Source organism: Equus asinus, chromosome 15 (assembly GCF_041296235.1).
Source record: "Equus asinus isolate D_3611 breed Donkey chromosome 15, EquAss-T2T_v2, whole genome shotgun sequence".
Classification (NCBI taxonomy): domain Eukaryota; kingdom Metazoa; phylum Chordata; class Mammalia; order Perissodactyla; family Equidae; genus Equus; species Equus asinus.
The window spans coordinates 34104723-34216310 of record NC_091804.1 but is presented as its reverse complement, the minus strand read 5'-3'; the positions used below and the strand labels follow the sequence as shown (position 1 = coordinate 34216310).

General features: G+C 48.1%; 2 protein-coding genes and 2 long non-coding RNA genes across 17 annotated transcripts; 2 read left to right on the top strand and 2 right to left on the bottom strand.

Annotated features, from left to right (window-relative positions):
* Window positions 1-3805: 3805 nt before the first annotated feature.
* Window positions 3806-18724, top strand: LOC106834349 (uncharacterized). Its single transcript, XR_001398827.3, has 3 exons — window positions 3806-4356; window positions 17366-17424; window positions 18044-18724. It is a non-coding gene; the product is annotated as an uncharacterized lncRNA (long non-coding RNA).
* On the bottom strand, window positions 6038-38308 carry IFT52 (intraflagellar transport 52). Its single transcript, XM_014845927.3, has 14 exons — window positions 37881-38308; window positions 35636-35760; window positions 34894-34981; window positions 31570-31699; window positions 31198-31273; window positions 30027-30098; window positions 26549-26675; window positions 23061-23147; window positions 21590-21658; window positions 17433-17587; window positions 12511-12598; window positions 11430-11538; window positions 8778-8923; window positions 6038-6411 (listed from the first exon to the last, which is right to left on the bottom strand). Exons 1-14 carry the CDS (start codon window positions 37899-37901, stop codon window positions 6364-6366), a joined length of 1341 nt encoding a protein of 446 aa, XP_014701413.1. The 5' UTR covers window positions 37902-38308; the 3' UTR covers window positions 6038-6363.
* A 646-nt stretch (window positions 38309-38954) lies between these two features.
* LOC106834351 (L3MBTL histone methyl-lysine binding protein 1) lies at window positions 38955-108120 on the bottom strand. 14 transcript variants are annotated; one of them, XM_044748102.2, is made up of 33 exons: window positions 102611-102747; window positions 101838-101983; window positions 101442-101668; window positions 100828-100969; window positions 100425-100575; window positions 100132-100267; window positions 99379-99463; window positions 90562-90650; window positions 89950-90054; window positions 88874-89009; window positions 88451-88542; window positions 87188-87339; window positions 86677-86753; window positions 86000-86085; window positions 85701-85811; window positions 85094-85208; window positions 84128-84227; window positions 83749-83946; window positions 83609-83658; window positions 78974-79131; window positions 78456-78518; window positions 56109-56168; window positions 55515-55564; window positions 54928-54985; window positions 54655-54738; window positions 53574-53705; window positions 52081-52193; window positions 51738-51774; window positions 50634-50720; window positions 48396-48491; window positions 47300-47455; window positions 45178-45267; window positions 38955-42197 (listed from the first exon to the last, which is right to left on the bottom strand). In XM_044748102.2, the coding sequence occupies exons 2-33, from the start codon at window positions 101971-101973 to the stop codon at window positions 42033-42035; spliced, it is 3537 nt and encodes a 1178-aa protein (XP_044604037.2). In that variant the 5' UTR covers window positions 101974-101983; window positions 102611-102747; the 3' UTR covers window positions 38955-42032. The 14 variants fall into 14 exon arrangements, 13 of the variants coding, with proteins under 13 accessions (XP_044604037.2, XP_070342058.1, XP_070342061.1 ...); XM_070485957.1 differs by lacking the exon at window positions 102611-102747 and adding an exon at window positions 107937-108120 and having other exon boundaries at window positions 83609-83946; XR_006513847.2 differs by having other exon boundaries at window positions 42060-42197; window positions 52081-52242; window positions 83609-83946.
* LOC106834352 (uncharacterized) lies at window positions 101563-107071 on the top strand. The gene is made up of 3 exons (XR_011494646.1): window positions 101563-101701; window positions 106403-106527; window positions 106931-107071. It is a non-coding gene; the product is annotated as an uncharacterized lncRNA (long non-coding RNA).
* Window positions 108121-111588: the final 3468 nt, after the last annotated feature.

Genomic DNA, 111588 nt, shown 5'->3' with positions numbered 1-111588 from the left:
AAAAAGAGTGCAGCCTCTGTAGCCAGACTTCCTGGAGTCTGAATCCCAGCTCCATCATTTACTAGTTGTGTGATCTTACACAAATTACTCTGTGCCTTAGTTTCCTCATCTGTAAAAATGAGATTCTCAAAAATTTAGTTTTTACTATGTACCAGCCACTGTTCTGTATGCTTTATAAATTTTATTTCATTTAATTCTCATAACAACCCTATGAGGTAATGTTAGTATTATCCTCTTTTGGCAGATGGGGAAACTGAGACACAGGCCTCCCCCAGGTCACATGGCTAGTACTGTAAATGGCAAAGCAGGGATTCAAACCTGGTCTGTCTAGTTCTAGAGTCTATGCTCTTAATCACTGCACTGGTACCTACTTTGTAGAGTGGTTGTAGGATTAAGTAACTTAATCTGTGTCAACCACTGAGAACAATCCCTGGCACATAATAAGTACGATATTACTTTTAGTTATTATTATTATTGTGATTCTTCACCCGCTCTCATGCTTGTCCTTTGAGGTCCAGGAAGCTGCTCTGCACACAGCACACACTCTCACCTGGATTATTAGTCCCATTTCAGGACAGAGACAGGACCTGGGAGCTCCAGCAAGGTATTTGCCCAAGGGAAGAGGGAGCAGCTGGAGAGTCTGCTTGGAATCTGGGACGGGGGCCAGGTGACCAATACGGTGGAGCCTAGGAAGCCTGGAGTGAGTGCTTTGAGTCAGGGAGCAGGGGGTTACCCTGGTGCCAGATGGAATCTTGGAATCTCCACAAGTGTCTTTTCCAGTTATCATCATACCAACAGATGCCCCCTAGGGAGAGGATTCCAAGTGTCCTGGGTGCCGCCACACCTGGGAGTGGTCCCTGGGCCCAGGAGTGATAACATACAGTCTGCACCCTACTGGGTAACTTCCTGGACATGCCCTCCTCAGACAGGAAGGCTCCAGTCATTTGGTCATTCCACAATCTGCCCCTCCCCAGGCTCCAGAGTCAGAGTTTGCCCCTGACTTAGAAAGATGGGATCAAATCTACTTATTAAATGCTCAGGGCCCAACATAAAACAAACACTGATTGATGACAAGTAAATGACAAGTAGACTCACAGGACCCCTTCTGTTTGGCGTCCTCCCCTCTACCTACTGAGCACTTTCCTTATCCTCCTTGTCCTCCTACCATACTTACCCCACCGACAAGTTTATTGCTCTCTAAAGAACAGAGACAGCCCCGCATTCACATTTTTAGCTTCAGATCTTTACCATAATGTTAGGCTCACAGAAGGGGTTTTATACATTTTTTTTTTTTTTTGAGGAAGATCAGCCCTAAGCTAACTACTGCCAATCCTCCTCTTTTTGCTGAGGAAGACTGGCCCTGAGCTAACACCCATGCCCATCTTCCTCTACTTTATACATGGGACACCTACCACAGCATTGGCTTTTTACCAAGCGGTGCCATGTCTGCACCCGGGATCCGAACTGGCGAACCCCGGGCTGCCGAAACGGAACGTGGGCACTTAACTGCTGCGCCACCAGGCCAGCCCCCTTATACATTTTTTAATTGAAGAAATTAAATGTTATAAAGCTAACATTTTGGCTGGAGAGTTAGGAAGGCACAGACCAGAAGTGAAAAGACTTAGAATGCTAGAGTTTGAATTGTGTCTTGTAAGATATGAGACATCGAAAGAGATTTTGAAACAAAGGAATGTTTTTCAGACACTTCTGCCACACCTCCAAGGGCATCACTGTAGAAGACAGAGTCATGGCAGCATGTAACTGGCCACAGGCATGAGAGTTCGAGGACCAGGACTGGAAATAGAACATTTTCTACAACACCTACAATTGCAGGGAAAGCAATTCAATTACCTGTTTCAAGGAATCAGACCTCTACAGAGAAATTTCCCCACCCACTTCTCAGAAGATTGAGATTTTATGAATAACTCTTTGCAAAGCACCTAACTTTGAGTTCTAGAAAAGGATCTGCAAAGCATTCAGATCAAAAAATAATAATAGCTAGCTTTTACTAGGGAAGACACCATGTGCCAGGCACCATACTAAGAGTTTTACATTCATTTTGCATTTAACGCTCATCAGTATGTGAGGCAGGTACCAATAAGATCCTCACTCAAAAGATAAGAAAACTGAGGCACAAAGATGTTATGTTACCATGATCACACAACTAGTGGACTAGTAGCTTGAAGCAAAGCACCTATAATTTGAAATGTAAATTTGGAGAGTACTATTTGTGAAAATATGCTGAAATGATTGAAGCTGGGTTATAGCCTGGGGCTAGTCATAATGAGATGATCCAACCATCCATAATCTCCAGAAGCTCATCAGTTGATACAGGAGACAATGAGTGAACAGAAAATTAGCTCAGCACAGGTGAAGATAAACAGCAGGGGTTGGGTGTGCCCAAGCAACCAACCAACAGGGTCACTGAAGGCTCTTCAGAGCTGGTGATTTAGGACTTTGCAAGGTGGCCAATGTGGGGAACGGTGGTTCAGGCAGAGGGAATAGCCAGTGCATGTCAGGGAGAAGGAATATTAGGAAGTACTCAAGCATTGACCAGAGTTGATGTCATTCTTGACTCTTCTCTCTCATCACTTATCTGATCCTTCTGCAAATTCTATAGGCTCTACTCTCAAACTCTACCTTCAAAATATATTCAGTAGCAAAAGCACATGAAAAGAAGCTCAATATCATCTCATTAAAGAAATGCAAATTAAAACCACGAGATTTACACACCTATTAGTACAGCTAAAATTAAAAAGACTAATCGTATCAAATGCTGGTGAAGATGGGGAGCAATCAGAATTCTCAAATACTCCTGGTGGGAATGTAAAATTGTACAACCACTTTGGGAAACAGTTCAGTAGGTTCTTAAAAATTTAACATATACACCTACCATATGACCCAGCCATTCCAATAAAAATGAATGCATATGTCCATACAGAGATTTTTACATAGCTTTATTTGTAATGGCCCAAACTGGAAACAACCCAAACATCCATCAGCAGGAGACTGGATGAAGAAATTGTAGATATAAAACAAATTTTTCCATACAGTGGAATACTACTCAGCCATAAAAAAGACATTGACACAATACGAATCTCTAAATAATTATGTTGAAAGAAGGCAAAGAGTACATACTGTATAATCCCATTCATACACAAGTCTGGAAATTGCAAACCAATCTATAGCGACAGAACCAATCTAAAGTAACACTGGTTGTGAAAAAGGGATTACAAAGAGACACAAGGAAGTTTTAGGGAGTGATGGTTATGTTCCATTTGTGTGACTTTAGGGATCCCACTTCAATCACTGGGAGAAGTGTGAGGTCACTGATCACAGGACAGGGCAATCAATCTCGCCTGGGCTTCTTGGGGCTCATGTCAGCCCTGGCTGTGCCCTCAATTATGCAGTTGCAAAGGGTGAGAAATTGGTCTCCTGGAAACCATCTAATCCAAATCTCTTGTGTTCCTGATGAGGGAGATGAGGCTCTGAGATGAGTGCCCGGACCCTGGGTTACCATATACATACACCACGTCTAGCCCACACCCCTAAGCTCCACTCTGGGCTTTCTGGGGCACCGGCTTTTGCAAACACTTAGTTCTTCCTCTTGTAACGTGGCCACTTGCAGTTCAGCAATTAAGCAGGGAAGGACTCGCGGGTTAGGGAGTTCGGGCAAAAAGTCACGGAGGGACCGGCCGATAAACGCCAAAACCTCGTCCCTAGGCCAGTGGGAAGCGACTGCACAGGCCAGCCAGGCCCCGCGGCCGCGCTTGACGCAATCATCACCCTCCTCTGTGAAGACGGAGAGAGAAAATCGGTCTTTGGAATCTACCTGGCAGTCTCTCGCTGCCCGCAGTGACCCGAAGCAAGTGACGTGACCTGTTTCGAGGCGCAACCCGTGTAAACCGAGGCCAAGGGCCCCAAGTACTCTGACCGCGAGGCCCGAGCCTGCAGACACACAGCGCCCACTTTGGGGCGCGCGCCCCGGCTCCAGCGCCGCGCGAGGCATGGCGGGAGTCGCGCCGCCCGACGTCACCGGGGGCGCCTGCGCTTGGGGGTCGCTGGGATCTCGGCTGCTGGGTTGTGGTGCCCTGGCAGTCTGGCCCGGCGCTGCTTCCTCGCCGGCCGCTCGGGTCAGCCCCGCGCCCTCGGAGTCATCGCCCCTGGAGGTGTCCCCCGGCGCCTGCTGTTTGGGGTCGTGCGGAGGACGGATGAAAAGAAGGCCCAGGGGATGAGAGGGAGCGGGGCGAGTCCGTCGCCGGCCTCCGACATTAAGGGCCCTGTTGACCCCCCTCTGCCTCCAGCCGTCCTTGACCCGCCGTGCAGGTCAACAGCCCCGGACAAGCTCCTAACACGGCAAGTGTCCTTCATGCTACTTGTCACCGTTTGCGACTCTTGCGAGGCGTTTGCGACTCTTGTGAGGTTAATTCTCTCCGCGATTAGATTGTGAGTGGCAAGAGCGCAGCCCTAGGATGAAACATTAGTAGGCTTCCTGTTAAAACTTGGTATAAGCCAGATTTGTTACTCTTTTTAGAGTATATATTTCTTCCTGCGTCTTGAAGGCAGCGGAAGAAGTTGCTAACGTTGGTTGCAGAAAGGGCAGCTGAATGGCTGAAGAGGGTGAAATTCTTCCTCTTCAGTATTCTTAAGTTCGTGCTCAGGTATTATCTAGTTAAATTTTTAATTAAAACTTTTTTAAAATTAAATTTAATTAAGGCATTTGTGGCGCTCTAGCACCTTTTAGGGAACAGAATTTGAACACCTTTATTTTGTTTTACAAATAAGAAGTAACTTAGCAAAAGCCACAAAGCAGATCTATGAACTAAGATGCCACAAACTTTCCTCCTTGCTCTTGGGGAGAGGACAGACGTTTTCTCGCTGACTGGTATCTCCCTTTTCTAATGTTATCTCCTCTTCATTTGGATACTAAAGGTTCTCCCATCAGAGATGTATTTGAATTCAACAAATAGAATCTCCAAGTTATTTTTATGCTGTTACCTGCTAGGACTGGTACTTTCACTTTTTCTTTTAAGATTTTTTTTTTTCCTTTTTCTCTCCAAAGCCCCCCGGTACATAGTTGTATATTCTTAGTTGTGGCATGTGGGATGCCACCTCAGCATGGCCTGACAAGCGGTGCCATGTCTGCGCCCAGGATCCAAACCAGTGAAACCCTGGGCCGTCGAAGTGGAGCACGCAAACTTCTTAACCACTCGGCCACTGAGGCCAGCCCCCAATTATCAATTTCTATGTGAACAAATCAGATTTTGAGACTGGACATCTTTTCTAAGCCTCAGGGATTTCCAGCTATTTACTGGTTATTTCCACTTGTATGAATGGCCATCATCTCAATTGGATTCTTATGTTCACCCAAAACAGCTCACCCTTCAGAATCCCCACCTTCTAATAGCTCCACCACTGTCCCAGGCAATCAGGCTCAAAATCTTGCCAATCTGACCTTCAACCTCCAGACCAAACCTATTTCAAAATGCCACCTTTCCTATAACAGCACCTTAGTCCACATCCTTGTTACCTCCTCTTGGGTACCACACTCCCTCCCGAAATGGCCTTCCTTCTGCAGTTCCCATCTTTATAGAACCCACCAGCGAAGCTTTTCCGTTGTGCCACATCCCTTACACACTGGCAGTGGCTCTGCAATCTTCTCTCTTTCAGGGTTCCCCAAAGCTGGTACCCAGTGTATTTAGTACACTGCTGTGCATTTCCACATCAGCTGCCCCATTGAAGCAGGGACAGTCTCTCCCGTTGTCCTTGGGACAGATGATCACATTTTGCCCTGCATTATATTAGACTTGAGTGCTTTAGGAGCTCAGAGGAGGGGGACAAAGTGTGACAAAGTAAAGCCTCCAGATGGTTGTGTCCTGTAAGCAGCTGGGAGATGAAGGGGTGAGTAATCTATGTGAGGAAGGTGTGTGTTTAGGATTTTATCTTTTTCATCAGGTACGGTGGGGCAGACAGACTATGTGGGTTGTTTGTTTTGTATCCTTTTGAACTAGTCCAAGAACTGTACAGTATTCACAACAAGCTTGAGAGTTATTTATCTTTGATAAAAGAAATTCCAATCCAGAACAGGAGTCGAAAGAAAAGACTTCAATGAAAGACCATTTCATAAATTATAAAAGTAGATTCAATCAGATTTAATTTTAAAAAATGGAATGTATCTTACATAAAGATCTTGTAAGTTAGAAATGTTGTACCTATCTGGGCACTACAGAAGATGCATAGGCCTTCCAGAGCTCACAGAGGAAAGAGTGTATAGAAAATTTTGATAAGCAGTTGAGGAACAATTAAAAAATAGTGTACAAAGAGAGAATAAGGAGGCAGAAAATGCTTCAAGAGGCATGGTCCTCAGAAATTATTCTGGAATGCCGTTTCACTTGTATCAACATCATGTTCCTGGATGAGGGAATAAGACAGAATTTTAGTATTTCAGTACAAAGCCTGAAATGTGAACTCTTTAGGGTTTTAGACTCTGATTAGAGATTCTGAATTATCACTAATTGGGACACACAGGTAACCTCTGGCAGTAAGGTTGAATCCAGCCCAAGGATCAAGTTTTCACTAGTAGACAGCATGCTTTTGACCACTATGCACCACCCACCATGAGTAGGGAGCAAATGCAGTTGGAGGCACTGATGTGAAGACCATACCAGGCTTCTTACCTTGGCCTTGGGGGCCTGTCCCTCCCTTGCCACCAGGGTAGGTACTGTCGGGAATCTACCTAAGCCCCCAGCCCACATTTCAGTGCTAAGCAGCTATATCAATGCCTCGCCTCTGGGTTCCCTTCATGGCACTTATCTCCGAGCACTGTAATTTCCCATATGCTTCTGTCTCCCCCACTGCATGGAGCTGAGAGAGACAACAAGGACTGCATTTATCTTGTTCACTGCCATAGCCCCGACATCTACACCATGCCTGGCACATATGAGGCATTCAGTATGAGTACCCAGCAGAGCCAGCCCGGTGGCAGTAGACACACCCTAACTGGTCTTTCCACTCAGCATCTAAAATCCTAATTCCATAATATATGAAAAACGGAGGGGGCCGGCCCGGTAGCACAGTGGTTAAGTTCACATGTTCTGCTTATTGGCGGCCTGGGGATCACCGGTTCAGATCCCGGGTGCGGACATGGCACCGTTTGGCAAAAGCCATGCTGTGGTAGGTGTCCCACATATAAAGTAGAGGAAGATGGGCATGGATGTTAGCTCAGGGCCAGTCTGCCTCAGCAAAAAGAGGAAGATTGGCAGTAGTTAGCACAGGGCTAATCTTCCTCAGGAAGAAAAAAAAAAAAAGAATCTCTCTTTATTCTGTTTTATAGGCCTCCCACCCCCATTTACCGTATCATGAATGCCTTCCTGAGGCCTTAAATATTCTTCTAAAACTTTTTTTTCTTTGATGAGGAAGATTAGCCCTGAGCTAACATCTGTGCCAATCTTCCTCTATTTTGTATGTGGGATGCCACCACAGCATGGCTTGATGAGTGGTTGTAGGTCCATGCCTGGGATCTGAACCCATGAACCCCGGGCTACCAAAGTGGAGTGTGCAAACTTAACCACTATGCCACCGGGCTGGCCCCTCTTCTAAAACATCTTTCATCTTATGGATACACCCTAGATATTTAACCAGTTCTCTACTGATGAAGATTTTCCTTCTGTTAAAAACAATGCTGCACTGAGCATCCTGGTTGGTAAATTTACATACATTCAGGATATTATTAAGACAGATTCTGAGGATTAGAATTGCTGGGTCAAAGGTATATACATTTTTAGGGCTTTTGAATAACATTATAAAAAATATCTCCAGAAAAGTGGAACCAATTTATTCTCCCATCAGTAACACATGAATGCCCATTTACCAACAGTGATGGGGCATTTATTTTTAGAAATCCTGTCAAGGAACAGAAAAACTGAAGGCCAGGCAAAATTTTAAAGTTCTTGGTCCTCAGTCCAGAGAAAAATGATTTCTTTTTTCTTTTTTTTTTTTTGAGGAAGATTAACCCAGAGCTAACATCTGCTGCCAATCCTCCTCTTTTTTGGCTGAGGAAGACTGGTCCTGAGCTAACATCCATGCCCATCTTCCTCTACTTTATATGTGGGATGCCTGCCATAGCATGACTTGACAAGCGGTGCATAGGTCCACACCCGGGATCCAAACTGGCAAACCCCAGGTGGCCAAAGCAGAATGTGTGAACTTAACTGCTGCGCCACTGGGCAGGCCCCAGAAAAATGATTGCTAATATATGGTGCTGATCTCATGTCCCACTGCTCTATCCTTTGCTCCGTTCTCTCCAGCCACACTGGCACTCCTGTTCCTCAAACATGCCAGGCAGAGCCCAGCCTCAGGGACTTTGCACAGGCCTTCCCTCTGCCTGGGACACTCGTCCCCCAGCTGTTTACATGGCTAAATCCCTCAGCACCTTCAGGTCTTTGCTCTAATGTCAGCTTTGTAGTGAGGCCTACCCTGACCACCCTGTTTCATGCTGCCACAGTCAGCACACTTGATCCCTCTTACCCTGCTCTACTTGCTTAACATCTTCCGGCAGACTGTGTGATTTACTTATATATTATGTTTACTGTCTGCCTTCTCCAGCTAGAATGTAAGTTCCATAAGTGCAGGGATCTTTGTCTGTTTTGTTCACCTAGCAGATACTTAACAAATTACTTGCAGAATGAATGAATGACATAAAACATGAGAAGTCTGGTTTATGGATGATCCCACCACTTGAAGGGCTCCCGCTTTATTGAGCCTTCTGTGCTCTGTACCTGGTTCAGTTTCTTGAACTCCACCACTTGGAAGAAGATGTGCTCGAGGATATGTTTGGCATCTTGTTGGTCCTTTGGTAGTTTATTGGTTACTCCGAGAATGTCACCACACTTCCTGACGTAGAATTCCAGGTCTTCTTCAGTACCTAAGTACAGTTGGGGCAGTTAGATTAACCCTTGACTTCTGCCCTTCCCCAAGTACAGACTTACTGTGGTTTAGGAATCCCTCCCGTCAGGTTCCTACATCTGTCAAGACCACTCACCTCTTCCTAGGGTAATGTGACCAAAGGACTTAAACAGTGACAAACTGTAGAGATCTCTGATGTGCTGCTTTTATAAATTAGGACAAAAGGGTGACATTCCTAATTAGAATAAAGCTGGACTGGTTCTGGCTTTCCTATTCCCAGATCCAGCATTCCTACAATACAAAGAACAGGAGCATCCAGTAGGAGATCAAATTACCATTCTCTGAATGCAGTGAGGACCACTATAAGAAGGGCATACGGCTATGTTAAATAATATTTATTAGAGCAATATTATAGGACAGGAAATTAAGGAAAAAATCACCCAGGGGCTGGCCCCCTGGCCAAGTGATTAAGTTCGCGCGCTCCGCTGCAGGCGGCCCAGTGTTTTGTCAGTTCAAATCCTGGGCGCGGACATGGCACTGCTCGTCAGACCACGCTGAGGCGGCGTTCCACATGCCACAACTAGAAGGACCCACAACTAAGAATATACAGATATGTACCGGGGGGCTTTGGGGAGAAAAAGGAAAAAATAAAAGCTTTAAAAATATATATATATATATATAAAAGAAAAAAATCACCCATAACTCCACCAACAACATATCCCTGTGAAGCTATCCCCAGCAGCCCTATATCAAGGATGGATAGCCATTACTGCCCGTCTTACACTATACTGTAATTTCTTTTTTTCCTCTGAGTTTTTAAAGTTATGATAGAAATGTAAGTTTTTAATTAAAATATTCAAACGATACAGCTGCAAAAATCTCTCGCCCTAGCTCTATCCCCCGCAATTCTACCTAGAGTAATTACTGCCACATATGCCTACATATTTACATATGTGTAAAAAATGGCATCACACTATAATAGTTCTGTAAGTTGCCTTCATCATTTAATGATATAAAATGGAAATTCCATCTCAAAGCTTATGCTCTGTATCTTTCAACAGATTGATAATATTCCACTTTATTTTATATATTTTTAACCAGTCCCCCTACTGATGGCCCATTAGACTGCTGCCTATTTTTCAAATGCTACAATTAATATCTCTATAGCTGTATCTTTTTTGTTTTGCATTTCTACAAGGATTTCTGTAGGATAAATTGCTAGAAATGGAAATGCTGGGTCAAAGCAACTGATCCTTCACAGGTCTATTATTCCTATAGGACTAATCACTCTGTCCTGCTCATTTTTGATTGCCCAGCACCTACCACAGTGCCTGGTACAGAACAGAGACGCAGTAAAGGTGTTTTACACTGAACTCTTTTTTTTTTTTAAGATTTTATTTTTACTTTTTTCTTCCCCAAAGCCCCCCAGTACATAGTTGTATATTTTTAGTTGTGGGTCCCTCTGGCTGTGTTATGTGGGATGCCACCTCAGCATGGCTTGATGAGCAGTGCCATGTCCCGCCCAGGATCCGAACCAGTGAAACCCTGGGCCACCTAAGCAGAGCATGCGAACTTAACCACTCGGCCACGGGGCTGGCCCCATACACTGAACTCTTTTCATTTTTGCATACTCCTTTCTGGTCTTTGGGCACATACAGATGTTCACATAGTTGGGATCCCACTGTACGTGCAGTTTTATATCTGCTTGCTTCCTTTAGGATTCTCACTTAAATTCTATCAGTGTCACTCCTTGGCCTTTGTTAACCTTTATAATGATACATGTTGTTCCATCAGTTGAATATGGCACAATTTACTACCATTCCCCTGCTAATAAACACTAAGGCTATTCCCAATTGTATTTTATTTTTAAAATAAATAATGTAGTAGTCATCTGTGTACCTTCATTTATCTTCTTAGATTGGATTTCCAGGAGTGGGGTCACTGCCTCTAAAAGAATGGTAATTTTATGCCTCTGAGCACATGTGTACAGGCCCATTTGCTGTGCTGGAGGCAGTGCATGTCAGGAGGAGCACTGGGCCAAGAGCCAGGAGTACCGCTCACCATGCAGCTGTGGCTTGGGGCCTCATTTCCTCATCCACATGTCCTGGGGGGCACACTTGACTCTCACTAGGATCCCTTCCAATTTTGAAGTCTCTATAATTCTTTGGCCCTGACTAAATTTTCTTATTTAACTGCTCCTATGACCAATGATCCAGATTTGCTAAATGGCAGCCAGGATCAGAATTCATCCTGCAGTCACTCAATAGGTCAGAACTAAAGACCTACAGGGATTAAAGCTGAGACCTTGGCTTCTGCTTAGCATCATATTTTAACTCACTAAGCTAACTGGCCTCAAGAGAAACAATGAATATCCTTTATAGGAAATAAACAAGAATTGTAATTTTATACTCCTGTTCATATTTTGTTCTCCCTAAACAAACTCTAAGCTTTCTCTCATGGCAAATCTCAAAAGTTTACAGTTAAATAAAACTCAACAAAAGAAACAAAAATTTGGCAAAACTTACACTTATTGGTAATCTGAGCAAGCCGTGCCTTCTCAGAGGAGAACGTCTCATCTAAGTCAAACAGCTCCAGTGGAGGAGGTGGTAATTCTCTGAAACTAGGAGGGAAAACCTAAAAGGAAATAAGGTCTTTCATGAAAGAGCATATCCAAAGCTGTAACTGACGGTGCTGAGACATAAGGGAAACGGGAGGCCAACTCAGCGCTTCCTTGGAGGAAGCACCCAAACGCCCTAACCCACTAGACCGTATCAGGCACCACGACTAGCCCACTGTAAACCAAGCAGAACCAGCTCTAACTACACTGACCAAGCTGAAATACCAGTGCCCATTAACTCATGCAAGGACACAAAGCTTGGGGCTTATTAGGCTTATTTGTACAACTTGTTTTTCATTTAATCATGAGTTCTTTAGGGACAGAAACTGGGGAAGCAGATGTAGATTAGTGTAGAAAGTGCTGAACTTGGAGCCAGAATTCGCAGGTATGAACCAGTGGTGTGCGGATAAATGTTTAACTGTCAGCTCTCAAAACATAACAAAAAGCTTAATCTGTAGCATTTGTCATTTTCTGTGATGTAAATACTTCCACCATGGCCAATTTGAAGCTACCAAGATGAAGCCAGCTGGCTCCTAACATTCCCTAATGTGGTGGGATAAGACAATTTTGAAGGAAGTTGAGTTAACGCTGGACTGGAATGTTGAAAAATAACCTATACACACATGGCTATCCCCCGGCTGTTAGAACTGTGCTATGCTTCTGAGTGCCTGCTACCTGGAAAGCTGCAGTACAATGCTGTTCCTCCTTTTTAACCAGAATTCTCATATATACACTCCAACCCAACAAGGTGGGAGATGTTTAACAGAAAAGTCACACCCTTGATTTCTCAGTTGAGAACTACACCAAATGGAAGTCCCTATAGAATATTAGTAGATTTGGTCTCTGTGCATGTTTAGAGCCAGAGAAATGTAACTCCATGAGGAGTGCCACCAATGGCATATGGAAGGGTCCAAGTGAGGGGCCCAGCTGGTGAGGGAAGGGCCACAGGGGGCGTTCTGCAGCAGGGACCCTGAAGCACACCTACTCACCGCTGGCTGAAGGGCTGGCAGCGGCGTCTCAAACTGAGGTTGGATAAGCTGGAGAGGTTCATGTTTCACATTTAGCTGTTCATGAGCCCTGTGTTAATAAGACAGAAAAGCAGAGAGCAAGATGAGGCTGCGGCAGAGCACGTCTGACCGCACACACTGCTCTTCTCCATCGAGTCAGGAGGTTCAGCGCTGCTGCAGAAAACACCCAGAACGTGTTGTTACGTGGAATGTAATGATCCTTCCAGGAATCTACCGTATCGTACGGCATGACTATGGAGAACTGAGAGGGAAATTTCTTTCAAGTTTCTAATCAGGCTTCTCCTAAATAGGCTTTTTGTTCTTACCCAATGGACACTGAATCTTGTAACTCACTGTGTTTCCTTATTTGTTTTCACCATCAGAAGACAGGTGTCAAACCTGAAGTCTGCTTCTCCTTCTGGCAACTGTACAGATCTGTATAATATGCACTTCTGAGTGCTCATTCACTCAAAAATTGTTTACTGAAAACTGACTATGTACCAGGCAGGTTTATACACCAGGAGTACAGCAACAATGAAAAAAAAAGACCAAGGCAGGCCTTTGTGGAACTTACATTCCAGTGGAGGAGAGACACACAATAAACAAACCCAAGCTGCCAGGAATTAATAAGCATCACAAAGAAAAGCAAATCAGGAGAGAGGGATAGACAGGGAGCGGGCAGAGAATGCAGCTGGTCAGAGAAGTGGAGGGAGGAGGGGAGGCGGAGTCCCACGCAGAGGCAAGAGCAAGGAGAACAGAGAAAAGAGTGCTAGGCATTTTCACAGAGCAGCAGGCTCCAGTGGAGGGAGAGTGGCCAGAATGAGTTTACAGAGGTAAGTGCTGGTCTTACCCTTGGGTTATTTTTAGATTGTGGCTTCCCCTTTGGCTCCATTCTCTCATTCATTTATTTTATCCTTTTGCATCGTACATAATTTTGTAAGCTGGGTGAACGCCTCTGGGAATGAGGCAGATTAAAATATACTCACCCAATTTAAATCATATACACATTTTGGCCTTTCAAAATTAAGCTAAACAAGCAAATGCCAACAGGTGTGGACAAAGTTCATTCCTGCTTCTATGTATGAGGAGAGGTCTGTGACCGCAGAAAGGTGATTAGCTGAGTTTATTGCTGTCACCTCCTCCACAAGTCCAAGGGGCTTAAGGAGACTCTTCCCTAGGAATGAGCAGAATATCCCCATGGAGGGAAGAGAAATAACTTTCACTGAGCACCTACGGCATGCGACATGTTGTACCTGACCCTGTGCTGGGCACTTAAACTTATTTCATTTAATCCTCAAAACAACTGTGGACAGTGGGAATAATCTCTTAGGGACAAGGAAACAGATGAGAGATGAAGCAGCTTCCCAAGGTCACGTGGTTGAGAAGCGACAAAGGCAAGATCAGAACTCAGACCTGGCCAGTCCCTCCCCTGAGAAGCTCCATGACTCGGTCTATCGAGAAGGCAGAATGTCATTAGGGGCAGTTCTAAGCTCAAGGTCCCACCACCTGCACACTCACACAGAACCCAGCCGCCGAGCCCGGGCCTCGGTCAGCCTAGGCAGGCCTGTTCTGTTCTCTGTCCCCAGAGCTGACTGTGCTCAAGCCTTGTGTTAATAATAAAACAAATTCCACTGTCTTCCCTTTCTCCACTCAGCTCACCACCTGGCCACATCTTGCTCCTACTAGGAGCCAATACGTACTTAATGGGGGTGTGGGATGAGTGGAGAAACTAATCTTAAACCCAAGAAAACCTAATTGAGAAAGCTGTCCTTTACAGGAAAAAGGGAAGAGTAAATGCCAACGCTCAACACAAATCTGTGCAATGGAGCTAAGCTGTGTGTTTCCAGAATACTCTGGCCTGACCTCTGACCCTGCATTTTCATCATCCTGTGTCTCGATCCCCAAACCACCAGACCATGATCTCAGGGCAGGGACCCCACACTGTGTGTCTCTACCTCCCACCCACAGGCATCGATAAATACCAGACAGCAAATGAAGTTACTTCAGAGCAGCACCCTATAGATCACACAAATATTTAAAGACTAACTGAATTTTACTCAAAAAAGAGAACTTGCCTTGAAAAGATGTTACTAGCAAATAAAAATACCCAAGAGCACCTCTAGAAACTGTCAGCCCGTAACTACTGCCCTTTGCTGTGGTACGAGAGACAAATACAATGAAAAGAGCCATCCAAGCCCCCAGAATAGCCACTGAAAACTCTGCTGACTCTAAAATAGCAGACAGTTCCAGTCAGTCCCTGGTCAACACTGCAGAGCCGTCACAGTGGCCTGGTCTAAACCACATCGGGAGAGCAGCAGGCCAAAACGGCAGAAGGTGGCTGGACCTCAGCCGGCTTGGGGAGCAGCCTGATGTATCTTTTGTTACTCTGAGAAAAGCCCTGAACTGCAGAGGAGGAGCCCCGGGGCCCATCTCTGGACCCCCTTGCTTCCGTGTCATTTCCTCCTCCCGTGGCGTCCGGGGACACTGCTGCCCACAGGCCCCATCCTGCCCCTCCAGCTGCTTTTCCCCAGCTTATCACAGGCCCTCTTCTTCTCCTACCTCTCAAGCAGTGGCAGCTGTGTGGTCCTGATGTGAGCTCAATTCCCACTCTACTTCTGTCCCTGGGTGTCCCCCGCCCTTCCCACAGCTTCCCTCACTGCCTTATCTGGACCCCTTCATGTCTACACTGGTTCCACCTACATCTCTTCACAGGGAAACCTCTCAGCCACTTTAGATTGGGAGGGCCGGGAACAGAACTCACTTCTCTCCTCTTCCTGCGTGCTTTGTGCCAGTTAACAGCATCACCAGTTGCTCAGATCCCCAAGGAGAAATCCGTCTCTCAGACATCTCCATCACAGCCTCCCAGGGCCCATGTCTTGTGATTCTTTCTTCCCAAACATCTCTTGAAAGCACACTACTACTCTTCCTAACTCCACCTTTCAACCCTCCTGACCTGCTGCAACCACCTCCTGACTGGCTTTCTTCACTTCTACTTTTTCTTTATTCCAATTAATTGTACAAACTGCTGCAAGAAATTGTTTTGGTTGACTCTGGATTACACAGTCAATCAAGTCCCTCCTCTAGAGGTCTTTACTAGGATCTCATTTTTGAATTAGACCCTTGCCCTGAGCCTCAGGCTGTTGTCTTTTTTTTTAAAGATTTTTTTTTTCCTTTTTCTCCTCAAAGCCCCCCCAGTATATAGCTGTATATTCTTAGTTGTGGGTCCTTCTAGTTGTGGCATGTGAGATGCCGCCTCAGCATGGCTTGATGAGTGGTGCCATGTTCGCGCCCGGGATTCGAACTGATGAAACACTGGGCCGCCGCAGCGGAGCGCGCTAACTTAACCACTTGGCCACAGGGCCAGCCGCAATCAGGCTGTTGTCTTGACTTCTTCCTTCTGTAATGTGCAGGCGTATCTCCTCAAGTGCTGGTGCTGGAGAATGTAGAACAGTATGTTGCAGGTGACTTAGGATCAATTTTTAAACAACCAAGTTGGCATTTTCTTTTTTTGGGGAAGATTAGCCCTGAGCTAACTACTGCCAGTCTTCCTCTTTTTCTGCTGAGAAAGCCTGGCCCTGAGCTAACATCCGTGCCCATCTTCCTCTACTTTATATGTGGGAAGCCTACCACAGGATGGCTTGCCAAGCAGTGCCATGTCTGCACCCAGGATCTGAACTGACGAACCCTGGGCCACCGAGAAGTGGAACGTGCAAACTTAACCCCTGCACCACTGGGCCAGCCCCCAAGTTGGCCTTCTTAGAAGTCAAGGCTAAGTGCAGTGCAAATGGCAATTAGGAATAACCTTCCTTGCCTGGGCACGCCTGCACATGTGAATGTCTAGGGCTTTGCTCACATAAGCTACATCACTGCAGAATGCTCCCTCCCAGCATCCCCGCCTGCCTCCTGAAATCCTCACCCCTTAAAGTGCCACACCCAGCCCAGTGCCAAACATACACAAGGCCCTCAAGAAATGTTGGCTGAAATAGTTAATGCCTGGCTAAGTGGGCCCCTTTTTCATAGAGTCTTACCTGCTCACCTCAGCCAGAATCAAATTCCCTTTCTTCATTGTGCCCATGGCCTCTAGTTCTGTTTTCCATTCAACATTAATATAATAACCTTGCATCACAGCTTTTGTCTGTCCTCTCCATAAAACCATAAACTTCAGGCATAGTGCCTGACACAGAGCTCTGGAAGTCTTCATTGAACTTGAACATAAGTATAGGGCTAGGAAGTTAGACAGTCATCTGTAGCTCCACCCTCAGCCTTTGGTTCATCCAGATGTAGATCCCATGCCAGGCCAAAGATGCTGAGAAATGTTAGTCCCTGTCCGTGACATCAGGGATGGCAAACAACAACAAGAAATGGGCAAGAAAACAGGGAAAAGCCCTGGCTTGAAAGTCATTCAGCCCTGGCTTTAATCCCTGCTCCCACCTTGGGAGAATAGCTTAGCCTCTTTAAACCTCAGTTTCCTCATCTGGAAACAAGGCAGGTAACTCAGGCTGACTGAAAGTATTAAGTGAAGTAACAGCGTGGAGTGCCTACAGGGTGACCAACCACCTCGGTTTACTGAGGGGTTCCTGGGACCTGGGACTCTGCTAAAACCAGGAAAGTCCCGGGCAAGCAGGAGTAAGCTGGTCACCCTGAATGCCTGATACAGAGCCTGGAACACAGCCGGGGCTAATGATGCTGGCATTTTCATCTGCATCAACACCCACCCCACCCCCCCACCCCTACCCCCCCCACCCTGGCAATATCCCAGCTGTCTTTGTCGATCTCTTCATAGATCTGAGAACGTTTTGCAAACCACGTTTGCCATGACTCTACCTCTCGTCCCCAGGCTCATGTTTTCAAACCAAATGCTCAGAACGGAGTGCAGTGCAGCTCAGAGAGCCACAGGTACTGACTTGATGACCTTGGGGAGGGAGGTGGTATCCAGCTGGTAAATGGACAGGTCGAAGAGGGTGGTAAAGTCCCGTGGGTTCTCATCGCCCTCCTGGAGACACACTCGAAGCCGCTCTGACAGGGTGGCTGTGTCGGGCAGCATCATGTAGTCAGAAATCTGAAAGCCACAAGAGGGTTCCTTTCAGCAGACCAGGAGCAAGAATTTAATCTCTCTAGTCTCCAACGTCTCAGGTCTAAATCTGTAATATTTATATTCTCTTGCCAAGAGATTTCACTGTTCATGATCACTGACAACTAAACCTCAAATAAGCCACTTTATGTGGTAAGAGGAACAAAAGTCACTTGGCTAAATTCCAATGCTGGCTAAATGCAACTCTCCAATTACTCACGCCAGGACTCACACAGCTGAACACAGCTGGAGAAACACACAGCCATGCTGACTGGTCCCCTTCTAATTTATGATCACTGATCTGAGTGCTCAGCAATAAACTATTTTACTCTAGTTCATTCACTTTCCCACTCTCCTAGGGAATACTTTCCTTTTGTCACTTCAACCATCCCAAACAATTATCCCTTTCTTAATTTTAGCTGATGACCTTATTTTCTATTTCAGTGAGAAAAGAGAAGCAATCATAAAAGAAAGTCCACAAGCTCCCACTACAACATCTATCCACCCACCAGCATCTGGGCCACGCACTGCTTTCTCTCCTGTTATGTGTACAAAACACCTGTGACCCCAGCACAGACAACCCCTCCACTTGGACACTAGATCGTGGCCCTTCTCACCTAATGAAGGACACACCTCCAGCACTGCTGAGAGCCCGTAATGATGACACGGGCTGTGTGGTATAATAGCAAAAACCCAGGAAAACCTCTATGTCTGCCACTAGGAGACTGGTCGAGTATACTGCAGTACAAACAATGGAAAATACAGTTTTCAAAAAACAAACAAAAGAAAGCTCTTTCTGTATAAATATGGGAAAATCTCCAAGACCTATTGGTAGTTTTAAAAAGTAAGGTGCTGGACAGTGTATATCCAGTGTGTATGTAGTACCACTTGTGTAAAACAAGGGGGAAGGAGAGTACACACACACACATATTTGCTTATATACGTATAAAATATCTCTGCAAGAACATAGAGAAACCGCTAAGACTGTGGTCACTGGGGAGGGGAGCAAAGTGGCTGGGCAAAGACAGAAGGAAGGCATGCTCATTGTGCATGCTTTTGAATTCCAAACTGTGTGAATGTATTACCTATTCAAAAAATAAATTTAAATAAATACAGGCTGGCAACAAGAAATTTATTCCTAATTGCCCTTTGAACTGCATTCAGCCTTGACTTCTAACAAGGCCAACTGGATAATAGTTTAAAAACTGGTCTTCTGAAGTCACCTGCAACATACTGTTCTACATTTTCTAGAGCCAGCGCTTGAAGAGACATGCCCGAGCATTCCAGAAATAAGAAGTCAGGACAAACAGGCTCACTTTTTTTATATCTCAAGGGTCAAAAACTCCCGCAATCCTCAAACTTTTTTTTAACAAGAGACAAGGGAAGAGCATAGACAAACAACTGCCCTTCCGGACAACATTTGGCTGTTTTTGTGGCTTCAACCCTCTAACAGGACAGTGGGCTGAAGGTGACAGCAATAACAAGGGCGCCAACTGCCAGGACACACACTGAGAACACAGCACAGAGATCATTAATGGCCCAGCAATCCAAAGGGCCTGAGGCGGACTCCTCTCCGCACAGAGACCGGCTGGAAAATCCCAGTTCAGAAAGCCATCACGGCCTTAGGTACTCAAATAGAAACATAACAGTGCTCCCAAGACCACTGGTTTTCATGACCCTAGCAGATTTTGAGGTTAAAACTTATGTAAATTCCTTTAGCTCTTTATTGAGCCACCATTTTATTAAATAATCATTTAAAACTGAGCTCATCTGGGTTTGAAACCCACTCGGATATAAAAAGATTTGATCTGAAATCATAGTCAGGAAGTTCGGGCCTTCAGAATTTCTTACTTTGCAATGCTACTGCATCTAGTGTTTCACTTTCCAAAGCCTCACAACACAAAGGACGTATTTCCCCAGGTCGCACCCCTGGAAGATGTACGAGACTGCGCGGTTTTAGAGAATGGCCTTCACAACACTATCTTCCTCTGGTTTTCTACTGATGCTTCCCTTCTGAACAGTCCAGTGTCATGGGTGGTGGGCAGTGAACAAGAGCAGAAGAAAAGGTGCAGGCTCCAGCATCAGCCTGACGTAGGCATTAATAATGGCTTGGCCAGGTATTAATCTAAGTAGGCGCCTTGAAGAATTTACTTACTTCAGTTTGCTCAGCTAGAAAACAGGAAGGACAGAAACTTAGCAGGAGCAAGGTGGCCACACAGAACAGGAGCAGATGCAGCACTGCTTAGTGCTGCTCCCTCGACCCACGACACTCTAACTAGGATTGGCAGCTGCCAAAGACGCCGTCCCCTCAGACTTGGCTCCTGTGAGACGTGAAGAGCGAATTCCTGGCTGTACTCCAAGTCTTTTGTTTTGGGGGCTTACATCACTTTTCAGGAGCAATTTAGGCAAAAGATCCATAAACTTAATGTTTCCATATAAGGGAATATTTTAGACATGTGGCTGTCCTCTTTCCTAACCCAAATCAGCCCCTGGGAGGCCACATCCTCAGCAGAGAGGAAGCGCTCGGTGGACCACCTTTCTGATTGCCTCTGGCCCACCTCCTGCTACCCAATGCCAGGAAATAATTTCCCTGACATTTCAGAGTTTAAGAAACACAGAAGTGGGGCCAGCCCAGTAGCTGAGTTGTTAAAGTTCCATGTGCTCCACTTCAGTGGCCCAGGTGTGCAGGTTTGGATCCCGGGTGCAGACCTACACACCACTCATCAGCCACACCATAGCAGCATCCCACATACAAAGTAGAGGAAGACTGGCACAGATATTAGCTCAGGGCCAAACTTCCTCAAGCAAAAAAAAAAGGAGGATTGGCAACAGATGTCAGCTCAGGGCCAACCTTCCTGAAAAAAGAAAGAAAGAAAGAAACACAGAAGCAATTGCAGAATGAGCAGACTTTGATTCAGGAGACCTGGGTTTGGATCCCGGCTCTGTGCCTGCTTGCTATTTGAGCACACTGCAATCTTACAGAATTTCAGTTTCCTCATCTATAAGATCAGAGGCTGGACCCATGGCCGAGTGGTTAAGTTTGCACTCCGCTTCGGTGGCCCAGGGTTTCGCCTGTTCAGATCCTGGGTGTGGACATGGCACCACTCATTGGGCCATGCTGGGGTAGCATCCCACATGCCACAGGTGGAAGAACCCACAACTCAAAGTATACAACTATGTGCCAGGGGGCTTTGGGGAGAAAGAGGAAAAATAAAATCTTTAAAAAAAAAAAAAAACGATGGGAATAAGACCATCTACCTCACAGGGCTGTTGTAAGGATGAAATAAGATGATTTACATGGAAGTATATGCTATATAGTGCCTGATATATAATAAATACAAAAGTTAAAAAAAGTCTTAAAGAGGGGCTGGCCCCGTGGCCGAGTGGTTAAGTTCGCGCGCTCCTCTGCAGGTGGCCCAGTGTTTCGTTGGTTCGAATCCTGGGCGCAGACATGGCACTGCTCGTCAAACCACGCTGAGGCAGCGTCCCACATGCCACAACTAGAAGGACCCACAACGAAGAATATACAACTATGTACCGGGGGGCTTTGGGGAGAAGAAGGAAAAAAACAAAATCTTTAAAAAAAAAAAAAAGCATCACTTCTTTCTATCTGTCTTATGATAAAGCGAGAGCTAGATATTCCTTTGGAACTGTTCAAGTGGTGCTGAGAAGCTGGACACACTCTTTTTTTTTTTAGATTGGTACCTGCGCTAACCTCTGTTGCCAATCTTTTTTTTTTTTCTTCTTCTTCTCCCCAAAGCCCCCCTAGTACATAGTTGTATATTCTAGTTGTAGGTCCTTCTGGTTGTGCTATGTGGGATGCTGCCTCAGCATGGCCTGATGAGTGGTGCCATGTCCGCGCCCAGGATCCGAACCGGCAAAACCCTGGGCTGCCAAAGCAGAGTGTATGCACCTAACCACTCAGCCACGGGGCCAGTCCCTGGACCCATTCTTTATCTAAAAATGTTTCAGTGATTCCCAGCCTCCTACCTCTGGGTCCTCAGCATCAATCTGGTTTAGGTGGATGTCTCCTGTCGTGAGCCACTGGAAAACAACATCCTGGATTTCAAAAAAATAAACACAGAATTAGACACTTGGTTATTTGAGAAAGCTGAGGGGCAGAACTAGAGAATTAAATCAACCAAGAAAAAACGTAAGGGGAAAAAGATTAAACCAGTGATTTGAAGAAGGGTAGCCACCCATCTCTTGGTGAAATCATATGAAAACTTAAAATCTTTCCTCACCCTAATGCCACTTTTACTATGAGAAATTTGTCATTTATTTTAGAGCACTCTAATCTCTAACCACAAGCCAAAATTTATTAAAACTTGTTCACAGTCCCAAAGCAATCCCTATTTAATGTGCTGATGACAGTCTTAAAAGTGGAATATACCTAGATCCCCAGAGAATGTGTCTAGAGACATTGGAACTTCATGTGGATGCCACAGAAACAAGAGCTGAAGCAATCTCCCAGCACAACAGTTATGAGAAAGCCCAGTGGGGGCTTCTTCCCCGGCAAGTGATTCACCAGATCACACTCGCGTCCAGCTCTGCATGCACGGCCTGGCGTCCCTCACCCGAAAGATTTCCTCTGCACTATTCTTTTTTTTTTTTTTTTTAAAGATTTTCTTTTTCCTTCTTCTTCCCAAAGCCCCCAGGTACATAGTTGTATATATTTTTAGTTGTGGGTCCTTCTAGTTGTGGCATGTGGGACGCCGCCTCAGCGTGGCTTGATGAGCGGTGCTAGGTCCATGCCCAGGATCTGAACCTGCAAAACCCTGGGCTGCTGAAGCAGAGTGCGCAAACTTAACCACTTGGCCAGAGGGCCAGCCCCTCCTCTGCACTATTCTGACAAGCAATTGCAATTCCTTTACCCCATTCTCCACATCAGTCCGTGACCAGTTCTATACATAACCCCTCCTAAAGGCCACCCCTGTGGGCCAGCCCTCCCCTCATCCACACCTCCACTGCCTTCATTCCGTCCTCCTCCCCTCTTGCCTGGCTGACCCTACCAGCCTCCTAACTGGCTCCAGGCTGCCTCTTCCTTTCCACCTCCCATACACCTACAGAGTGTCTTTCTAAAACACAGCTCTGACTGTGTCCAAGGCAGCTGAACACCCTACAAGGGCTAGCCATGGATTTCTGCAGAAACTTCAAGCTCTTGGGCTTTGCTCGGAGGCCCTGGCTGGGCTTGCTCCTCACCACTCCTCCAGCGTCAGCTCCCACCTCAAGCTGGCTTAGAAATGCTCGCCACATCCTTCTAGGTTTACTTCTCTGTCTCTCACTCTCTCTCTCAGTGTAGACATTGCCTGACTCAGCTTTGTACTCTCAGTGCCTGGCATATAACGGGCTCTGAATAGCTGGTTTTAAATGAATAGATGAACTTGGCAATATTTTTTTAAATGACATGAAAATCATGCTTACACATTATACATTAATGCGATAAAAGAGAAACGCTTACCATGATTTTGCTGTTTTCTTCTTTATCCAAATATTGATCACTAAACATGTGGCACGAGCCAAGCACTGCCAGCTTCCCACCTTGGCTCTGTCAATGACAAGGTTCTGATCAGACACTCTGATCCTCAATGCACTGCATGCATCATCCTAGTCTCCAAACACTTATCATTACTCCTGGGAGCAGCTGTCTTCTATTCTAACAAGGGCCAGTTCTCCTCAGGATTTTAATGGTCTAGAAATACCAACTATGATAATAACTACATTCCGACCTGCCCCTCATTTTAGATGTGTATGTATTCTTCTATTTGACTGTCACAAAAAGCACTGTGAACTGGTTCTACAGCATTTTCCCATTATTAATTGTCTTATAAATGAAGATCATAACCTTGAAGGGAAAAAAAGATAAATCCAAAGATAATCTGGAGAGAATTAAAGACATTTATGAGTACCAAAAAACAGTATTTAACTTAAAGATCCAAATGGAAAACTAAGCCATGAGCATGAAAAATTCACAAAAGAGGGGCCGGCCCGGTGGAGCAGCAGTTAAGTTCGCACGTTCTGCTTCGGCGGCCCGGGGTTTGCTGATTCAGATCCCAGGTGTGGACATGGCACCGCTTGGCATGTCATGCTGTGGTAGGCGCCCCACGTATAAAGTAGAGGAAGATGGGCATGGATGTTAGCTCAGGGCCAGTCTTCCTCAGCAAAAAGAGGAGGATTGGCAGCAGTTAGCTCAGGGCTAATTTTCCTCAAAAAAAAAGAAAAAAATTCACAAAAGATACAACTGGTTAATAAGAAAAATTTTCAATATTAATAATTTTAAACTAATCAAAACAAAATATTTTTGCCTATCAGATTAATAAATAGAAAAAATGACTACTAACAGTGTTGGTCAGGTTTCAGTGACATAAGTTCTTTCACATACTGTTGCTGAAACTGTCAACACATGCAACAAAGCTGTCTGAAAGACAGAGAAAAGCTCTATACACAATTTTATAGTCATAATCACAAAAAGCTAGAAGTAAATCCAACTGTTCAACCACAGAAAAATGGTTAAGAATAACGGAACCTCCCCCCGTTGTTAAATCATATATTAGAAAGGGTTTTCAGTAACATGGGAAAATGCTTCTGTCATAACATTAGGCTAATAAAAAAGTACACAATAAACTGCACTTCTATCCTAGTTTAAAGCCTGCGAGGCAAATAAACAAAAATGGGGCACAAGGAAAAGTAGGTGAAATGATCGAAACGCCAGTCTGGGCAGCCTCAGAGCAGTGCAATGGGAGGCATTCTTTCTTCCGCCTTCATCTGTTATTTTTCAATTTTTCTACAACGAGCATGGATTACTTTTGTAGCAAGAAAAACAGTACAATATTAAAAATACAAAATGCAATCAGTTTTCCTATCAACATCACATACAGGGAACAGGCACAGTTATAATGGCACTAGGAAAGAATTACACCAAAGCCAGAGACGTCAACAGACACACACACAATTCCCATAAATAAAACAAAATCTGCAAAGCACACTTTGATTTGTACCATGTTATGCAATTGCTTCATGGGAAAATAATACTATTACCACACCATAACCATTAAAAATAGATCAGTTACTGAGAACACGAAGTGAATTTAGTGGAATTCTACAGGAAGAACGGAGAAGTGACTGAATGGACTGAGTCCCACTTGAATCCACCAATGTGAGTAAATACAGGAGGAGTGAAGGACTTTTCCTTCTCACTACACTCACAGTTAGGCTTATATTTTCTTTTCTTTAATCTTCTTTTCCTTACTTGATTTATTTCAAATAGATTATAGATCTTCCATTAACCTTTCACTCTGTCCTGACAGACATTCTACCATTGTCTTCAGCTCCTTTTTCAGCATTTGTCTATAATTTGTTCCAATTAAACAAGAGTATGTCTACTCAAGGACTGATCTGCTCCTTCGATATTAACGAGTCTATCCTGGTAAACCAAAGACCTGGAAAGCTTCGTGATAACCTCAATGAAGGCAATGGGCCTGCAAGGAGGCAGAATCCCCCAGGGCTAGCCTGGCTCTGATTACAGCTTCCAAGAGGATGGAGAGTGGCCCCCTCTCTGGGATCTCTGGCTCATCTCACAGACTTACGAGTGATAGGCAACAACCTGTCTGAAAGATTATATAAGGCAGGGGTAAAAGCCTGTAAGGTGGAGAAAACAGGCTTTAAATGGCTAGGCAATCGGCAGATGATAATTTCATAAGTTCTAAACAAATCGTCACACTTAGCACAGAATTCTGAACCCAACAGATGCTCCATAAAAACCCAGTGATTAAGCCAGGTAAAATCTCTGTGCACAAATCAAATAATTATAGTTTTCGTATTAAACTACCAGCGGCCCCTAAAAAGAATATCTCATTACTTTTGTGCTATAAACTGACAGTTTATGTAACTAATTATTTCCGCATTCAGAATCATTTAATAAAACTTTACTCCAATTTTAAAGCAGTATTTCCAGCTGTTAGAGAGAGGCTACCTGCCATAATAGCTATAGGAATTTTGTCTAAATATCATCTTTCAAACACAGCACAGACATTTATTTACTTCCTAATAAAATGAAGTCAGAGCTTTTAAATATGGGAGGGAAAGATAAGACCCAGGTCCCACAAAGAAAAATAGAATTGTGAGGAACCGGGGACATCTAGGTCTCTGGAGAAAATCGGCGAGGTCAGCTGGTGAACTCTGTCTCGGTGGTCAGATGAAGGCAACTACAGCAAAACATGAATTAAAAGGCAGAGGAAAAATGGGGTCGTAATGATGAGAGCTGTGTCCTCTGGGACCATCTGTTCCCACATTTGCGGGGTCTCCAGGATGAGAACTGGACAAGCAGTCTTCTGACATGTTTTCCTGGGATAAACTAAAATAACAGCAGTGTGATTCCATGCAGTTGGGTGTGGTTTGTTAACTCGACCTTTCCCTGAATGGACTGACTGAGGGGACAGCCCGCAGTCATAGCCCGGATGAAAAGTTATTTAAGAGTTATAATCCAGGGGCCGGCCTGGTGGCATAGTGGTTAAGTTCACATGCTCCACTTTGGTGGCCTGGGGTTCGTGGGTTTGGATCCTGGGTGTGGACCTACACACTCCTCATCAAGCCATGCTGTGGTGGCATCCCACATACAAAATAGAGGAAGACTGGCACAGATGTTAGCTCAGGGACAATCTTCCTCCCCAAGAAAAAAAAAGCTATAATCCTCATTGCTCACGTAGCCTCATGCTGTAGTGGAAAAGCTTTGGATTTAGAATGAGAAGAGCTAGGTTTAGATCTTGACTCCATCAATTACTGGACAATCCATTGTTTCCTCATAAGTAAAATGTACATAACTGAAATATTACTTTGCAGGACTGTTGTGAAGGCCAATGAGAAAATATATGAAACCCCTCCGAAAACAGTAGTTTTTACTATTTCAATAATAAGAACAACATATCCACCCATATCTAGGAAAGGCTGTACCTTCGAGTGATAGAAGGCCAGAATGGGTCTGTTAAGTGGGAAACAGACAGAGCCTGTGGACAGAATAGCCACTGCTGGTTTCATGACACTCAACGTGGCACCAAAAGGATAGACAAAGGTGAGAGCCCTGTAAGAAATTAAAGAAACATTCAAATTAAAAAAAAATGAATAAAATATTTTTGAACACAATCTCAGTGTTTCTTGAGCAATTCACCATCAAACAAAATTTCCTTAAGCTTTGGTTTCTTAACTCGAAAACTGGTGTAACTCTAGCTATAAGTTTAATAAAGATTTTTAAGAAATATGAATATAAATTAACAGAAAGTGTAAATGATTCTAACTGGAAGAACTAAATTAGCCCCTGTGGGGAGGAGGTGGGAGAGAGGGGGCCTCTCTGAACTGAGCTAGAGCCATATTGAGCCCGCTCCGTATGACAGGTAAACATCTTCCTCCTACTCAGAGGTCTGACGGGTGCCGTCTCTAAGAATCACCGCCCGTCACTGGGAGGGTGTGTTAGCAGCTGAGAGTTTACATGAACAGAGGCGTGTACTCACCCCACACTGGGCTGCCCTGAGCCCCTCCTCCACCCTCCACTGTCCTAAGGAAGACGGAGAGTATCTGTCTGACTTGGGGCACCTGGAAAGGGTGTGGGATGGAGCGGGTCAGGGTGGGGTGCAGATCCTGGGGTGAGGCCAACCCATGCAGGAGGGGTTATGGTTTTACTGAAAGAAAGCTGGAGCTCTGCACAGGTGGTTGTCTGAAGGAAGCGCTCTCAGAATGGAGAGAACCAGGAATCTTAAAACTAGAGCACAAAGTTAGAAACATGGGGTGGGAGGAGGTGGGGGAGGGCCCATAAGGAATCCCCTAAAAAGATTTTAATTTCCCTTTTCCCTTAGACCATGAGAAAATTCTTTTCAGCTTAAGTTTAAAATTATTTCCTTCCCGAATCAGTTTTCCTCATCCCTTCAGTAAAGTTTCATCTACCCCTTTTACAGACCATGTGTGAACGAGTAAGATGAGCTGGGTGAAAAGTTTGGGAATGTGGCTACAGTAGAGAGAGAAGGGAAAAGGGACACAGTAAAACACAAGGCTAAATGAGGCTGTGAGGCTCCAAGAGGACAAAATATTTCAAAGCAAGAGGCAGGATCACTTATCCATGTCTCAGAGCCTACTGAGGAGCCGTGCTGCTTCCGGATGACCCAGGAAACAAATAACCGGCCATTTGCCCTTCGGTACAATTACCGACGAGGTCACGATGCGACAGCAGGTAAGTCACTATGCCTTATACCTTGTAAGGTATAAGCACTGTCACCAGTGTGACTTCACTGGAGTTTCCCAACAACTTTGTAAGACTAACATTGTCCCCATTACACAGAGAAACAGAAGCTAAGAGTTACTCCATCCTGGGTTACCCTGCAAGCAAGACAGGAAATCGGAAACTTCTAACCCCACAGTTCTTTTACCTACATCAACTGGATAAGCTGACACAAAGCTCGAGAATTAGATTGTGATTCTTGAATGTCAAAACTGTTAATTCTATAAGTTGCCACACATTTTTCCCCTTTATGACTTCACCTTGGTTTCATACTAAGAAAGCTCTTCCCTACTCTAAGATTATAAATATTGACCTATGTTTTCTTTCAGTACTTTTATGGTTTCATTTTTTTTTTTCAAAGATTGGCACCTGAGCTAACATCTGTTGCCATCTTTTTTTTTTCCTTCTTCTTCTCCCCAAAGCCCCCCAGTACATAGTTGTATATTCTAGTTGTGAGTGCCTCTGGTTGTGGTATGTGGGATGCTACCTCAACATGGCCCTATGAGCAGTGCTATGTCTGCGCCCAGGATCCGAACCAGCGAAACCCTGGGCCGCCGAAACAGAGTGCACGAACTTAACCACTCAGCCACAGGGCTGGCCCCTATGGTTTCATTTTTAATATTTAAATTTTTAATCCACCTGAAATATATTTTGGGGTATGGTCTGAAAATGGAAATGTTTTTCCAAATAGCCAAAATTATGCCATCTATTTCCCGATAATTTAAAATGTCACTTTTAGGGGCCAAGCTGGTGGCACAGCAGTTAAGTGCGCATGTTCTGCTTCAGCAGCCCAGGGTTCACCGGTTCAGATCCTGGGTGCGGACATGGCACCACTTGGCACACCACGCTGTGGTAGGCGTCCCACATATAAAGTAGAGGAAGATGGGCACGGATGTTAGCTCAGGGCCAGGCTTCCTCAGCAAAAAGAGGAGGATTGGCAGCAGTTAGCTCAGGGCTAATCTTCCTCATAAAAAAAAAGGTCACTTTTATTATAAACTAATAACCCCCACCTTCCACATATATTTTGAGTCTGAGTCTAATTTTTATTTACTTTTTACTATTTCTGCATTAGTACCACATTATTTTAATTATTAGAGCTTTGTCATATGCTTTAACCAAATAAAAATGTTCAACTTCTATGGGGCAAAATACCCCAAAGTACAAAGGTAAACTGGGAAAAATATTTGCAACACATGGAGGTCTATAAATGAATAAGAAAAGACAAACCAGCAACAGAAAAATGGGCACAAAGCTGTGAATAGGAAATTCATGGAAGAAATACAATCAGCCAATAGACTTTAGCGGCCATCCCACTCATCAATAATCAAAGAAATGCAAATTAAAATAAAGAGGCATCATTTTCACTAGAACACTCCATGCTGGCAAGAGAGGAAAAGGGGTGAGTTCACAGGGACTGTAAGTGCTACAAACTGCCCGGAAGGCCACTGGCGATGTACCACATTCGGCAATGCATCAACCCAAGACCTTCGACCCAGAAATCCCAACGTTAACATCTAGCTTACCAAAACATTAGCATAAGCGCACAAAAACTGTACACACAAAGATGTTCACTTTGTGCTTTGTTATTTATAATGACAAATATAAAGTTGTTCACAGTAACAGCATGGGGCGGAAGTTAAGAGTACAGGCCCTGGAGCAGACTGTCCAGATTTGAAACTAAGTTCTGACACTTAGTCAAATGAGCTTGGGTAATTAACCTCCCTGTTATCTTGTCTATCAGCTCACAGGACTGTTGTGAGGATTAAAGGAGGTAATACATGCCTGTCACATAATAAGTGCTCAGTAAACATTAGCTGGTATTATTAAAGCAAAATATTATAAACTACCTAAAGGTTCAATAATAGGAGATTGGTTAGATAAATTCAGAAACATCAAGTTTTGTCTAGTCATTACCTACCTATATATTTATATATGGAAAAAAATCTAGAAATCTAAATATTATATTGTTAAGACTGATTATCTTTGGGAAAGGGGCATGGATTTACAGCAGAGGACTTCTACTTTCTTCCTTTTGAACTGTTCAAATTGGCTTTTTGGTGAGAATTACTTTTGAATCAAAATGAAAACTCTTCATTTTGGAAAAAAAAACTCTTCAAAATGACAAACACATCCTCCTCAGGTGGCCTCGGAAAACACACTCACTGGGCATTGTTTCCACTGCTCTCCTCATCAATGATTCCAGGCACGGCCTTCCCTGCAGCTCGGCTAATTTCCCTTGAAGAAAAGAATTGAAATCTAGTAAATGAGAAAATTTAGGAATTTCAGACTCCATTCATTAACAGTAAGTATGAACCAGATGCAAGGACTCTGCACACTTGTTCAAGATACAATTCTGAAAAATTAAATAAAGGTACACCCACACACCTACTCCTCTTTTGGGAAGCTTGCAAAAGGTAACATGAAAACAGTGACCAGTTCCTCTCTCTCAAGTCCTAAGGGAAGGGTCCATGCACTAGACCCACATTCTAGTCCCGCGTCCTAGACTCTGCATCGTCAGACCCAGCGGAGTGCCAGGCATCTAGCAAGTTCAAGTGTGGAATCAATCATTGTGACTATAGGGAAAAGTTCACAGAGGGCACCTGATGTTGCCCCCTCATGCATTCATTTCCCATTTCCCCAAAGCTCCCAATTATGTTTTAGGATCCAGTGGATCAGAAAAAACTGACCTCATCCCAAGGCTCCAGGGGAGAGAGTATGACCTAGCTATGCCATCAGGGCATTCCATGCCCTCTGCCACAGTGATCGGTTCGGGATGGGCATGTGGCCTAGGCCAGCTCAAACAGGGCAAACCTCAGGACTACTCTTGCTGGGAATGCTGGGACTACAGCATGCTCTCCCACCCAGACGATGTGGCCTGCAGTATGAATCGGGGAACTGTTAAAACTATTCAGCCCATGCACAGAGGTGGGCAGAACGAAGAGAACTGCAAAGAAATGGAACTGGAGCCCTGATGATATCCTGAATCCTTTTGTCAATCTATATCCAAGCCCTGACCTTTTTCTGGGCTTTTCAATCACATGAGTCAAGAAAGTCTCTTGATTGTTTAATCCCATTTGAATAGGGTTTTCTGTTGTTTGCTACTAAATGTATTCTGACTGACAAAAAAGTGAATGTGGAGTAAGATTTCAAAAGATGAGAGGAATATAACTTGATAGATGAGGAGTAATATAATAAAATAAATTATAACGAAATAAAACAAAAAGGTGAGAAAAGAAGAAGGGCCAGGGAAAAGAATGGGTGAGAGGAGACGAGGAAGATTCACGTAGGAAAGATGAATCATTTAAAAAGACATTTCTGCTTTGAACACGCTTACCTGTTCAAGACTCCATTGGAAACTAGAGCTTCTTTAGGATGGAAATACTTATAATATACATTTCTAACCACAGCATCTTTAAGGGAAAAAGAGAGGAAGGTGTATTTTAGATAACAGATATAAGTTTGATATTACAGACACATAAAACTTTGACCCGAACGGAACCCTGGAACTCTGCTCTAATTCCTCTCATTTTATAAGTGGAAGAAGCCTGGGCCCAGAAGGGTCAGACTGCCAGTGAGGCCAGGATGCTGACCACGCACCCTACAGCCCAGGGCTGTTTCCAGTGTACGGTTAGGCCCAGAGAGCTACAATATGAATAGTAAACAGGAAATTACTGCCTCTATTAAAATAGGAAATAATAATAATTACCATTGTTAACCATGATTCCATATTCTTCTAGGAGAAAGTTAATATTGGTGTCAAATCTGGATTCCCCACCCTCTCCGAGCATCACAAGGATATCTCCACCGCCATCAAGGTATTTCTTCAGGACTTCAAACTACACAAAGGACAAAAACAATCTATGAATATACCCAAACGACTTTTGTCCAAAATACTATAAATAAATAAGACCATAAGTAGCTGAAAAATAAACACTTCAAATCTATCAGGCACTTAAATATAAATGTATAGAAGATAACACAAAATCTACTCTCTCTGTAAAATTCCCAAGCATAAAGCTTTAAGCTTAAAGCTCCAAATTACTCTAGCTGAACTGACATTTTCCAAGTTGACTATCTGGACAGCAAACCAAGAGCAGACAACTACTAGCCAAAAGGCTGCTCACAGGTCTCCTCCAATCAGCAGCATCCCTGGTCTTTACCAACTCGATGCGTGTTGTACCTACCCTCTCCTGAAAACCAAAAACCTCCCCAGACATCGCCAAATGTCCCCAGGGGAGGAGGGAGCAAAATCACCCCTGGCTGACAACCGCTGATCGAGACCACACCTCCTCCTCACTGCCAGCCACGGATATCGGGATGAAGGCATTTCCCACCACCCCAGGGAGGAGCTCTGTTCAAGTCACTGACCGATGCAGCCATAGTGAGAAACGCATGCTGTCTGCTTCTCTCTTGGGAAGCTCGCTTCTGCTTTCACACAGCTGGGGCGGGGAGAAAAATCTAGGACTGATCTTGTTGACCCAGCCTGACAAAACCTGGGGAGGGTGGTCTAGACCAAGAGCCTGTCAACTCTGTTTAAACATCCCATCAGAAACAAATTGAACACGCACTCTAATATGCATATACAGTATGTATTTACATAATTATAAAACATACTCCCAAGAGGAAATTTTTTAAGGATAACAAAGATATGAATAATAAACACAATTTCCTTCTGGCGCCCCACTTTGGAAACCACTGGTCCAGCATGGACCAGTGCTGCTACAGCGTGGCCCCTCTTGCTCTTGCACTCCCTGGATTTCCTTCTCTTCTCCACCCCCCTAAATATAAAAAACAGAGTGCAATCATTTACACCATCAAGAGGGCTTGTTCCTGAGTAAGACATAACTTCACAGATCCTGGACTCTGCACAGTGGACTGTCCTGTTCATGGTGATTCTATATAGTTACTTAGCCTTTTTTCAAAATGTTAAATAAAAAAGTGTTCCAGTGTATGTACGTTCAAGCATTAACAAGCTGAAATACACATATTCTTCCAGTGTGTATCTGCTAAACATTTACACTTTGAAGCATATATATTATTTTATAAATCATCTTCCTTTAAGTTCTCTACATTAGTTAGGACATTGACTTTTTTTTTTTAATGGTAGTGGGTTATATTATCTATGCTTTTCAATTCAGGGTAATAAAGGTGGTATTTATAATACAGGTGGACGTTGGTCTGATGGAATTGGAAAGCATGGTCAGGGTCAACAGGAGGTGACTGAATACCACCAAGCAAGTGTGTTGAGCCAATGTCATCAAGGGAAACAGGGCAACACGACAAATTCAGGAGAGTGTCTGGCTGGATTCTAGTGTCTAATATCAGGCATATGATATCTCTTCTGTCACACAAGTTTCTGGAGGACAACATCAAAGAGGGATCATATAGTCCCTGAGGGGTGGGCTGACCCCTTTACTAGTCCTAGGAGGCCAGCAGCAATGACCAGGGAAGCAGTGATCTCTGCCCTGGAGGAAGACCACTGCTCACCAGAGGATCAGCCCAGTAGAAAAAGAAAAATGCAAAGGGATATTGGTTTTTAGAAAGAAGCTAAAAACTTTTCTCCCTTTCCTTCCTACCTCACTCCACCTCTAAAGGGAAGGCTTGGTGCCAGGGACCAGTCTAGTGAGAGGACACTTTATTAGGCTAATTTAGTTCTCTGGAACTAAATCTGCCTCTCAAAGGACTCCCATCTTTTGGAAGTCTCTGCCTTCCATCCCTGAGAGCTTTGAGTAAGGCTTGGCCTGGCACGCATCCCCTCTTGGGAAAAGGCCCAGGCACTGGTCTCTGAGCCTCTCTCTGGACGCTCTTGCCTTCCTGAGGCTGCTTGCTCCTTGACAAAGACCTGGTCACCTCTCTCTTTGCTTCCCTAAGTGGAGAAGGGACATCAGCGGGGAGAAACCATAGTGCTGTGTGAAGCCAAAGCCCAACAAGTAATAAAATATTCCTTTGCAGGCTACATCTCCCTTAGTGTCTCACCCAGTAGGGGTAGCTGGTCACCTCCACATCTTCAATAGTAATTCCTGCTCCTTCTCTCAGTTCACCTCATCAAACGGTTACGTCTATCTGCATGCCCTTCCCAGATGAGGTTGAAAGAAAAAGGACAACAGAAATGCTCCCCTGTGTCCCTCCTCCCTGTGGTCCTCCTCCCTATGGACCTCCTCCTCATGGCCTCACCCAAACTAAGAGCACGACACCTTGGACTGCCTCAGTCTAAGGACCACACTGGTCCCACCCTGCCTTGACCTCCCTACTCCCCACAGTCCTCCCCGAACATCAAGGAACTTCCAAGTTTCTGTGAGAAAGGTTCTTGCTTTATTCTGGGTTTTTTGTTTTTTAATTGTGGTAAAATACACATAACATAAAATTTTCCATTTTAACCTTTTTTCTTTCTGTCTTTTCTTTGGTGAGGAAGATAGTCCCTGAGCTAACCTCTGTGCCAATCTTCCTCTATGTTATATGTGGGTCGCCTGCCACAGCATGGCTGCCAATGAGCGGAATAGGTCTGCACCTGGCAACGGAACCCGGGCTGCCGAAGCAGAGTACGCAGAACTTAACGACTAGGCCACAGGGCCGGCCCCAGATAATTCTATGTTTAATTTTTTGAGGAACTGCCATACCATTTTCCACAGTGGCTGTACCATTTTACATTCCCACCACAGTGCACAAGGGCGCCGATTTCTCTACATCTTTGCCAATGCTTGCTATTTATGTTCTGGGTTTTACGTTTATCACTCTTTGTCTATTTCATGAAATAAAATAAAAATGAGCTTAATTTTAAGTGGCATATTGCTATTTTCAAAGCAAAAATATGGCGAAGAAGTATGGCTCATATTTAAATAGCCTGCACTGTGTCTGGCACTTGACACACAGTATCTCAGTGAATCATCACAACTACTCCATAATGAAGAGAGAGGCGGAGCGGTTACCTTAAGGCCACACAGTAAGTGGTGAAGACGAATTTAAACCCAGCATTTCAGAGTCCATGCTCCTAACTATCTCAAGACATTTCTTCTTTAGGGATATTTCTTACCTCAGCTGCAGTAAACTTTTCCCTTGGCCCGGCTGTAATCCACAGTTTCACCCCAATTAGCTTCTCAGAGGTGATTTCATCTTTTAAGCTAGAAATATGATTTTAAAAGCAAGTGTCAGATCCATAATTGAAACCAATTTGTGAATTACTTTAGCCGCCAGACTGTATGGAAGCAGAGGCTGCACAGGCCCAGCAATGAAGGGATTTAGACATCCTGGTCCAGCCTTTCTCCCAAACTGAGCATCCCTTCTACAGGCCTGCCCCAGAATCATCAGCCTCTGCTCAAGTGCTCCTTACAAGCCAGGCTGTACAAGGTAAACCATGCTGGAGCACAGAGGCCTCCAACCACTAATTCAGTCAGCTCTGCCATTAGCTGGTATGGTTACCCATCTTTACCCCTTAAGAAAAACCACACACACCCACAAAGACAGAGAGATATTCTCATTTTTCCTTTCCCTAAACTGAAGCATTAACCCAAGTTAGAATATGGAGAAAGCTTCTAATCTCTTAAAAAGTTGTGTGTGTATAATCAGAACAACTTTTGATTTGGGATTTGGGGGACAACTTAATAATATGCCAACTGCCACTTTTCAAAAGAGATGTTTTAATAATTTACTTCTGAACGATCTTAAATTGAGCTCCTCCCACCTAAACAATCTATCTCACATAAGAAAACAAAGACTTTTCAGTGTTACCAGTAGGTTATTATTATCACTTAGAAGGGAAAACCATAGACGGTCACCTCTGAATCTTCCAATTACTCCGAAGTCTTTTCTGCATGGATTTATAGCCATTGTTGGTGGTAAACACTTCCTTTTTGTATGCATTGAAAAGAATGGTGCTCCGAGGCTCTTTCTCCATGGTTACCTTACAGAAAGAAGAGGGATCAGAAAAAGGGAAACAATAAACAATACTCCCAAAGAGAGACCCCAAAAGGAATAAATAGTCTACTTCCTTCTAATTTATCAAGAAAGGGTATACAGCTGCAATCTAGCTATGAAATCCCTATAATTCTCAAAGGTTGAGAGTGAAATGAATGATCACAGATGCAGAAACCTAAAGCTGGTAACCCCGGCTCTGGCCTTGTCTCTTGCTCTGGCCATCACCTACCCTTGTGGGAGACCATGTTTCCAACCTGATTCCTTACTGCTAACTACTATTAAGCGTAGGGTATAGTCTTCTAGATTCTTTCTATACATACGTTAACTTATAGTTTTATTTAGGAAATAGGATCTTACCACATGCACTATTCTACAACACATTATTTTCACTTAACCTTGTATCTTTCACATCTTTCCATGTCAGTACATTTGGATCTACCAGATTTTTTTTAAACTCCTGCTCAATATTCCATTTAACGGACATACCATAATTTATTTAACTAGGCATATACTGATTGACATCTGTGTTTTTCCCCAAATTTTTGCTAGGAAAACAGTGCTACAAACACCACCCTTGAACATGTTTTTGTGTACCTGGCATATGTGTAAAATAAATTCCTACCTGTTAAATAACTAAGTAAATTACTTCCAAATTGCCCTCCCAAAAATTGTTACTTCCACTAACACTAATACATTTCTGTTTCTACAAAATCCTATCTATTTCCAATCATTTTCATCTTTGCTAATAAGATAGGCTAAAAACCCCTCTCATTATTGTTTTAACTTGCACTTTGAAATTAGTGGGATGGCCACCTTTCACTGTGTACATTGGCCATTTATATTTCTTCTGATTTTCTTGTTCATATGCTCTAATAATTTTTTTACTGTGTTTAGAATTTTTCTAATTGATCATTAAACAAATACTTCCATAAGTTTGTTTGTCTTTAGATTTAACTTCTGGTGGCTTGTTTGGTTTGGGTGAATTCTGCAGACCATACAAAAATTTTTAAATTTATAGAGTTAAAAGCATTAATCTTTTGCTTTCTGGCTTCTGGATGGCATAACATATTTAGAAGAGTTTTTGCCATGCCAAGATTATAAACATATCCTGCCATGCTTTCTTCCAGTACTTTTGTGATGTTATTTTTTTAACATTTAAAATTTGGTCCATTTGGAATTTATTTTGATGCTCAAAATGAACTTTGTTATTGTTCTTTTTAAATTACTAGAAAGTCGCCTGACACCAATCCATCTTTTCAATGCTAACTGGAAATACCACCTTGACTACATAAAAAATCCCTATAAATTGGATCTTACTCTGAATTCTCTTATATTCTATCTGCCTATAGGTTTCTGTTCAGTTCCATACTATTTTAATTACTATAGCTTTATAATATGTTACAGTATCTGGTGGTGTTGAAGAGCTAATCCCCCTTATTATCATTAATTTTTAGAATTTTCCTGGCTAGTCTCATATATTTATTCCGTCAGTTGAACTTTAAAATCATTGTATCATGTTAAAAAATCACCTATGATCCCACTACAGCTATCTTTTCACGCTCAATTCCATCCATGTGCATGCTTGTTTTCACAATGTGTGCATGCAACATCATATTCTGCTTTCTCCAGTTTTCTGAGAGAAAAGTCTTCTTGATTAGGTTAGTGGTTGCATGATCTATCGCATGGTTATACCATAATGAACAAGACCACTGCCTTCATGGGCATCATTTCAATTTTTTGCCAACATAGATACTACTGAAATTTACACATTTCTGCTTTTGCTATTAATTATTTTTGCCATAAGGCAGATTCCTAACAGCAAGATACCTAGCAAAAGGGGATGAAAGTAAGATGTTATGATTCCTCGTCCAGGACTCTTTCATACTTAGCAGGACGACCAAAAATCTCCCAGCCGGAGGCGACGGAGATTCGAGCCGCGTCCGAGGTCGAGGATCCGGGCCTGCATCTGCGCCGCCGGTTTACTTTACCCCAGCGGACCTCGATTTTCCCTAAGACTGGCCCCGAGGACAGTCCGCCGAGCCCCTTGCCAGCTTCCTGGATGCCTCAACGCCCCGGGTGGCCCTTCAGCGTTGGAGCCCTTCTTACCTGAAGCCCAGCGACCACCATCTTCACCTGACACCGCCCAGCATCCTTGCCAGGTATCCAAGGCCCCTTAGCAACCGTGGAGAGGAAGCGGCGCGCTAGAAAGGCGTGGATCAGGGCGGGGATCCAGCCGACGTGATGACGACAGAACGGAAGTCGCCATTGCGCCTAGAGCGATAGGTGTGGTGGGCGGGGCCAATGCAGGACAGTACCATTAGATTGGCTGGGGGTAGATCCAAACAGAACGTGGGTTACCTTAGGCCAAACATAAACCCATTTCACTTTCTCCTTTAATTTTAGGTATTATTATAGATTGATAAAAATGGTAGGTCCCAAAGGTCCAAACTTGGCTCCACCCCGACTGAGGAGAATAGTGAGGGCTTCCGGCGGGGTAGGGGACGCCCCAGCCTCGATCCCGTGAGCGCAGGCGCAGAGCGCCAGGGCCGGCACGGGGCGGGGCGGGGAGGGGCGGGGCTTCGCCGCTGTGACCCTGGCCCGAGGTCAGACCATCAGGCTTGGGGAGTTGCGGCTTGATGTGCGACGTAGGAGGGTTTCGCCTCCTTGGGTGGCCGAGAAGACTTCCCCGGAGGGTGGGCAGGCTTAGTGGTGAGGATGGCAATAAGAGTTCTCTTTGATTAGCCCCGCATCTCTGAGAGCCACAGCGCCAGGCCCAGGAGATGCCGGTGAACCCGCCCTTTAGGCGTCCCTAGGCAGGCAGTCAGTACCTGGCCAGATCCTACAAAAAAGGTAAAAATATAAACTTTGTGAAGAGAGCTGTGAGGGGCAGGAGCTGGACAGAAAGGCGCCCCAAGGAGCAGAGATGTGAAAGGAGTGGTATTTCACTAAGGCAAAGGCTGGGGAAGGGCGTTCCTGGCAGAAGGAACTGCTTATGCGAAATAGCCATCGACACGTACAGGTTGCCCTGCCATCGCCATGAAAATGGGAAACGAGGCTTCGGTAACTGCAAACAGGCTACCCGTCTCCCAGGGGAGCGCTCCGTGCCTGCCCTGAGAGAGTGCGGACTTGTGTGCAATGCTGCCGCCTCGCTGGCTCAAACCCGGGAGAGCAGAGACTTCTGACAGTCTTGGCTTACGTTTATGTTTATTAGGATCTTCAACATGTATAGTAGTGGGGGTTTTAGGATCTCAAAACACACACACACCTCTTGTTGCCTTATCACAACTACTGTCACTGCAAAGTTAAAAAGTGGGGAAGAGGATAATTGTGGGGAGGCTGTATTTGGGAGCAAAGCTGGATGAATACAGTCTGCGGTTAGGGATAACAATGGCAGTGATGCAGTCCCACTGGAGAGAGTCGGCCGTGCCACCTGAGGGTTGGGACCGGTCTTGGGATCCTTCTGCCTGATGTGCAGTCAGTGTTTGCTAGAAGACCACGAGTACCTGCCCAGAGCACTTCTCCCACTGTTGGAGGTTGTAGAAAGGGCAAGCATTCTCGAATCAGCTGCCACCAAGTTCAATTCCTGGCTGTGCGTTGTACCAGCTGGGTGACCTTGGGCAAGTTGCTTAATACCTCTGAGGGAATGTTACTTATCTGTAAAGTGAGGTTAATAATTTCCAAATGCTGGCTTACTGTGAGCATTGTAGATAATGCATATAAAATTCAGAACGTGCTCAGTAAATAGAGGCATAGCGTGAGCAATTCAATAGCATCATTTTTCTTCATTTTTATTTTCTATCCTGGTAAAAGTTTTGTGGTCTTACAGTCTTAGAACAGATAGAACCCCTTTGCGTTTCGTGATCCGTAGCAGATTGTGTGCTTTCGACAATGCTATCATGTTTCTGACAATTACACTGTCTTGCTTTTTGCTTTGGGAAGTTGGGGGAATTTTTGCCTCTCCCTCATCATGTTCCACGTTTGTCAATTAACAGACACTATTAAGATAGAAATCAAATCAGAGTGTTTCTTGCACAGTTCCCAGCACATGTCAAAGGGTAAGAGTAGCTCTTCCTGACCCAGCTTCGATCTCTAGTAGGTCAGTGTCTGTCATTGGTGTGTTTTCCATGGTCTTCCAGCTTCAGCCCCTATAATTCCTGGGGCAGGGGCTGGGTGAACAAAGATGGAAGGCAAGAGTGGGGCTGAGTTAAGAGGAAAAGGCATTAAAATCACCAGCACATAGTGATGTTAAGAAACATCCCCTCTTGTCCACTAACCAAAAAGCTAATAAGACCACCCTGAAGTAGGTGATGAACCACAGGTTTGTGAAAAAGAAGCCACTTTTCCCTGACATAAGGCAGCATGATCCATCCTACAAGTGTAGGGTGTCCTGAATTCGTGGGATGTTACGTGCTCATGTTCTGTCCAGTCGGAATCACTTTTAGAAATGACTAATTTTGAACACATGGAGCTCCATAGGTGGCCCGAGGGCTCTGGTCACCAAGCCTGCACCAGCCTCCAGCCCTGTCCAAGGCCTGGGCTCCCCATGGCCTCAGACCTGCCAATCACACGGGTGCATGTGAGGTGGAGGACAGCACGAAAATAGCCAGGCTCAGACCATGAGCGTCCAGTTGAATGTCTCCTCTGGAAGACCCCATTTCCCACCACCTAGCTTGTTCCAACCAATTCCTGACTTGGCTCTCATTAGAGATTTTGACAGTCATTCTGCTTGGACCTAATGGCCAGAGTGAGGGGCAGACCACAAAGGTTACACGTGAGAGCTTCTGTGGCTCCAGTTCCCAGCTCTGGCCTTTATTAGCTATGTGACCTTCAGGCAAGAAGCAACTTCTCTGACCCTGTAAAAAGTGGACAGTAATAGTTTCACAGCTGCCACATGAGACAGCACTCCCAGTTCCCCTCTTGACTCAACATCTGGCAAAGCTGCATCCCTGGCCCTAGCTGCAGGGGAGGCTGGGAGAGTCAGGATCTACCTTCAAGCAAGGAACAACTTCTCTGACCCTGTAAAAAGGGGATGTAATAGTTCCCTTGGGGTTGTTTGGCTGAAAATTGATAATAGACTTGAAAGAGTCTGGCACAGAAACTGGATCAGCATAGGCAGGTTTCTGAAGCTGGCTTTGGCCACTTCAGCAAAAAAGGAGTATGTGAAAAGGATCAGAAACTCTCGAAATCATGAGGAAAGCTAGAGAGTGAGGTTCAAGGCTTCCCAGGGATGACAGGAATGACACATGGCACAGATCTGATGAGGAAGCTGCTGCTGCCGCCACTGAATACCAATTGCTGCAATTTGCATAGTCAACACTTCTATACCAGGAGCTCGGTTTTGTGGGTACTGTTACCACAGCTACAACATGAAAGAGAGCTTCCAGTCCCTCCCTTGAGTCAACATCTGGTGCAGGTGTATCCCTAGGCCATATGCCTGGCCCTAGCTGCAGGGGAGGCTGGGAAAGCAGTATCTAGCATTTTCAGCTCCACTCTAAGGGGAGATAGTTATTGCCCCTCATCAAGGCTCATAAAGTAGGAGAGTCCCTGCATATAGGATGGGGTTCAGATGCCAGGCAGACAAACCTAATAACAAAAGTCCAGTACCACCCACAACAAAGAACATAGAAACCATCGACAGAAAAGTAAGAGGATGTTGGGGATACCCTATAGGCTTGTCACATCTCTGTCACTTTACACATGGGGATCAAAATCCAAACACCAAGAGGCCCTCTGGGAAAGAGGTGCTGGTTGTCTACCCCATGTTTTCCCTTTCTCCCTTAGTGTTGGAATCCCTGTGTTATCAGGGGTAGTAATGTGCCCAGCTAATACGACACATCCCAGCCTCCATACAGTAGGATGGGTGGCTAGTGAGATGGAAGGAGAAGTCAAGCCCCCACAAAGGTGGGGCTTCTGGGGGAGCTCTGTAAAGGCGCCCTTTTGCTTTTCCTCCTTTCCTCACTTTTCCTTGCCCAGGACACAGAAGCAATGGCTAGAGCTCTAGTAACCAACTTGAGATAATGTAGCAATCCTACTATTGAAAGCCATTTGCCAAGGATGGCAGAGTAGAAATACACAAAGCCTCTGAGTATCTGATAACCTGTTGTACCAGCCATGGACCACTAACACAGTCTTCTTTTATGTGCTGGTAAAAAATAATCTTATGTAAGCCATTGTTACTTTGAGTCTCTGTTACTAGCGGCTGAAGGTAATTCCTTATGGATACCAGCTGTCTTCACTGGTTTCACAGGTGCTTCTCTTCTAGCAATCCAAGATGGCATCATCCTCTGGTGCATAGGAAAATCCCAGGAATGCGCTTGAGGCCCCAGAGCTACTGGCCATCGTATCGGGAGTGCAGCCGATGGACGTTGACACAGCTTCCTGGGTGAACTCTGGGTCAAAGTGTTTCAAGTCAGCAGGTCCTGCCTGTGAATATAAGCCATCCATGAGAAGGGAACACTGCGGTCCGAGCTGCCGAAGGAACCCACAAGCCCTAAGAGGGATTTTAGGCCTTCGCTCTGAGTGCCTCATGGACACCTTTACTTAACTGTCACTCACCCATGCATTCACATTACTCATTTTATTCTATGAGATCCACTAACCACATCCCAATTCCTCTAACCCCCCTCATACCCTGCCTGTCTGCTGTCAACCCTCAGACAAGTCTAGACAACATACACTGACTAACTGCCTACCAGGCACAGTTCATGGCACTAGGAATATAGGAGAAGAAACTAGAGTGGGCCTCTGCTTTCATGGAGCTTATACTATGCAGGGGATAGGAGAATGGATAATAAATGTATACACAAATAGACAATTTTGAGTGTTGATAAGTCTTATGAGGAAGGTAAAATGGGGTAATATGGTACAGAGTGACCAGGCTTGGGGGAAGGCCTGTGTGGGAGACTACAAAAATGGTGACAAATTCTCCATTTCCCATCCAGAGGTGGAGTCTATTTCGCCATCCGTTTAATATGGATTAACCATGGGACTTCCATGGGCCAATGGGATGTTACCAAATGTGATGCAAGCAGAGGCTTGAAAACCACACAGTGGGGGGTGTTCTCTCCTGCTGCACTCGGAACCCTCAGGCCACCGTGTGAACAAGCCCAGGCTAGCCTGCTGGAGTATGAGAGGCCTCGTGAAGGAAACTCCAGTTGCCCCAGCGGCTGGCCACCTGCCAGTCTGTGAGTGAGGCAATTCTAGGTCATCCACTGCCAGCTGACCTGCTAGCTGACCACTGACATCAGAGAGCCCAGCAGAGACCCGCTGGCCTCACCCAAAAAAACCACCCAGCCAGCCCATAGAATTGGAATGAAAAATAGTGTTTTAAGCCACCTAGTTTGGGGGTGGCTTGTTATGCAACAAGAGCTAACTGATACGCCTCTCGCGGAAGCGGCACAGTCTGTGGAGAAGGCTGGGCCACCTGGGTTTTCTGAAGATGAGCAAGTGGAAGGGTCTGAAGATCTGTTCTGATAGGCAAGGCTTAGGCTGTGGCACCAGACCATGGTTTCCAGCTTCTCAAAAAGGTTACAGGGCACAGTGGTCCCAGCCCAGGGCTCAGAGTTCCAAGACCAGAATGTGACTCCCGGTGCTGGCCCTCATTAGCTATGTTTGTTAGACTAGGCAGGTGTTGTCTGTGGGTTGTTTTTTTAAAATAAATGAAGACATTGATGCCACAGAAATTTATTCAAGGCCTCCCAAGTTGTAGGCAACAGACCCAGGAATGCACCCCCAGTAGGTCTCACTCCAAAGGCCCAGCATTGCATTCTATTACCTCCCTGGCTAGTATTTTTTATATCAATCCATCTCCAGGGTGTATGTTCAATATTATCCTCAGGGTCTTTTTTAAATCCCCAGATGAAGAAACTTTTCAGGTGCCCAGACTGAGTGTATCCTATCTGACAAATGTTGTCAAGAGTCTGGTGCTCAAAGACACGTTCATGAACAGGTAATTCACCAGAGGAAAAATGTAAACAGTGAGTTAACATTGGCCGTGTTTAGGGATGTGTGCAGACTACTTGGATGGAGGGGGCTTGACACTTCACAGGTGACCGAGAGAATGTCCCACGCCCACCTCAGATGGGGCTCCTTTCACTCATACTACCACGGCTAATTAACACCAACAAACTAACCTCCTTCACCATAAATCAAAGAAATATAAACTAAAACAATACAAGAGGCCATTTTTTTTTTAAAAGATTGACACTTGGGCTAACATGTGTTGCCGATCTTTTTTTTTTCCTTCTTCTTCTCCCAAAGCCCCCTAGTACATAGTTGTATATTCTAGCTGTAGGTCCTTCTGGTTGTGCTATGTGGGACGCCACCTTAGCATGGCTTGGTGAGCAGTGCCATGTCCAAGACCAGGATCCAAACCAGCGAAAACCTGGGCCGCCAAAGCGGAGCGTGTAAACTTAACCGCTCGGCCACGGGGCTGGCCCCCCATTTTTTTACCTAATGAATTCGCAAAGTAAAAAACAGCAACGACCTCGTATGCTGCAGAGAATAAGATGAGAATTCTCCAGCAGATGCTGCTGGCAGGAAGTGGTCTGTGCTCCCTAACACACAGTGAAGGCAGTCGAATCAAGAACCTAAAAACGTTCACGTTGTTTGACCTGGTAATTCCCCATCTGGAATCCATCTTAAGGAAATAATCAGAACTCTGGGCAAAGATACACACTTAAAGATGTTCATCAGTACATTCTGATAAAGGAAACTTGATAATAACCTAGAGTTCACCATTAGGAACATGGTCGAATAAATTATGTTACCAACATAGGGTTGAAATATTATCCGGCCACTCAAAATGATACTTATAAAGTTTTATATGACTTGGGGAAATAATAACATGGTTTTTAGCTAAAAAAAAAAAAAACAGGAGGAGACAATATCTCTCTATATAAAGTATGACCTGTGTAAAAAACACATAGAAAAAAGACTGGAAGGAAACATGCCAGTGGTGGTCTCTCTTGGATAGTGAGATAATAAGCTTTTTTTCCCTGCTGCTTTAAACTTCTGTTTTGCACACTTTCTACAATGAATACATGTCATTTTTATTATCAGGAAAAAAGCTAAACATAGAAAAAAATAATCTTTACAAGGCTTGGCTCTGGGGGTGCTACATGACACAGAGCACTTTAAAGACTATATTGGGCTCTGCAAGGAGGGTTGTTGGTGCTAAAAATTAAGGAGTGGCAGCTGGGTTCGTCATGCAGCGCTGAACGAGCAGTCGGGACTTCTGGGTTCTAGACCCAGTTCTGCCTCTAACTTACTGTGTGGCCTTGGACAAATCATTGAGCCTCTTGGACCCTCGGTTTCCCCTTCTGTAGATAGAGAGTTGGTCCAGAGACCCTCCAACTCCCACCAGCCCTGGGAATCCAGAATCTAGGATCTGGTGACCTCTTACCACATTTGGGTTGAAGGGTGGAGTCAGCCTCTTGTGGTACAAGTCATCCCAGTTTATGGGGCTGAAGAAAACATGGGTCTTTATCTCCAGCTGCAGGAAGACGGTACTGATCAGAAGTAGCCCTCCCCATAGGCGCTCCCACAAGGCCTGGCGCTCCGACTCTACCGGGAACTGGCTGGCAAGCCCTAAAACCTTTACTAGGAAAGCAACTTGCAGTTCAGCTGATTTCCTGGACAAAGGGGCGTCTGCAGCCAGGCGTCTCCCTTTTGCCATCATCCAGCACCCAAGCCCTTCTCCCCCATGGCATGTGTTTATTCTACATCTATTTACTGAGCACCTGCTCTGTGCCAGCACCATGGTTGGCTTTGGGGGTATGTCAGTGAACCTGCCCCCAGGGGTCCCAGGGCATCTTGGGGTCCTCTCCCCCCTATTCTGCCTCAGTGCATCTTGACTCTTCTAGAATGCAAACCGGAGAAATAGACCAAGTCAACTCACTGAGGAAGGTTTGAGAAATAATACCCCAAGAAAAGCTGCAGGTTCCCGGAGACCCAGAATTTAGGACTCAGCCCTGGGCACGAGTCACCACTTCTTTCCTAATCAAAACCAATATTGGCACCAACTTCCTCCTGTCCCAGCAGGACGCTCCCTCTATCTGTGTTTCTCCAAGAATGATTCTCTGACTCCCTCTCTCAGAAACCCCCTATCAGATCTTGTTAAAAAGCAAGATCCAAAATGTCTTCAGAAGAATACCCAAGAAACTGTTAAGACTGGTTGCCTCTAAACTAAGGAACTGGGTGACTCGTGGGACTTGTTCTGAATGTCCTTTGAATTTTGATCTGTGCGTATGTGTACCTTATTTAAAAAATCATCCATGCTTTTTAAGTTGCAAATTTCCCCTGGGAAGAAGGGGACCAGTCTCCATGAAAGCCCTGTTCTGTCAGCAGGCCAGGCATGGGTAGGCAAATGCCCTAATGTTATTACACTTCACAAGATCTGCAAGTGGCACCAGCATTTAAAAGGCACTCACTATGTGCCAGGCACTGGCCGAAGTGCTTTGCATATGTTAATTCATTCGATCTTCATAAGCTATGAGCTAGATGCTATTATTACAGGTGAGGAAACTGAGAGGTTAAGCAATTTGCCCAAGGTCCTGGGACTAGGAAGTGGAGGAGAAGGGATCCTGAACCAAGGTAATCTGTCTCTACCATCTCTATCATCCATGCATCTCAACCACTATGCTGGAAGAGAAAACAAACTTCCAAGAAGAAAGGTACTGTGCTCTTCTTTTTATAAATCCAAATTATCTTCTGTTGAGTAGAGAATGTAAGATTATTTTTAAAGCTACTTTAATAAAAAACATACCAGGAATTTGTTAAGGGAATGGACTGTGAATTATTTATCTTTATATCCTGCCTGCCCAGCCTGGACACTGGCAAGGAGGAAGTGCTCATATTTGTGAAATCTGTGATATTTGTGAAAAACAAGCCCAGTCCACTCTCTGCACAGAAGCCAGAAGAATTTCTTAAAACTTAGATTGGGTCTTGCTTCTTCCATGCTCAAAATACCCTAAAGCATACCACTCTCCTTCTTGTTCCCACCCCAGGACTTTTGCACCTGCTGTGCCCTGCATCCAGTATGCCTCTGCCAGCTCGCTGCAGTGGCTCTTTCTCATCCTTCAGGGCTCAGCTTAATTGTCACCTTCTCAGAGAGCATCTCCCTGACCAGACCAGTGTGAATTCAACCCCTCCCCTTATTGTCTATCTCAGCTCATTGTTCATTTCTTTCCTGACACTTGTCACACTCTCTAATAATTGTATATATTTGTTTGTTGTCCGCCTTCCCCCAATAAACCTAATAAGGTCAGAGACCCAGTCTATTGATTCCCTAGCTCCTATCTCAATGCCCGGCACATGGCAGGTGCTCAGTCAATACTGCTTGAATAGTAGAACTAGACAGAAGGAAGTTAACTAGCAGCAGCAGCACCTGTGAGTTTCTAAATGAATGAATTTGCAGTGCCTGGTTTTAGAGGAAAGCTGGATGCGTGTCACTGCGCTTCTGAGCTGCCTCTGCAGGAAGCTGAGGGCCCCACGAGGGGCCAGTGCTCCACCGGCAGGTCACCTACAAAGTCTGCTTTGGAGCCCAGCCGCTGCCTCTGGTCCTTGTGGAGAAGAGCTTGCAGGAGGTCGCAGGCGGCCACCGTCCGGCCCCCAGGGATCTGGAGCGGCTGGTGCAGAATGTTCTCATACATCTGGGACACATCTCGGCTGTAGAAGGGCGGCTGGTGAGAGAGGGAGAGAAGCTAGGGGATCATTCATGCTATGGTGGGCACAGGTCTCAGGGAGACTTGGAGCAAAGCTGGGTAGCTGGAAAGATTCAGCCAGACCCGTCTCGTGCAGTGCCTCACGTGGCAGATTGGAGTGAGACAGAGACCTCGGACTTCCAGCACAGTGGAGAGGGCTGCTGGGAAGGCTGGAAGTCTCTCCCCACCAGCGTGAGGCGTGTGGACCTCCCAGGAGCACCCCCAATCCCATCTCTCTTAATCCTGCTTGTGCACCAAAGTTAACACTTTCCCCGTCATCATTTCATCCCAGCCTCACAACCATCCTCTGAGACAGGTTGTAATTTTTCAATGAGAAAACAAGGCTCAGAGAGATTAAGCCACATAGCTAGGAAGAGAGCCAGGCCCCAAACCGTATCCAGAGTCCACTTCTGTCTCCTGATGCTCCCTTCCCGCGTCCTCTGCCAGCTCTTCCTTCTCCTGACTCCACAGAGCCTGTTTCTTCCTATCCACCAAGCGATGTTGGCAAAGCCACCCCGGAGTAAAGCCTGGCCTGTGGCGAGTCCACACTTGCCTCCATCTAAGTGTGGGATTGGGCTGGGGGCTGGTTCAGCAACCTACCAGCACTGTGACCTTTCTGGGCCTCAGTTTCCCTCTAAGTAAAATAACAACTTCCTTTCCTGTAGTGCTGGCCTCCAAAGGCTGTTTTCAGGTACCAAAGGTAAAAACATGTGTTGTAGACAGTAGAGTGCTGGACTAATATTACTGAAAAAATATACATAATCCTTGTATTCACTGTGGCATCATCTCTTTTAGCTTCAAGTGGACAGAGGGCTTGTTCAGTTCCCTGAGCAGAGCCTGAGCAGACCACACAAGGGAGAGATCAGCCCCCATCTCCCCCCAAAGGCACGTGTCCCTTGCAGACAGCTACCCCACTCACCAGGCCGTGCAGCATCTCGTAGAGAACTGCCCCCAAGCACCACCAGTCCACTGCCCGATCGTAAGGCTCTTTACGAAGCACTTCTGGAGCCAAGTACTGTTGAGGGGAAACACACTTATCTGAAAGACCCTCAGCCTCAGTTTCCCTATTTGTAGACAAGGCACTTGGAGGCAAAGATACTCAGGGGTTGATCCTGCTGTGATATTCACTTGGCTATGCATGTGTTCATTCAGCATCCATTCACCAAAGGCCTGCTTTGTGCAGGGCCCCTGGCCAATGTGCGGGGGACATAGATCAGGCAGGATGGCCCTGTATGGTTGTATATATCGTACACCACACAAAAGGCCCAGCCAAATGGGTAAAGGGGGCTGGCTGTGATCCACTCACCAAGCCATTACTCTAGTACAGGGCTATATCTGGCAACTTTATTTGTGTTTAAAGGGATAACTTTTTCTAATTAGCCTGCCCAGCGCGGGTGCCTTTTTCTAATTTGCACAAAAGCATCCAGTCTGTGTCCCGGGCATAGGAAAGCCCTGGGAGTCCTCCCAGTGCAGTGCGGAGACGGTAACAGGTAAAGTGTAAGGAAATGGGGCACATACTGTACTGGAAACCTTAGTAACGGAGGCATGGAGAGGAGTCAGGAGAGAGGAGGCGACACTTGAGTTCCTATTGACACATGAATGCTGCCGTGTGTCTGTGCCTTGCACAGGAGAGGACCCGAGGCAGAGCTGTGCTTTCTGCCAAACCCAAGAGCTTGGTGACCTCTTAGCCTGGTGTCTCTGCCACTGAGGAAAGGGGTCTGAGCAACAGACAAAGCCACTTTGAGAGATTGTGTGGGTCTGGGGAAGGGCGGGGAGTCACACAGACCTGAGCCCTACTTGCTGTGTGGTCGCAGGCAGGTCATTTAACCTCCCAGAACACTGCTTCTTCATGCACAAAATGGGGACGCAGAATCCCTCCCTGGGGGCTGTTTCAAGGATATGTGCTAATATATGTGGAATATCATATATGCGTAGGCCCTTAAACAATGGGAGCAAATGTGCTTACTCTTATTTGTGCTCCCTGGCACCCTGGCAGTGGCTGAGTTATGGAAGAGATGACGTGTTGGGGCCACACGTCTCCCACAGGAGCCAGGGTGCCATATCCCCTGCTGCCCGCCCCTGGCAGTGTCCAAGGAAGGGATGGCTGTGCTGTCAGGCTTTGGGAGGCCAGCTCCGTCCGGCGGACACCCTCCCGTACACAAACACAGGCAATGGCTCCTGCTCTGAGAGGTCATCTGCCCATCGGCTACCTGGAAACTAAACTGAGGAGGCTCAGCTGAGATCTGAGACCCAGATTTCCAGGCATATGGAGAAACACAGAGCAGCTCAGGTCCTGATCCATGCCAGGACAGGAAGAGCTTCTCAGTCCTTCAGCCTCAGCCCCCTGCCTCCACCCACACATCTGTCCAAGCCACTGGAAACCCCTTCGGGTCCAAGGTCCAAGGGTCAACACTGGTGGGAGTCCGAGGAAAGGTTTTAGCCCCAAGGACACTGGGAGGCCTTGGCAGGAGGGACAGACATGTGAATTACTGCTGAGACTCACAAACTTTAACCCTCCAGGTTCCTGGTGGCTGGAAGAGGGCGGTGGAGCAATGTTTTCCACTTGCAAGCCCTGATCATAACTGTCAGGCCAGGCCCTCCTGTTGCACATGGACTTCACCCTGTGGGGCAGCGCTGTAGCCACTAGCCACATGTGGCCACCGAACACTTGAACTGTGGCTGAACTGAGCTGAGATGAACTGTAAGTGTAAAATATACACTGGATTTCAAAGACTTAGTTAGAAAAAAAGAATAAACGATCTCAACAATTTTATAATGATTTCGTGTTGAAATGATAACATTTTGTATATATTGTTTCAATGAAATATATTATTAAAGTAGTTTCACCTGTTTCTTTTTACTTTTAAAACGTGGCTGCTGGAAAATTTTAAAGTGCATGTGTGGTTTGCATTTCTGTTTCTCTACCTATTGGACAGCACGGCTGCAGAGCTTCACCAGCAGCTGGCCGGGTCCCAGCAGCCCCTAGAGCTGGTGCCCCCATTACACAGATGAGAAAACCAAGGCTGAGTGCACAGCCAGCTCAGGGGAAGTGCTAGGTGGAAGGAGTGAGCCCTCTCACGGGTAACCTGTTGGCTCTAAGGAGGAGCTGTGGTATTAACCAGGCATGGCTTGACCTCTCCTAGGAGGCTGAGCTTACCTCGGGGGTGCCACAGAACGTGGATGTGGTCTCCTCGGGCTCTACACCCTCCTTGCAGAGGCCAAAATCCGTCAGCACCACGTGTCCCTGAAGTGGAGGGGGCAGGGGCAGGAGGGTTGTTTATGATAAAGGGACTGCCAGGCTTAACCCCAAAGCCCAGATGCCACACTGCAGGGCAGTGGCTGTGGGGTCTGATGCCCTTGGCACAGGTTAGAGGCCCCACTCAGAGACCCAGGGCTTCTAGACTGAATGCCAGGAGTAGCACAGGGGGCCAGGTGGGGGATGGCATTCCACTGTCTGCTCGCGGCTCATCACTGACCCAGACCCACACCCTACATCAGTGGCAGCTCCAGAATGTCCTTGCTGGAGGGGCCTGGTGGCAGCAGCCCCCTTGACCCAGAAAGCAACCATACCTTGTGGCAGCTGGGCAGGAGGGTGAATGGTAAGGTCGTAGAGTGAGTGGATACTGTTGGGCTCTGCCCAGAGCCCCTCTTTAGGGGCTGTCATGCCCATCCCCCCATGCTGGGGCATTGCCCTCACCCACAGTTATGCCCCCTCAAGGGGCAATCCCCATCTAATGACTGGCCAATGTAGGAGCACAAGCACCCAGCCTCCTTGCCTCAATTTGGAACAGTTCTAAAGAGCCATCCCAGCTCGGGCCCTCTCCACCCATGTGAGGCCAGCCAAGGCCTCACTTGTCACCACAATGCAGGCAATCTTTGCCCTCTGCCCAGTCCTGCCTCCTGATCCCCTTAAAGGTGGATCTCTTGAAAGTGTTCCCCAATAAACCTTCTGCACCCAATGCTCCATCTCAGTGTCTGTTTCCAGGGAACCTGGTCTAAGACTGAGGGACTACAAAACCCGTGAGCCTCCACCTGGCTCCACCCCCGCCCCCCACAGACCTTCTATACACACACACACACATATGTATACATGAATACGTGGTGCATGTATACGCGCTTGTACACACGCATAGGTACACATGCACACACATATTTGAATGCATCACTACCCATATGCACAATCCATGCATGTTGATGCACACACGTGAGTACACAGCATACATGTGCAGCTATGCACGCACACAAACACACACATCCTAACCTGGCAGTCCAAGAGGATGTTCTCTGGTTTCAGGTCCCTGAAGAAAACAAGAGAAAAGAACTCCTTAGGGTCTCAGCCACTTAGTGAGGAGAGTTGGGGACCCGGGCTCCTGGCAGGAGCACTATTCACAGAGGCTCATGGAGATGCAGAGGGAGAGCCCAAGGAGGATGGGCACCTGATCCTAGAAAGGAGGAGGCTCCCATCCCACCCACCCTGTGGGCCCCTCCGCCTCAGATAAAGGACCTGGTTCACCAGGATTTCATTAAGATGTAGGGGTCCACACAACGCCTGGCTGTTGGGGCAGAAGGGCCAGGCCTAGCTCTGTGCCACAGGCAGCCCTCACCTGTAAATGATGTTGAGGGAGTGCAGGTAGCCGATGGCACTGGCCACCTCAGCGGCGTAGAACCGGGCCCGGGGCTCCAGGAACCGGCGCTCCCGCTGCAGGTGGAAGAAGAGCTGGAGGGGCAGGAGGTGGGTGAGAGGGTTTCCTGGGGAACTCCAGCTCCTAGAGTGCGGTGGGGGAGGGGGGAGACAGCTGGCCAAATCACCCCTTCTCTGAGCTGCAATGTACTCAGACAAAAAAGGTCACACTGGGGCCAGCCTGGTGGCGCAGAGGTTAAGTTCTCATGCTCCGCTTTGGTGGCCTGGAGTTCGCCGGTTCAGATCCCGGGTGTGGACTTACACACCGCTCATCAAGCCATGCTGTGGCAGGCATCCCACATATAAAGCAGAGGAAGACGGGCACGGATGCTAGCTCAGGGCCAGTCTTCCTCAGCAAAAGAAGAGGAGGATTGACGGTGGATGTTAGCTCAGGGTTAATCTTCCCCAAAGAAAAAAAAAAGGTCACACTGGCCCCCACCCCATAGAACAGTTGTGGGTGTCCAAAGGGTCCGTGGGAGAGACTAATTAGCATGGACTGAGCACCTACTGAGTTCTGGGCTCCAAGCCAGACCCTTTCACCTCTCTTAGCTTGTTTCATCCTCAAGACTACCTTCAAGGTATCAAATAGAAGCTAGTTTCATGTAAGAGGAAGCTGGGAGGGGTCAGAGCAGTCAGGTGACCTGCCCAAGGTCACGCAGCTCGGAAGTGGCAGAGCTGCCGTTTGAACCTAGGTGGTTCAAAGACGTGTTTTTTCTCCAACTCGGGCAATAAGATCATTATGGCTGTCAAACTGAGCCCAGGTTAAGTCTGCCTATGGGCCAATCGCTTTGGTCTATTTTTCTGGCATGAAAGCCCTTTACCTCCACCAGGGGACTTAGGGATACACGACTAAAACTCCTCTCTTGGCATCAGGTCAAAAGTCATGAGGTCACACAGGTTAAGTCTGGGGCCACTTGCGGGGGGGCCCACCAAATATTTATGATCTTGCCCAGAGAGACAGAGTAAAGTCCAGGAGGGAGCCCAGCATATCCCAGCTGTGCTTCTTGGGCATCAGGTGGCCTCAGTGGGCATCAGGTTTACCACAGTGACCAGTCACCCCCACCCAGCGGCCTATGGTGTGAAATGGGGGGCATTGGAAATCTCAACCGCAGAGCTCCTGTAACATCAGCCTTTCCCAGGTGCACTGAAGTGAGGCTGGGCAGCTTTGCCTGGGGAAGTCAAGAAACGATCAAGGCTAGGCGTCAGACCTGCGTTCAAATCCTGGCTCTGTCAAGTCCAGGCTGGGTGGCCTTGAGCCAGTGAGTACCTCCTGAGCCTCGGTTTCTTCAGCTACAAATGGGTCTGTTGTAAGGATGTGGTGGGATGATTCCAGAACCTGGTGCACAGTGGGCATGTGGGATGGGTAGCTCCCAGCTAAGAGTTGGCCATGGGGAGCCTCCCTGCTGGCCCACTCACCTCTCCCCCGTTGACATAGTCCAGCACAAAGTAGAGCTTCTCAGGCGTCTGGAAGGAGTAGCGCAGGCCCACGAGGAAAGGGTGCCGCACATTCTTCAGAAGCACGCTGCGCTCCGCCATGATGTGGCTCTGCTGCGGAGTCACAGACCGCGGCCCACATCACAGCCCACTGCAGCCCGTTACCCCGGCTCAGCCCACATGGCCTCCCTGGTGGGGGCTGCCCTGCCCAGGACCTTCTCATGCTCCTGTTCAAACACCTACTATGGCTCCTTATTGCCCTCAAAGCCAGGCCCAGGTTCCTTGCCTAGTATTCAGGGCTCTTCATGGTCAGCCTCATCCCTGGCCAGTCCATGTGGGTATAGCTCCAGCCCTGGATCAGAAATCCCTGCCACCACCGCTCCAAGGTGACAGCAAAGCATGCAAACACTGCATAAATGAGTCAAGGAGAATCTCTGAGGAAAGAGGCCGTGCACTGTCCACATTCGTGCCTTTTTCATGCCGCTTCCCCTGCCTCGACCCCTCTTTCAGGCCAAGGAATCCCACCTTCAAGGCCTGCTGCAAGGCTACCTCCTTCGCAAAGACCTCCCCTTCCCACTCCCACGACGTCCCTGTTCACGTTAGCGCCTCATCTGAGTCCTCTGGCTTGGGATTCAGCCCTCACTCAGGGCCCGCTCTACCCTCCTCTTGGGGCTGGTGTTAAAAAGACTCAAGTCAGCTGAAGCATCTAGAACTCCAGGATGGCTCTGGCTCGAAGGGCCTTTGGAGAGTGTACAGTGTGACCCCATATTGCACAGATGGGGGGCTGGCACCTAGACAGGGCAGAGGACTTGTCCACTACGGAGCCCTGAATTTCCCAGGGGAAGCAGAAGGCCGGGACGGGGTCCCCCCGAGGGCTCTGTGGGTGAGCCGGTTGGCCTGCCTTCCTTGAGAAGGGTCAGCATCCTGGGCACCACATGGCTGGCTGCCTGTTGTGACCCCCTCTGCACCCAGCCCCCTCAGAGTCGGGACCCATCTTGGGAAACTACCCTAGGCTGGGGCTAGAGAAGCAGGAGAGGAAATGCCTGTGCCCAAGCTCTGGTACCTCTTTCTTCTTTAAGATGGACTTTTTCTGCAGCACCTTCACTGCGTAGAATGTCCCATCAGACTTGCGCTTGGCCAGGAGGACCTGAGCAGACGCACAAACGCAAGGCCTGCAGGTGACTCCTCGGGGCTTTGGCTTTCTCGACAGCCCCCAGCCCCAGCCCTGTGTCCATGACTCTGCAGGTTGTGAGCTCCCTCTTGAACATGCAAGTGACGGACAAGGGGCGGAGGAGGCCGGAGAAGGGGAGGCCACCCACCCTCATATGTCACTCACCTTCCCATAGTTACCTTTGCCAATGACTTTGAGGAAGTCGAAGTCGGTGGGCCGGGCACTGGGGGAAGAGAGAAGAACATGGGTCAGTATTTGTGAGCCTGGGAACCCTGGTGCCTGAGTTCAAGCCCAGGCTTCTTTTTAACTTTGAAGCTGGGGGCTCCAAGGAGTTCTCTAAGAGCCACGGCGCCTGGCTGCTGAAGAATGCCACGTTCTCTCAGCCAAGAGGGCGCTTGTAAGGCCAGCCCCTGCCCCTGGGGATCTCATGGTTGAGTAAACAACAGGCAAGTTTGGGAGAAAAACAGTCATGACTCACAGAAGGAGAGGGATCTGGGCCCCAACGCCTGACATGGGCCTGAAGGGTGCAGGGAGATGCTAACAACTCAGATTTTGGGGACATTCCAAACACAGGGCTCAGCACCGGAAAAGGCTGGAGAATTAGTGGGCGATAAAGCTTAGGGATGGTCCTGGGCCCAGATGGCAGAGGGTCTTGAAGCTAGACCAGAGAACTTGGATTTTGTTGTCAAGGCAAGGGGAGCCAGGTATGAGGGGAGCCGGGGAGGAAAGCTGCTTGAGAGACAAGAACTCACTTTGGGTTGGCTGAAGGCCCCAGGTTGATGTTCCCATTGGCCCTTGAGGGCTAAAGACATTTACAGAAAGAGTGATTAAGATCCGGTCCCTACTCCTTCATCCCTCCCTTTCTCCTGTCCCAGGCCCTGCTCCCTTCTCCAAGATCTCTACTAGCCTATCTTCCTGCCTGCCTGCCTTCCTTCCTTCTTCCCACCCCTCTACCCAACCACCCACCGATCCACCATCTCACCTGCCTCTCACAATAGACTTGGGAGGCAGCCAGCTCTTGTGCCAATTGTGAGGGTGAGGAAACCGAGGCCCAGAGAGGAGCTGTCCAAGGACCTACAGGCAGCCCCACTGGCTTTAGAATCCAGGGGTTCTCAGGGCCAATCCCATGATTTTTCCACCCCATTTACTTCTTGAGGCCCTTGCCCAAGGCTCTTCTCTATTTACCCTAAAAATGGCCCACCTCTGTGAGCTCACAGTGACCCCGCTGGCCCCCCAGTCCTGGTCTCGGGCTGCCCACCAAGCTGGCCAGTGCTTCCACAGCCTTCCTTAGCCGTGGGAGGAAGTGAGCCCCCTGATGGTGGGTGGGGGAACCAAGACCCACTCACCTGCGGACTGGGGGTCCCCGCCGGGCTAGAGTCCATTCTGTAGCAGTGATCAGGTGGGCTCTGGGGGCACAAGGAGGAGCAGGCATGAAGAGCTGTTGTTGGGGAGTTCGCGTCACTGTCTAGGGCTTCAGGCACCGCTGCCCTCTCCTCCCCTCCCTAACCTCTAACCCGGTGTACCAGCCACAGCCTGAGAGTCTCCTACCTGAGACGAGCAACCCCTGCATGGGACAAGAACTGATATCCCCAGGACCCAGCCCTCTCATCAAACATCTCAGGAGGAAGAGAGGGAGGACAGTCAGAGGTGGCCCCTCCCAGGCTGAGTCATTTTAAGCACTGGGGGCAGCCAGGGCATGATCCTGGAGCCAGGGCAGCTCTGGAAGTCCAGGATGGCCAGGGCTGGAAGGACCCTGCAAAGGATGAAGTCTGAACCCTTTCCCCCTCATTTCATAGGTGGGGAGCCTAACGCCTACAAGGGGACTTACCTAGGTTCACACAGCTTGTGAGGGGCAGGCTGAGCTCCCCAGGCTCCTAGACAGGCATGCTCCAACCCCGAATTCCGGTGGGCAGCCCCAGGCTGGGCTCTGTGCTATTATCTCCCTGCCACAAGGACTTCCACCTAATGCCCCTGGAAGCGCAGATGCTCTGGGGGCCTTGGGTCAGAGCCACGGAGAGACCCAAGACAGGCCAGAGTCTATTTGAGAATAAACAGACCAACTGGTCTATGCGGCCAGGAGCATAGTGTCTTCCCTGCCCCCGCCCTGCAGGGTTGGGGAGGCTGGTGTGTCCAGCCCCAGGCTCAGGGTGCCCAGGGCCCCACAGCCCCACCGCTGCTTGGAAGGTCAAGTCCAAGAGCCAAGACCTCATCTGAGAGCCCAGTTGCTTGTGGGGGCTGCCGGGTACTGTGCATCCCAAGACCACAGCCTTGGCGTTTCATGGGGCCTGGGCTGCAGCCTGGCCTTTTTGGGTAGAGACCACCCATCTTTACCAGGGGGCTCCTGGAAGTACCACCACAGCTGAGAAAGTGACCACAAGCAAAGGGAGGAATCCCCCAGCCCAGCCTGCTCTGAGAGGCCCAGCCCTGTGGAGCCCTGAGGGAGCCAGCTGCAGGACTGCCCCAAGAAGGAGTGCAGCCTGGCCCCAGCCAGTGCCCCGTGGTCTGTGCTCCTGAAGACAGCCCACAAGGCTGCCACTCCTGCTCCTAGGCTGACCCTGAAGGCCCCTCTGCCAGGCCCTGGCATCCCTGGCCCCACATACCTGCCCAGCCTGAGGAGAGGCCACTGACAGAACCAGCAGTTGGAGCCGGAGGACGGCCAGTGGATAAGAGAGCCTCTCTCTGTTCTCCCAACAAGGGCCGAAGTGTCTGTGCCTGGTGCCGGCCTGGCCCCAGCACCCAGCTCAGAGCTCCCGGAGGCAGCAAGGGGGCTGCTGATGTCACGTGGGATCCAGCAGAGCTTAAGAGGGACCAGAGACCTCTGTTCCCTTGGGGACGTCGCCTCCCCCTGGGGGGTGGGTGGAAGGGGCTGGGCAACAGCTGCGGGAGGGCCCTGGATATGCTTGGGGCTTGTTAGAATGTGTGAATGTGCGGGTCAGGCTGTGTGGGTGGTGTGCGTGTGCAGGCGTCTCCTGTATTGGTGTGCTTCAGTGTGTCTGTCTGGTGTCTGGTGTCAATGTGTCCTGTCCATCAAAGTATTTGTGTGAGTGTGTACGTCTGTGTGTAGATGACTGTGCGTGCTCTGCTTCTTGGTGTGCATCCGTGTGGCCGTGTTATGATTTCGTCCATGTGTCTCTGCATCTGTGACCGGGCTCTCACTTTGCGTGTGCACAGATGCGCCCCAGTGAGTCTCTGTAGTGTGTTGACATGTCAGTGTGTATCTTTCCATCTGTTAACGTGTTGTGTGTATGTGTGTGAGTCTGCGTGTGGGTGTCTACATGTGTGTCTGCAGATGAGCATGGTCGTCTGTTAATATGTGTGTAACAGTGTAACCACATGTGTATATAGAGGTCATTGTGTATCTGTGTTCATATTGGCACACATCCGTAAATTTCTGTGTGTGTGTATGTGTAGGGGCCTGTCGGTAAGATGACATGCTCCGCAGGGCATAACCAAGACTAGCGCAGCCCATCTGGGGCTGGAGATGAGGTTCCAGAGACCTCGGCCATGGCAGCTGAGAGCACTTTGTCCCCAAGAGCCTGCAGATGTCTCAGAGCCCTGGTCTGGCTTAGCCCGGCTGGCCACGGTCTTTGACTGCTTGGCCCTGTGAGCCTGTCCCTGCTGGCCCTCCAGGCTCTGGCCTGCTGTCTCCAGGGAAGGCTGGTTGTCCCACAGCTCTCTGGCTGTGTGAGAGACAGGAAAAGGGTCCCAGCTGGCACCCAGGCTCATGAAGACCTTGCTGCCTGGTGCGATAATTAGGCACTCACGGGATCCCTTCCTCTCCCCTGAAGCTCGTGAGGGGGGTTCTGGGGAATGAAGGAGTTGACAGGGCCCCACACAGCCCCTGCCCTTCTGGAACTTACTGTGAGCCTACCATGTGCCACACCCAGACCTCAGCAATTCACCACAGTAGAGGGTCCATGGGGCTGGGGCCGCGGGGGTTGGACAGGGAGGGACCTGAGCCCAGGGGCCTCGGGGTTCTCTGTGGGCTCTCAAGTGCTGGAGACCCAGGGGTGTCGGCCAAGGAAAACCCAAGTGAACAATATCAGATCCTTCCATCTCTCAACAAAATAGATATGTTGAACCAATACACAGATGGGCAGGATGTTGTGTTGACAAAACATATCCAGAACAAGGACGTTTCTTTTCAATCACAGGACCCTGATGGGGCCTTCATTCAGCAGCACTGCTTAAATCAGGAAAATAATAGTGACAATATTAATAATAACCTAATGTCCCACCACAGGGCACTTCAGAATACCCGCTGGCAGTAGCAGCTTTCTCTCTTGACCTTACATTCCTCTCCAGATGTTGTCCCATTGCTCTGTTTCCTGTTTCAGTGAAACTCCTTGAAAGAGTTGTCTGGACTCAGTCTCCACTCCTCCTTTTCTTTCTTGAACCCATTCCAAAGTGGCTTTCATCCCAACGCACCACCAAAACAGTGGCCTTCTGTGTGCCAGAGCCAGTGACGCACGCTTTGTCCTCATCTCACTCAGCTTCTCTGAGGATTTGGCCCCCTTTTCCCACTTGGCTTCAGGAGCTCCTGGCTTTCCTTCTACCACACTGACTGCTCTTTCTCCATCTCTTCTGCTGGATCCCCCTCCTCTTTTCACCCTTAAACACCGGCCTGCCCCAGGGCTCAGCCCGTGGACCTTTATCTAAAGCTTTCCCTGGCTGATCTCAATTTAACAGAGTTAAGTACCAACTATACTCCATGATCCCCAAACTTCATTCTAGTTCTGCTTCTCTCCTGAACTCTGGATTTATATATCTAACTGCTTCCTTAACACTTCACTAGTTAGATGTCTGCAGGCACCTCACTCTTACCGTTTCCAAAACAAACGTGTCGATTCCCCTTCCTTCCACTCTGCCCAGCCTCCTCCTCCCTCAGCCTTCCGTCTCAGCAACGGCACTACCACCTACTCGAAAGTTGAAGCCAGCGACTTGGAATTCATTCTACAAAACTTGCACCATGAACTCCCATTGGACTCTACCTTGACAATATATCCGGAAACCACTGGGGCTTGCCACCACTGCTGCAGCCACGCCGCCTGAGCCTCCACCGTCACCTGAAAGGATTATTGCAGTGGCTTCCCTACTGTCTCTCTATTTCTATCTTTACCCACTACAACCCTTCTCCACCAAAAGCCAGAGTGACTCTTTTAAAATGTGAATCAGATCAGGTGACTTTGTTGCTCAAAAACTCCAGCGGCTTCCCATCAAACTTAGGATCAAAAGTCCAAAGTCTTCACTATGGCCTAGGAGATTCCATACAACCTGGCTCTTATCTCCATCTCCCTCTCACTGCACTCCAGATGCTCTGGCTTTCTCACTCTCCCTCGAACACAAAGAGTGCCCCCTGCCTCCTGCCCTTTGCACTTTCTTTTCCCTCTGCCTAGAATGCTCTTCCCTCAGACATCTGCATGGCTGGCTTCCACTAACATTGCAGAGGTCTCTGCCCAAATGTCACCTCTCAGAGAGGCCTTTTCCGATTACTGGTGACTGATTGTCCTGGTTTGTCAGGGGTTTCCAGGGATGTGGGACTTTCAGTGCTAAAACCAGTGCAGTTCTGGGCAAACCAGGATGGTTGGTCAGTCTACAAAACCAGTCCCGCTCATTCCCTATCCACTTTTTCTACTTTATGTTTTACTTCATAACACAGCACTCCTTGACACCTTATCATGCAACTCTGTTTATTTTCTATCTCAAACAGAACACCAATTCCTTGAGGACAAAGACTTTTCTTGTTCACTGTCGAATGCCCAGCACCTAGAAAAGAGCCTAGGATGCAGTCAGTGCTCACTACCTATTTGACTAATGAATCAAGGAATGAATTGATAAGACAAATTACACACATATAAAATGGAAAATTACCCAACAACAACAAAAAAACTATATACAAACCTATGTAAATCGAAATGGGAACACATATGTGATACAGTGCCAAGCAAAAAAGCAGGTCTCAAAATGGTAGGTGGACCAGGGATACCATCTTTGTAAAGAAAAAAACAATACATGCACGCACATGTACATTTGTGTATAGCCACAAAAAAAGCCTAGAGGGCCATGACCCAAGGCGACAGCGGGTTAGGTTATTTTTCATCCTTGTACCATTGTGTGAAACTTCTCATGGTGTTGCTGTTCACTTAATACTTAGGTACTAAGTCCAGGTGGGAACTTTGACACGCCCTTTGCCCAACATCACCTGCCCCCATCACCTTGACTGTGACCCCCCCCACCAGAGCAGCTCTCTGCTCCTGTCTCCTTTCTCTCCTCCACTACTGTCTTCTGTTTTTCTAGCCAGACACTGGGCATCAATACCTTCCCCTGACTCTTCAGGCCTATGGAGACCCCTTTGAACTCCCTATGGGTGGTCCAAGCCCCTCCATGGGCCCGCAAGCCTGTCCCTCCCCATAACTTGCCCTAGCCTAGACTTGCATCCCTCTGCCCCAACACTACATGGACCTGCTCACATTTCCCTGGACCTGCTGAATCGGGGTTGGGGGGGGAGCGGTCACAGAGTTCCCTCTCCTTGGAACACTCTCCCGACCAGTCTGGTCTGCTTGGCTAACCTTTTCATTTGTCCCCATCTGCCTTCCCTGGAAGCCTTGCCAGACCACCTCCTGATCCCACGACTCTTGCCCCCTTCTGTGCACCTGCTTCTGTTGTTGCACTTGTCTTCAGTCTACTGTCGTCTATTCATTTACACGCCTGCCTGCCAGGACATACCAATGACCTCCCAATGACAGCACACGCCAAGGGCCAGCTTGGTCTTATTTTGTTCCCACAATGCCATGGGTTAGGAACTATCATCATGACTGTTTTAAAGAGGAAGAAACTGAGGCATGGAGAGGTGAAGTGACTTGATCAAGACACACAGCTAGTAAATGACATAACTGGGATTTGAACCCAGGCAGCCTGAGCCAAAGCCCTTGGCCTGGCATTTCGGGAAGAAGTTAGGAATTCAGAAAAGGAAGGGTGGAAATTAGTGGTAAAGAAGTGAGGATATAGATTGGTTATTACGAAGGAAGAAAATTAGGCAGTTGAGAAGGCAAAGAGTTAGTTGAGAGAGAAGGAAGGAAAGGAGGAAGGGAGAGAGGAAGGAAGTTAGGAAGAAAGGAAATTACGAAAGAAGGAAGGGAGGGAGGGAAAGAAGAGTTAGGAAGAAAAAAGGAAGGAAAGGAATCAGGAAGGAGGGTGTTAGGAAGGAAAGGAAGTAAATAGGTAGTGAGGAAGGAAGTTAGCTAGGTAACTAGTTAGTCAACTGGGCAGACCAACAGGACCGCAGGCAGTTGTCCTGCTTGTGGTTGAGCCTCTCACCTGAATACTCTGGGTCCCAGCTCAGGTCCTGGAGAGCAGCCCCGAGCACAGCTCTGCCCTCCTGTTTCTCCGCATGGTCCCTCTGACCTGAAACCCAATCCTGACTTGCTGGAACAACTTTCCCAGTCAGGAGTGACCTGTCACCCACTCGCTGGGGCTCCTGAACCAGCTCAACCTCCCAGCCCTGCCAGCTGGGAGCAGGCTGGGAGCTGGCTGCAGGGCCTTCCGGTTATTAATTAACCGCTGGACCTGAGTCACAATGCTGGCTGCACCCACTGGCTCCTCCACAGACCCTGCCCTGGGGACCCTCTGAACTTTTAAAAGCTACTGCACAACTTAAGTTGTGTGACCTTGGGCAAGTAACTTCAGCTCCCGGAGCCTCGTGTAAATTTGTGATGATGGTGTGCGTCCTATGCCAGCCTCACTGCCTGACACTACTGGCACTCTCTTGATTTGAGCCAAAGCCTGCTGCCCAGAGCTCGCCCGCTCTGGCACTGCCCTTGCGCCATCCTGGGAGGAGAACCACGGCTGAGCTGAGACCCATGCCTCATTCTGCCCTTCAGAGACCTCAGGCTCAGGAACCAGCACTCCACTCTCCCCAGCTCGCATGGAAGGCAGGCTTTCTCCCCGTTGACCTGAAGTTGCCTAGACCGAGGATTCTAACTCAGGGCAGGGGAAGGGCCTGGTCTGCTGGACAGATGAGAAAAGCTCTGCCTAGTGACTGCTCCTCTGTAGGCAACTCAGAGTCCAGCTGCCACGCTGCTTCCTCCATTGCCTCTTCATTAAAATGTCAACTTCCCAGTCACTCCAGTGCTTTAAAAACTGGCTGCTCTACTGGGCTCTGGAGGAGCCCCGCGCGCCCCACTCCCCACCTCCAGCAACCACATCTCAGCATCTGGTCCCCGCCCAAAGAGGGGTGCAGCCAACCCAAGCGCCAGCAAATCAGGGCAGAGCCCCAGATCCCGCACCTTCCCAGGGCTGTAGCTGCTTCTGCTCCGCCCAGCTCCTCCTCCTCTGTACTCTGAAAGCCGGTTTTAAAAAAAACCCACATAATGGTATTGCATGGACTGTACCGAAGAATTCCAACATAGGGAAGAATGTGAAATAAAAAGCGGAAGCTTCTCCTCCAACCCCTCTTCAATCTCATTTCTAGAGGTACCTGCTGTGAACTAAACGGTGGCTTTCCGTCCAGACTTCTGTGTCAGCCCTAACCTATGCATCTGATACACTTTTTCCCCAGAAAAATGGGCCATATTATACATATTGTTCAGCAACTCACTTTTTTTCTCACACTTCTTTCCATGTCAGCATATAGAGAGTCAATGTTTTTTTAAAAAATCTGATTACATTGTAAAATGTGGGATTAATTTCCCTATCCCTGGTCCCTACTCGCTGTCCCTTTGCTGATGGATATTTAGGCTGCTACGTAGTGATTTCACAAAAATCCTAACAAGGCTGTAGGGAGCATCTTTGTGTTAATACCCTGTGGCCTTGTGCTGGTCCTTCTGTCTGATAAACTCCTGCAAGTGGGAGTGCTGGGTTAATTGTAACCTATCCACCAAACTACTGTAAAAAGCTGTACCAACTGACTTGGCTATCAGCAGCGCTTAAACTTGCCCTTTCCCCTCAATGATGTTGCAGAAAATAGCCAAGGCCATTCCCGCCGTGAGCCCCCTGCAGATACATGAGCCTCCTGCACATACGAATCTCTCCCCAATCTTCCTTCCGCTTCCCTCTTCTTTTCCCTTCCACCCTCCCAGTCTCTTCTCTCTCAGTCGGCTGGATTATGTTGTGTGGGCATGAAGGTCAAAGACATGTTCTCAGGGATGACAAAGGGAAACAAGAGACTGAGCCCATCGGAACCCACCACCATGCATATTCCCTCCCCCTTGACATTCCCCTTGCCACTTTTCTGTGCCTGGTCTGGCCACCCTCCCCCAGCACTATCCCCACCTGCATACACCCTCTCATACCTGTCGATTCATCCATAGGTAGAGGGAGTAATGGCCATGAGGTCAGTACAGAAAAACCTGTTACCCACATGGGCTGGGCGCAGAGTTCACACATAGGTCAGAGATGGGCCCCCAGTTTTCTTTTGGAAAAAAAGATTTTTAGAAAGTGATAAATGGACAAAATTTTAAAAATCAAATAGGACGATGAGGTGGATAATGATCAGTTCCTTGTCCTATGCCTCACCTTTTTAAGCTGCTTCCTTTGGTATTTACCTCCATGTGTCTTGATAGCATGATTATACTGCTATTTCTCCATCTTTCAGTTTTAAATACTATCCAGTGGCTTCCTTCCTACTACGGAACATGAATATTTAGATCTTGGCCATCCAAACACACACTTCTGCTTTTCCTAAAGTTAATTCATAATTGCCTCAGTTGATGGCTTGAAATATTGAATGCATGTACACACACGCACATATATAATTCTCTCTTAAACTCTCTGACAGAACTGAAAGTATCCTCGTAATACAATAATACATGTAGGTTTCAGTTTGATTTCTTTGTTTCTTTATTTTTCATAATTCCTGGAAGCCGTTCATCCCTCTGTTCTCACCTGGACAGTTGCTCAGTTGTCAACTTGGCCTTTCCTTTCCCATCACTCTGGAAATTCCCTTTGTCTCCTCATTCAATGTTTTGTTTCCTGGATCCTATGTTTTCCTCTTCTTTAAAAAATTTTTTTAAATTGTGGTTAAATCCACACAACATAAAAGTTGCCATTTTAACCATTTTTAAGTGGACAATTCAGTGGCATTAAGTATACTCACAATGTTATGCAACCATCATCATTATCTATTTCCAAAATTTTTTCATCATCTCAAAGAGAAACTCTATAGCCATTAAGCAATAACTCCTCATTCCCCCTTTACCCCAACCCCTGGTAACCTCTAATCTAGTTTCTGTTTCTATGATTTGCCTACTCTAGATACTTCATATAAGTGGAATCAGACAATATTTGTCCTTTTATGTCAAACAGCCAAACTATTTTCCACAGTGGCCACACCATTTTACATTCCCACCAGCAATTTCTCCACATCCCTGCCAACAATTATTATTTTCCTTTTTTTGTTGTTGCTGATTATGGCCATCTCAGTGGGTATGAAGTGGTATCTCATTGTGGTTGATTTGCATTTCTCTAATGACTAATGATGTTGAACATCGTTTCATGTGTTTTTTTAGCCATTTGTATATCTTCTTTGGAGAAATGTCTCATCAAGTCCTCTGCCCATTTTTTCACTTGGGTTGTCATTTTGTTTTAGGAGTTCTTTATATTTTCTGGATATTAAACCCTCATCAGATACACAATTTGCAAATATTTTCTCCCATTCTGTAGGTTATCTTTTCACTTTCTTGGTAACGTCCTTTGATGCACAAAAGTTTTTCATTTGGATGAAGTTCAACTTACCTATTTTTTCTTTTGTTGCTTGTGCTTTTGATGTCACGCCTATAATCCACTGTCAATTCAAAGGTCATAAAGATTTACTTCTATGTTTTCTTCTAAGAGTTTTATGGTTTTAGCTGTTATATTTAGGTCATCGATCCATTTTGGGTTCATTTTTGTATATGACGTAAGGTAAGCATCCAACTTCGTTTTTTTCACAATCCAACTGTCCCAGCACCGTTTGTTGAAGACACTGTTCTCTTCAGTCAAATGGACTTGACACTGTCATCAAAAATCAACTGGGCATAGACGTATGGATTTACTTCTCTATTCTCAATTCAATTCAATTGGTCTTTATGTCTGTCCTTATGCCAGTATCACACTATTTTCACTACTTTATCTTTGTATTAAGTTTTGAAGTCAGGAAGTCTGAGTCCTCCAACTTTGTTCTTTTTCAACATCGCTTTGGCTTTTGGGGGCCCCTTGCAATTCCATATGAATATGAGAATTAGCTTTTCCATTCCTGCAAAGAAGGCCACTGGAATTTTGATGGCTTTGCACTTAATCTGCAGGTCACTTTGGGTAGTATTGACATCTTAACACTGTTAAGTTTTCCTAGCCATGAACACAGACGTCTTTCCACTTATTTAGGTCTTTAATGCTTTCAGCAATGTTTTGTAGTTCTCAGTATTTGAGGCTTTCATGTCCTTGTTTGAGTCTATTCCTAGGTATTTTCTTCTTTTAGAAGCTATCGTAAATGGGAGTGCTTTCTTTTTGGATTATTTGCTGCAGGTGTATAGAAACACAAGTGATTTTTGTGTGTTGATCTTATATCCTGCAACTTTGTTTAATTTGTTTATTAGTTCTAGCAACTTTCTTGTGGGTTTTTCATAGAGTTGTCCCTTCGTACCTGCCAGGATTTGGCTCCAGGATCCCTGCAGATACCAAAATGAGTGGATGCTCACGTCTCATATAATATGGTGCAGTATTTGCTCATAACCTATGCATATCCTCCCATATATTTTGTCCTCTCTAGATTACTTATGATACTTGAGACAAAGTAAATGCTACATAAGTAGTCGTTATACTGTATTGTTTAGGGACAAACGATAAGAAAAAAAGTCTATATGTGTTCTGTGCAGATGCAACCATTGTAGGCCTTTGATTCACGGTTGGTTCAATCTACAGATGAGGAACTTGTGGATATGGAGGGTCGACTATATACAAGTTCACGACATCTACGAACAGAGAGTTTCACTTCTTTCTGTCCAAGTTGGGTGCCTTTTATTTCTTTTTCTTATCTAACTGTTCTGGCTAGAATTTCCAGTACAATATTGAACAGCAGGGGTGAAAGCGGGCTTCCCTGTCTTGTTCCTTATCTTAGGGAGAAAGCTTTCAGTCTTTTGCCATTGAGTATGATGCTAGGTATTTGTTTTTTTGGGTTTTATTTTTTGTACATGCCCTTTATCATCTTCAGGAAGTTCCCTTCTATTCCAAATTTTCTGTTTTTATTGTGAAAGGGTGTTGGATTTTGTCAAATGCCTTTTCTGCCTCAATTAAGAGGATCGTGTGTTTTTGCCCCCCTCATCCTAGTAAGGTGGTATATTACATAGACTGATTTTCTTATGTTGAACTACCCTTCCGTTCCTGGGATCTTCCTCTTTTTTGACTTACTCTTTCATTTTCTTTTTCTTCCTCTTCTCCGCAAAGGCCCCCAGGACATAGTTGTATATTCTGGTTTTAGGTCCTTCTAGTTCTGCTATGTGGGATGCTGCCTCAGCATGGCCTGATGAGCAGTGCTAGGTCCGTGCCCAGGTTCTGAACCAGTGAAACCCTGGGCTGCTGAAGCAGACCGTGCGAACTTAAGCACTTGGCCACGGGGCCGGCCCTCCTCCCCTTTCATTTTGATGGAGCATGTCCTCTAGTAGCTTCCTGAGGAAAGGTGCACAGGAGGTGGAAGTTGGACCTTGTATGTTTGAAAATGTTCTGCCTTCACATTTGATTGACATCTTGGCTGAGTACAGAATTCTAGGGTGGAAATAAGTTTCCTTTGGACACTGCTCCACTCTCTTGCTTCCAGCATTGCTACTGGGAAGTTCAATGCTATAGTGACTCGTGTTCCTTTGGATGAGAGCTGTTCTCTTCCCTCCGGAAGCTTAGATCTCCTTGATCTCATTAGTCTGACATCTCACAATAATGTAGCTTGGTGTCATTTCTTTTACATTCATTGTCTTGGGCTTTCCATGCGACCTTTCACTTTGGAGACTACTGTCTCTCCTCTCTGTGAAATTTCCTTTTTCAAAAGATTTTATATAGTTTTTTTTTTTTTTTCTGTTCTCTCTTATTGGCATTCCTATTAGGTGAATATTGGACCTCCAGCTAGGCCTCTAATTTTCTTGTTCATTTCTATTTTTCATCTTTGCCTCTTAGATTACTTTCTTGGCAATACCCTCAACTTTATCTTTCAACTCTTGTGTTGAACTATTTTATCTCTGCAATCACATTTTAAATTTCTGAAGCCCTTTCTTGTTTCTCTATCTTTCTTTTTCCTTTATAGCAGCGTAGTGGGTAGAGGATTAGCTTCTGACAAGTGGAAGGATCAACTCTTCCACTGTGATAGGGAGGAAAGAGGAAGGATGGATGGGGGGGGGATAGGAGACTGGCAGATGACATGGCAGGAAGGTGGGGGTATCCCTTCTGACGACTTCCATTTTCTCTGTGACATAGATGGTGAGGACGTCTATTGAGACAACAGGGAAGGCAATGGGGTAGGAGGTTTGTGGAGCATGGTAAGTGAAGTCATAGCGAACCCCCAAAAGACCCAGCCACTTCCTGGAGAGTTTTGAGGGTTCACATTGAAGCCACCAGAGACCATCAGTCAACCACAGCACCAATCTGCTCAATCAGCTAAGTTCCTGGTCAAGATGTGGAGATGATGGGCTCTTGGACAGCTCTGTGGTTGGTTTTCTTCTAGCCAAGTAGTCTGGAAGAGCAGCAGGGCAAAGGAATTAAGGATATTGACATGAAAGGGGCTGATGTGACTGAACATGGCATTTTGGCCACTTTCTCATCTGTTCACACCGTCTCTGGGAACCTTAACAAATTCTAACCATTCAGCTTGACATTTCCCCACCTGAAAGTTTAACGTTATTTTAAAAACTGGAGGCTTTGTTGAATTTTCTGCCTTGACCACTTATAAACTGTCAAGGATCAGGCCCTTTTCACACTGTTCTCTGGGGATTCCCATTGTTTCTGTTTCTCAATGTAGACCAGCATATCGATTTATCTTTATTCACTGTTTCTTATCTTTAAAATAGAATAAAAATCAGGTTATTTAGGACCCCCAACATCAAGAAGAATGCTTTATTCTCTTCAGTACTGGCACCATTTGATATTCCTTTTGTGTTTTCTGGATGTTTTACCTTGAAAATAGAAATGCACTCTGACTGCATATTATTCAGTTGTTCAAGTTTATTTATGTTGTTTCAATACATTGACAAACACACCACATTTTGTTTGTAACATTCTCCTTCAAGAGTCAAGAGTCACTTTATCTTAAACCAGAGAAGTCTCTTAAAGAACATACATGTGTGCACACACAAGCACACACACACACGAGGCAAGTACAAAAACGTTACTCCACCAAAGTGCATGTGAATGAAAGTGCAAACAGGCTTCATTTTCAAACTCTGGGATCATTCTCTCTGCTTCAAAAATTAAACAGAAATGTCCTCATGGCCCTAGGCCAGGGCTGGGCAAGCGCTGGGTGAGGCTGTGGGCCCAGCGTGTGTGGTGCCTGCTGCTGGAGAGCAGGGCAGAGGGCACACGGCACTGGGCATCAGCGCCAACTCCATCCCCTCACTGTGCTCCCAGTCAAGATGCAATGATCCCATTTGGGGACAGGATGAGGGTGAAGGGGCAGTGGGGTAGAGAGAAGGCAGATTTCTTTCTCCTTTTTATGATTTGGTTTCTTTCCAGAGAGTTTGACATTGGCACAGAAAGTGCTGAGGCCTCAAAGTTCGCAGGCCTGGGGGTCCTTTTCTCCAAGACCCTTAGTCCATCCTGCCTTTCCCGTAGGCAAGCACTAGGAGTGCGGTTGGCAGATCCACATGGCGAAGCTGTCCCAGCCCCGCCTCTTAGAAGCGGTGAGGTCCCACAGCACAGCTATGCATACTAGCTGCCTCCTCCTCATACCACAAAGCCCGTGAGCATCTCTCGCCAGTTTCAGAGAGGAGTGGACAAGGCCAAGGAGCTGGTGAGTTTTGCCACCACCCAAGCAACCAAGATAGAGGGGCTCAGACCTGCTCCTCATTACTCTTGGCCAGGGGGGCACCATCGCAACCTCTGTAAACCCAACCCCCAGCCAGAGGCACGGCCCGCTCGGCTTCCTCTCAGGAAGGTTGTGCTCAGAGCTGCTGCTAAGGGTGGAAAGGAAAGAAACATCTGAAGCCCTGTGGGAGTTCAGCTCAGGCAGCCAAACGGCTGCCCTGGCAAAGCTGTCTGCACCCATGTGAGCGAGGGTCTCCAACTGGGCTGGAGCAAGAATCAACAGAGCTTTGGGATTCCCACCTCTACAGGAAAGATAAAGCTTCATATTTAATTATAGCCCTTGACATTTTCCCAATACCAAGTTTCACATCTGCACCCTGTCAAACACTTCTGAGAGTGCCCTACACACACACGCACACACACACATCACATGACCTGGCTCCACACCCTGCAGACCCATCTCAGCACCTGGGGCCACTGGAGCTTGGCAGTTGCTCCTTACCTCCATGTGGGGCCTCTGACTCCACCCCCTCCAGGTTGGGAGGCGGGTGTGGCAGTGGCTCAGTGGAGGCTGGGTGCCCACTTGGACAGAAAGGTCAAAGTCCCAGAGCCCCAGGAGGCTCCCAGCTGGCAGTGCAAGACAGACTGCGAGTGGTGAGAAAAGTTTAAGGGACACAGAGAACTCAAAGATAGGAGAATTCACCTTCCCAACTCTCAACTTCAAGTGGGCTTTGTAAGACTCCTCAAGAGCAAGACATTCAAGGGACAGGTAGAATGTGATGTCATGGCGTGTGTATGCTAGACAGAGTGCTACCTGCCCCCGGCAGGAGGCCTGGCAGGCACGGGGCCCTCACCCCATGGCAGCATCTTGGCTGAGATCCATGGCTGCAGAAAAGGAATCTATGCCCAGCTTTGGGAGCCACCATGCCTGCTGGAGCTGCCGCTCTGGCCAAAGACCCCAGATTGTCTGATGTACCTTTGGGCTGGCCACGGCTACCTAGCTGGCCAGGCTGCTTCTTCCCAACACCTGACACAGGAAGGGTGTATGGGGAACATCTGTGGAACCTTAACCTCTGCCGCAGAGGTAAAACAGGCTCTAAACACCCACTGTGCTGGAAATAGGACTTGGCATGGCACACTAACATGCCACGTGGTCCAGAACCAGGCACGTTTAAGAAGGCATCTCGGCTCAGAATCCCCCAATTCTGGGCAAAAGGGAGAAAGGCAGTCAGAGACTCCCAGTGGATCCTATGAAAACATGTTTCTGAGGCTCACCCATCTAAGGGGGAAGAGCCAGTGGGGTCTGGCTGGGCCATGGCTGGGGACACTGCCCAGGAAACCAGGCAGCAGAATGAGGGCAGCAAAACCAGCAGACAGAAAAGGGAGGAGGTGTTTTTGAGTAAATACTTTTGCAGCAGGGTTACTTCCTGGTAGGAGGAAAGGAGACAAGGAAAGGAAAGCACAGAGAGATGCTGAAGAGAAAAGGGCCTCAGATCAGAGAACTCCCGTTCTACCAGACTGTTCTTAACTGCTAAGAAAAAGACCCAAAGAGTGATAAAACAAGTCAGCTGGAGATGTGGGGCTGCCATAGGCAGGGCCCCTCCAACCTACTCCACCAGTAAAGCTCCTCCAGCCCAGTCACACCCTCACCACTGTGCCTGGTGGTGGATGAGCTCCAGGACCAGGCAGCTAGGACCCCATCTCCCCCAGGGCCCGTCTGCTCCCATGTACCTTGTAGGAAGCAGTCCCGGAAAGAAGGACCACCCCTGGTAAGATAGAGATGGTGGCGGGGTACAGGTGGGATATGAGGAACTCAAGTTGGGAAGGAAGCATCAGCTGCAGACAGAGGCCCACCTGGGCTGGAGGAGGGCCCAGCCCGGAGCCAGTCACTTTAAGGTGTCATCGGCATTTTTGAACATGAGAATGGCGTTATAGATCTTCAAGGCTGGGCCCAGTTTGACGCTCATGATCTTCACAATGTCCGCCTGTGTCAGCAAAAGGAAGGCCTCGCCGTCAATCATCTGAGGGGGTGGGGGAGGGAGGCGGAAAGCGGAGAAAGTGGAGGGTCATGGGAAGGAGTGAAGGATAGGGAGGATGTGCATGGGAGTGGGGAGGGGAGAAAGAAAATTGGCGTGAAGGATACACGGGGAAGGGAAGGAGGAAGGAACAGGAGGAGGAAGGAAAAGGAGAAAGGAGAAGGGTGGGAGAAAGGAAAAAAGGAAGACAGCCATGGGGACAGAGAAGGAAAGAAAGACATCTACTGGCTCCCCCATGTTCACACACGCACACTCTTTGTCTCTTTCTGCTGACTGGTCTGGATTTCAGTGTGTATTTACATAACGTCTTCTGAGTCCTCACTGACAGTGGCTTCAAAAAATCTGCTCTTGCTGTCCCCAAAGGAACCCACCGGTCAATCTTAGCCCTGCCAACAGGAGACAAGTAGACACTGTGGGCATTCTGATGTGGTGCAGTATGAGGTGCACAGTGTTACCTGTGAGCTACTCGTGTGAGAGAGCAAGAGAAAGGGGGTGGGGAAGAAGAGAGGGAGGAAGACAGAGACAGAGAGAGAGAGATTTAATCTGAATCTAACTAAGCCTCTGGATCTAACTTCCAGTTTAGAGGAAATACAGGGGATAGTGGAACAAGTTAAGCAACACCACAAGGAAGCAATGAGATGAATCCAGAAGTGCACATTCTGCAAGAGTTTTTTCAATGTTATGAAAAAAAAAGAGGGGACTATTCTAGAAGAGCTACAATAACCCAAACCAATCATGTGGACCTTGTTTGGATCCTGGGTCAAAAACACCACCTGCAAAGGATATTCTGGGCACAACCAGGGAAACCTGAATACAGCCAGGGTATTAGGTGATATGAAGGCGTCACTGTCAAGTTGTTAGGTGGGATAACAATGGGGTGGTTATGCAGAGAAAGACTTTAGTTTTTAGAGATGCATGCTAAAGTATTCAGCATGAAACACCATGATGTCCATTATTTGCTTAAAATTACTTCATCTAAAAATAGGTGATGCAAACATGGAAACTGTTGATAATTGCTAATTCCAGGGGGTAGGTATCTGGGTATGGACAGGGAGGGAAGCCAGCTGTGGAGGAGGGAATGAGATGAAGAGAGCCAGGGAGGGAGTTGTGTGGGGCTAGGGATGGGGTCGGGGGTTGGGGGGTGGTGAGCAAACAGGGCGTGTTTCTCAGAGGGGTGGGTGCACGGCTGGGCTGGGGTGCGCTTGGGCAGAAGGACCACGTGGACCTGGTCCCACCATTTAGCCTGAAGAGGCTCCTCCTCTGGGTACCGGGACCCCTTTTTTTGAGGCGGCACCATCCTTCCTATGCCCAATCCTTAAGAATCATGGCAAATAAAACACTTCTACGGTGTTTCTTATGTGCCTGGTACTGTTCTCAGAACACTTTTTATATATTAACTCACTTAATCCTCACAACACCCCTTGAAGCAGTACCAGTGTTACCTTCATTTTACAGATGGGGAAACTGAGGCGGAAAGGCTAAGGAATTTGTCCAAGATCCACCTGGCTTTTAAGTGCTGGAGCTGTGATTCCAGAGCGTTTGCTCTTGACCACCGTGAGCGATAGAGAGGGGCTCCCATGCATGTGATTCCTGCCGCTCAGGGGGTGATGCCCCCGAAGCCTGGCCCCGCCTATGAGCCTCCCCACATCCAGCTCCACAGACTGAACTACAGATCCTCCCTGAATCACCGGCTGTTTTCTGCCTTGGACCTCTGTGCCCTGTTTCACCCCTGCTCGGCAGCCCTTCTCTCCGTCGGCCAGCTGAAGCCCAATGCTTCTCCCAACGTTCAGAGCTGCCCACTCCTTCCACTCTGCCTGGAGCAGAGTTCAACAGACTCCACGGAACTGTATGGGTTCGCTCACTTGTCTTCCAGGAGCGCCAGGTGGCCACTCACCTGCTATATGGCAGGTGCTCAGTAAACACTGAAAAGGTGAACAAAGGGGTCTCTGAGGGGTGGCAATGGGCAGGATGCCTCTCAGAGAGGCTGGCAACCTTACAGGTTAAACTGGGTCGGGGCAATGAACCCCACATCTGTCCTTCCAGCAGCTCTGAGAAAACAGCTTCCTGGTCCTTCACTAGTCACTAACCAAAGAAGCTCTGAAAGCTGGCACTTCTGATGGCTAAACACCTTCTAAAAACAAAGAAAGAAAACAAAAGCCTAATAGCTAAAAGTTCCTGATGAGATTATCAGTGTTATGCTTCCGTTCAAATACCCTAAGAAGACCTGTCAAGTGCAAATGGGCCTCCCAGGTCTAGCATCTGGGTTCAGTGAGTAAGTCCACGTCCCCATCCTGTCCATGCAGACGGCACCTCAGACAAGGAGATCAAGGGGGGAGCAGTTCCCACAGAGTCCCGCATTCCACTGTCTCTCCAGTGCCTCCCTGATGGGAAAAGAGCCCCAGATACCAAAAATTGTGTGGGGGACCCATCGGCCATGTGGCCATCCTGGGAGACAGGTCCCTTAGACCTACAGAGCCCTCTTGGCTGAGCTCAGGCAGATGTGTCAGTGCATAAACACCCAATTCCAGACACCCTGGGCCAGTTAGACTCGGAGGTTCCCTCTCAGTGGTTCCACTGAATCACAGACCCTGGTCCAGGAAGAGCTGGAACCAGCAGCCCTAAGTGGCCTTGACATCTTAAAGTTCAGAATATGAAGAAAAGGAACCCCAGACATAGTTAAATATGCAGCATGGATTTTTACAAGAACTCATTTATTATTATTCAGAAAACCCATTGGTGTGGTTCTTGTGCATGACCTGGACATTTCTCACCAGGTAACTGCCAAGGACCAGATTCTAGGTTCTTCGAAGCCAAGACTGGGGTTTGCGGTCTAGCAATTTGGGACTAAGTAAGGAGACAATGAGACTATTTCAGAGCATCAAGATATTGTACATGTGCTGGTGTGTATGGGGAGTTTTGGGCCATAAAATCAGGAAAAAGGTCATGTTCTGACCTTAAAGGTAGAGGAAATCAACAGAAAAATGGATAAGATGAGCCAAATGCAATAACCTACCCTAAGCAATAGCCCACAGTGCTATGGATAGGACCGGGGAATTTCCCAATTGAGGTAACCCGAATAGATCCTTAGAGAGCCACACATGGAATGTTTAACACAGGCTGAGCTAAAACCAAATCAATACTGTCAAAACTTGATTGAGGAGACTTCTACGCTGTCACAACAGAAAGGCACAGTCCACAAGGAACCCAAGAAAAAGGGACATCCAGGGGGCAGGAGGTCGCCAGTGTTTACCCACCTGCACTGTCAGCAGAGCTTGCCAGCCCCTCCCCGTCCTCCCATGATACCTGGCACACACCTCTCTCAGAGCCCTTACCACACTCTACCAGAAGCAGCAATTTACAATTCTGTCTCCCCTACACAGGGAGCCTTGAGAGGAGGAACTTCTGCGTCCTCATTACCTTATGCTGGGCCAGACACACAGTCAACATCAATTAATTATTTGCTGAATAAATTAAAAAATACACAAGAGCTACAATAAAGGTGACTAAGAGAGGACTGGGCAGACTTTCCTTAAGACCATCAGTGCTGACTACCAGACTGAACAGACTACCCGTAAGACCATCTACAAACTTTGCTCTAATTTCTTACTCATGAAGCATCGCTCTAAGGACTGGTCTGTGTCTCGGCTGGAGAGAATCTTGACCCATGTCTCTGACTGCCTGGAATGCATCAGTTCAGCCAGGGAGAGCCCACTCCCTGGAGTATGGTCCTTCCTGGAGAAATTGATGAGGTGGACCAGATCCTGGAGAAAGCGATCCTCAGCCCCTACAAAGGTGCTGCTCGACTCTGAGTCTCTACGGGATGCTGGGGGCCCACCAGCACACCTTCCCCATTTTGGGTGGTTGCTTTTTTCTATCACAGACAATGCTGAACTGAGATACGCAGATGTTCCTGGGAGAGACAGTCCTTCTCCCAACAAGTGGAGAATGCCAGAGACTACAACCCTTGGGTAGGTCTGCAGCTGGCTGAACAACTGCACTCAAACAGCATTGTTTTATGACCTGACGTCACCTAAAGGACGATCCCTAATGGGCGCCACATGGTTCTGCTCCGGCTCATTAAACATGCGTGGTGAGGGGCTGGCCCCGTGGCCGAGTGGTTAAGTTCGCGCGCTCCGCTGCAGGCGGCCCAGTGTTTCGTCGGTTCGAATCCTGGGCGCGGACATGGCACTGCTCATCAAACCACGCTGAGGCAGCGTCCCACATGCCACAACTACAAGGACCCACAACGAAGAATATACAACTGTGTACTGGGGGGCTTTGGGGAGAAAAAATAAAATAAAATCTTAAAAAAAAAAAAAAAAGGCAGAAATTTAAAAAAAAAAAAAACATGCGTGGTGAATACTTGGTTGAGGACACAGAAGGCTTAGTTATCAACTGTACAAGTTGAATGAGGCTGGACAGGCTTATTGGTATCAGAGATGATAGAATCAAGATTTAAAACAATGAGACTATGAAACCAACAAGGTAACATTTAATGGGGAAAAACGCAAAGTTTTTACATTAGGTTAATTTTTTAAAAACCAGTGGTACAAGTAACACACTGGAAAATTTGGTTAGACTATAATGGATAATTGATATAAAAGGCACTTGTGGACTTTCATAAACCCCAAACTGGTGTGATTTGGCTATAATAAAGCAAGTATAAACTGAAGTTTTGCTAACAAAAATATAGGGCTCAAATCTAGGGGAAGAGAAAACCACCCAAACGTCCATTAACAGGAACACTGTGCGATATTCATAAAATGGAGCACTACTCAGCAACAGAAACGAACAAAGTACTGGTGTACACAGTAACACGGATGACCCTCAAAAACGCTGCACTGAGTGGAAGGAGACAGACACAGAAGAGTACGCGCCATATGATTCCATGTACATGAAGTTCAAGGACAGATAAAACTAATCTTTGGTGCTAGAAATCAGAACAGTGGTTGCCTATGAGGGTGAGGACTCATGAAAGGGCCAAGAAAGAACTTTCTGGTATGATGGAGATGTTTGATATCTTCATTGAAGTATCAGGTTCAGAGTGTATACATTTCACAAAACTTGTGGAATTGTATTTTCAAGACATATGCATTTCACCCCATGTAAATTTTATCTTCATTAAAAAATATCTAGGTGTCGGTTCATCAACTGTAACAAATGTACCACTCTGGTGAGTGATGCTGATAAACAGGGAGGCTGTGCACGTGTTGGGGCAGGGGGCTATATGGAAAAATCTTTGTACCTTCCTCTTAGTTTTGCTGTGAATCTAAAACTGCTTTACAAAAAATAGTCTTTTTAAGGGGCTGGCCCCGTGGCCGAGTGGTTAAGTTCGCGCGCTCCGCTGCAGGCGGCCCAGTGTTTCGTTGGTTCGAATCCTGAGCGTGGACATGGCACTGCTCATCAGGCCACGCTGAGGCAGCGTCCCACATACCACAACTAGAAGGACCCACAACGAAGAATATACAACTATGTACCAGGGGGCTTTGGGGAGAAAAAGGAAAAAATAAAATCTTAAAAAATAGTCTTTTTAAAAGCAAAAACTAAAAACATCTAGGGCAGCCACAGCCTAGTGTGTTCTGTGTTGGTCAGAGGGCATCTGAAACATGGGGTAAAGCTCTGAACACACATATTATGGTAATCTTTTACCAACCCAGAAGGCAAGCACGAGAATGGGGAGGAGTTTGGGAGCTCTACCACACAAGGATCCGACGAAGAACCTGGCTGTGTTGGGCCTGGATAAAGAGATTCTTCCAGGGAAAGAGGAGCAAAGTCCTTTCTTATGGGCACCTGACCTGGGCGGGAACAAGACTAGACTTTCCTGGGTGAAGGGAGATGTGTGGACTCTTTGTAAGGAAGACCTAAACAACCTCAAAGATCCCTTCCAGTTTCAAACTCTACAAATTAGGAGGGTCATAACAAAGTTCTTTATTTAAGGACAACTACACAATAGTTGTCCATTGTATTGACTGAGCCCTCATTGTATTAGGCCTTCTGGTATAGTGACATGGTTCATATATTACTCTATAGTATTGCTATATAGTAATATCTATGCTAGTGACATAATTATGCCAGACATTCTGGAACAACGGCCTATTCCTCATTTCTAACACTCACAATGGTCCTGCAAGGTAGCCATCATTATACTCATTTTATCTCCATTTTACAGATAAGAAGATGTAGACTCAGAGAGAGTAAAGAGCTCAAATTGGGCGGAACTAGGATTCAAAACCAAACTGTCTCTAAAGTGAGGGTTCTTTTATCTACAACTCCGGCTTCTTATCTTTGGTAAGCTCTTGGGTCTTGATTTTAAGTGTATGTGAGGATCCTTGCAGTAAATGGCAATATCCATGCCATTCAAAATACGCTTTAAATTTACTGACTGTACTGTTGAAGCTAAGTTTGGAAAACAAAAGTCTGGGCAGAGAGGAGAGGGGTGAATGGAGTCCTGTCTTCACAATGCCTTCTCCTTCTTGAGGATGGTCTGAACGCAGAGGGTTTGCAAACTGGGCCTCGGTCTATACCAGATTTTTCCCAGAGATGTGGGTCACTATGACTACTCTCATCCAGGTGGGACGACAGAGAGCCCTCCCTAGCTGGTGGCAGTGCTGATGACGGCACTGCTTCCTGCCATCTCAGTGACGGTGACCCTTCTGTCCCCACTCTGCACTTGCGCCTTACCTCATCTTTGAAGAGTTGTGCTTGGTCCTCACAACCTGTCAAGGTCTGAACGAAGCTGAAGACCTTGGAAACCAAAAAAGACATGTTGCTAAGGGGACAGGGGCTTGGGAGTGTAGAGGAGAGGTGGGCCCACATGGCCATGGTGGCTTCTAGGCTATGACAGGGTTGCTTTTTCTTATCAGCCCAAGAGGATCCTTCCGTCTCTGTGCTGTTGGGTGTGCAAGGTGAAGTCCCTTGCTCTTGAGGTCCAGGGCTGAAGCCTGTCTCTCCTGCTGGATCTCCAGCTGGACTAGCAGCATGTCTCTCTCCCTATCCACCAGGATGGGCCCATCAGACAGGCTGTTAGTCAGCCCTGCTGGGCAGCTGGGAGGGACCATGGAGCAGAGGGGTGAGCAGGAGGTAGTGTCAGGAGCAGCGCTGGGCTCTGCTTGGGGAGGGCCTTTCCTGAGCCCTCCTGTCAGGGCGTGAAGAGAGGGTAAAGTAGGGGAGGAGGGAGGGGGAGGGGCCCTGCACCTCACCTCATCGATGGTCCACTTGGTGACTGTGGAGGCCGAGATGCCCGCCACTCCTGGCAGGAGCTTGCAGTGCTGCTCCCAGCACACTGAGAGTGAACGGTCAGGGTGGGCCGACAGGGCCGACATGAAGAGGGACTGGTGCATGACATCGGTAGTCAGTGCTAGAAAGCAGAGGCAGAGGCTGGCAGGCCAATGCTGAGCACTAATGTGGTCCCAGAAGCCCGCTCATACCCATACCGCTCGGGAGGACCTTGGCCCCCTGCTGATAGTCTTGCAGAGCCAAGAGGGTGATGTAGGTCTGACTCCTCACCCCGTGCTCACTCCCTCTGGTAAAGCTGGTTCCTCACTTTAAGGACTCTCAGGTCAGCTGTTTGGAATGACCCTACCGCTGTCTCTCTGAGGCTGCATCACCCTGGGCCCTATAAGGATGCTCTCTTGGAGATCCTGCAGCATCCTCGAAAACACCATTCTTTAGATACCTTGCATCAAAATGGCCCCCAACATCCAAGCAAGCTCAGCTCTGACATCAGAAGCCCATTTTGTTTGTTCTCCTTTTCCTACGACCTTTTGGGACCCAAACAACTCTCGCAGAGCCAGGGTGATTCTGATTCTCAAACAGAATCACCCTGCCCCGTCTGAAGCCCACCTCTCTAGCCACTGCCACTGCCTCAAGCTCCATTCCTTTCCCTTGTTCCCCAGCCTGGTCTAGTTCGCTACCTGCATACCGGCCCCCTGCCTACTCTGGTCCCTAGAAAGTGATCCATGACCCACCCGCCAACTCCATATTGCCTGTCACTTTGCTTCCTGATGTGTTCTTGGAATCCCTGGCTCCTGACCTTCAGCCTCAAGGCTGCTGTACGAGCTGAGGAGTGACGCTGCTCTGCTCGCCTCCTCCGTGGCCAGGACTGGCGCTCCCCGACTTGGAGCTCACCTACTTCTGGCGGCTCTGACAAACCTTGCCCCTATCCACCTTGCCAGCCTTGGCTGGCTTTGGGCCACGTGGTCACTGTCCCACGGGTAGTCCAGGAGAGCTGGCTCTTTCCTCTTCACTGGGTGCTAATTCGAGACGTGCGGATGCAGCAGTCCGCTGCCCTCTTCTCACAGGCCCTCCCCTGCTCATCACGGATTGTCCTTCCCTCTCTCCCCTTAGCTTCAGCCTCTCACCCTGACTCCTCGGCACCTCGCCATTGTCCTCAGAGCCTCTCAGATGGCATTCCCAGCCTCACGGACTGTTCTTCTGTGGCTCTGCCTGCCTGCTGCCCTCTCTGCTCATCCTCCCAAACCCGGGCTCCTCTCACACTCCGAAAGCTCCACTTCAGCACCACCAAGGAGCCTGCTACCTCTGCCCAGCGCAGCCAGCTCTCTCAGCATCCATTTGGGTGCATCCAGATCTCCCAAGACAGTCCCCACCACAAGCACTTTACCTATCTGGCCGTGAGTTTGGCCCCCTGTCCTCCCAGGTGCCTCTCTATGACGCTCTGTTTCTGGCTCTATGTACCTGGTGAGGGACTGGGGGACAACGCCAAGTCTGTGGGGAGCCTGCTCCTTATCTTTCTTCCCCGGAACCCAGGACAGGAGCGCCCACAGGCAGTCACAGTGTCTCATCCAACTGCCAATCACTCAGCTGTGGGTCAGAAACAGTTCCTCTTGTTCTTTTTTTTTTTTTTTGGTTTATAAACAACAGAAATTTATTCTCACGGTTCTGGAGGCTGGGAAGTCCGAGATCAAGGCGCCTGCAGATTCTGTGTCTGCTGAAGGTCCACTTCCTGGTTCACAGACGGCCATTTTCTCGCTGTGTCCTCACGCGGCCGAAGGCGTGACGGAGCTCTCAGGAGCCTCTTTTATGAGGGCACGGATCCCATTCATGAGGGCCCCACCCTCATGACATAACCACCTCCCAAAGGCCCCACCTCCAAACACCATCACACTGGGGATTAGGTTTCAACATATGAATGTTTTCTTTGGAGGAAGATTTGCCCTGAGCTAACTGCTGCCAATCCTCCTCTTTTTGCTGAGGAAGACTGGCCCTGAGCTAACATCTGTGCCCATCTTCCTCTACTTTATATGTGGGATGCCTACCACAGCATGGCTTGCTGAGCAGTGCCATGTCCCCATCCGGGATCTGAACCGGTGAACCCCAGGCCGCCAAAGCGGAAGGTGCTCACTTAACCACTGTGCCACCAGGCCAGCCCCCTCAACATACGAATTCTGAGGTGACACAAATATTCAGTCTATAGCACTGCTATTATCGGAAGTTACAAACATTTGCTGGACCAGCACTATGGAAAAGCTGGGAGAGCCAGGGGGAAAAAATGCACAGCACAGTGAAAACATACAGTGGACTCAGAATCTGGAGGTGGGGTCAGTGCCTTACTAATTTGCTCTTTAATCCCAGGCAAGGAACTTAATACGGGTCTCAGTTTCCCCATCTGTAAATGAACTGGTTGGGTATGGAAATCTCTGTGGTTTCCTCTTGTTTTTACAAACACTCATGGGCTGAAGAGCCCCGTGAGCAGGGCAGGCACACTGGAGTCCTGTTGTCTCCAGGCAGCCTTCCCCACAGAGCTGTGTACCAACAAACCCCAGAGCCCATCTGAGGAGGTCTACCCATGGATGTGTGGGGAGTCTCTTCTGGAACAAAATCCAGAGCAACCAGTGTCCCCTCTGTGTGGGAGCCAGCTGGGAGAGCAGGGGAGCCCTGCACAGAGGTCAGAGACCTGGGCTCTGTCTCCTGCTCTGCCCCTGAAGTGACTGGTGGCCTTGGGTGAGCCCTCTCTGGGTCACAGCCTCAGCCTCTGGAAAGACAACTTCCCAGTTCTCAGGGTAATTCTGGAATGAACACAGTAGGCAAGCACCCTCTGGTGGTCAGAACTGTGGCCCTGCAATGGAAGCTGACCAGGTGTACCACGGGTGGACAGAAGTGGCGCCCACTGCATTCCCATCCCCTGAAGTCCTCCCTCTGAGGGCCTGGAGGCTGGCCAAGACCCTCCTCACTCAGGCCTGAGGCTGTGGAACTGCCCTCTGTTTCCACCACAGGGAAGAGTACAGAACAGCAGCAAGAAGGAGTGAGGCAAGAGATCAGGACTAATAACAACTCCCACAGGTTACTGGGCACTTTATATGGACCCCGCCTTTAAGCCTCCCATCCCCGTTTAAGATTGACACTGTTATCATCAGTGTTTTACAGACGAGGAAGCTGAGGCTCAGAGAGGTGGCGTCACCTGTCCAAGGTCTCACAGCCTGTGAAAGGCAGTCTGACTTCAGGACTGTCCTTTTACTCGTGTGGTCTATACTGCCCAGGCTACAGAGGTTGTTCCTGAAGAACTGGACTAGCTTGGGTCCTGCCCAGAAACTGCAATGAACCAGGTGATTTCTCAAGGTCTCTTCTCACCTTAGAATGATGTGCATTCAGCTCACCTGAAGCAAGATTCTCAGCGTCCCTGCTGTGTCTCAGGCCCTGTGCTGATGGCTGAAGACGTAAGATGAACCTGTCACCCAGTGGAGGGCTCAGTCACCTTGTCCCTCCCATTGGAGCACGCTATGGGCTGAACTGTGTCCTTCCAAATTCACAGCACCTCACAAGGTGACTGCGTTACCTTTAAAGGGTGGTTTTAAAGGGGTGGTTAAGGTAAACCGATGCCACCAGGGTGCGCCCTAAGCCAGTCTGACTGACATCTTTATAGGTGGGAATCTGGACACAGAGACACCAGGGGCGCACGCACACAGAGGAAAGACCAGGTGAGGATACGGCGAGAAGATGGCCATCTGCAAGCCAAGGAGGAGGGAGAGACCAAATCTGCTGACACTTTGATTTGGACTTTCAGCCTCCAAAGCGCGAGAAAATAAATTTCTGTTGTTTCAGCCCCTCGATCTGTGGTGCTCTGTCATGGCAGCCGAGCTGACTCACAGGAAGGGGTCGAGAAGTGGACTGACATTGGGCTAGGTGCTTTCTGTCTATTAAACCAGCAGCACGTGGCAGGAGAAGTCAGACCCAAGTTTAAACCCCAGCTCTGCCCTTACAAGGCAAATGACCTTGGGCAAGTGACTTCACTCTCTGAGCCTCCCATTCCCCTTCTCTAGAAGGAGAGCACGGTATCCACATTGCAGGGTGCTTGTGGGAGTCAGCCAGAGTGGATGTGCTTTTCATATACAGTGCTTTGCCCATAGTAGGTACTCAGTAAATGGTAGTAGAAGGCACTATTACTTTACGTAGTTGACACCTGAAAGGCAAGCATTATTCATGTTTTCAAAGGAGGAGACTGAGGCTCAGAGACGTTACGTGAGTTGCTCAAGGTCACACAGCTAGAAAGTGACAGCGATGCCTCCCTCCCAGGAAGCCTAGAATTGAGAATAGCAGAGCCGGGAGCATCATCCTGCCCACGGTAGAAAACCAGAGGCCCAGAGAGGCTCTGTGCCTTTCCCGCAGACTCACAGAAAGGCTGTGGGTGAAATGGGGCTGGAACCTAAGGTCACTCCAGGCTGCATCCCGTGCTCTGCCACTGCTCTATGCTCCCCACGTATCTCAGCCTTCCTTCCAGCTTCTCCCCCTCCAGGCCCTCCGGCGACTCACCCCACCAACAATTACTAAGCACTCATGGTAAACACTTTGTGGAGGGCAGGAGGTGACCTGGGACTCACTCGGGAAATCTTCCTGCGGGATCTTCTGATACTTTGGAGGGCGTCCAATCCTGGAGAGAGAGGGACCAGGTCCGTGGCAGGGACTCAGTGCCTGGCCTGGCCCAGGAGGACACGAGGCCCTGCACCCTTGCCCTCCGCACCGGCCATGATGGCGAGGCTTCTTCCTTAGGGAGAAGCCTGAGAGGTTCCTCTTACGGGCCGAGGCCTCCGAGTCGGACAGCTCCGCCTTCAGCCGGGTCTGGTTCCTCTCGGCCAGTGGGCAGCCCGAGAGGCAATGGTGAGCTGTGAACTTGCCTGTCACGTGGCCAGAGCCGTCACAACCAGGAGTGGGGCACTTCCTGGAGAAGGAGGCGGCTTCAGTTAGGCTAAATCCACTGGTTCCTACTCAGCCCTTCCCAGCCCTAGCTCCACTGGGAGAGCGTCTCGGTGAGCCCTGCTCAGCTGGGCGCACACAGCAGGTGGAAAACAGACCCTCTCTGAACAATGCCCGAGGCCTCTTAGCAGGAGCCCTCCGCTCACCGGTGGTGAAAGCTGTATTTGGAGGTCCTGGCGTGCGGCAGGCGCTGACAGCTGAGAGGAGGACAGTCCCCAGCGGAGGCAGAGCTGGGCTCTCTCGGTCCTGGAGGAGCAGGAGGAAGAGTCAGCATAGGGTCCTGGGGTGGGGAGGGAGGAAGGGAGGGGAGTCTCCCCGGGAAGGTCAGCACTAGGAACTAGTGCCCCTGGTACAGGGCCCTGAGCCAGGCTGACGTCATTGCCTGCTGCTGGCTCTCTGCCCCTCTCTGGGGAATGAGGGCTTGGCTCTCACACACTTCGTTGAGATAGCAGGCCATGCCCTCTGTCTCAGAGAGGAGAACCCTAGGGGAGGAGCTCCACTCAGAGCTGGTGGGGGCACAGCTATACCTTAGAAGCCACATCAGGCAGATTCATGCTATTCTCTCTGTTTCCCTGTGTCCATCCCCAAGATTCTGGTAACTTTTTAGGCTCTGCTCACGCTTGGAGAATAATCGACTGTGAGACAGATGTGGTGGCAGCAGGGAAATAAGGGGGGATCCTGGGGGTGAGAACTAGGGCCGAGCAGTCCAGTGACCTGACCTCTAACCCCTGCCTGCGTAAGGGACAGAGTTTTATTGAAGGGAGCCAGCATCTCCTTAGCAAACCCAATGCCTGCTCTGTGTGGCTCTGCTAGACGCTGAGAGAACTGCCAGGTGTATAACCACCTTCTAAGCACATGCTCCCAGGTGACCTTGCCCCCTCACACCTCAATACCCCAAACCCAACAAGTGGGGAAGCCAGAAGCACTGCCTAGTGTGGCAGAGAGGGAGGATGGGGGTCCCAGAGCTCACTGTGAGCACTGGAGCCTGCAGCATCAGACCTGGGCATGACGGTCAGAGCCCCCAGGGCAACCTATAGGAGGGAAGTTGTCAGAGCTGGGGGGCAGGGTGGGACAGCAGAGGGAAAGGGTCAGAGGGTCCTAGCGGTACACACGGAGAGGAGGCTGCAGGGGATGCCCTGTCTTCGAGCACCAGCCCGCCGGGTGGATGTCTGGGTGGTCAGCGTCAATCCAGAAGTCATAGGCATGACTCCAGCCATCAAAGTGGAGCTAGGAAGAAAAGGTCCGTGGAGGTCAGGCATTCCTCGTGGAAGGGGCCCAGATGAGCCGGGAGGTCCTCCAGGCTCCAGGGGCTCTCCCCATCCCTAGGGCCTGTCAGAAGCAAGATTCTGGATTGGAAGAACCAAGGGGCCAACCCCACGCAATCCATCTTGGCTGCCACATTTTCCAAGGGCTTCACTCATTAAGTTACTGGCTTCTCCCATCAATCTGTGGGTAGGACAAGTCTTATTAGGCCCATTTTACAGATGAGAAGGTTAAAGCTCAGCGAAGGGAAAAGACTTGCCAAGCCTGCAAAGGTAAGTCCCAGATGAGGCTAAAATGAGATCCAAGATCTTCGGCCTCAAGTTTAGAGCTCTCTTCCCCACAACGTGCGGCCTGCCTTATGTCTGGCTCAGGCCATGCCCTTGACCTCTAACCAGTGCACAGAATTCCTGCCCAATTGGCCTGTCCACTCCCCCAGCCTGAGGGTCCTGGAGCTACCTTTATCCTATGGTCCTCCACATCCTCCACGCTGGCCACACGAATCAGAGCTGGGTTCCTGCGGTCCACGGCCTCCAGCTTCATGTTGACCAGGAAACTGTGCGGGGGGCGCTGCAGGGGGACAGCAGCCTTCGGGCCCAGGCCCACCTCAGCAGAGCTGAGGCCCCAAGAAGGGAGCCCTAGTGCTGTGCCTGGGAAATTGTGGTCTGCCAAAGGGGGAGGCCAGGGCCCCATTCTGGCTGGCCAAGGGTTCCATGCCTTACTGAGCTCTGCTCTGGGAGCAGGGAGAGCCGACTCACCACCTTGAAGGCCCAGGTGGGCACGGCAGAGGCCCCAGTTTCTTCCAGATATTTCTCCCAGCAGAAGCTATCAGGGTCTGGGTAGTCTGGAGGAGAGCAGGAGAGCACTGTCTAGGCACCCAGGCACACAGGGGGAGCTCTCTGCTCCCAAGCAGGACCAGGAGCACAGAAGGGAGCGAGGCCCTTGGAGTACCATCTCCCCCCCATCACCACAGCCAGTTCCTTGGAGGGGGCTCCTGAGGCAGGAGGCAGAGGGGTGCTAATCAGAAACAAGCATGTCACCACCTCACATTCACAGGGCTGCCTGGGAACCCTGGTTCCCACCCTCTACTGGGCCCTATTGCTCCAGCTCCAGCCCAGCCACATCTGTACCTCTACTGTCCATAGGCCAGCCTAATGCTCCCTAAGGGAAGGACCCTTCCGTCACTCGGGACCCCTGCTCCCTTGCTGAGGGGTCATCTAACTTTCTTCCCTTGAACCTCAGTGGAGTCAGGGGTTGACAGGCCTCTCCTAAAATCAAAGGGTTCTAAACTCCCGGCAGAGATGAGGCTCCAGGGTACATCTGCCCCCTCATCCTGACCCTAAAGACCCAGCTAATGAGGTCCTGGTAAGGGATCAGGGGAGAGGGATATGGGGCCAGGCCCAGGAAGGGGCGTTTGCTCGGACTGCAGGGTCACCTTGTGGAGGGGTGAGGGGCTTTCCTTGCTTCTGGCACCAGCCCACTGGGTGGATGTAGGGGCTGCTGGGATCACACCTGCAACCCAAGAATACTTCACTGTCCCAGGTGAATCTCTGAGGCCCTGAGCCTGCCGTCCTATGACAGCACGGCTTCAGGGCCCACTCTCATCCTACTTCCTAGTGAGAGCTACACAGAAGGCCGAGGAGAAAGTCAGAAAACTGCAGCATTAACTGAAAACTCTAATACCACCATAACATCTAAGGGAAAATCATGAACACAGGAGTTTGCTCGTCTTAACTTTGGTATTTTCAGATAAAACATTTAACACTGCATTGTGTTTCTTATGATATAGATCAAATCCAGAGGACAATTACACCCTGGAGCAAATCTGAAGTCAGGACTGGGCTGGGGCCATGGTGCCTGAGGTTTGAAAGCACTGGCCCCCCACCCCTCGCCCTGCCTTCTGCCCTCCCCTCACCCCCCAGGCCAAGTCTGGGCCCTCCCACTACCAGTAGTCGTAAGTATCGTCCCAGTTGTCAAAGTGCACCAGGAAGCGGCTGTCCACCACATCGGTCACACTGGCCACACAGACGAGGGATGGGTTCATGCGGTCAACAGCCTCCAGCTTCATGCCCACCTGGAAGCCCAGGGGTGGGGGACTCTGGGGGCAAGAAGAGGGGCTGCCACGGCCAGGCCCAGACCGGCTAGTGCTGGCCCAGAACCCACTGGCAAAGGAAGCAGTCGGTTCCCCAGGAGTCATGCTTGGGGGGATAGACGGGGGGGAGGGCAGAAGAAACAGGCTGGGAAAGAGGGTCCCTCCAGGACAGAATCATAAGCCCCAGGCCACTCAGGAACTCCTGGCCCCCAAGATGCACTCAGAGGAAGCCTCACTGTGGCAGAAGGTGAGCGACTGGCAGGGGGCTACGCATTCACCCAACGAGTGTGCCAGGCTGAGCACAAGCCTCCCCCACCCTGTGAGACAGGGGTCACCATCCACCATCATTTTACGAGTTAAGTAACTTGACCAGGACCACAATGCTAGTCAATGGTGGGGCCAAGGTTTAAACAGTTTGACTTAAAAGTCTGTATTCCCTGTCACCATAGTGGGTAGAACCCCACCAGTCACCTGAGAACCTGTAAGTATGGTCTCAGGGCCTGACTGGGGGTGTGGGGAGTAATGCTCCTTCCCGAACAGCACGGCGGAGCCCCTGGCCCACGGGGGTCCTGGATTTTTGACATGGTGATATTTCTCCTGGGGGTTCCCTACATCCCTCAGACCTTTTGCTTGGGATTAGGAGATACTTTAGCTGCTGGAGAAAGCTGCCAGCTGCCTTGAACAGAGAAAAAGACAACGGGTGAGTTGTTGGGACTCAATGGGAGAGGCTCAATGTTGGGGAGAAGGAAGGAAAAAGCAGCTCGCAGAATAGAAGCTTGGACCTTACACCAAAAACCACCGAGCAGACCAAAGCAAGAAACAAGAGCAGGGACCTCTCCAGGCCCAGGCTGGGATGGAGGGCCGGGGCTCCGAGGGGATGTGCAGAGGGGAGGATTTCTGCAGTAGGCAGGAGGGAGGGAACCGGGGGAGAATCTGTAATCAGCTTCCCCCTCTGGCCCTTGGCCTGCCCAGCGTGCCCCTCCCATTTGGTGTGAGAAACCAGAACAAGACTGAGAGCACCAGTGGATGGCTCTCCTCTGATGAGCAGATACCCTGGGCTGGCTGCAGTGACTCCGTCCTAGGGGGTGGGTGTCCACTCTGGCTCAGGGGCACTCACATGGCTCTGGCTCACAAACAGGTGCTTGGGGGCAGCCTGAGCTCTTGTGCTGCGCAGGTACTGGCTCCAGCTGAACTCCTCCTCCTTGTAACCTAGGCCCCTCGGGGGGGACGAACAGAGCACCGTGCAGACAGAGGCTGGGCCCTGGTGAGGGCACCCCACACTGAAGCAGCAGAGTCAAGCAGGCCTGAGGACCCCACAACCCTCAAGAACCTGCCCAGGGATCCCATGGCACAGCAGGACACAACCTGAGTGGACATTCAAAGGGCACGGGCAAAGCAGAAGCCTTGGGGCCCAGTCACAGCAGGATGCGATGAAGAGAGGCTGGTGTGCAATGGGGAACAGGGTAGGGGGGACCACAGGGAAGAGGAGGAGGGTCTGAGGGCTCCCTGCCTCACCCTGACCAACCCAGCTGGGCCTTACCTTTGGGGGGCTGCAGCTTGTGCCCAGTCTTCTCAAACCAGCCAGCGGGGTGAATGTCAGGGGAGTTGGCATTGATCCAGAAGTCATGGCACTCGGAATACCCATCAAAGTGCAGACGCAGGCGGTAGCCACACACCTGGCCCCGTGAGGGGGAATCACGGGCACTGCAATGCCAGCAGATGCCGCTCCCTTTCCCTCACCTCTCCTGGCCCAGCCTGGGGGGCTCAGGGGCTCTGATGTCACTGACGCTAGCAGGTTCCCCACCCCACCTCTCTGCTCCCAGGTTCCCCGCCATCGTGAAATTTGCCCCACGCTCTCCCATCCTGCGATGAAGACAGTTCATGTACTCACGAGCCCTGAGTTCTGGGTGCAAGACAGGGAGATTCTCTGACACCTCTTGCCCTTTCAAGCCCTGGACAGAACCCGGAGGGCACCTACCAAGGCTCAGGCCTGCTTAGGGCCCCAGTGACCTTTCCTTCTGCCATCTCCTCCCACTGCTCCCACTCGTGCACTCTGCTCTGGCCTCACTGAGCTGACAGCAGCTTCTTGGACATGCAGCCTGGTCCACACCCCATAGCCTCTGCCCACTTTTCTTCTTATGCCTGGAACACCCTACTCATTCCAAACTCATCTCTCAAGACTCAGCAAAGGAGGCCCTTCCTCTACGAGGCCTCTCCTGCCCTGTCGGTGCCCCTCTGCTCACGTCTGTCGCCACCCCTGTGGCATGTCACTGATGTCTTTATCTGGCTGATTCCCACACAACTGTGAGCTCCAAGAGGACAAGGACCTTCCTTGTAGGACTCATGCCAACATCCCTGCCCTTGGGATCTCTCTTCCTCAGGTCCCCTCAGACTGAAGTATACGCCCACTCAATACCATCACCACCCCTCACACTTCATCTGATTTTTGTTCATTTTTTAGCTTTCTATGTGTCCTACCTTAATCCCCTACTAGAATGTGTGCTGAGGGCAGGGCACTGTCTCTCTCATCTGAGTCCAGGCCCTCCGTGTCCCTGGCAGGCCCATCAATCTATCCTGACAGACATCATCAGGACGGTGGTGCAGGCCTCAGCTCACCTCGGCCACGCTGAGGATGAAGTACATGGAGGGGTGTTGAGGGTCGATGCCTTCCAACTTCATGCCCAGTCTGAAGCCATTCTTATTATGGGTGACCGTCTGGTACTGTCAACGCACAGATTGGAGAGGACCCAGCTTCCATCCAGCCTTATCCTTGCCTGGTGGGCTTGGGGTGAAGGAGCTGCCTTTAGGCCCCACCCGCCTGGTACTACCAAGGGGATTATTATTCGGGGGTCTTTAGTGCAGGGATCCAGAAGGGGAGAAACTAGATCTCAAGTCCCTTAAAAGATGTGGGGTGAGTCAGGGCTGGACTTAGGGGCTCTCTCTCACCCAAGCCACAGAAAGATCAGTGTGTAGAATTGAATAGAATTCAAAAGTCTGCAGGCCCAGTGATGGGTGAGCCTGGGTCCCATGTCCCTATTTCTTCCCACCCTGGAAGCCCCTTACGGTGAGCCCTTTTTGACACCAGGCTCCTAAGCTGTCTCTCCCGCTTCCATTCTGCCAGTCCTTTAAGGGACGTTAGACACAGAAAACACCAGAAGCCCTGAGTTTGGTCGTGAGTCCCTCGACTGGGAACACAAGGTTTTCCTAGGTGGACATTGTCCCACTCACGTCCTGGAAGAGGCTGACAGGGGCAGTGATGGCCTTCTGCTCCTCGAGGTAGGACTCCCATGACCAGCCTTCCTTCTTCTCCCCTGATGCTGTGGACAGGAGACAGACGGGCTGACCCCAGGCTGCTGCTGAAGCACCATTTCCTCAGTTTCTCCTGACTCAGCTCTACCCTAACCTTCACAACAAATCTTTGTTTGTGGTCACATGCTGCTCTCTGGTCCCACTCAGCCATGATGGTGCCAGAGGCAGGGGGGCAGACCTCAGGTGAGACCCAGTCTCAGGTGAGGCTATACCAATTCTATCTGTCCCTACCCCACCTCCAGGCGGCTGTCAGCAGAACTCTGGATTATGCAGCAACTAACTGAGGTTACGAAGCGTCAGCCTCAGAGGGACCCTGTTCTCTGGCAGAGCTGAGTGACAAGTCCTGAGCGAGGGGACTTAATCACAGCACCACCTAAGCTCACAGGGAAAGAAGAGGAGAATGAGAAATGAGAGAGAAAACGGGAAAAGAAGCAGAAACAGAGAAGAGAGGACACGTAGAAAGAAGAAATTCTCTTTTTTTGACTCTTCTTCTGAAGACTTACAGGCACACACAGAAACACAAATGCACATTGTGTGTGTGGTGAGCCCACAGAGTAGAGAGTGATTGCACAGCCCTCCCAGACATGCACACGCACACACGGTTGTCAGGGCCTATAGCCCTCAGTTGTCCGGGTCATGGGGAGGGGGCGATGGATTCCCCTGTGGGACCTTCAATTTAGCCTGAGATGGAGTCCTGGCCTCCAGCACAGAGAAGAAACACTCCTTAAAGGCTAGAATAGCTGGTGACATGTAAGGTAGTCCCATAAGGTCAGCCTGAGCTGCCTTCAACCGAAGGCCACAGACAAAGAGGCGACAACTTGGAAAAGTCAATTCATATCCCTTGGGTAACACGTCCAGCTTCTTCTAGGAACTCCTATGTCTCAGTTTTGTTTTCTGTAAAATGCAGGTAACTTCACCTACCACAGAGGGTCATTATGAGGAGTAAGACGCTGTGAGTAACAGATCCTTATGAAATACAAAGCGCTGGACTCGTGTTACTGGTCCTCCCCAGGTCTCCATGAAGTCTGATCTGGATTCTAGCTCTGCCTTGCTCTGGCTCACTTGCCTACTGCCCCCAATATTCGGGTGTGGAGTGATTTGTTACTCAGGAAGAAGCTTTTTTCTTTAGTTGGAACCTAAGTGGCTATAAGCGTCTGTCTAGCAGCTGCCAAAATGCCCCTGTCACTGTACTGAACCTTGAGATCCCAAACGTCTGACCCAGTTGGGTCAAAGTAAGTATTTCCTTCATCAACTGATCAACCAAGCCATCAAACTCTCTGAGACCCATGCCGACACACCGACCTAGAGCACATCTCTTCCTGCTGTCCTTTGTGCTGAGTGAAAACCGGATTGTCCCTTAGAACAAATCACCTACTATGTTCCCTCAAGAAACCCTCAGTTCTTCCACTCAGTCTTCATTCAGACTCACTGAGCAGGGGAAGGGAGAGAGAGAGAGAGTAGGCTTCAGGATGCCAGGGTGAGCATCACCTTGCTGTATCTTGCCACTGGAATTCCACATCATCCTGCATACTGCTGCTTTACTTTTTCCAAATCATCACTACTATTACAAGCCCTTCCCAATACCCATCTCTTTCTGCCTAGATGGCATTCTTCTTTTTGCCTCACTCTTCCCAAACCATAACATAAGCTACTTGTCAGATTTCTCATCTCAGGCACCTCTGCCTCTCCTTGGCTCTTTTTTTTTTTTTTTTTTTTTGAGGAAGACTAGCCCTGAGCTAACTACTGCCAGTCCTCCTCTTTTTTTGCTGAGGAAGCCTGGCCCTGAGCTAACATCCGTTCCCATCTTCCTCTACTCTATACGTGGGATGCATGGCGTGCCAAGCAGTGCCATGTCCGCACCCGGGATCCGAACTGGCAAACCCTGGGCCTCTGAAAAGCGGAACGTGCGCACTTAACCGCTGCACCACCGGGCCGGGCCCCTGCCTCTCCTTGACTCTTAACTCCGAGATCATCTCCCTTTAGCCATACTCCAACATGGCTAAGCTCTAAGACCCCCCATGCCACAGCAGAGCCCGCTGACCTCTTCCTTTGCCATCCCTTACCTTCCCTGCCACTTCCCTCCCTGGGCCTTCATTATCTGGAGTTCTCACTGGTCATACCACATACGAAATATACAGTCTTTACAGTCCACCATCACACACCACTTTCTTTTATCTTAACCATTCCTTTTACCATTAATTGGTACCTCCTGTGTGCCATGGCTAGTACCAGAAACTGGAGGTCAGGGATGTCTTAGAGACTTCACATACATGGTCTCTTTTAATCCTCACAATGTCTTCAGGTGATAGGTAGGGCTCTAGCAATCCTTTTCACAGATAAGAAAAGAGATTAATGTCATCCACTGGAGACAGACCTGACCACTAAACCTTTTAGTAATAACGAGATTCCCTCCCTGACCAAGCCTCCAGCCTCCTTCAGTTTCCCTGCTTTTTCCAGGGTGAACAATGGGCTGAGCCTTTAGGCACATCCCCAACCCCAAGTAAGTCCCAAAGCTCCTGTGGATGGTAGTGCAGTTTGTGCACTGTACACAGATGCCCAGCCAAGAGCATGAATGGGGGCTGAAATCCAGTGTGGGGTCCTTGCAAGGCTGAGTCTACTATGAAGAAAGGTTGCCTTTTTCTAATTGGTCTGCTCAGAAGGGGTACGTTTTCACAATTTGTGCAAAGGCACCACACAGGCTAGCTGTGGCACTGATCCTCTCTTGCCATCCAGAAATGCTCCTTTGCTTATTTCTGCTTCCTTGGGCTACATGCTTCCTTAGCCTAGCACTTACTTCAGCAAGCTCAGCCTGTTGAAAGCTAAATTTTGTAACTTCTCTGCCAAAGTCTGTGCCCCTTTTGGTATTCTCTACCCGAGTCCATGGCACCACCATCCATTCAGCCAGTCACACAAACCAAAAACTCGGAAGGGATCTTTTATGTCTCTCTTTTTACTTCCCAGGATCCTTTAGGCGGAGTCCTGTTTACTCCCTCTCCTGGGTATCTCTTGAATCTGTCTCCACCTCTCCACAGTCACTGTCCTTCTTTCTTTGAGCTGGTCCAAGAGCCACTGAACTGATCTCTCTGCCTCAGATCCAGTCTATTGCCAGAATATCTCTAAAATAAAAACTGGTTTGTTATTTCTTTGCTTTAAGGTCCACAATGGCTTCTGAGTTCTGACCAAAAGACAAAAATCCAGACATCTTTCCACAGCATACACGCCAGCCTCATCACACATCTCCATGCCCTTGTGTGCTTCTCTGCCTTTGCACACGTTGATCCCTCTGCCTCAAAGATCTTACGCTACCCTGTCCCATCCTATCTTTCTTTCATCCTTCAGGGCCCAGCCACAGCTCTGGCACCTAGCATAGGGTTTTATCCAGAACACGTGCTCAACAAATGTTTACTAAATGAATGACTAGAGGGATGGATGGATGCACGGATGGATGGATGGATGGAATGTCACCCCACATATCCCATGAAGTCTTCCTTGACTACATGAGGCAGAGTTTGTTCTGTGACAGTCTTTTGAACCTACAGACCTTAAATTAAATACTTATTACACTATTACATAATAATTACCTGTTTACACCTCTCTCTCTCTGCAATGAGATTATGAGCTCTTTAAGGGCTGGTATTGTGTTTTGCTTACTCTAAACTCTTAGCCCAGTGCCTGGTACACAGTAGACACTTAGTGTTTGGTGAATAAAAGAACAATAATGGAAATACTATACATCAAAAACTGTGGGATGCAGCCAAAGCAGTGTTTAGAGGGAAATGATAGCCTTAAACGAACATATTAGAAAAGAAGGAGGGCGGAAATTAATTAAATCTGAAAATTAAAATTAATCTGTCTCATGAAGTTAGAAAAATAGGAGTAAAGTAAACCCAAAGAAAATCAAAGAAAGGAAATAAAAAAGACAAGACAAATAAAATTAATAAGGCTCCGGCAAGACTGATTAAGAAACAAAAAGAAGGGGTGGGGGAAAAGGGGAGATATTGGTCAAAGAATACAAACTTCCAGTTACAAGAAGAATAAGTGCTGGGGATCTAATGGACAGCATAGTGATTTTAGTCAATAATACTATATTATAAACTTGAAAGTTGCTAACAGAGTAAATCTTAAATGTTCTCACCACAAAAACGAAATGGTAATTATGTGACATAATGCAGGTTATTGTATGGTGTAATCATTTCGCAATATATAAGTACATGAGGGGCCGGCCAGGTGGCACAGTGGTTAAGTTTGCACATTCTGCTTCTCAGCCCAGGGTTTGCGGGTTCGGATCCCAGGTGCGAACATGGCACCACTTGGCAAAAAGCCGTGCTGTGGTAGGTGTCCCACGTATAAAATAGAGGAAGATGGGCATGGATGCTAGCTCAGGGCCAGTCTTCCTCAGCAAAAACAAGAAGAAGATTGGCAGTAGTTAGCTCAGGGCTAATCTTCCTCAAAAAAAAAATATATATAAGTACATCAAATCAACATATTGTACCCCTTAAACTTACACGATGTTATAGGACAATTATATCTCACTAAGGCTGGGGAAAAAAAGAAACAAAGAAAGAAGCCACATGTAATAATAAGAGAAATAAAAAAGGGGGCTATCACTACATATCCTGCAGACTTTAAAAACGTAAGGGGATATTACGAAGAACTTTACATCCTTTTGACGGATTATCTTCTGCATCACCTAGCCTCATGCCTACCTGTATGCACTAGTGAAATTGCTCTCTTGAGTCACCAGGGCCACAATCCAATGACCTTTTCTCATTCCTCAACTCTCTCAATGTCTGTGTGCTCCCAACCACCCATTCCATCTCAGCATTTCCTTCTTGCTTCACTCTCTTAGCTCTATCTTCCTCCTCTTCTATTTCCATCACTGTTTCTTCTTTCCCTGACCCCAACCCTGCTCCTCAATGCTGGATCCCTAGAAATTAATACAGTACTTCCCTCTCATTTTCCCTCTTTCTGCTCACTCTCTCAGGAAGCTTCTTCAGCATGGTTTCAGTCATTTCAGTTGAGACAATTCACAAACTAATGGTTCTAGCCAGGCTAGAGTTCTGGCTACAAAGGTCTACAAAGGACAGACAGAAAATGTACAGAGAAGAATAGAATGCCAAGGTCCAAGAACAACTGATTACAAGCAGTCATCAGGGTGCCACCATGTGCTGGGTCTTTTTGTCTTAAATTTGCTACAGATACATCTCTGTATTTACCTACTTCTTATAGAGCATGGTTAGCCAACTCATAATCAGTTAATTTTAAGACACAGAAAATTTAATCAAGAGCCTGGTACTTGTGTTCAGCATGTGCCTTATAGGGATCTATGCCTGGGAACACCAAACTGAAGAGGCTGGGCTCCATAATGCTATGGTCTATTGTTTACCCAGTGAGAGCTATTAAAGCCATTAAGGTTTCTAAGAAGTATAAATAGACCCTTTTGAAAATCAAATAAAAGTCATGGACCATCTCCCGAGAACAATGAACAATTCACAGAATTTTGCATGTGAATTTAGATTAGGGACCTCAGTTAAGAAGGGACCCTTATAACTGATCAATGTTTTATACTGAATCACACATTCATATTCTCAATTTGTTCCCCAACTCTGTATAGCACTCTTTGTATTTCAATATAAAATGTTTCCTATACCCAATTAGAAAATGGCAAGGATCTGAATAGATGTTTCTCCAAAGAAAATATGCAAATTGCCAATAAGCTCATGAACAGATGCTCAGCATCAGTAGCCATCAGGGAAACACAAATCAAAACCACAATAAAATACCACTTCAGACCCACTGGGGTGGCTATGATAAAAAAGACAGGGGCCAGCCTGGTGGCATAGTGGTTAAGTTTGTGCACTCTGCTTCAGCAGCCCAGAGTTCGCTGGTTCGGATGCTGGGCACAGACATACACACCGCTCATCAAGCCATGCTGTGGTGCATCCCACATTGAAGAACTAGAAGGACTTACAACTAGCATATACAACTATGTACTGGGGCTTTGGGGAGGAAAAAAGAAAAGAGGAAGATTGGCAACGGATGCTATCTCAGGGCCAATCTTTCTCACTTACCCCCCCAAAAAGCATAAAAAAAACACAACAGATAATAACAAGCGTTGGAGGAGGTGGATAAACTGGAACCCTCATACACTGCTGCTGGGAACATAAAATGGTGCAGTCACTTTGGAAAACAATCTAGCAGTTCCTTAAAAGGCTAAACATAGAGTTACCTTATGACCCAGCAATTCCAGTCCTAGGCATATACACAAGAAAGATGAAAACTTCCATCCACACAAAAACGTGTTCACAAATGTTCATATCAGCATCATTCATAGTCCCCAAATGGAAGCAACCCACATATTCATCAACTGATAAAGAAAATGTGATATATCCTCACAATGAAATATTATTCAGCAATAAAAAAGGATGAAGTACTGATGTGTGCTACAACATGGATAAAACCTGAACACACTGTGCTAAGTGAAAGAAGTCAGTCATAAAGGACCATGTATTATATGAGCCCATTTATATGAAATGTCCAAAATAGGCAAATCCATATACATGGAAAGTAGATCGGTGGTTGCCTAGGGCTGGAGGGGAATTGGTAGTTTGGGGAGGTGACAGCTAATGGGCACAGGGTTTCTTTTTGGAGTCATGAAAATGTTCTAAAATTGATTGTGGTGATAGTTATACAACTGCGTGGATAGACTAAAAACCAGTGAGCTGTACACTTCAAATGGGAGAATTGTATGGTACATGAATTATATCTCAATAAAGCTGTTTCAAAACGACACTAACTGTAAAGTTTATAAATTGGACATCAGCAAAATGAAAACTTTCAGCTCCTCAAAAGACATCATTTAGGGAAAAAAAGCAAGCCACAGACTGGGAGAAAATATTTGTAATATATACATCTGACAAAGGACTTGTATCTAAAATATATAAAGAATTAATAAGTAATAATTAAGATAAGTAAGAAGATAACCCAATTAAAAATGGGCAAACATGTATGTCTAAGGTAACTATAAGGAAACAGAACAGGATGCTTGTAGGATTGCTCTGAATCTGAAAAGGCTGTACCATGTTGATCCTGAAGAGTGCCACTGTAGATACTTGATCTGGATGTGGGCAGAATGAGAGATGACATGAGAACATCAGTAACTGTTAAAATTCTCAGAATAGCTATTCATGACTAAACAAATTGAAAGACTTTTGCAATGGTGTGTTAGAAAATGATCTTTCACACAAATAGCTGTTGAAAAGGTGAAGGAGATATATGAGAGAGAAGGCCTGAGTATGTACATGAGTTATGTGGTTCTAACTCTTAAACTACTGGAACACTTCATCAGGACCAGATATATCAGGTGTGTAGAATATGAACCCAATAGCTGGCCATCAAACTGCCAAAGAGTGTAGCTAAAACAGATTCTCCACACACACACAGGACACTCAAGCAACCCTGCCACCCCCATCCCTAACCCCAGACTTTTCTGCCAAAAGACCCAGAAAATGAATGGAAAATTTTTAGCCATAAATGCAAACTCTTGTCTACTGATAGAGTTTCTTCTCTTGAAAAAAGAGAAAAAGGCAGAAGGGGGAAAACATCCAGAAACCAATGCTATACCAATGTTCACAGTTGAGAGGGTGAGTGCTATGAATCAAAAGACAACTTTGTACTGGTCAACAGGACCCAGCCAGAGCATGCTGATTTATGAATCTAAGTAAGACAGAGCAGTTGAGTCAACAGTAGTTAGACACCATTTCCTTCCTCTGCGTAAGTCTTAAGAGGTCATAAGCTATTGAGAGCTAAGCCTTTGTCTTTGAATGTGACAGCTTTGGGTGAGAGTGGAAATCTGGTTTGGCTGTACTGGGCGGAAGGGGGAACAGGCACTATAGGGTTTTGAGCCCTGGACACAGATTGGGCTCCTCTGGCTGGCACTGGATCCATCAAGGCAGAATGATATCCCAAGAACTGGGCTCACCCTCTGGCTCTCTCTAGGACAAGAAAGACAGTGACTCATGCAACTGAGCCATGGTCCAAGAGGAACCACCAACATACAACTCATCCATTCCTCTACTGAACAAACATTTATTGAGAGTTTACTCCACATCAGTCTCCGTGTGTGATAAGACTAAGCACCAGGCATACAATGATTAATAAAACAGATTGTTTTGAGGGAGGTAGACAGACATTAAACAAAGTGCTACACAGTATCTAGGTGATTACAAGGCGTGGTAAAGCTACTTAGCTCCAGTTGACTGTTATCACAGGGGAATGTGGAGATGATAATGAAGAAGACCTGAGGACCAAAGCTGACTATCAATGATCTTTGTCCCATTTTTCTTAGAAAATGGAACAAACCAAAGGGTCAGAATGGCGGCCCAGGGTCAGATTAATGACCAGTAAGAACTTGTTCACACCACCAAAGGGAAGCAATGCCATGTGGTGCTACTAAAGGTTGCTCAAGTCTTGGGATACTGAGCCTGGCAGTGAGGCCTACTCACAACTGGATAATAGAGGATAAACACACACATGCTGTAACCCCCAAGAACACACATACACTAATGCACAGACCAGAAACCTTGTCTCTCTCTCGTCCTCTCATACAAACACACTAACGCACGCTCATCTATATAGGTACAACACACCATCACAACCATAACTCACACTCCCAGCCTCACCCCTCCAAAGGTGTGTACACACATCACAAGAATATATATACCCAGGCCACCATACCAGGCTGGCTGCTGCTCCACTCCTCACTTTCTGGGGTGCTGGCAGTGGGCTGTCCCTCTGGATCTTTTCCTTCTTCTTGCTTCTCCTGTGGAAGGCAAGCCTGATCCCAGCTTCCTGTCCTCGTGGCTTGGGGTGAAGCCCCAGCCCCTATTCCTGGCCCCTGCTTGGCTCTCTGGCCACATGGTGTTCTGCCCCAAGCAGGTGGAATTTCTTCTAGGCCACCAGCAGGAACATAGCCCCAGCAGACAACTCTCTACCACTTGGTCACAGACTCACATGAGCCTATGCCGCCTAGTTACACAGCTTGACTACAGTTCTCCTCTTTCCCAGGTGGGGAAACTGAGGACACAAATATCTGCTCTGTGCTGATTTTACCTGCTCACTGGAATTTTCATGCTCTGTCTCTTCCAGCTTCTCTGCAACTAGAGGCCTCTGCTCCCTGGCCTCTGGCCTAGTGACTGGGCTCCCATGGTGGAGCTTCCTGTCTGCCTGCACATCTACTCGGGTGTCAGTTCATGTGAATGTGACTTAGCCCTGACACTAGACCGAGATGGGAGCTCCAGAAAAGCAGGAGGGTGATTTATCCATTTTCCTCCAATCAAGTACAGGACCTGACTCTGGATGGGACTCCAAAATATGAGTTATTATGTGTCTTCTCTGGCCCAGCCCCAAGACCTGGATTAATGGAGGAGATAGTGGGAATTGGGGTACAGCCTCCAGCCTCCCCCTTCCCTCCCCCTGCCCTCTTCCTACCATGGCCTCTGGGTCGGACTCCTCCTCTGATGGGCTCTGGTATTCCCTGTGCTTCCTCTTCTTCATGGGTTTGAGGAGCTCAGAAGTGCTGGCACAGGAGGAGTTCTGGCCTGAGGAGTTCTCCACTATGACTGACCTGAGGGAGGGGCAGCCTGAGGAAAGAACACCCGCCCTGCACCCCCCCAGCCCCTGTCCTAAGTCCTGAACAGGAATGGAGCTTTGGGGCCTGAATGCAGAGCAAGTAGGGCTGCCTCCCTCCACCACCCTCCCCTCCTCGCCCCCCGCCCCCTTACCGCTCCTGGTACAGCGGGGGGCAGCCATCACTGGAGGAACCAGCATCTGGACCGGTGCCTGGTTGAGGCCCGCAAGCCTGGCACTGACAGGTGCCATCATCCTCTGGGGGGTCCTGAGGGGGATCTTCTGGAGGGTCCTGGGGGAGGTCCGCTGTGGGGGCCAAAAGGGCCTGAGACCTCCCACCCGATCACAGCCACACCCAGGTTCCGCCCACCCTGGAGCCCACGTCCCCTCAGGCCCGGCCTCACCTTGGTCGCACCTTGTCAGGTCCTTCTCCACCTGAGGACCAACCCCTGGGCGCACCTGCAGAACCCGGGCCACGCCCCCCTACCAAGGCTCCACCGGGAGCTCAGGCCTCGCCCCACCGGCTCAAGGATTCGGCTCGCGGCCTGGGGCTCTTACCAGGCTGGTGGGTGCCCGCATCGCCACCTCCTGCTGGGGCCTCGCTATTTTCGTACTCGGCCACGCCTTCCTGCCGCAGCTCGGGGCTCGGGGGCTGCTCCGCTCCCACCATGTTCAGCGGCGCGTACTCGCTGATCCGGAACTGGAGCGCGGGAGGGTCTGAGGACCGCGACTCCCCTGCCAGCCCTTGAACCACTCCCCGTTGACACTGTTTCCCTCCTGCCGCCTTACTCCAGGCCACGCCCCCCAGCAGCCAGCAAGACCCCGCCCCTGGGTGCCCACCTCAAGCCACGCCCCCAGACTCCCGCGGGCCTGGGCTCCAGGGCGCCTCACTCCAAGCCAAGTCCCTAAAGCCCCATCCCAGGGCGTCCCTCTCCAAGCCACGCCCCCAGGTCCCATTCCCCACAAACCACGCCCCTAGGTCCCCACATGCCCTTGTCCTCAGAGCGCTTCGCTCCAAGCCACGCCCCTAGTTTCTCACTCAAATCCCCACCCGCAGAATCCTCCATCTCGCCAGCTTCCCCCACCTTCCGCCTCAGGCCCCGCCTCCGAGCCCGCAGGCCCCGCCCACAGCTGCGGCTCGCGGGGCCCCGCCAATCCCCACAGACACTGACCCGCAGGCCGCTCCCAGGGGGCGGGGCCGCGGCCTCTGTCCACTCCAGGAGCCGCACTGTGCTGCCGCTGGAGCTGGCCGCCGGGCCGGCGCTTAACTGCGGCAGAACCGTGGCCGTGACAGGTACGCTGCCGGCCACTCGCTCTGGGGCGCCCACATGGATCGGCTCCCGCGGAAAGCAGGACACATCCAGGGCACTGCTGGACAGGCCAAGGGTGGCCGTGCTGGCTGCGAACAGATACACGGACAGACAGGACACAGGTGAGCCCGGTGGCCCTGCCCCGACCCTGCCATGCAGGTGTGGGCAGGTGAAAAGTATCATCTCCTCCCTAGGGTCCACACCTGCTTGGGCAGGTATGGGGGCTGCTCCTCCTCCCAGACCCCTGGCTTGGCCCACCTGGGATGATGAAGGCAGTAGCGGGCAGGTGAGGGCCTGAACCTGGGCTGTCTCTGGCCACCAGGTGCACGCTGACCTCCCCTGAGGAGGGCCCCTTCAGTGTCCTCAGCATCTCCATTTCAGCATGCCCCTCCATCCTGGTAGGCCTACAAGCGGAGCAGAGCCATCAGGGCGATCAGGGAGGGAGGCGGCTTCTTTGAGGAGGAGCTGCCCGTCCTCAGGGAAAACCCTCAGGCCTGAGCAGAGTAGGGTGTCTTAGGAGACCAGCATCAGGTCTGGCCACTAGCTCTAACCAGGTCACGCGGGCCCTGCACCTCCCCAGTTTCCTTAAGATGAGCATGTGTGAGGGTGCTTTGTAAACTGTGACATACAGAACTGACTCTGGGGAATATGTCTCAGGCCAAGTTCTGTCTGGCCAGCTGTCCTCATGACACACCTCAGGCCAAGGCCAAACACCCCTCTTTTTTTCTTTTAAAGCTGAGCACCTGAGCTAACAACTGTTGCCAATCTTTTTTTTTTTTTCCTTCTTCTTCTCCTTAAAGCACCCCAGTACATAGTTGTATATTCTAGTTGTAGGTCCTTCTGGCTCTGGCATGTGGGACACCACCTCAGCATGGCCTGATGAATGGTGCCATGTCCGCACCCAGGATCTGAACTGGCGAAACCCTGGGCCACTGAAGCAGAGCACGCAAACTTAACCACTCGGCCATGGGGCCGGCCCCCCGCTCTTTTTTGACCCCTTCTCCCTCTGGGGATTCAGAGCCCTTGAGTACCAGGTTCTCCTTCACTCATACAGGTTCATCTTCCTGGGAGGTGATCTTTCCTGATCACTACTCCCTCCAACCTCAAGCACAGCAACATCTGTTGAACAACTGCATGCATTTGAAGAGCAAAGAGGGAGTGCCCAGAGAACCCAGGCAGTGCCTGATTTTCCTGTAATAAAGCAAGGGCGGTAAAAGCATTTAATAAAGAGTTGGTTGAACAGGTAAATATATGAAAAAAAAGACCTAGTACCATAACAAATATACTTAATATCTATTATTACTTAACTCCTAAAGTGTGTTGGCCTCTGTCCTAGATGCCTTACCAGCACTGTCCAGTAGAAGTTTCTATGATGACGGAAATGTCCTATACCTACACCAGCCAGCACAGTAGCTGCTAGCCACATGTAGTTCCTGAGCACTAGAAATGTCGCTAGTGTGACTGAGAAACTGAATTTTAAATCTTATTTACTTCAAATTAAATTTAAATAGCCACAGCGGCCATAGTTATTGTACTGCACAGCACAACTTTATATATACTATAATTGGCCTGTCGACTCTACCTCCAAAATACATCTCAAAGTCTGACCACTTCTCTCCATCTCATTGCCACCATGCTAGCCCCAACCACCATCAGTTTTCCCTGGACTTCAGAAATTGCTTTCTAAGCCATCTCAAGATCCTTCTTCTCTTGCTCTCTATAGTCTATTCTCCAGTAAGAGAAAGCATTAAAAATGTAAACCAAATCGCATAATTTCTCTACCTAAAATCCTTCAATGGCTCCCCATTGCCCTTAGAATAAAATCGAAGTGCTTTACCCTATAGAATCTGGCCTAAGTCTTCCTCTCTGACATCATCCCTCACCACTCTTCCCCTTGTTCTCCACCCTCCACAAACTCTGGTTTCCTTCTATTGCTTCACTAAATGTCCCCACCTCAGAGCCTTTGCCATTGCTGTTCCTTCCTCCTGGAATGCTCTTCCCCAAGCTCTCTGCTTGGCTGCCTCCTTCCCATCCTCCAAGCCTCAGCTCAGGGGTCACCTCCTCAGAAGAGGTCTTTCCTGAGCATTCAGTTTAAAGTAGCACACCCCTCACCCCGTCCCACTCCTGCTTATCTCAATACTGTGTTCATTTCCTTCATGTCCTTCATTATAATCAATAATGATCTTCATTTATTTGTGTTTGATCAGTCGTCCCCACATAAATGTAAGTTCCATGAGGGCGCAGCCCTTATCTGTTTTGTACACTGCTCTATCCCCAGCACTTAGAGTGGTGCCTGGCACACAGTAGGTGCTCAGTAAGTATTTGGTTGGATTTCAGTAATTTCAACTTGTTAATAAAAAGCACCGTAAGAGTGTCTCTTTTTGGTAATGACAAACGTGTTTTTTTTTTTTTTTTTAAAAAAAGCTTGGTTTTTCTCAATACACTTTTAAAGGTTTTTAAATTGTTTCATATCTGGTCAAGTTGAGATTTTTAAGAACCTCATTTTTAATTTGTAATAAAAGTTTACAATTTGATTTTTTCAAAAAAGTCAACAAACTGCAAGCACCTGTTAATAAAGGTCTTAAATAATAATAATAAAAAAAAGCACTGTATGAGTGATTGACACTTGGTTGTTTAAGGTGTTAGCAGTACTTGACAGTGGCTTCTGGCATACAGGTTAAGGGAAAGAAGGTGGGCCTAGGCTTAAGACAGAGTTAAGACAGTTTGAATCTCAGCTCCACCACTTAATACCTGTGACTCTGAGTGAGTGGCTTACACTCTCTGAGCCTCAGTTTCTGCATGTGTAAAATGAGCCTGGTAATGGCATCTACCTCATAGGGCTTTGGTGAAGAATAAATCAAAAAATATGTAAAGTCTTGATACCAGCACTTTCAAATATCTACCAATCCACTCCCTTTTAACAGAAATTCCAGGGAGCTTGGTAGCTTCTGGCCAAGAACATGTAAACCGCTTGCTTGCAATGGGTGCTGTCTCTCCCGCCCTCCCTCCTGCTGTTCTTGCGCATTCACTTATTTTCCAGCTTTTCTTCCCTAAAACACAGGGTCCATCCTCTACATTATAGAGTGTATACTCAAGCAGGCAAAGATGAGAAATATAACCTGATTAATTAAGGCAGCATGCAAACCAAGGTTTGTTTTCCCTTTTTTTAAATTATAAAATAGAATTCCCTGCATTTCAATTCCAATTATATTGCTTTGCACAGCTGAAGTACTTGCACCATTTTTAGTTCTTTTAAACAGAGTCAATATTTTTGTTTAAAACCCTGACAGTCATTAAGAGTGAATGTGGGCACTCCTGAAAGAATTCCATTCTGTTTCGAAACCCCTCCCCGGTTTCAGGTCTGTCCAGGAAGAGTGGCTGAGAGGACCGCCCTTCTGTTCCGGTGTGCTGCCCTTTGTTCCGCATACACTGGAGGGCCAACTTGGTGTCAGCACCATTTGTGCTCTGGGAGTACCATCTCAAATAAGACTGAGTGCTCTTATGAAGCTTATGTTCTAGAAATAAGAGATAAGGTTGAGGCTGGAGATACAAATTTGAAAACCATCCTGTAGAGATGGTCTTGAGTATAAAGAAATGGGGGGAGCCTTGGAGCTCACCGAGATTGATAGGTTGGGAAGAGGAAGAAGATCGAACAAAAGAGACTTAGAAGGAGACTGCAATGAGGTGAGAGGGAATCCAGACGAATCTGGGCTTCTGGAGGGCACAGGGGGAAAGTTTGCAGGAAGATGGGACAGCTCAATGGTGTTAAATGCCACTGACACATCCAGTCACATGAGGACTGAGTGTCGACCATTTTAGCAATAAAGAGGTCATCAAAAACCTTGACAAGAGCCATTTCAGAAGAGCTGTGGGCACAAAAACCTACTGGAGTGGGTTCTAGAGAGAAATCATTAATTAGTCCAATATTTATTGAGCACTTACAAGGTGCCAGGCACTGTTCTAGACTATCTGGATTTGTCAGTGAACAACACAGACAAAAACCTCTGCCATGGAGTCTACATTCTGGTGGCGAGACTGACAAGAAGGGTTGGTCCTTGTAGGAGAGAGAATAGGAGAAAGCAGAGTGGAAACAATGGGATGAACAGCTCTTTCCAGGAGCTGTGATGTGAAGGAGAGCATGGAAACGGGGGAGGGTATTTGGAGAGTTGATGTGGTCTCAAGGAAGGGGTTTTTTGGTGTTTTTTTTTTTAAATAGGAGGTGTCACAACATGTTTGTAGCTGATGAAGATGAGCTTACAGAGAGGAAGAAACTGACAGTGCAGGAGAAAAAAAAATAATTGTAGAAGACAAATCCTTGAATGTGTAGGAGGGGAGAGGATCCCGTGCGCCTGTGATGTCGGGACCCATCACGTGTGGTTGTGGGCTCCAGGCTAGCAGCACCTACTCTTTCTGTGTTCTTTCCTGAGGCCGGGAACTGCCTTCTCTGGATTTGAATTCACCCCTCCTCTACCACTACTACCCACCACATTTGTAGCTCACACAGCATTTTCATAAGCATTGTCCCACTAGGTCCACATGGCAGCACGACCAGCCTGAGCCGGGTGCAAGGAACCCATCCACACCTACCCCTGCAGCCTGGTCACACCTTCAGAACGCCAGTTCTGTGGCCTCTACACATTCTGTTCTGTCTGCTTGGTACCTTTCCACATCCCATATATCTGGAAAATTTTTAATCATCCTTCAAGATACAGCTTCAGTGACACCTACTCTATGAAGTCTTCCTAGAATCCACTCTCAAAACAAAGTTAATCACTCCCTCTAGTGTGCTCCACTCCACCACGATCTATGTCTTTCTCCTCCAGGGACCAGAACAAAGCACCTGGCATGCAAGAGCCTGATCCAGATATTGCACTGACAGTCATGGAATGAATGAATCAGCGAGCTGGGAGTAAAGAGTGGTCAATAACATATGGAGAAGAAACAAATGGTACTGAAAGCCATAAATGGCTTACCATTCTTGCCTTAGGCTAGAACACTACTATTTTCTCCTTCTGTGCTGCTCAGAGGCTGGGGGAGGAGGGGATAAAGTGGGAGGTCCCGGCCACTGTGAAGGTTGTCATTGGCAGTCCTCAGCTGTCAGCCTCTCTCCGAATTGCCCTCAGCCAGAGGAGCTGCCTCGCCCAAGTGCCCTCTCCTGGAAGCAGCCATCTGTTGACTAGTCGATACGGGGTATAAAGGCGCCGCCCCCTTGCCTCAATTGGGGATGTCTCTCCTGGGCCATCTCGGTTCCAGAGCTTCCCTGGGGACAGGCTGAGGGCTCCTTTGAGACTACATGAGCAGTTCAACTTCTTCCTCTGCCCAACCACCCTGCGGTCTTCACTCCCCTGCAGGTGATACCCCCAAGGGCACTCCAACCTACACTCACATCTCCCTCTGAGTCTGTTTCCGGGGAACCTGACCTAAAACGATCCTTGGATACTCAGCACGGAGCGCTGTCTGGCACATAGCAGATGCTCAATAAATATTTATTGAATGAATGTGCCCGTGTTTATGATCTCTTGGTCTGTCGGCCAAGGTTCCCCCCAGCCTTTGCCCTTCAAGACCTCGTATACAACAGACGCTCAATAAATGCCCTCGTTCTAGGTGTTGGGGGTGGGGAGCTAGCGTCCCAGACAGACACCCCCGATACTCCCAAAACGCCCGCGGAGCCCCAGAGAGACTGAGCGCCACAAACTTGGGGCCTCGGCGCCGCCCCCCGCCGCAGGTGCCGCGGAAACCCGGGAGGCGGAGAAAGCCAGTTCAAGGGTCGGGACCCGCCGCCCGCCTCCCGAATCCTCCCCGGACTAGTATAGCCGGCGGCGGGCGGGGCGGCCACGGATCCGTCAGCCCCGCAGAACGGTTACTTTTTAAAACGCCAAAATGGCGGAATTCTTTTTATTCTTTCCTTTTACAAAAAACAATAATAATCCAATTTTCCGTTATAAAAATCGGAAATTAATGGTAGAAAAGAGAAAGTTTGCCAAATGACCCATTTCTTAAGAAAACCACCGTCTACACCCTCTTTTCCATTAACGAAAAACTCTTAATTGACTGCATTTTTCTAAAATCAAAGCCTCCTCCCTCCCCACCCTCCCGATCGCGGCCAGCAGCAGCACGGTGGATGCGCCCGCCTCGCCCTGCAGCCCCGCACCCGCCGGGCCCCTCCGCACTCCGCCCAGACCCCTTCCACTCGGCTCTCCCCAACCTCCTCCCCAGCCCGCGCCCCCCGCCGGAGGCGCTCGGAAGGAGCGACGCAGCGGGGCCGCAGACCCGAGGACTCTTCGTGCCGGGCTGGACCCGTTGGGGCGGCGCCCCCGCACCCCGGGGTCCCAGCCCAACAGCCGGCGGGATGCCTACCTGCAAGGCCAGCGCGCGCCCTCCAGGCGCCGAGCTGCGGTCCGAGCCCCGCGCAGCGCGCGCCTGCGCGCACAGGGGGGCGGGCCCGCCTCCCTGCAGGATGCCGGGCGCTGACTGCGCGCCGAGCAGGTTTGGGGGGCGCGGGCCCGTGGGTCCAGAGGCGCCCGCGCCCTCTTGCTTTCCTGCGAGGCCCCGGCCGCGTGGGCCTAATGTCCCCTCCCTCTGGGGTCGGATTGCTGCGCGGGCGAGGCGGCTAGAGATTCTTCCTGCTTACTATCCCCTGCATCACAGCCAGCAGCGCGCAGGGGGGCTGGGGGACCACCAAGCCCAAGTGAGAGCCTGGTGGGCCTCCAAGCTGAGTGGTCAGTGACAAAAGACTCCTGCACGCACCCCGGCCGGGTCGCTGCGCTGTCCAACGGCTTCTCACCGCGCCTGCCCCCCCACTTGGAGAAGAAGAGACAAGGAGAGTCAGAAAACTGCCTCAGGAGGGGTGAAGGGCCTAGCGACCAGAAGAAAGGAGGCCCGCGCGACGTGAGCTCTGATCCTGGCCCTGCCTGGCCTAAAGGGAGACATCAGCCGCGCCTGCGTTTGGATGAGCCCACTGCCATTGACTGATGGTGTAACCTAGGACACATCACTTTATTCTCCTGGTCCTCTCTTTCTCCATTTGTAAAGACTATTACTTCATGGTCTCTGTTTTCAGTAACGGTTCCTGTTGTGGTGTTGCCTTGAGCAAGTCACCGCTTCTCTGTGCTTCCGTTTCCTTGGTTTATCTTACTAGTGACATCTCCCTGTTATTGGTTCTTGTAGCACAAAATACTTCTCTTTCTTACACATACCACATCTGTAACTTCGTGTAGATTTGTATAATTGGACAAGTTGAGACTGCAAGCTCCAAGAGGGAAGGAAACATTCGTTTTTGTATCCCTAGCACCTAGCCCAGAGCTGGACACTGAGTGGGTGCTCAATACATACCTGTTTACTGACTAATGATTTATTGCACGCAGACGAAAACAGGGCAACACTTGGTACAGCCCAGAGACGGGGCCCCTCTCCCACACCAATGATTTAATGTAATCCTTCATTTTACAGAAAAGGACATTGAGGTCCATTTGGCCTAAGGTCATGGCCACAGGTCAGAGCTCCATGCTCCTGACTTCCAGTTCAGATGTGAAAAGGGTCTCTAGTTACGCATAGGCAAATTCCTCAAATTGTTGTGATCATCAGGTTTAAATTTATGCAGACTTTAACTATTCCGGTTACCACGTCAACGCATTACGTTTTCCTTCCTTGCTGCAATGTCAATTTTTAATCACATCTTGTATTATTGGGAATAAGATTGCATCAGTTGAGGATGCTGGTTGCCATAACAATGGAAGTCTCTTTATACACACCAATACACACACAACCATCCGCTCATTTCTTGTCTACCCAGACTGTACTTGTTTTAGACTCCAAAAGATTTTAGGTATTCAGATTAAAAGAAAGTGGTGAAACTACACAAACACCATGGCTTCTCTAACAAATGTATCTTCTAGGTAGTGATTAAGACAGACAAGTGGAATCTGAGCTAGTAGGATGCAGGAAAGAACAACTAACAGCGACTTGAGTTGCTGAGACATTATTTTTCTGCTCATTCACAGTATTTTGGTGGTCTCAATACCTATGGTGGGCTTGCTTGAACACCTTCAGGAATGGAGAGACCCTCCCAAGTTGATGTGATTTGGGGAAGGTTCCGCCTCTTATATAGCTCACAGGAGCAGGTGAACTAGTCGTTCTTCCCTCCAGTGACAGCCTCCTCTTCAACAAGTTAATAGCCTCCGGTGTTTTCCCCAGGTTGACTCCCTACCCAAGAGTGGACCCAAACTTTTGAAATGTTGATGAATAGAAGCACTGAGAAAGCTGTTTGTAAGCAGCCAGAACTTTCTGTTCCTACAGATTTTAATTCAACATTGGAGCAATCCATGTATCTTAGGAAAATCATCAGGACGTACCCTTTATGTAAGTGTAAAAATACTTATGGTTCCAGTGACATGGCAGACTTTGCTAATTGGGAGCCCTTTCTAGCACAAACACGCCAAAACCCTGGATAAAATATTACAAGAACGTGGAAGGAAGCAAGCAAAGGAGGAAGGAAAATAAATTCACGGCTGAACTAGCAAGAAGTGGAAATCAGCAGTATCCAGAAACAGTGAAGCTGAGCAACAAGGGGCTGGGCTGACCTCTCCTGCCCTGCAGGTGGTTATTGGCTATAGACAGGAACCACTTGCTAGTGACTTGGGTTTCATCCCACACATAATGACAGGAGATGGGATCTGGGGTCCATGTGATACTGCAAATTGGAACTGAAACCCCTGGATAAAGACTGGATACTCCCCACCCCCAGACTAAATACTTGTGAGCCCCATGGTGGGAAAGGTAGGGGATGCACAAGTTTCCAAATATGATTAGCTTCAGGTCCTGCTTCTCCCTGGGCATGGGTGTGTGCTATTGAGAACATCAGAGACTCACAAAATTTATATTTGGCTTTGGGAATTTACTGTTGTGAATTTTGTTTGTGAAAAAACGTGTCTGTGACCACTAGGAAAATTTGTCTCAGTGATGGCCAGAGCCTCAGCTATTTCCCTTACTCCACCCTGTGAAATATCTGAACCTTGTTCGCAACATGATAGAATTCATGTCTTATGATGAAGCTGAGGAACCCAATGAAAAAGAATCACTTGATCAAGCTTTATTAGTTTTCTATCAATGCTGAACATGGTACTAGGGAGCTACTGGTTAAAAACCCCCCACAAATTTATTATCTTGCAGTCCTGGAGGTCAGACGTCCAAAGTGGGTCTCCCTGGGTCTCCAAGCGTCAGCAGAGCTGTGTTCTCTTCTGGGAGCTTTAGGGAAACATTCATTTTCTTGTCTTTTTCCAGTTTCTAGAGGCTGCCCACCTTCCGTGGCATGTGGCCCCTTCCTCCATCATCAAAGCCAGCAATGGCCAGTCAAGTTTTTCTCATGTCACACCACTGTGATTCTCTTTTGCCTTCTATTTTCATCTTTTAAGGACCCTTGTGATTACATTGGGCCTGCCCAAATAATCAGGATAATCTCCCTATTTTAAAGTCAGCTGATCAGCAAACTTAATTCCACCTGCAACGGAATTCCCCCTTGCCATATAACATAACATATTCGTAGATTCCAGGAAGTAGGATGTGGACATCTTTTGGGGGAACCATTATTCTTCCCACCATATAAACTAACAATAACATTGGCCAAGTAACTAATCCTCTTATAAAGTGCCCTCATTCACAGTTATCTTCATAGTGTTACTGTGTGCTGAGATATGCTGATGGAAGTGATTCATATATACACATTAAAACTAACTACTCATTTAAAAAAGTTACTACGGAGATCCAAAGAACACGGGACACAAAAAATTAAAACAAGTTCTTTCAGAATAAGCAAAGAGTCTGAGCAGGTATTGGGGAGGTTGGTCTATAACCCCAGGTTCTAGATGGCAACCTGGAGAGAGGTAAATCCATTCAAATGATCCATTTTGGGAAAGTATGCACAGCAATTGCCAAAACAGAAGCAGGCAGTGTTTGGAAAGTATCAGGTCAGGATGTTTCTGAAGCATGTGGTTTAGAAGCTTGTGACAGGAGA

What these genes read in the sequence shown, in the direction of transcription:
- IFT52 (XM_014845927.3), bottom strand. Translation starts at nt 37,901, where the DNA reads ATGGTGGTCGCTGGGCTTCAG. An exon ending in AAGAAAACAGCAAAATCATG is followed by an intron (nt 21,659 to 23,060) that starts GTAAGCGTTTCT and finishes TTTGAAATCCAG; the next exon opens with GATGTTGTTTTCCAGTGGCT. An exon ending in TTGATGCTGAGGACCCAGAG is followed by an intron (nt 17,588 to 21,589) that starts GTAGGAGGCTGG and finishes TGTGGCTTTCAG; the next exon opens with ATTTCTGACTACATGATGCT.
- LOC106834351 (XM_070485957.1), bottom strand. Translation starts at nt 101,973, where the DNA reads ATGGAGGGGCATGCTGAAATGGAGATGCTGAGGACACTGAAGGGGCCC. An exon ending in AAATACAGCTTTCACCACCG is followed by an intron (nt 83,947 to 84,127) that starts GTGAGCGGAGGG and finishes CTCCTTCTCCAG; the next exon opens with GAAGTGCCCCACTCCTGGTT. An exon ending in CACAACTCTTCAAAGATGAG is followed by an intron (nt 56,169 to 78,455) that starts GTAAGGCGCAAG and finishes TTGTGCCCCCAG; the next exon opens with AGCCCACCTGATCACTGCTA.